Raw genomic sequence first — 143195 nt, 5'->3', positions numbered from 1 at the left:
TAGCTAAATATTTTTTGCCGAAACTTTCTTATTTATTTGTTATTACGTGTTTTACTTTTGACACAAATTAATCATTATCCTGCCATAAGTATAAATATATACATATATCTTGTTTCTCATGTTCTACAGAATATATTTTATATATGTATATGTGAATACGTATAAGTATATTTACGAATATATATATATATATATATATATATATATATATATATATGTATATATTTGAGAATATGCTAACCCATGTAAGTTAACATTTGCTTGATTGGTATTTTCTTAGGGTTTTAGATTTGTTTGTGTAGGAAGTAGAAAAGTATTTTTGTAGTAAAAAAATGAAGAGTAGTCATCCACATTGCAAAAGACTTTACTGCACAGCATAAGGCTTTAATGCACAGCAAACAGCTTTACTGCACAACAAAAGGCTTTAATGCATAACAGAAAGCTTTACTGCACAGCAGACGGTTTTACTGCACAGAAGACGGTTTTATTGCATAGCAGACGATTTTATTGCACAATAGAAAATTTTGCTGCATAGCAAAAAATTCAGACTTGTGGCAGAAACAGGAGAAAAGTTCCTTCTGCAGTAGAAATAGAGGATAAGCCCACTTTGCAATGTCTTCCCTTAGACTTTGGACTCGATATTTGCGCACAAACTAGCAGCGGCAGAATGGTACTTTGGCCATTCCGTGGAACGCCAGACCCAACTTCCTCCTTAGAAAAAACTTAGACTAAGCGTTGTCCAATAACATCAAGACGCGTGTCAAAGGTGCAAAAATGTAAAAAGAAGTCTCGACAAAATGTTTACAATACAATTTTAAAATTGTTACAATTAATTTGACCATTTTATGATTAAAAAAAGGTCATGTAATTTAGTTACTAAAAATCATGTGGTGAGAGCCTTGAAAATTTTATAATTAAAAAATTGAAATACACCACTCAATAACATTATATTGAATGTGTGTGTGTGTGTGTTTTTTTTTTACAAAACTATTGTTGAATTACATTATCTCCTTGTTAATGCTTGCAAAATATCAAGTTATCAAAGATTAAAAACCATCTCATAAATACAATTAATTCATGCTTCTTTTTTTATTATAAAAAATTACACAAAAGATGAGTTTTATAATTGAATAGTAAATGATATTGATTAAATCAAAATTAGGCATGCATGTTAAAAATAAGGCGAATGTATAGTCCAACAATTAGATTTGCAAAATATTAATCCAATTAGAAGTTATTAAGTAGTGTAATATTAACAAAATTTACATGAGTAAAGTGAACCCATTGCATGTTATGATGACACGTATTTATCTCTCAAAACATACTACAATGACAACTTCCTATATTTGTTGATATTACACGGATAAACAACGCTACATGTCTTCAACTGATAAAGTATCTGATTGTTGAATAAGAGATTTGTGATTCAATCCCCGCTTGCACAAAAAATCGATTGGTGTTTGGTCTGATGTTAAAGAGCACAATCATTATAAACGAATACCATAGATTGAAACTCTATAATAATTAAAAAAAAACTACATGTCAAACAATTATTTGTACATGTCAATTCACTTGACACACATCAATAATAAATATAATAAAAAAAGTTTTTAAATATTCACTATTAATTCAACCAATATTGCCTTGGATGTAAACTTTTTTTTTAAAAATTTAGAATTAAATTTTTTTTTAAGATCAATTTAAGATTTAAATGTATACTGTAAGTGCACAATTGCACCTGGACCCAAAGACAATTACGGGCTCAGGCCCAATGAGCCTTAAACAATAAAATTTGTAGAGTGTGGGCTTGAAATCTAGGTTAGAAGTACTGAGAACTTGATAACAGGCTAAAAGTTACAAATACTTGTAAATAACAAATGATAATTGCAAATAGACCTCCTCGGACGTAAGCCGAGGACTACTTCTGTATTATTTCTCTTTCTCTCTTAAAAGTTACAATTCTTAATTTCTTTCTTTGTTACCGACCAACCCCCCTTTCTCTGGCATTCATCCCCCTTAAATACTTATTTTTCTGATACTTTATCCACGTGTTGCTCCAACCCCCTCCCCCCTAAATATTTCTTTTCTTAGTGCCTTTGAATAGTGACCAGAAGTTTCAGTTCTACTGTGCAGGGGTCACTTCCCCATTAAGGCGGCCAGGGAGGTAGGTGCAGAGTCTTTAATGTGGTGGTGGCAGCCTTTTCTTTTGGTATTTTTCTAACACCGGTGTACCTCGAAGATTCAGGGTTTCCCCCTTTAACCATTAGTCTTTCCAAAGTTGTGCCTTGACCTTCATAATGAAGCTCTGAGTTCTTTTGGATCTGTCCGAGGAGAAGCTCGCCCTCGGCTGTATCCTCGGACTCTCGGCGTATGGGCCAATTCGCAAAGTTAACAAATTCTTAACTCTGGAGCAGGTCGGCCCTCCATGCTATAGTCCAAAGGCCCATATACCCACTTGGGTCCTTTTACTCCCACATATACTATTGATTCAACCAATATGTTCTTAAACAATCAGTAAAAAAGGAAGTTACATAGAGTCATAGACCTCATTATGTATATACAATATACACACATTATAATGACATGTGTCGATAATCAAACATTTTTCCGCAAAGCTTGATGAAATTTACCCATTAATCAGCTTAAGGATAGAATAGAATATCCATATAAATACTAATTGCTATAGGATTTATTCATATTTTTTAGTAATGATCATTTTCTTGAAACATATGTTACTATAAATTCAACAAGTTTACCCTCCCCAAAAAAGAGATTTATGAAGCAGAGACATGAAATATGCATGCATGCAACCCTTCACTAATATTATGCAAGTGATTCATTTTCCTTCAACAACCAGAAGTTATTCATGATGTAATAAATTTATCTTCTTCTTAATAAAATTACAAGTTTTTCATTAAAAAAAGAAGAAGAAGAAATTGCATCTTAAAAATTTAAAACAAATCTTAGGGTACAATTTTGAAACTGAATTGACGGATGGTCTACATTTATTTTTAATTATAAACTTAGGGTTTATTATATTTGAAGATATGTATGGGTATGGATTCCAAAATTGTGAATCTTCAAGACAAAGTGCATTAAAAAAAAATGGAAAAGGACAATTTCAAAAGGCAATTATTGTTTGACTCATGAGATTGTGGAAGTTAAAACCAAAGCAGGGACTTGAGGTACTTTGTTTTCAACGACAGATATGAATTTTAGGCATTGCAAATTGCAATGCTATTGGAAAGTATACTCCATAATTTGTTGCACTAAACCATATGAGAAGCCAGATATACATGAACGACAAAAAGAGGGCCTGGAGAGGAAATTGTTCTAATTAGACCAATAATTAAAAAAAGAACAAGATAATTGTGGCTTCCATATGGAAAGAATAAAAAATGAGTAATTCTTAGGTACTCTCTGAGCAAGAAAAATAATATTACATCCTCTCACATTCATTATTGAGTTCATTCATTAAAATTCATGCATGAATGTGAGAAGATGTAGGATGTAGCATAATTTCTCCCTATTTCAAGAGTACCTAAGAATTTTCCATAAAAAAGAGGGTGACAGTCTCACAATCCCACTGCCCTTTTGATGGAAAGAATCCAAGAAGTAAATATATTATAGGGTTTGGCTTACCTCCAGTACTTTTTAAAAATGAATTTCCTTTTATTTTAATGAGAGGCTGTCACACTACCCACTAACTAAATAAAAAGTAGAGATTAAAACCGACTACCACTTGTTATTGTATATTTAAAACAAAAAGACATGTCCAGTTAAAAAAGTACTAGAGGTAAGCCAAATCTTATATTATAAATCCTTTGTAATCCCCTTAGTCTTTTTTTAAAAAATTGTTTTTTTATTATTTGAATGCTGGAGAGAAATTAAAAAATAAGAGGAAAAGAGTGAAATAAAAAAGTAATGTAAGTATGAATTAATTAGGCTAGTTGACATGATTATTAATAATGTTAATTAATGACAAAAATAGTAGTTTTTTCTAATCATTTGATCTCAGAGAAATTTACTGTTTATAAAATATGTAATTTTTGTGGAGCTCCGCTATGTGTAACTTAACCACTTAATATCTTTAGGGGCATTTGGTTCGTTGTGATATTCCATTACACAGTAATATTACATTAGGGTAAACTACATATTTGGTTCATAAGCTTTACACTAAATGTCAATTTAGTCATTGACCTTTTAAATGTCTCAATTTAGTCCCTAACATTGTGGTATTGTGTCAAAATAGTCCCTACCGTTAAGTGCTGGATGGAAAATGTTAACGTGGCTAATGGTAAAATTAAAATATTGTTTTTATGCCGCATAGATTTCCACATAAGCTGCCATGTGGAATGAATTTTAAAAATCAAAGTTTTTTTTATCTTACTTTAACTCTCTCTCTCTCTCTCTAATATATTCTCTCTATGCTTACTACTCTGCCTCCCTGATCGAAGCTTACTCAAGGCTAGGCAAATGCAAAAATACCCATTCCAAGTCTAAATCTATTTTGATGGAGCTCCTTTTGTCTCATACCGTGTAATTTCTTGGCCCCTTCAAGGCTCCAATGATCGAACTCCATGAAAGAAGTCAATAAAATACAATCTATTCACACTGTAGATGTGTAATTTGTGTCCTTCACTCTCTTTAAATAATTTTTATAAAAAAAAACCCCTTTATTTCTACTCCGTCAAATGGAAAAAAAATGAAAGAAGGGATAGTATTGGAAAACTTAATTTTAGAAGATAGAAATAGAATAGAAGTTAAAATACCCAGACCTTTACAAAAATAATTTGTTTTTGATTTTGCAAAGCTAAGCTGAAAATACCCAGACCTTTATACCAAAACGAAAAAATTTAGTCAGATCACATAGAGCACTTACTCATATCCATACCCATTTACGAATCAACTGAGAATCAGAAATATCCAAACCCATGAATCCATTTTGAAAAACAAACCAAAATCCAAATCCAAATCCAAATCATACCATCTATATGGCTTGCAAAAATGAACAATACCCACACATGCAAAGGGATTCATCCACTCGAAACATACCCATTTGAAATCACCAAACCCATCTCCTTTAGATTCCCCTTACGCATAGTTTAAAGACAGATAGAGGCTTAGAGCTTCAATCTTGGTAGATTGATGAGAGTGAGCGAGTAAGAGTGAGAGAGCGAGAGGTTACAAAAGAGGGATTGGATTTGGCAACCACTGGTGTGCTGGCGATGGCAAGCGGTGGAGAATAGCAGTGGTGTTGAAGGAACTCAGAGAGTGAGCTTTGGTCATGCTGTCATGGAGGCTAAGCATAGAAGAGAGAGATTGAATCTGAGTTAGATCAAAGAGGCAGAGAGAGTTAAAGGGAGTGAATTATAAAATTGTTGATTTTTTTATTTATTAATGCCACATGGAAGCTTATGTGGAAATTTTCGTGGCATAAAAGATAATATTAATTTTACTGTTAGCCACGTCAGTATTTTCCATCTAACACTTAATGATAGAGATTATTTTGACACAATACCAAAAAGTTAGGGACCAAATTGACACATTTAAAAAGTCAAAGACCAAATTGACATTTAGTGTAAAGGCTAGAGACTAAATATGTAATTTACCTATTACATTATTATAATCTTACATTAATGTAAGATCAATACAAAAATACAACATTCCATTATTTAGGAATGTGATGAGATTATTAAGTAAAAAAAGAAAAAGAAAAAATAGAAAGGTGATGAGATTAAAGTGATGTGATATATTTTGTAATTTTAAATTATAATAATATTAAAAAAAATAAAATAAAACAAAAAATTTTAGTGTCACATCATTATAATGTGTATCATATCAAAGTAAATCACAATGCACCAAGCACTCTTCCTATTGGGCAATATGTCCTCTCTGTCTCTCTCTCTCGCAGTTTTAAACTTTCAACTTTCAACCAAAGAAGACGAGAATGACAATCAGTTGCATTACAGCTTCGACTTCTATTCTTAGTCATTATCAGTCTGCTCATGGCCATGGCCTAGCCGTTGATTCCTTGTCATGTGGGTCCGAAAGGATCTTCATTTTGACATCCTTAGGCTTAACGATAGCCACATTTGATCCATTTAGTGCTTTTTACAGTCAGCATCTTCGTCCACTGTGCCTAGAAAATGGTCCCACCACACAAAGGATGTTCCTTTGTATTAAAGAAAGAAGATGCATGAACAATGCTATTGGTAGGACCAAAACAAAAGCAAAAAACATCACTTTTGCCACAAACTCGCCAAATATCAAAGAAGTTTAAGTCAACACCATACTGTTGCCTTTTTTTTTTTAGTTATCTTTTTGTACAGGTCTTTCAAAACTCTTGTTTGGACGAATGGCTTAGTAAAAGTATTTTTGTATCATCATATCATATAAAATAAAAGTTGTGCCCAGAAAATTGTGCTTGAATCAATTGTGGGTAGACCACAATTGAAGGATGATGAGACCCCCAAATGGAAAGGCATGAACTCCTAAACCGAAGTGCATGATTCTAGCTCAAACAACCCAGCATCTCTAATTATGAGCACAAATCTCAAGATGATTGCCTTGTATTAATGATATTACGTTAATCACGCTATATGACTTTAGTAAAGAGAAATGATATGTCCACAATATTTTTACAACATTTTTACAACAAATTCTAAGTGGCAGGATGTTACTGATTGTTATTATTGGGGCAAAAAAGTAATCTTAGTGTTAAGTTCAAATTTGAACCAATAACAACTAACCACTTATGATTTGTTGTAAAAATGTTGTGAACGTAACACCTCTCTTTAGTAAATAAATGAAATAAGCGAAGAGTGGTTAAAAACGAAGATTATATAAACAAACATCGGACCACACTCACTCCAATGTAAAAGAGAAAAACCCTAGAAAATCTTTGTTATTATTATTTTAATTTAAGTGAAATGACTTAAGTATAAAAAAAAAGCTTAGACCAACATAATATCGATGCCTTTTGATTGAGTGATCTTTTTACGTAGGTCTTCCAAAACTCTTATTTGAATCACTGTCCTATTAAGAGTCTTTGTTTCATCATAAAAATAAAAGTTGTCCTAATAAAAGTTGTGGTTGGACCAAAATTAAAACTCTACAATCCAAAGTTTCAAGTAATTTTTTTAATAGAGAATTTCAACTAATTTTTAATTATTTTGATTTTAATTTCATGATTTTATATTTCAACATAGTAAAACTTATAAATTACATTCAGTTAGTATTCAGGACAAGTGGCTGAATATAGATGTAGTACATTGTACACACCTAAATTAAGGCACTTTTGTCATATAACTCACTAATTCTTAAGATAGTAATAGTAATTATTAAGATAAAACTTTAATTTTTATATATAATTTTTAAATTAATATTTTGTATTGCACGTATGGATAAGTAGTTACTTAAATATAACAATTGGTCAATCGTGACCTATGAGTAATTATATATTTGTATTTTTATATACTCTAACTCTACTAACTCCCAAAATACATGTAGAAGTTGGACAAAATCAATATGGATTCTAATTATGGTTGGTTTTGGTTTCAAAAAAAAAAAAAAAAGGATTCTAATTAACTTATACTGAGATAAGATAGCAAGATCAAAACTTAATTCAATTGGATTTTGTTTTATTAAAGGACACGTTTTAATTAATTGAAATCATACCGAAAAATTCATAGGTAGTTCCGGAGTATAGTGAAATAGTGTTCACTCCCCTTACATTTATGAAGGACCCCATCATGAATTTAATGAACAGACCTTGCTATAAATATGAGAGGAGGGAGCACCATTCTTCGTGGCTGCAGGACCTATTATTATACCTCTTGTACCTTTTCTTTATTTAAATATACCGATGCTATCTTCTTAGGCAAAAAAAATAAAACTCAATTATACTATAAAATCTCCCTAAAAAAATTCACCACAGTAGGTTTATTTAAAAAACCTTCTTTCATTTTTTCGTGTGTGTTAAAAATATTTAGTATTTTTTTAAAAAAATCTCCTTAAAAAATCATACTATATATAAGATAAGATAAGAAGATCAAAACTTAATTAATAAGTCATTTGAAACTTATTTTAAAAAAAGACAACTTTATAAAATAAAAGAATTTTTTTAATTAATTTAAATTATCAAAATCAAACATTATTTTATAGATTTGGATTAAGTTATGTTATTCTAATTTGTTGTCTTTTTCCCCAAAATTTTTTTAAAAAAATTATGCTAAAAGCCTAAAATATACTAAGGTTAATTTTTCTTTTCTTACCTTTCATAAGAAGTAAATTTAATAAAATTCCCAGTAGAGAACAAACTTGACACGGAAACCCAAGTGGACCAAAACTCAAATTCCTCCAAAAACTTTTAAAACAATTTCAATTCAATTCCCTTCCATTACATCTTTTTACGCAAAACCAAACAATCCCTCTCTCTCTCTTTTTATGGAGGTTTCCCTTACAAAGCGAGCATCAACAAAAAGAAAGGAGGAAAACCCCAATTCGCTAATCCCAAAACCCTAATTTCCACGCAGGCCACGCCAAAACCCCCAAAATTTGTGAACTGCAAGAGGCAAATTCACAGGGAAAAATGTTTCCGTGGAATATTAGGAGGTCGGCGGAGGCTGTGTTCTCGCGCTGGGCCTTGAAGAAGGTCTGCAAGTTCGTGTTGAAGAAGAAATTAGGGCATTTGATATTGGGGGATATCGACCTCGAACAACTCGATGTGCAGCTCACTGAGGGAACGATTCAGCTCAATGATCTCGCTCTTAATGTCGATTATCTCAACGAGAAGGTTCGCTTTTGATTCTCTGTTTCGAATTTTCAATTCTAATTAGCTTGATAATGAAATATAAAACTTCAATTTTTGTTTTTTGTTTTTGTTAATGAAAAGAGTGAGAATTGTGTTGGTTAGTTTAATTAGTTGCATTAGGCTCGGATGAGTGGAGGTTTGGCTGTTCTGGTTGAGTTTGGGCTTAATGTTAGGACTATAATTTTGCTTGCCAGTTTTGAATTCATGGGTTATTAAGGGTTTTTAGGATTGTGGGGTTTAAAGAATTTGTAACATTTGCATTAATTTTAGGTTTGTTTTTCCTTTGACGGTATGTGGAGTTTTTGTTCGGCTTCGCTGAACACCCGTGCTGTTTACAATTTATGAATTCTGTTATTTAACTGTTTTGTGAACTATGGACTTGGGCAATGTGAAAATGAACATTGTAATCAGTACCCCGGGTTACCTAGCATAAACAAGTAGTGCGTGCATCCTGTTTTTATTATTATTTTGGGGTGTGAATTGGAAGGGTGGGGTTGCTTTCGATATTGTGAACACTTGTAAACATATATCTGACATAACACTCCCAATAGTTGGTGAATGAGCTCTAGCTAAAATGGAACCTGCACATACTTATCAAAAAAAAAAAAGGAACCTGCACATGTAATTTACTACTCAATAATCAATTACTGAATTGGAGGACCAAGTTGTCTTTGTTGACAAAGGGAAGATTAATTCATAGAACTGCAACCGGAGTAATTGAGTTTTCTAATAATTTATGATCTGGAGGGTTGCTAAGGCCATTTTTTTTATTGGTCTCTGAATTTGAATCTTAAATGGATTTCTTGTAATTATTTAATTTTCTCATGGCCATTTGTTTTTTTTTTTTTCCAGTTTGGTGCATCAACACCAGTAATTATAAAAGAAGGGTCCATTGGCTCGTTGCTAGTTAAAATGCCTTGGAAGGGTGAAGGTTGTGTGGTTGAGGTAGATGAACTTGAGCTTGTGCTTGCTCCGTGTATGAAGAATGATTCACCAGCTGAAGATGAAACTTGTAGCTCATCTCAGGATGGTAATCATGGTCTCCATTATGACTTACGAAAACATGAATATGACTCGGTGGATGATGCTGCAAAGTCTACTTCTGGGGATGTTCATGAAGGTGTTAAGACAATCGCAAAGATGGTCAAATGGTTGCTTTCAAGTTTCCATGTCAAGATAAAAAGATTAATTGTTGCATTTGATCCGTATTTGGAGAATGATGAAACGGATACTGGGAGTCACACAACCCTAGTTCTTCGAATTCTTGAAACAGAATGTCAAACTTGTATTTCTGAAAGTGAAAATTCAAATGGTAGTGCAAGAGTGGAGAGCTTTCTTGGAATAAGTCAATTGACTAACATCATAAAGTTCCAAGAAGTGATAGTTGAGCTTCTTCAAATTGATGATAATGACGATAAAGCAAGCTTTGGTGAATTTTTTTCAGGACAGAGTCCCACAAATACTACAACTCCAGTTGTGACAGGAAAAAGAGGTGGATTTTCTGGAAATTTAAGATTAAATATACCTTGGAAGAATGGGTCCCTAGACATTCGCAAAGTGGATGCAGATGTTTCTATTGATCCTGTAGAATTGAGACTTCAACCCAGCACAATAAAATGGCTCTTACTTTCATGGGAAACTGTAAAGAATCTGGACAAAGATTGTAGTGGTCACATGCATTACAGGTCAATGGATTCTATTAATTTTAATTCAGCATCCAACTGCCATTCATCGACACCACTTTCTGCTGCAAATGTTACTGACAAGATGATACAAATTTTTGGTCGCTCTTCTTTGGATATATCTTCTTTGACCCTGGAAGAATCAGTAACTGAAGGTATGCTACCTGGGGCACATTTAATATCGGACTGGGTGTCTGCTAATCAAAATCAGAAAGATGGAATTGAAGAACTTGATTTTGGAGCAAGGTTAGAAGCTTGTGCTACTAATGTTTATGTTTTAACTGTGATGGAAGGAAATTACTGTTTACACTCCCACTGGGGACTTTTAGTTTTGATTACTGTTCTTATTCTTGCAAATGACATTGAGATTCTGTATCGATGCTCTCTTACAAAACATTAGAGATTCAGGATCATGCCTTTTATTTAGTATTTTGAACTCACCCATTTCTTTAAAGCTCCCTTTGGAATATTGAAACGATATCTTTACCGTGTAGCATTTTTCCTTTTTTTAAAAGCATTACAAGTTTACATTGCTTTTCCTTTTTCAAATTGAATTTCATGGTGGTTCACACATTATCTTTTGTAATACTGCCAAGTATTAGGCACATGTAGATGACAATTTAATGTTAGAAACTCCTGAATTTATTTCAGGACTGTATTTCCTAGGTCGTAATTTAATTGGTAGTCTAGCATCATATTTTTTCAAATAATGCTAACGCCTCTAGCATGTCATTCTGTTGCATGTGCAGTGTGGATCAGTTTTTTGAATGTATTGATGGAATGCGAAATTCCCAATCAGCTTTAGCAAGCAGTGGGATGTGGAACTGGACATGTTCTGTTTTCAGTGCAATTACTGCTGCATCGAGCCTTGCTTCTGGATCTTTGCTTATTCCCTCTGGTATTTGTTCTTCTCCCAATTTTATAACTGGATGGACTGTGTGGGATCAGTTCAACTTTATGCAATTGTGATGCAGCACACAGTAGAAACAGGAAATAAAAAAAGGAACAACAGAACAAACCCTAGGCTTCACCACCTAGAACCTGCCTGCAAACCCTAGGCATCACCACCTAAGGGTGTTTGGCATCACCACCAAACAGAGAAAACAAGGGAGGAGGCATTTCTCAACTCATAATAATATAATTCTTATGTTATATCTAGAATACTTGATGTCATATTAGTGCAGAGGTTGCATTTTGGCCCACAGTATTGGATCTTACTTTGCTTTTACATTTTCTTTGGTGTCTGGGCATGAACGAAAACAGCTTGGTGTGTGATCTTGTTTATATTTTTGTTCTGTGGCCCAAGTGCAATTTTGGAAAATGAGAAGTGAATTTATTTTTTGGGGGTGGGGGGGGGGGTTGGTGCACTTAACGTACATTGTTGGCATACTTCCTAATCATTTAAGCTTTTGGGACTGATGGTTTTATCAGTTCTCTGTCAAAACTTTTAATCTGATACTGGATTAAAAAACATCAAGTATACAGGGATTATACTATACATTTTATACATTGCTTGTAGACAAACCTTTGATTTTTTTTCCCACTCTCAATTATTGTTACAGAACAGCAGCATGTTGAAACAACTGTAAAAGCAGCTTGTGCTGAAATTTCTGTCATGCTTTCCTTCCATGATGAAGACCAAAAGAATTTGTGTGATCCTGAGGATGATCTGGTTAATGTTCATTGCCTGGCTGCAGAATGCAGAGACATTGTTCTTCTTTTGCAGGTAATAAATGTGCTTGCAGAATTATAGGTCCAATTTGTGTTTTCTTTGTGCTCAACACTAGTTGTTTGGCATTATATGCCTCTACACTCACTTGAAACATATGATAAGGTCAACAGGTATGTTCTCGAGAAATGAAGTTTGAAGGAATAGTGAAGTCTTTAGTGGTTGCTAATTACTTCAACAGTGAAAAGGATGCCCTGAACTTTGGGTTGAATAGTTGTACTGATGATAAAAACAGTCAAAGTCTTCTGATTCATCAACTGCAAGCTGAAGTTCAAGGTGCTCTCCCTCCGTTTACCTTGTCTGGTGAAGATCCTTATTCAGATGAAGTCAATGATTTAGTTTCTGCAGATTTTCCCTTTGGAAGTAAGGATGGTGTAGCAAAAGTTATATTGCTTAAAACATCAGGCATCACTCATTGCGAATTTTCTGTGAGTTCTGCTTCATCAGATGGCAGTTTTTCAGGTCCAGCATCGTTTTCATTGAAATTATCACCTTTTGTTTTCTGGGTGAACTTCCCTTTGGTAAATACATTACTAAATCTATCAGTGGAAGTGGTAAAATATGTTGAGATGAACACCAAAAGGAATGAATCTCAGTCTGTGGTCATCACTGAGAAGCACAAATCATCTAATGGATACGTAAAACGTTCTACTTCCTGCCCGACAACCTTGTCTTCAACAGAAAGATTGCGCGGAAATATATTAATCCCCAATGCAAGGTTAATCCTCTGTTTCCCTTTTGAAAGTGGCAAAGATAGTAGAGACTATTCTTCCTACGATCAATTTATTGTTCTGGATTTTTCATCACCGCTGGCTTCCAACAAGGGAGTAATTGAAGACCGTAGTCCAACTTCAGATGCAACTATACAGAAAAAACAATTTTCAATGGTCACGAGTTCTTTGCATTTGAATGTTGGTGATCTTTACATTTACTTGGTCTTATCTGCAAGTGAAGGTGTGATCAGAAATAACTCCTGCGACATGCTGAATCAGAAGTTTTCTGCTCAGAATATTCTGTCTATCACCAACAAAACAGGTTGTCTTTCTGTCATCAGTATGCTTTGGCAGGATGGTCATGTGACTGGTCCTTTGATAGCAAAGAGGGCAAAGTTCTTAGCTACTCTAGGTTCATGTGACGTGTCCTTGGATAGCAATGCATATGAGTTTGCTTCTGCATCTGCCGTGAAAGATCTGGAAGATTTAAATTCTCGAATTCAACAAGAGATGATTGTGAGCTCTGTATTCTTCCTGCATGTTTGTCTATCTCCTGTTACAATTAGTCTTGGCAGTTCTCAGTACAATGGATTACATAATTTGTTGAATCAGATGATAAATGGATTGGCATGTGTGGATTCTGATGCTTCTGATGTTGCCAAGTCTAGGGAAGGACCTTCTGCGTCTCAAACTTCACTCCTTGTGGAATGTGATTCTGTGGAAATTATAATTAGCTTGGATGCAAAGGAGAATATTGGAGGCCCAATGCAGAGTGAACTTCCTGGATCATGGTATTGTCTGAGATTGAAAATTCAGAAGTTCGAATTGCTGTCAGTATCAAATATAGGAGGTATTAGGGATGCCAATTTCTTTTGGCTAGCCCATGGAGAAGGTGAATTGTGGGGTTCCATCACTGGGGTTCCAGGTCAAGAGTTTCTTTTAATCTCATGTAGCAATTCTACAATGAAACGTGGTGATGGAGGAGGTTCCAATGCATTATCATCTAGATTGGCTGGTTCTGATATTGTGTACCTGTGGGAGCCAGAGAGTTTGCATGGTTTTACTTCTATAACTGTCAGGTGTGGCACAATTGTTGCAACAGGCGGTCGCTTGGATTGGCTGGACAAAATATCCTCCTTTTTTAGTTTACCTTCTCCTGAAGCTGAACAAGAAGGTGACAATAGTATGCAGAAGGGGGATTTGAATGCATCATGTGGATCTTCTTTTGTTCTTAACTTGGTCGATATTGGATTGAGTTATGAGCCCTACTTAAAGCGTTCGGTGGCCGGGAGTGAAGTTCTTGATTCCAAGTGCTGTTCTTCGAGTGCCAAAGAAAAAGAATGTATGGGTGAACAGTATGTTGCTTGTCTGTTAGCTGCTTCTTCCTTCAATCTATCAACTTCAACTGTGGTAAACTCAATTGACAATGACTCCAAAATTAGAGTGCAAGATCTTGGGCTTCTTCTTCGTACAATGTCAGAGCCTGAGAATCTTGGTGGCACTTACAGTGTGGAACATCTTCACAAGGTTGGTTATATTAAAGTTGCTCGGGAGGCACTCATTGAAGTTATCTTGAGAACTAACTGTAAGAGTGGCCTCCTCTGGGAGGTGGAATGCTCTAAATCTCACATTTGCTTGGAAACTTGTCATGACACTACTGCTGCTCTGATTCGTTTGTCTGCTCAACTCCAGCAGCTATTTGCTCCTGATGTGGAGGAATCAATTGTGCACTTGCAGGCTAGGTGGAATGACATTCAGAAGGCACAAGACAGGAATGATTACAATGATGATACTAGAGTCTTCAGTGGTGATTCTGAACCATCGACTTCTCAAGTGAATATCGCAAGTGTAGATACAAAGAGTGAACCTGGGTTGGTTGGCTTGATGGATGAGATATGTGAAGATGCATTTTCATTTGATGACAATCATGCCTACCCATTTGATCCTTCTGAATCACATATTTGTGTTTCACTTGACGAAAGTGTTCTGGGAGATGCATGTAGCTTTCGTGTTGAAACTCCTGAAATTTTATCTCATGATCTGTCTTTCAATGGGTTGATGCCTGTAGTAGAATTGGAAAGTGGCCAAACCTCAATTTTAGAAGAAGGTTACTTTACAGAGTTTAGAGAAGGCTATTGTTTATCTGAGTTGCGCCGTCTGTCAGAATTATCTATAGGCAGACAGTCTTTGCCTGAGGTGCCTAACTGCAGATCCACAAATGTTGGGATTGGAGATATTGGAAAAGGAAATAGTGGATGGTATGGGGACTTAAGAATTTTAGAAAACCACATTTCAGAAACAAGTGAGCATAGTGGCGTGAAACAATTTGTGGAAGGCAAGCTTCTTTCTCTTAATAATAAAACAGACGATGATGTTGGAAAGGCTGCAGGGCGTGTACTCTTTAAGAACATTGATGTCAAATGGAGAATGCATGCTGGTTCTGATTGGCATGATTCTAGAGACATTGGAGAGCATTCTAGTACTTCTCATGGAAGGGATACAACTGTATATCTGGAGCTTTCATTTTCTGGGATGGAATTTCAATATGACATTTTCCCAGTTGGTGGAATATGTGTATCTAAGCTTTCTCTTTCAGTTCAAGACTTCCAGCTCTATGACAAGAGCAGCAATGCACCATGGAAACTGGTAATGTTGAAATAATTTTACTTTTACATTATTGTCTTTACCTTTTGTATCTTTTCCGAACAGGATCTGAAAATTTCTTTTTGAATTGGAAGGTACTAGGATATTATAATTCAAAAGATCATCCTAGGGAATCCTCTTCAAAAGCATTCAAACTGGACTTAGAAGCTGTCAGACCAGATCCTCTAGTCCCTCTTGAGGAGTACCGGTATGTCATTTGTTTTATTTGAATTTTTCTTCTCCTACGTATTCTTTAATTTTGTGGGTGCGGACACTAGATTAGACTCTTTAAGACATTAATGCTATTTGTTTTCGTTGGATGATCATGGTTGATGCTGATTGATACTAATTTGATGCTATTAGAGAGATTTGATTGTTATTTAAGCTTTACTTTCGTATATGATATAATCTAATTATGAGTTAATTTAGTTTCCATCTTTGATGTAATTTGGTGACTCTTTTTAGAGGGACCCAAAATTTACTCTTGTGAGGAGTTGATCATGGATTTATGAAATTTGGGTTGGGAGTTTTCTTCCGGTGTTTCATACTGATTCCAAGCAAGCCCAGGTGTTGATTCTTGGGTTCCTATCATGCTTGGTGCTGATCCCAAGCAGGCCTGGGTGCTGATGCCTAGGTTCTATCTATTTTTTTTCTTTTTATTGCTTGATTCTAATTTCATGTAAACCATGGGTGCCAATTCCTAGGTCCTATCTTTTTTTTTTTTTTTGATAATAAAATTATATAAATCATAAAAAATGAGTCACCCAAGTATAGAGGAAGTATACTGGGCTAAACAATCAGTTACAATAGTTACATAAATCTAATAAGTCAACAATTGTAAATAAAGAAAGGTTCCTCATGGCTGAAATCCAATCCAATAAAGTTTTAAAAAAAAAAAACCTGAGATCAGGCATAGAACTTTTGGTGTCTTCAAAACTCCTGCTATTCTTTTCCCTCCAAATGTACCGCATCAAGTAATGGGTGATAACCATCCAAATATGACTATCCTGTGTTTTATTCTTCTTTTTTTTCCCAAAAAAGTCCCTCTACTGGAGTCCTTTTTGTTGCATCACGCTGTTTTTTACCTCATGTTAGGTGCTCAGTGTTATTGAAGATTTGTCAATAATTATGCATAGACCTTTTTTCCCTCTCTAGCGTTCAAATTGTAAATGCAGAGGATAGTAATGTATTAATGTGGTAAAAGTGGTGATCACATTGCTTGTCTGACTGTTGGTTCTTGTAAATTTTCCTTTCAGGTTACGCATTGCTTTCCTTCCTATACTATTGCATCTTCACCAGTCCCAACTTGATTTTCTCATTGACTTTTTTGGGGCAAAGAGCTCATCTGTTGACCAGTCTCCTGATTGTCATCAAGACGCAGATGGTTCAAAATTGTCCCAGAGAAATACAATTGCAAATGAGGCATTGCTTCCTTTCTTTCAGGCAAGTAGTGCTGATTATATGTATATATATATATATGATAAGTAATGTATCATGCTAGATATTTTATAGTTACTTTTGTTTTTGTGGACCGTGTACCTTTGGTTTTGTTGATCTTAAGTTATGTCCATAATCTGTGTAAGATATCTTTGTGACTGGTTATATAAGTTTAATAGAAAGCGTATCAAAACCTCTGCAGAATACAATTTAATTAGTCATGTAGTATGTATTTGTAGCAGAAGAGATGGCAAGACCCTATACTATTGCTTGTCTTTACTTGGTTCTGCACTCTCTATATTGTACTTATGATGTTGCTTTTCAATATTTATGATTCTTCTCAACTATGGAATTTGGATATAACTAGGACTTGTTATTTTGCTGGATAATTCATATTGCAGTTCTTTGTTGAGTTGTTTTCTATAATACTCAGAATCTAAGCACTGATTGTATTCAATTTGTTTCAGAAATTCGATATATGGCCTGTTCTTGTTCGGGTTGACTACAGTCCTCGCCGTGTTGATCTTGCAGCACTAAGAGGGGGGAATTATGTAGAGCTTGTAAATCTTGTTCCCTGGAAGGTAGGAGTTGCAGTCTTTGTAATAATTATAAAACTTGTGGTCAGGGTTTAGTCCTCTTGGGTGTGAGTAAATTTACCTGAGAAAAATAAAATAAAAAAAGAAGAAGAGAGAGAGGTACTAAAGCTTGGGATTCTTGCTGAGACCAGTAAATGAAATGTCTAATGATACTTCACTAAATTGCAGGGGGTTGAGCTGCAGCTCAAGCATGTTCATTCCGTTGGCATCTATGGCTGGGGTGGTGTTTTTGAAACTATTATAGGAGAGTGGTTGGAAGATATTTCACAAAATCAGGTTTTTAGTAGGACTCATTGTACTTATTGAGAATGCAACGATTCTGTTTGTCCTTTGACAGTAAATTATCTATATCTAAAATGCAGGTTCATAAAATATTACGAGGCCTTCCTACTATCCGATCAGTAGTTGCTGTTGGTTCTGGTGCTGCGAAGCTGGTTTCTTTGCCAGTTGAGAGCTACAGGAAGGATCGGAGACTACTCAAAGGAATGCAAAGAGGTAAATGAACTGAACAAATTTCATTTATTGCCCTACCAGTAAATCTGGGTTTCCTCATCATTGAAGCCCAATCACCTGGTGTATTTTGTTTCATAAAAAGTAGGAAGTAGTTGTTGTTGGGATTTGACTGCCATAACTAAGACAACTTAGGGGGTGTTTGGCACAATGGTTTTAACACATTTCTACACATTTTAAACAACATTACACACATTTCCACACACTTTTTCACCCACATGTATATCAAAAACACTCAAACAACATAACTTAAACTACTCTCCCAAACACCCCCTTATTAATTTAAGCATACGAAACTTATTTACCTTCGGCAATAAAAATAACAATAGATGTTTCTTAAGTTGATGATAATTTTTTTTGGTGCAGCACAATATTATTTTGAAAGCCGAAGCTCTAGTTTTTGTGATTAACTACAATGTTTCTATGCTTTACCTTTTTCCCCCTTTTTTTCTTATGGGAGAGACCTGTTATTTGAAGTGCTACCGATTTGGGCCAAACTTTTTTTAATACCCAAGTCAACAAAGGTTTTTTTTAACAATGAATGAGAATTCTTTGCTGCTATTCAGCTCTATCTGGTGCACTGTTTCAGCTGAATCATGACAGATTATTTGCCTTTTGAGGGGCCCTCTTCTGCTTATAGTACATATTACTGCAATCAGATCTTTGTGCTGAATCTGTCAACCATCTGTGTGTGGGTGTGTGGGTGAGAGAGAGAGAGATTAATGATTTTGTACACCCTAAGAATTATGATGACTAAGTGTAACTCAATTCAAACTCTCAACTAAACCTTAATCACATTAATTGCTGATATTTTTTAAATTTGAGGTCATAAAAAAAATTATTATTATTACTATGATAAAACAGTAATATTAATTCTTGTTAATGACTTAAGTCTTTTCTACTCCCCCAGGCACAGTTGCATTTCTTAGAAGCATTTCACTTGAAGCTGTTGGACTTGGGGTACATTTGGCTGCTGGGGTTCACGACATTTTGCTTCAAGCTGAATGTATTCTTACTAGCATTCCTCCATCTGGACCATGGGCTGGACAAAGTAGAATGAAGACAAATGTAAGATCTAATCAGCCTAAAGATGCCCAGCAAGGACTCCAACGGGTAAAAACTCCTGTGTCAATTGTTATGTCAGTGCTTGGGTAACTTGTAATACTTAAATTGTAGTATGGGCTTGTATGTGATTGTCTGCTTAAAACTATAGTAACTGTGTGTGCATGCACTTGAAACATACCTATATAAAATAAAAAAAAGCATGCACTTAAAAATATGTGGAAACTCATATGTCAAAAAGTTTACCTTTTAAACCCTGATCATCCATCTGTATTTTTCCGTATTAATTAGGAGGAATCAACTTCTGGGAAGAGACTTCTAGATGCTGAAATTAGCATTAAGAGCATTTCAAACTACTCATGAGATCTTTTGCATTATAGGGCATTTTGTTTCTTAATATTGTTTCAATGTATTTGTACATCTTTTTAACGCAATTGAATGTGACACAATAAATTTCCCGTGTATACTGGGATCCTATTTGTCAATGCAATATATAAAGATCTGTCTTTTGTCAAGAGCTATCTAGAGGTGTTACATTTGCTGTCAACTTTGGTCTGGGACTTAAATGCATTCAAACTTTTTATGAGGCTTGACATTTGGAGATTTGAGGTAAAGATATGGCACTTTAAAATGTCTTTTGTATTGCCAATGAGCTTTAGCTCAACTGGCACCTCCTCCCCCGTATAAGTTATAGGGGAGGACGAGTTCTTGGGTTCAAGACCCATTGTGGTCGTTTGTAACTTATTAATAAAAAAAAACATTTGTATTATACACTTTTCCTTTTTCTTCCTCGTGTTCTGGTTCTTTCTTTATAAAAAGAAAAAAAGGTGGAGGGGTTGTTTGGGGGGAAGAAACTCTGAGGCGTGCCAAGTGGCTCTACTGGATCCTTCTAGTTGTTTTTGGGAAAGTAGTTATTCTTTTTGGGGGCTGCCCAAGTGTTAAAGGGGTGTGGTAGGTATTAAGTTCAAGTCTCACTTAGCAGAAAGAACTAAATATAAAGAACTAAAAGAAAAAGAAAACTAGAAACATTCTTACCTTCTTCTATAAGGAGCTGCTTTAGCAGTGAGCTCCCAGTAATTTGGTCTCATGATCATGAGCAGAATATGCCCATTTGACTATGGTGGGTATTTGAAGTCATGTCTTCTTTCTGATCACAGTTTCAGTTTCTGCAGTGTATACTAATTTGGAAAAATGTCAGGTTTTGGATTTCAATATCAAGCTTGTTATATGGGCCTGAGAAGTTGAGATATGGCCTTATTTCTTGCTGTGTGTGTATTTTTTTTCCCCATATGCTGTGTCTTCTGTGTTCAATTTACCTCATGTTGATTATATTACTAGTCCTAGGTAGAATTTATAGGTTGTCCTCTCTATGATGGGCAAGTGATGGATCAAGTTTCAGAAGTATATTGATTTTGAGACTTACTGTTTTCTCTATAGTATCAAGGCACTTCAGGGCTCAGGCTCATGTAATACTCTGTGTCATAAAAATAAGCCTTTGATGCATCACAGTGATATTGATGTCTGTAGATCTCAGTTAACACTTGGGGTTCATTCATGCTTTTTAATAGAAATTCTTTCTTTCTTATCTGAGTGTTGTTTTTAGTTATGGCAAGCATTTTTTGGCATTTTGGATGCCGAAATCAAGTCACTCATGGATGATAATAAGTGTTTTTATCTGTTAGGAAAAAGATTAGTGCTGTGTTTTCTTCAGAGAAGGTATTAATGCTCTTAATTTGACAGGCGTATGAGAGCCTTAGTGATGGCCTGGGAAAATCTGCTTCTGCCTTAGTTGGCACTCCCTTGAAAAAGTACCAGCGTGGAGCTGGAGCTGTCTCCGCATTGACATCTGCTGTTCGGGCTGTTCCTGCAGCTGCTATAGCTCCTGCTTCTGCTTGTGCAACTGCTGTACATTATGCTATTCTTGGCTTCAGGAATAGGTTAGTTATCCTTTTGAAGTTATTTTATTGTTTCTGACGTTGCATAATTGTTTCAGTATAATAACATTTAAAGTTCTAGAATCTAACATTAACTGTGGTGTTCATGCTTGCAGCCTGGATCCTGAACGTAAGAAAGAGTCCATGGAGAAATATTTGGGTCCCACTCAGTCACAAGAACATGATTAATACAGCTAAAAATATCAGTTACAGGATTACAACATATATTTACTTCTGTAAATATCTCTTGCTTCTACGATCCACTGTATTGCTCCTCTAAATTATTTGCAGTGGGTATATCTTGAGTCATAGAATGAAGGACTGCTTTCCCATCCGTAAAAAGGGATCGTTAAAGAACCCTGTTTGTTGCTGTGGAGGTGCCCATCTATCATGTGAGTTGGCTTCTTTCAGAATTTACGTGCTCTTTATATTGGATTACTTAAAAGGTTAGAAATCTGGTCTCTTTAGCAGAGAGAGAAGTAACAAAATATTATGTTCTTATCTGTAGCTTTTGTGAGCATGAGAGAATAAGTATTTGGTTTTGGGCTTTAATTATTATATAATGAAAATGGAAACCTTAAGTAGAGAAGACATTAAATAAGAGGCTTTTTATTTTTTATTTTATTGTTTTAAAATAATAATACAAACGATTTTTTGCTTACTATACTTTATTTCAAATCATTTTATAAAAAATACTAAAGAATTTGAAACACTTTTTGCGTTACATCATTAATGTAAATGAAGTAATGAACCAATATTTTTCTTAACTTCAGAATTTTGATACTGCTTTTGGTTGGAAGAAATCATCCTGTATTATATTATATGCTGAAATAATTTTCTATTTTCAGGTCTATCAAATATGGTTTAAATCTGTAGAATATTTCAATAGTTCATTTAACTAAGTTCAAGTATAAATTGTTTTTCATGGTATTTTGAAAATTTTATTTTGTTCATATATTTTCACATACAGGAACTACTAAATTATCATATCAACTTTGAAATACTGTTGATTGTTAAAACTTTTTGGGGCCTCAACAGATTAGCAAATCAGTTTATACAGTAATGAAACATTTTGCTTAACTACTAGTATGGTACAGATTGTTTACTTAACAGCAGTCTCAGGCTGATTCTCAAAACTCTTGTGCTGGGTTTTATTGGGTGCAGGTGTACAGTTAATGAAACTACTGAACAGATTCTTTCCCGTCTCGACAAGACAAGACGGTAATTTTGTACAATATGTAAATAAGCAATGGTCTAATAAGTATTTACCCCCACCGAAAGCCTTGTAATTTTAGTGACACTAGGGATAGCCAGTTACACATTGATTCTTTTATAGACTCAATTACGTCTGAAGTGGCTTCTTTTGTACATAGTTCAGCAGACCTTTTTTGTGATTCAGAGTGTTTGATATCAATTACATGTCATGTAATTTCTTGTGAAATATCATTGATAGTGCAGTAGTAATCAATTCTCCCTCTCTCTTTTAAGAATTTATTTAAGAAGTGTTTCTTTGTAAATCAAAGGTCTTCTTTATTCTTTTGGAATTTGATGAACCTGCTATTTTTGAATGTTACTGTCTCCAAAAGGGGAATGATGTGTTCCATTCTGGTTTAATACATTCTAAAATTATTGCATTTATGATTGTCAAATGGATCAACCAAGTACTCACCTGTGGTATAGTTTCTTTAACGTGAATTGAAAGGGGGTGGGTGGGTTTGGACTTCAACTTGTAGGTCTCACCCGGTTGGGTACCCGAGCTATCATTGGTTTGTTTTGAAAAAATGAAAATGGTGATGCTCAACTACCCTTTTCTTTTAGTAATATACCACGGTATGTGATAGAATTAAACATGTAATTTTTTCCCTTGGTTTTTACCTAGATGTTTCTGCAAGAAGGCATTAAGTTACTTTGCAGGGTATACTATATTGGTTTCAATGATGCGTGGGAGGTTATGTTGGGGTCCTTGTAGTTAAATACCTACCACAAGGGTCTAGGCAATGCCACATTGGCTGTTTGACGAAATTTACACAGGCTCAGATCATGACTTCAAATGGTTAGGGTTTAAAGAATTTTTTGCATTGTGTATTACTTTATTATCATTTTGGTGAAAAAGGTTGGTTGTCTCATAGAGATTAGTAATTTCATCTGATTTGGTCTCAATAATAAAAATCAGTTTCCAGTTTGGTCCTGTTTCGTTCTCCAGTTTGATTGTTTGTTAACACATTACCTATAGACAACATGCATAGCTATAATATTTAAGTATTGGAAATGCTATAACCTATAATTTATATATGGTTTGCCTATGACCATCTGAAATTATTGGGAATCAGGATACGTCATGGAAATTGTGGAATGAAATGTTAGCGGTCTTTTGGTAAATGCTATAACCTGTCATTTATATATCATTTGCATTGTCACCACTGCGTGGTTATGAGGTTCCCTCTCTCGTTACTAGATCTAGATAATTTAAATAACCATATTCAAAAGAAGACCATATCAAGTATAATTTGGTGAATCTTGCTTACAGCGCAGTTTGGGGGAAACAATAATCAGCAATTAGCTGTAGATCTAGAGCAACAATGCTACAAACCATTAAAACCTTAGATCTGTTTGTAATATAAAGAGCACATGGTAATTAAACTGTGCCCAAACCAAAAATTACCGGCTTCTAATTAACCCAACTATCACTTCTTGGTGTTTTTAACGGAGATATGGAGAGTTTGTAATCCTTTTCTCCCAACTATTGAATTATCAGAAAATTAACTGAAGAAGAAACGTGAAGGGAGGCTTTAGTTCCTAACTTTACTTTGCTACTGAAATATTAACATATCAAAATTTATACTGAAAAATGAACAAGAAATGAATTGATGATTACATTAACTGAACAATACTCAATACATGGGAGTTCAACTGCAAACATTTTGTACAGAACAAAAACAGCCGACCCTTGTTTTTTCCAATGGGAATATGGGAGGAGGGGGTTATTTTGAGTCAAAAGGGAAATAAAAAACCAAGAGTTAGAAAAACCAAAGAGTCAAATCAAACCTCAACATATAGTAGAGCCCACTATCCATACAGTAACTTCACAATATTAGCTAACTATAAGACAATCAATCCCCTTCCCTTGAAAATTGCCACTGCTATCTCTTTAGTACATCCTTTTTTTACTTCAACAATCCTTTTTATTGGTTGCATCATATTCTGTTTAACATTGCAGCTTAACCCTCCTTGAAGGCCTCAAAAAATAGTTCCTATAACAAAGAACCAATTATACACTATTTAGTTAATTGTTCAAACTGTGAACTCAATTAATCTAGATCTGCAAGTTCAACTTCAAGTATCTATATCAAAACAAAAGATTTTCATCTTACCTGGGTTTTCTTGCTAACAAAGCTGTCCTCGTGAACAAACATATTGCTCTTCTCTTCAACTACACTTTCCAGCATACCCCCACCCTTGTCACATTTTTTAGATGCAGAGATACCCTTTTTGAGGCCAAGCCGCTCTCTCCAACGGCTTCCATTCTTTGATATCCTTGGAAACACATCCTCATAATCATCATCAACAGAGAGTTCATCTCTTAAAGTCATCTTTCGCTGCTGGTTATTGGTGCAACTATTCTTCACTGGCAATAGCATTCCCTGAAAGAATACCTCATCTGCGGGTGCCATGGTGTAGTTTTTGACAGAGAATTCGAAGTCTGAGGAAACCGGAGCTTCTCTGTAGATGTTATCATGCTTGGAAGGTTGTTGAATGTCTGCAAAATCATTTGAGAAGGAGATTCTTGGGTCCACTGAGGGAGGGCAGAGGCCTTGCTTCTCAGTGTTGAACATGTTTAGGCATGGCATAGACATTCAGACCAAACAGTCACTATAGCTTTATCTAAAGTCCTTTACACTCAGTGTTGGAATCCACATGCAGATGTCTGCATTTATATTGCATGCGGCTTGTTTTTTGTGTGTGTTTAGTAGACATCTCATGTTACTTAGATTTGTCACTTTGTGATTAATAATGCAGTTAATGCCTTTTTTTCTTATGGAGGCAATTTAAAATTTAAGGGACAGTGGGTGAATGCACTATCTATATTTAACAGTGATCATACTATATCAGCCAGTAAGACAGTTTTAGCCGAACATTTTGACTAATATGTTCCTTTTTTCACTTTTATATTCAATAACAATTTTTTAACCATTGATTAAAATGGTTGCATGTTCATGCCAACTGGATGGATGAGCCAGGAATCACTTGAACCAGAAAGAAGTGAATTTCTTGCCAATTGAAGGCCCTCCCGGGTTTCCTCTCAATTTGAGCATGTTATCCTGAAATAAATACTGTTTATATTTCTTGCAATCCAAGTAACTGTAAGAAATTGTGAACTACTTTGACTCGGAGCATTATGACCTCAATGACATACTAATGCTAAACAAACCTAGCACAGAAGGTTTTTGCTTTTCTAAATACCTCACTATTTCCTAGGCTCGTGGCTCAACTGTTCTAAATCATATTTTTCCCTTAAATTTCTTTTTGTTGTTTATAACTGTAATTTTGTAAAGATGAATTATCTTACAAAAAGCCATTGTAGAATTAGTATACTTGGCATCCAGTGTTAAGGCTTGTGGTTCCTTTTGTTTGGTTGTTTGTTTTTTTAATTTGGGTTTTTCGTTCCTATCTAAACTAACGACTGTTGATACCACCAAAGGCCCATGTGTAATCAAGCTAGTTAGATTGTTAATTTATGCAGCAATAAATCAAGTCCTCTCAAATCTCGTCCGTTCAACAAAGCAAAGCACTAGCTTACCACTTTGGATTTACTATTATTATATGTGAATTATCAAGAATCTTTTGTTGGACTATGGACCATCACATGGTTTATCCTCATGAAGGTTGGAATTTCTCATGATTTGTCAAATGGGTTTTCGACAAGTGGCCGATTCCCATTTTGACTACTTTGTGGGAATTTTAGAAGATACCCAGAGACATTGTACCAATCTAGTGAGTTACTGGAACAAAACTTAGTCCAAGGGCACTGTCTCCCATTTGGTCTCCCAAATTGTTAGCAAAAATTGTCTTTAGTACTCTAATTTATGAGCCTCTTTCTTCCATAAACAAGAATTTAAGGCTCATTTTACAATGTCAGATCAGGAGAAGACCTCAACTTATTGAGTTCGGTGCTCCGAATGTTGCCCAAAAGTTGTCTCGGTAGTCGTTTTCCAACATGTTATAATGCGAACTAGTGACTCTTCGCAATCTATGATGTCTTTGGTCTTCAGTCTTAACAAGTTAACATGCTTTAGAAAGAACAAAAAAAATCTATGATATAATATATTGACGACTCCATATTTCCATGACTCTTTTTCAACTTTTTGTTGTTAATTTGGAGTATCATTCAGTTTATGACTTGGATAATTGAATATAGTTTTATTTTTTTAACCCATAATCGACAGATCTCTTGTACTAAAGTAACATGAGGCTTTACCAATTTAGTAGTTGATACTACATAACTTTGTCTTTTTATTTTTTCAAAAAAGTGGCTCATTTCCCATGGTAGACAAAGTTCACCAGAATGATAAGATGCAAAGAAACTTTCACATCATAAAAGAGATAATATCCATTTATTTTACAGAGAGTTAATAGACCATGAAAAGACAAAGGCCCAACTTTTAAAAAAGAAAAGAAAAAAAAATGTAGATATGATATTTTACTTATTTTACTAAGTGATTACTAAAGAGTTGTAGTTGTGATTCTGATTATCTAATTAATGACCCTATTTTTGTTTTAACATGCACCATATCATTATAATAAAGTGAAAGTAACATGAAGGTAGATTATTTATTATGAATCTAGAGGGGGAATTACACAAGCCCAAGATGGGCAAACCAGAGTTACCCAAGGGGGTTCAATCCAATTAAGCCTAAACCTGCTGGCCCAACCCAATAGATAAGGCCCAAAACTGTAATCATCGATCAAACTTTCAGGCATTATGCTAAGTTTAGGGCCACTTTGCCAATCGAGACCCCAAACATAGTTCTTCAATTAGAGCAGTCAGGTATGGTTATAGAACATTTGTGAAAAAGGCCCATCCCTTGATATAAGGCAAGCTACATAAGACCAAATTAGGAGAAGCCCACTTGACTATTTAGTATGGATCTAACTTTTGTGCTTGTCGGAGTCCTGATGCGATCCCTTTTTCCATTCAAGTGGTTGGATTCTAGCATGGCAATTGCGTACCAATTGGTTTGCTTTATCATATATAGGTTCCAATTAAAATCTCTTATTGTTAGGACCTAGGATCGAATCCCATCTATGTAACTAGAAAATATGATGAAGTACAGGAAAACCATAAGAGAACAAAAGAAATTAAAACCACTCTAATCTCTGCCCTAGCACCCAGGAACATATTATCTATTCCAAAATCATCTTTACATTCTCAAACAAGAGAAACTACGTACTAAAGAATGTATTAGTACTTACTATGGGTATATAACTATATAAAGAACCTTTCTGTGGTATCTCTTTAAATGAGCACGTACATAATGTATGGCATTTGTAAACCATGCACCTTCCAGGAAGCTTCCTAATCCCATGCAGAACCCAGCAAATCTTTCCCAAAATAAAAAGCTAGCTTCTTTTTTTGATTTCCCCATGGTAAACAACAATACATATGGATATTAGTTATTAGATATATTTATGAAAGTTCAACACTACCAGTTGATTCCCTCATAAATTCACGTGCAGAAAATCTTTATTGATCTCTCACGCACGTACGTACCCGTGTTCTCGATCTGCAGATTTCACCTACCAATTTGCTTTGCTTGTGTTTCTACTCCCTCGTTCGTTAATATATATATATAATCATGGCAACTGGCAAGCTAAAAGAAATACTCACTCTCCCACATGCAAACCACCTATTACTTCCTTTCTGTTCTTCATATATAGTTGGTTATTTCTTAACGTTTCTTATTTAACTTGACGTGAGATTAATGTTGTTTTGTAAAAAATTATAGTAGAAAACAATTCTATTTCATGGTAAACTAAATAAAAGAAGTTAAGATACAATTTTCTTTTAACCTTTATTTATTTTTTATATTTTATATTATGATACTACTGAACACATGAAAACTCAAAAAACTATATTCATATATGGTTTTCACCAAAAACAAACAAAGCAAACATAACAATTAACTCTCTTTGCTCAATAGAAAACTTCTAACCACTCTCTTTTATTTTACGAGTAATAAATTTATTATAGGTTCCAATTAAAATCTCTTATCAGTGGATTAGGGATCTAAGATCAATAATTATAAAACATATACATTCATCGAAATTTTATACATACATATATATATATATATATATATATTTTTTTTTTTTTGATGTGGGTATCATATCTATATTAAATAATAACAATAATAATAACTAATTTATCAAAAAGATAAAAACCTAAATACCCAATCAAGCTTTTCTAAAAGAATTAGAACAACCAAGGCTTTGTTCCAAAATGGTGAAATTGACTGTGCATTCTTAACAAATCAGGGTTCATATATGTGTGTATCAGGGTTAGTCATATATGCGTGTGTGTGTATATATATATGGGTTTTGCTAATGTGTGCCCATAGGGTTAGTCATATAAATTTTCTTGAAAATTGAAAAAGTTTTGACAGCTTTTTCAATTCTCGATAATTTTTTTAAAAAAATAGATGGGTTAACATGTGCCCTTAGGGCACACATTAACCGAACCCTACATATATATATATATATATAAGAATTACAATAAAGAAAACTTAGGCCCTAAAGGAAAAAGAGCCTGTGAAATCTAATAAAAAATTACAACCAATGCTCTTTGCTATTTCCGCAAGTACAAGACCACTCAAACAATGCTCTCAAGAGTTAGTTCATCGACTCCATGGCTGAAAGCTCCACATATTTGAAAGTGCGTTATTCGAGCCACTATTATAGATGCCTCTATGCTGTGATGGCTTCAGCAACCTATTAGAAAGTTGCAGTCCTAAATCTGAAACATTAATTTTATTGACTCAGGTGATTAACTGATTATAGAGACGCTTCCGTATTGTGGAGTCATGCACTTTACAAATACTATAGCCAAGCAGACTTCAAAATAGCTGCTTTGCTTACTTGCAGGTTGTTTATGGTACCAGTTATGGTATGAGCAGAACCGATCTCACTCAAAATCATCATCATGCACTAAAGTATCTGGAGTTAATCTCTTTTGGGGTAATTGATTTCCAAGAGAGAGATTAGTCCTCGATTCTACATGTGCTGAATCTTTAGAAGTAGTAGTCACTGATTTCATAGTTGCCCTTGGTAAAGGCTTGGAAAATGTACATAATGTGCTCCTGATAGAATCTCCATTGCACAAAACAGATTGCAGAGGTTTTTGATGTTGAGAAAATAACATGGATTTTTTGTTCAGGTTTGGATTTGATTTGAAACCATTCTCATTTTCTTCTGTTCCCTGCATCTTTGGGTTTACATTTGATTCAATAGGTACAAGTTTCCCATCCACTTGGTTTGTAAAAACAAATGTCACCTGGAACAAAAACATGTGAGTCCTATGCATATCTACTTTCCACTAGAGGAAAAAAGACTACAGAAATATAATTGTTGAATGTACACAATACTGTAATACTATTATTCACTAACAAAGGAAGCAAGGCCAATTTCTAATGCATTAAGTAGTCTGCCAAATTTTGCCATGCATTATATACAGAGGCATAAAATGCTCTGGTATTGCATTTATGGAATACTTGATACAAATAAGGAAAATGGGAAAAAAAAAAAATGTAAAGTCTCTTTAATATGAGTAATTGAAATTTGTGCCAAAGCTAGGTTGCTTCACCAACAAAATGCATAGATGACTCACGCTGTGATATATGCTACTATCACAAATTTCTTATGTTAAGCAAACATGTTGACCATCTTGGTGGAAAAAAGGTAACTGATTACAAAAAGCATGTAAAAGGTTGTGATTGTGAATGCTGTGCAGAAGATGTTTCACTAAGGTTAGTGCAGCTGATCTATATTTTCTGATTCAGAAGAACTGGTATATTTCAGTATGAAAGGATCTAGAAAATTTTCAAGCATGGCAAACATTTGTGACCAATCTAAAGGTGATGGGCTCTCATTTTTTCTTTAAGTGTGCGTGTGTGTGCGTGTGTATACTTTGAAGAAAGCAATTAAACCAAATATATTATAGTCAATGTCACACCTCATCAACAGCTGAAGCTTGCAATATAGGATCAGGTACTGATGTTGAGAAGAAATGATGCCCCCAACTACCTAAATCTTCTTCTAGAGGAGTCCCTACCTGAAAGCATCATCTCAAAAATAAGAATTAAATCAGCCACCTAAAATAAAATTAGAAGCAGTGATACCTACAAAATGAATGTGCCCAACCTGTTTCTCCGAGCTCTTTAACTTATGCAAGCATCCAGCAATTTTTGCAAATCCACCTATATCTGAGGTTTCTGGATCAGATTGACAATTTACATTTGCTGATTCATTTTCATCTCCCTCTTCTACGCTCTCAGTCTTTTCATTGTAATTTTGGCAACGGATGCAGTTCATCTTTTCATGAATTTCAGACCTACATACATAAAATACAGATATTTATACTAGAAGAAAGAGTAAGTTTCAATATTATTATCCAAGCATGAATATGAACTTTTGCAGCTAAGAAGCATTTCAACCAACTATTCAAGGGAATAGTAAGAGGATTTGAAAAGCAAAAATAAAAATAAAATGGAATAAATTTGGAGAAGGTGTCATTAGATATCATCTTATCTATTTCAACAGTATCAGTGTGTCACAGTTAGTGATAGGATGACCAATTGTTGGTAGGACCAGCAGTTATAATTAGTGCGCTCTGTTTGTTTCAATAATGATGTTTTCTAGAAAATGAGTCATTTTCCAAAAAACACTTTCTATAAAACTATCTCATTTTCCAATGTTTGGTAGCAACTTTAAATGAGTTGAAAAACAAATTCCTAACTTCCCTTATTTAGTTTGCTGTGAGACAGAGTTGTTTTCCAAAAAAATTTAATGGAAAACAATTTCTAAAAATAAGTCATACTTTTTATCTTGACCAAAGATGGTTTTTCTTTGACTTATCTTTTTTTATGCTACCAAACACTGAAAAATAAGAAAAACTATCTTTACACAAGGTTTTCCATTAAAACAAACGGAGCATACGTTTAATGGAGAGAAAGAGAAGGAGACTAGAAGATAGATCTATCTAAATTGACACTTTATTTGAAACCTACAAAACAGTAACAACTCTGGCTGACAAAAGAGAAACTATGGCATCAGGCCATGTATAGTGTACAAAACCATCACAAGAATAAAAAGAATCTGCCTCATTGGTTTTTACTATACAGAAACTATGTATTTACAGCTAATTGAACTTTACAGCATGTCCCTTCAGCAAATTCATTCACAGATGTTAGTGTAGTTAATTACAATCACCCCAGAAGCATAAGAGTTAGGTGTTTCTACTAGCCTTAGGCTTACATCCACAGGCAGTGTAAAGGATAAAGTCACACTGACAAAATAAAGAAATTATAATGGTGGTACAAAACTCTCACAAAATCCAAAACCCAAAGAAATGTCTCTCACAAATAGAAAGATTGGTTTAAGAATTTTACAAACAGCTACCTGCATATTTAGATAATTTCTCTCAAGTCGACTTTAGAGGTAAAATGACTAAAAATCCTTAACCAAGTAGGACTAAGCAGTACTTGTCAGTTCTGTCGTACATAGGGAGGAGAGGAATCACAAAAGCAAGCCAAAAACAAAGTCAGCCAAGGCTAACCAACATACAAGGGGACAAATCTCACGCGGCACAATTCAAGCCACATTGCAACATTCTCACAGTGATGCATTTATCAATATTTATTAAAGTCAAAATTTTCAAAAGATGCATTACCTCGCATTCTCATGAAATGTGAAAAGATCACGTAGATCTTCTGTTGAAAGAAAGTTCACCTGAAATTAAGATAGTTTCACACATCATTCCATTAAGAGAAAATGAAGCAGCATAAAGAAGAATTCAAACCTGCGTTGTATCTGTTTGCTCTTGCTGGATAACTTTTTGAAGCCCTTCTTTTGACATCTGACGCTGGAACACCTACAGAAAATTAATAATTAAAATAAACAATCTGAACACAATTTACTCCAAATTATTATACAAATGTAGAAAAAGAAAAAAAGTGGTTGTCTTAATTATTATTCATTTTCTTCCAATTCAAACCTTTTCTTCAATTGATCCTGTACTCAAAAATCTGTAGATGTATACTCTCTTCTTTTGTCCGTCCCTCCAGACTCTTGCAGCAGCCTATTAATGGAGGACACAATGCAGACAGTAACAATATTATGTCATATGAGAAAATTATGAATATTTTATAACTCACTTCCCAGTTGTTTATCTAGAGTTAACCCAAGCAATTACTTGTTTATCATTTGCCGGATTCCAGTCAGGATCAAACAAGACTAGTCGATTTCCACCAATCAAATTGAGGCCACAACCACCAGCCTTGCTGCTCAAGAGGAACGCAAATTGATCCTGCAAGATGTTAATTTATAACTATTCAATCCAAAGATAAGCCAAATAGAGCTCAACAAAATAGAGAAAAGAACAGGGAAAAAAAAAAAAACCTAAATGAATAACAGTATACCTTTGATTGATCATTAAATTGATTCACTAGCTTCTGTCTTTTACTAATTGATGTTGTTCCATCCAGCCTCAAATATGGGTATCTTCTTTCACGACACAACTGAGCGAATAGGTCCAGTGTCTGATACATCACAGTTACCATAATTTAGGGGAAAAAACTGAATCCTATGGGAAAACTTGTTGTAAGAAATAAAGAATTGGTCACTACTAAATGAGTGATTAGGCTGTATAAAGAACAGAAACAATTGTCTTAATTGGCCATTGGAAAGTTTGACAAATCGAAAATTCTTGCAGGTACAAGTCTAACACAGAACAACTATGGCAGGATTTTCACTGAAATGAAGAGCTGTGTCAGCTGACTCAAGGTTTCTGACTTATTGAAGCAATAATATATGAAGAGAGGAGCAAAAGAGATTCTGAATTGATGGGAACTTTGAAAACCGATATGTGAAACAAATAAATAAATTTACCAAGTGTGGTGATATTATATACGATGACAAGAAAACTAAAAACATCAGAGACTTAAGCAAAACAATATCTAAAATTGTTTTCATGTGACTTTTTTTTTGGGGGGGGAGGGGGGGGGGGGGGTTGAGGATGTTAAGTGATGTTATGACATTCACTATCAGATATCTGAAACTGTTAAAGTTTGACTAACAGTGACATCTACACAATAGGCTCATTTTTATACAACATTTTTGTACACAATTGGTCAGGTATCAATATTTTACCATTAACATACAGTCAATATTATCAAACAAAACCAAACAGAATGGATACGCAAATTCCAAAGCAGCCGTGAGTTCACAGGAGCAAAAGAGAAATCCTAAATCCTAATTCTGTAAATCTTGAGAGAAGTACAATAAAAAATAATAAAAAAAGCATGAAGACAATGAAATGACATCTTCAATGAATATAGAACAGAATTCAATCAAACATCGTCATCAAGAGCAACAATTTAGTCTCAAGTTCATTATGGAGAATCTTTGAATGTAACCAGCTGAAAAGCTGAATAAACAGAAGTGTAAATAAAACCTATTCTCCTTCTATGTTTATATTAGTTAAGGAAAAGGAAATCTCCACAAGATAATCTAGAAATGGAAGTCATGTAATAGCGAGCAGGCTATTTTACAAGGAAATACACTAACTGCAATATGATTATATCTTATCCATTCCAGTGTTGGTAAAAGCATCAAGTGCACAGGCCTCTTGGAGCCTAGACACAAAACGCAAAGCACAAGTGCATTTTTCAAATATAATATATATTAACCTCTAATAGGAATATTCATAACATATAAGAAAAAAAAAAAAAAAACAAAATAGTTATATATTTTACCTATTAGGTAAGTGCAATTGTATAAAGTCTGTAAGTTCAAATTTTAGTTAAGTTATTTCAATTTCTTAGAATTTTTATATAGTAAAATTAAAAAACAGTTATTAATGGACATTATTATAATAATCTAGTCATAGAAAGTTTAAGCATATCATTTTATATGATTCACTTGTGTTTTATAAAAATACATAGCTTCGATGGATATGATCAAATGATGTATAGGGTTCAAAAAATATCTAAAAGGCAAGAGGAATGCTATGTCTACAACATTTTCACAATATTTTTACAACAAATCATAAGTGGTTAGTTGTTATTGGTTCAAATTTGAACCTACCACTAAGATTACTTTTTTGCTCCAACAATAACAACTAGTAACAACCTGCCACTTAAAATTTTTTGTGAAAATGTTGTGGACATAGCATTTCTCAAAAGGCAAAGACCAAAAAACACAAGAATAGTAAATTAACCTTGTTTGTATCTTTTTACATGTAAATAAAAAAATTGCTTGTGTAGTATAACACCTTAATAATATTTTTTGTATATTAAATCAATGCTCCATGTCATTTCCTTCAAGATCAAGTCAGTAATTTTAATGATTTAAATATTTTAGTAAAAAAAAAAAAGTGCCTAAGGCATGCTTTATTAAATTAGCTTCGCCTTGGCCAAGCGAAGTGCTAAGACCTTGGGGCTTTGAGCTTTAAGCATGCTTAACAACACTGATCAGTACAGCTTCCTCCATAAAGTTATGACAAAAATATTTATAGCCTCCTCAGTTCCAATATTGACAAACTTTGAAATGCTTTCTGATGGAATAGCATAGATTGACATCAAGAACTTTACCCCATTACCAAAAAGAAAAAAAAAATGCAATAGTACATATAAAAAGGTGATTCTTATTTCATTTTCCTAAGTACTTCAATTAGCTAAGTGTCTTCTTACCTGAGTATAGTTTGAGACAAGGACAATACGATCATCAGTCCTCTGACGTAGATGAGCCAGTAGCCGGGCTAAGACATGCATTTTCCCAGACAGCTCAACCCAAGCCCCTTCACCACCAGTCCATGATCCAGATCTAACAAAATAAGAAACAAGAAAACCATGAGACTATAACTTTTTTTTATAAGAAACTAAGACTAACTGTTGAGAACAAAGTATAAAATTTATAAATAAACAAGAATCCTTACCTTCCGGAGAACATCTCTGGTGGGAAAAGGTGAATACAATCCTCAAAACCTGAAGTTCCTGGACTTCCACTTTTTATGGTGTCATAAATCAGCTACAAGATAACACGTCTTCCATGAGAATGAAATTGATACTAACACTTAAAACAAACATAAACTATGAAAGAATGAAAAAGGTAACAAAACAAGGTAATGTCTATTTACCAAAAGCCTATGACCTAAGATCTCAAACCTAATTTTAACCTTCTTAAGATGTGGATTTGCCTCTTGTATTCCAAAAAGAAAAGGTCTGTTTGTCGATATAATTTAAAAATTTCCAGAAAACATAAAGAATATATTATTAGCAAATGCAATCATCTCAGCCAAATTATTATTTACCCCAGATCCAAAATAGCTCATACCTTTGGATGATTGCACAACTTCTTAAGAGCTGTTATATAAGCCAAAATCTTTGACTTTGACTGCTTCATCTCTTCAGTAATTGCCCGTTTAACCTATGTTTAGGGGCAATGGAATAACAACCATGTCAGACACAAAATCCTGTTATTAACCACTAATTACTTAGATGCACAGTAGCTGAAGAAGAGTGAGAACTTACATTTTTGGAATGTATAAAATGGTTGTATAGGTCTGATTGGAGAGGAGTTAACTTGCAACAAACAACTTCAACTATCTGGAAATTGGAAAGAATTAGAAGCCACAGATTTAAAATACCACAATGTTTAGATTGTTACAGAAAAAGGACAAAGAAGGTAATTATGTAGAAAAGGTTACTCTAACAAACCTTTAAAATGATCAAGAAAATTTGCATATATTGTCTCAGAAAATAATTTTGACTGATTATGCTAGGTAAGGTACAACTAAAGCATTTATCCATAAAGTTTCTTATAATTGAACTATTGAAGTGTGAAGTTCTGGGCTTTACACACAAAGGGACATAAGTAAACAAAAAAAAAAATTTATCATAGAAGCCAAACTAACTTCTAGACATACAAGAATACAATCCACTTAGGGTATGTTCGGAACTCCAGCTACCCTTCCCCTCTCCTCTCCTCTCCTCTTCTCTCCTCCCATCGCCCTTTGTCCAAACATAGGGTTAAACTCAAAAACATCTACATTAACCAAACTTTGCAGTCACTATGAAACACAATGTATGAATAAACATATAACAATTTTTGGTTAACAATTTCTAGCCCCAAACTGTGAATTAATTAATCTACCATGCCAAACTGTTTAATCAATATGCTCTAGTGTGCCACTCACAAGGATCTCATTTCCATTTAATGTAAGTCTAGTATACCAACTTGAAGATTCATGCTACAGGGTTCACATTCAAGGACACTTCCCGTTACAATAGAGTATTTTGTGTTTAAATCAGACTTGATTCTATGAATATGCTTCATAGTTTACCGTTCTAGTGAAGAATAAAAAGTAGTTCTATATTTACCAAACTAAACTGGAACTTGTCTGTTAGTGAATGCATTGATGATGCCGCTTAGTGAACAAAAAATTCAATTAGACTAAGACAAACAACCAAAAAGAAAGACAACTTCATGCACATTGTGTTTAGCTGGACTCATCCAACGATTCTCTTGATAAGGTTGATCTCAGATCTAGAAGAATGTCCTACAATATAAAGAAAAAATGACTGCCCTATAGTCATAAAAGATGTCTTTTATGACTTAAAGCATTCAATAGGCATATCAATAAGCTGATCAGATTGGATTTACTTTACATGCCTATTAAATCAGCTGATGAAAATGATAGTAATTCAGCCCAAGGGACTCTATTTGAGTAACTCCATTTGTATTTGTGCTTAGTATCATATATTTTGCTTACAATCAGTCCCAAGCCTGGAAAAAGGAAGGATGCAGAAGGTTGACTGCCAATGTAAAATTTAGTCTCTCTAAAATGAATGGATCCACTACAAATACACGTTGAGGTGTTCCCTACTAGCGGCCCGCTACATTGAAAGAATGACTAATAAAGTAGCCAATGCCAAAATTTTGGGACTAAGGCCTAGTTGTTGACTTCCAGGACAAAAAAAATCTAGGCATTATCACATCTACTAGCTTCATATTTAATATTGTAAGAGGTTAGGAAACCCTTGTTGAAATCCCACAACTCTGGATGGAGAGACTGCTATTTCAAAATTTATTTTTGGAGGTGAAATCTTGGAATGCAAAGCATTCTTTTTTATCATGTACACATCAGGTACACTGAACACCAATAAAATCTCAAATAAAGGAAAAAAGGGAGAAAACTACAAGCAGCTGCCTGCTACTCTTCTTGAAGTGAACTCTAGTCACCCTCACTCCACTCATATACTAAAAAAAATAAACTCAGAATAAAACATAAAAATGAAATTCTTCATAACAAAATATCAAGATTCATGGCAGAAAATGCCCTTGATAACAACTAGAAAGTTCCAGTTTCTGATTGAAAGCTTGTATAGTACACAATCAAATAAACAGATAAATTTTTATTAAGCAAAATGATGTCATCTTCAAGAAAATAAAAGCGACTACCAAAAACGGGGGGAAAAAGAATAAGAAAAATTCGGCATAAAGATGAAGTAAGTGCCTTACCTTTGGTGGCAAGTGATTTGATAACAGTGCATTAGTCCTTCGCAATATAAACTGCAAAGAAATAGTGGTTATTCAGTTAAGAAAATAACACAACAAATGTATCTTGATTGAATAACTTTATTAGCTTCCACCAGTTCAATAGAATTATATGCTTTTAGTATCAAACACAAACTTCATCTTCTATGACAAGAGTAGTGATGAAAGATGCTGATACAACTCTCACCCATATTAAGCGATAAAGCTTACTTCTATAATTTACATGTCGAATAGAACAGATTACCTGATTAACTTTTGCACTTAGTTCTGCAGAGCGCTCAGCACCTAGCTTCTTTTCTTCTTCAGTGGCAGTAGGTTCTCTTCCACAAATAATAGGTGCCTTTATGATACATGTGTCACAGTTTTAAAACAGAATGAACATGCACAGTAAAGATAAGAGAGAGAGAGAGAGAGAGAGAGAGAGCGACAACATTTGAGAGTACAGCATTAGCATGTGAAGAGTAAGCATCAAAGTTAACAGCCAAGTTGTCTCATTCTTAGCTTCATAATGGCAAGGAGCAATACCAAGTTCAAGAACAGATAGTTTTAGCAACCACTTAGACATCCCCAATCCCCATACCCCAATAAAAAGGAGGATAATAATGGAGAGAAACAAATAAAAAAACAACCTAATGAAGTTAAAAAACTGACAACTCGATTCAACAATGTAATTTCATCCTCAACAGCTTAATTAATATATGAGAGTAAAGAAATCGATCACCTCATTGTAATGGTGAAAATATGCAACATCACCCAGTATTCCAGGATTAGCGATACATGTGTCACAGTTTTAAAACAGAATGAGCATACACTGAAAAGGTTTAGCATTTGAAGAGTAAGCACCACTGTTAGCTGCCAAGTTGTTAGCAAGGAGCAAGACCAGTTTCAAGTACAGATAGTTTTAGCAACCACTCAGGCTTCCCCAATCCCCATACCCCAATAAAAAGGAGGATAATAATGAAGAGAGAAAAAAATATGAAAAACAGCCTCACCAAGTTGAAAAACCAATTACTCAATTGAACAATGTGATCTCATCTTCAACAGTTATAAATAATATATGAGAGTAAAGTAATCAATCACCTCATAGTACCGGCGAAAATATGCAACATCACCCAGTATTCCAGGATTTGTAAAGTTAACCATTGCAAAGAACTCTTCCAAGTCATTCTGCGGGAAAATGTATTGGGAAACAATTACGATACAGAATTGAGTATTACTCATAATAAGTTACAAAACAAAGTGCCTCTTACCTGCATTGGTGTTCCAGACAACAATATACGGCGGTTGCACGAGAGAGTAGCCAATGCCTGGTAAGAAATTTTTATTGATAATTTTTAAAATAATTAAAAAAAAATTGGCAAATAGAGGAAAATATATATATATATATATAAGGAAACATATAAATTCACAACATATACCCGATTTGTTAATGTCTGATCATTTTTCAGCCTGTGAGCCTCATCACATATGAGAAGGTCACAGGATTCACTATGGTTAAATTTTGAAGAATGCATCCGGAATGTCTCGTATGAAACAATCAGCACCTGTGGAAGTTATTGTTAAACAAGTGCGTCTTTTAAACAATTCAAGAGTAGTTACACAAATTTACCTGTATGGAGCTGTGTGGACTTATAAACCTGTCAATTCCAGAGATAACATCATCTCTGGTGCTTTCACAGAGAGCGATAAGCTGAACTCTTTCTCCAACCCACTTATTAATTTCGGCCTCCCAATTGCTTACGAGACTGGTAGGAGTGACAATGATGGCCTTTTTAACCATTGGCTTCCCATCAAATCCTTGACGAAGAAGAGTATACAGTAAGGTGATTGACTGCAACGTCTTTCCCAAACTGCAAAGATCAAGTATAACCTTCTGAAGATTAGAGAAAGAAAAATGATGATAAAATGAAAGTAACACAAGCTGAGTAAATAGCTAAAAAGTGATCAGACAGAGAGATATTTACCCCATATCATCAGCCAGAATGCATCCAAATATATTTGCTGCACTACATAGCCCCGACACACATTCAAACATAAACTGAACCCCTTCTCTGCATAGGAGTAAAAGAACTTTCTCTCATCAATACAAGAAACACAACCAATTGAAAACTGATCCAAAATACTGAAAATTTGGGCACTTTAACATTCAAATTGCAATAGATAAAAGGCGACAATCATAATACATGCTGAACAGTGTCAGTTTCAAATATATACAAATAGATTTTCAAATATGTAGCCCAGAGGAAAAGTGCTCTCCATATAAAACCCCTAAACTGCATGCATAAAATTTTTGATTTAGTATCAGGAGCAATACCTTTGATGGGGCCGAAGGAAACGAACAAGCAATGGGTCAACTACTATTGGCACCAAATTAGCAGCCCCATTCTCGGATTCTTCAGGTTGCCACAACACCAAAGGCTCAATCTCAGGTGGCAGAGTCACAGTCTCCTCGATTACATCCTTCTCAGCAGTACTTGTTACATTTACTCTATTGGTAATTGCAACCAATGCTGGCCTTGAAGAGCCCCACGGTACAAATCTTTTGCGGGCCCAGAGACGACGAGCAAGTGTATTTTGATCATCATAGCCATTAGAACATGGCGGTTTAAAGGGTTTTCGACAAACTGCTGCTGCTTCTGTCACTGAAAGGACTCGTGGAAGCAGCGGCTGTCTTTTCACCACTAGGTCACCTCTGTGATACAATTGTAACTTATGTCAAATTTTACTTCAACACTTTTTCTTCGAATTTGATAAAAAAAAAAGTATAAATTATTCATCAACATCCACCACTAGACCCACAAACCCTAGAATCTAAATGATCATCAAAAAGCTTCAATACACAAAAACTAAACGTATATTGTGAATTTGTGATAATAAATTAACTAAATGCCCAAATTGATTGCAGCAAACTAAACCCTACAGACAGTAACACAAGCACATGGCTTAGCCCAACTATACGTACATTCCAAAAACCCAAACCTGTAAATTGAAAATTGAAAATCTGTAAATTGGAATTTCGTGTTATGCAAAATCCAAATCTGTAAAATTGAAATGCTAAAATTGGAATGGCTATATAAATTGCAAAACCCTAGGTTGAAATGGAAGAGGCACAAAGTTTATAGACGAGTTAATTGAATCTTGGAGCTGAAATGCTTTTGATTAACGAAATCAGATTGTACAGACCTCAAAAGAGCATCGACGTTCTTCGATTTTCGATCTTGATCGGACGGTACAGAACGGGTCACACATGGTTCGTCTTCGTCTTCGTTGTTAGCGTCTAAATCGAGTTCTTCTTCTTCTTCAAGGTCTGCGGTGTATTCCTCGCTGGAATCGCTGGAACCAGAAACTGAGAGGAATTCAACTTCGTCTTCGTTTTCCATGGAAAATCAAATCCTCTCTTCGTTTCTCTGAGAGTTTTCACACAGAGAGAGAGAGAGAGAGAGAGAGTTGAATATTTAAATCGAATTTGGCGGTAAGATGTGAGCGAGTTGGCGAGGAATGGAGGTTGTAGGGCTTTGAATAAATAAAATGTTGGAAAGTTGTAGAAGCAAAAGTTGAGATGGCCGAGTTGGTCTAAGGCGCCAGATTAAGGTTCTGGTCCGAAAGGGCGTGGGTTCAAATCCCACTCTCAACAAAATGACTCCGTGGCCCAATGGATAAGGCGCTGGTCTACGGAACCAGAGATTCTGGGTTCGATCCCCAGCGGAGTCGTTTCTTTTTTTCTTTTTTTTGGTGGGCCCTTTTGTAAAACTTAGTTTTTTTTATGGGCCCCTCTGTAAAACTTAGGTTCTTTTTTGGTGGGCTAAATCCCTTTGTTAAACTTAGGTTCTTTTTTGGTGGGCCCTTTGTAAAACTGAGTTTTTGTTTTGGTGGGCTAATCTCTTTATAAAACCTAGTTTTTTTTGGTGCCCCCGGGGGAAGGGGGGGTGGGCTAAATCCCTTTGTAAAACTTAGTTTGATTTGCGTTTGAATTCATCAACTTATTTTGGTAGGCCCTTTTGTGAAACTTTGGTTTTTTTTTTTGTGGGCTAATCCCTTTGTAAAACACTAATACTTAGTTTGATTTGTGTTTGAATTCATCAACCTTAAGGCAGTGTTTGGATACAACTAAACGTATCCAGCGTTCAGCGTTTCCAAATTTTTTTTTTTTTTTTTAGCTGTATCCAAACGGACAATGAGTCCACAAGTCAAAAGAATAATGCTTTGTGTGTGTTTGGGTTCCCTACATTTCCCTTCTTTTTTTTTTAATGAATCAGCGCCTCTTGCACTGCATGAACAGAGCATTTAGGCCAATGAACAGTAACTTCTTTTTCTTTTTTTTAATTTTCAGCAAAATAAGCTATATCCAGTAAATAATTTTATTACTATTGGTTGCAGTTAGGCACAGCTCACCTGTCCCCTTAATTATATTGTAAGGCTATAATTATAATGGACTTGTAGTTTGAGTTTTCAATACTCAAAATAGTTTTATGCTCAAATTTTGCTAATCCCATTAAGATTGACCATGATTTGTATTCAAGTCAAGTCAGTAATCAAAGTGGATATGCATCACTTACTCATTCTGTTTTGGTCAATTTACCTAAAATAAGATAAGATTGACCAGATTTGTATTGGAGTCAAGTCAGTAATAAAAATGGAAATGCACTGCTTACTCATTCTGTTTTGGTCAATTTACCTAAATTGGATAAAATTGGACTGCTTATCCAAGTTATAAAATGAATTCACCAAATTTGACTCCACAAAATAACTACTATATCGGAAAATTATTGTATACTCCCGGAGTACAATAAATGCGTACTCCCTCCTCTCACATGAATAGTGGGTCTCACTAATTAAATTTATGGTGGGACCCACCATTCATGTAAGAGGAGGGAGTACGCATTTATGGTACTCCAAGAGTACCTAATAATTTTCCCTACTGTATCATCATTGGCTACTGAGTACTGACATAATTTTCGTGAAGCTAACAAGCAGCTGCATGGGTCAGCTCCTTACGTATAGTAAGATTATGATAATCATATACAAGTTGAACTTTTGATAATGATTAGCTCACTAATAATTAGACTGACTTACCAGCTCTCTACTTTTAAGTATTAGCAACTCAAGAATAATAAAAAAATTAAAAATTTCACCATATCAGCCTTTCTTGACCTTTGGTCTTGACCCCATAAATAAACAAAGACCATGATATCAAAATTCCAACCTAGTAAGTTTTGCTCATTGGTTGTAGGGAGCTGGAAGCTTCATCTACCTTGAAACAATAAGAAAGAACAGTGGACTCACCAGCTCTCCACATGTTAGTATCAAGCTAAAAAATAAAATAAAAACATAAAAATGAGTGACACTATTATATATCAGCCTCTCTTGTACCTTAATCTTTGTCTTAAACTATATAAATAATTAAAAATGTTTTTGTCAGCATCCCAACCTGCTAAATTTTGTTAATGATGCAGTGGAGCTGCAAATGCCTTGAAAGTAGAAACAGCAAGCAATATTGCGCTGGCTGTAGGACCATCTGGCTTAGCCCAACTCAAGTTAGCCCAAAGTTCAAGAAGTAAAAGTTAAAGAAAGATATTATGAGTTTTCTGAGCCCACACATGGGAGAGAGCCTTAAAATATTACTCTAGTGATCAAATTCGCATTTCTTAATAGTTTAAGCTTTTGGGATAGCTGGTATTTTATCTGATTATTACTGGCAAAGTGCAGTGTATTTAGTATGAGGATTTCTACCATTGCAGTATCCAGTGATTTAAAGGGAAACTGTAGCAGTTAAATGAACAAATAAATTCCTTGTGTGTAAAAACCAAGTATATTTTTACTTAATGCCATATGTTTGTCAGCTATCATGTCAGCTAAAACCAGTATTACTGATTGTGGATGAAATAATGTTTATTGTTTTCTATACTGCATCATGCAACCTAACGATTTATTTTACCATGTTTAAATATAGACTTAAGTTGAAATATTAAATAACCAAGTCACGAGTCAATGCTAAATATTTAAGTTGGTCTTCTTGACATTGTTATCTGCATCAGGAATGCCCAAGGAACTTGCATTTAATACAAAATCCTACATGAATCATCTCTTAATATTTAATAATAAAGAAGTGGAAATGCGACTTTGTGCAACTTCTTAGAATTTACAGGGAGAAGGAATGCTGCATTTTTATTTTCATATTTGGTATTTCAAAACTGGAGAGTAACTCCACAGATACTAGATAGATATAGAGGATTGCTATTTAAGGAATTTTTTTTTCACTTGGTCAAATTTGTGCATTTTTATTTTCATATTTGGTATTTCCATTAATTGAATGACAACTCTGCCAATATATATTAGGCCCCAAACCTTATTATTCATGACAGAGGCACAAGGCTAAGCTTAGTCGCCACAACTACCTTTGTTCAGTTACTTAGAAAATGTATCCTGCAGTACATGATTATGAGACATATGCCAGTGAACATGGTCCAGGTCCTGTCCTGGCTTCAGGAATTCCAAATGCAAGTCCCGCACGACCGTATGCTCCTCCATATGTATCCCCCAGCATGAGTGCTCGTGTTGTTGCAGGGAAGTGGTCTACTGGTCTTTGCTACTGTTGTGATAATCCTGAAAATTGTAAAGACCTGAAAACTCATCTAGCTTCATCACTAATGTCTAGGCATAAGCATCAACCCATGTTTTTTTTTTATTATTAACTGCTTTCAATTTTGTGTTTTAAGGTTTTATTACTTGCTTCTGCCCTTGTGTCACATTTGGACAGATTGCTGAGATAGTTTCCAGAGGTTCTTCAAGTAAGCCTAGGAATAACAACTTGCTGATTGTCAATTTCATGAATATGGAATGATGGTTATAGGTTACTTATATTTGTTATATTGCTTGCTGGTGTTTTTAGATTGTGCTGAAAGTGGCATACTCTATGGGCTTCTGGGTCTTACTGGTTTTGCATGCTTGTACTCATGCTCTTATCGTTCAAAATTGAGGGCGCAATACGACCTGGAAGAGGCACCTTGTGTAGACTGCTTAGTGCACTTCTTCTGCGCTACTTGTGCTCTGTGTCAAGAATACAGAGAGCTCAAGAGTCGTGGGTTTGATATGGGGATAGGTAATCGCTTCTTAGTTATCAAATCCATATACCATTGTTTTTTAAATCTCTATGAATACTCTTGCTCTTTCTTCTTCATGTTAAGCAACTTAAAACCTCACTTCAAATTAAAATTTCATGATATCTGTAGTAAACTATACTTCTGATTTCCAAGTTATTTGGAATTGGTGAAGGAAAACCAGTGGTTTCACTTTGAAGATGTTACTTTTTGTCTAGTCGTTATGCCTAAATTTGCTGCAGTTTGGCCTCTTAAAAGTCATTTGCCTTAGTTCTGTTTTAATATTGACATTAAAGTAGCAAAGGCATGAAGAAATTGCATCCAAACATAGTTATATTGTTATTGCAGTAGTGTGTAATGAACCTGATTAGCATGGTACACTATGCACTATTATGATACCACATGCTTAGTCCCAGTCAATGTTCTTCAAAATTATAAGTCTTTAAACCATCAACTGGTACCTTAATAATCTGACCATTACATGAGCTAGTAGTCCTCCAGCCAACAGATTAGTTGGGTGCACATTATATTTTAGCCTCGTAAATGGTATCTTCAGTTAAGGACAAATCATATCCCACTAATGAAACATATAACATCCACAACTGTGTATTTGTTTATGACAACTTGGTTCTCACCATGAAAAAAAAATTCAATTTCTGCATAATAATACAATGACTTGGTCAATTACAAGCATGATTTCTGAGATCATGATACCCCCAGCCAACCATATGTCATAGTTGATGATGCAGACCAAAACAAATACCGTTTTCAAATATAAAACTCTATTCAAAAGATTGTGATTGGTAAAGATATAAGGCGTCATATAGGAACACGTTGATACTTGTTAATTTTATGATTTCTTGCATTGACTTGCTTCTTTCTCAAATTTAATCCACTTTTTAATTTATTTAGCTGGGTTTTTATTTGATTTCATGTGGCTGATTCTTGATGAAGGCTGGGAAGCCAACTTGGATAGACAACGGCGTGGAATTACAGTAGCTCCAATCGTGGCACCAGGCATGAGAAGGTGAAAGGAAAGGCTAAGGCCCCTGCTGCTGATTCCTGCTTCTTGCTTGTTTGCTTATGCAACTTCTTTTCAGTAGTACATATATGCTATATGTTGTGTGCAGTGTTTGCTTTTGTTATTCTCATCTGAGAAGAAAAGAAAAAAGGTATTTGTGCCACAAATGTAGCAGGTGCAAAAATTTTATTTTATTTTATGGTGTGCTCATAGAATTCATATGTTATTTAAAGTTCACTCCAAGTATATCTGTGATGTAGTATGTTATGGAGGAAGTCTTTCTTCAATAAATTAGACGATACATGTTAAACAATTGAGGTGTGGCTTGTGTCTGAACTCTGAAGTTTGTACCCTCAATGCAATGGTGCCAGGCTGCCAGCACACTGAATTTTACAAGTAAATTAAAGCAGGCCTCATGGTAGTGTCTCCAATAGCTCATTTCGGTTGCAATGCCTAGCAAGAAAACAAAACCACATTCACTTACTTGACATTCCTCCCAAAGCCTTGCACAGTTCAATCCGCACCAAATAGTCCTTTAAATGCTTTGTGTTCGCTAACTAAGGTCCTTAATTGCTTGACTGGGGTGAGAGAGGGAAGAGAAGAAAAGAAAAGAAAAATGATGCTTCTTGTGCTTGAAGAATTTGGGTCTACTTTTTATGTAGTATGCTCAAATGATGCACATGCTTATTAAAAGTCATATTAAAAAATAGTATCATTAAAATTACATACTAAATAAAGGATCAGCTTAACAAGTGTCTGAATGCAGTGATTAAGGTTGAGTTTTTTATTGTAATTGATTAGCTTTTTAGATGCAGTCACACATAAAACAATTAAAGAAATATTTATTTATTTGTTCTTATTGTTTTCCAATGTAGTAGCATCCAATAAATTCGTCATTATTTGAAGCGCAATGACATTTGTTAACAAAAGCCCTAAATAAATAGTAAAAGAACCTCCTTAAATTGTTTGGCTAAAAAGTGAATATGCATTTGATGCTTTATTCTTTTTTAAATAAATAAATTATACACAAATATTAAGAAAAAAAAAATGTGTGCATCGCATATGTGCTACCCATAAATCATTGATAGTAAAAAAAAAAAAAAAGTATAGAACATGGATATGTTGCTAGTTTTTCGGTCAAGGACACTAATTTAAATGAGTTTGAGAGTCCAACTTGAAACTTGACAGTGGTCCAAAAGAGTGATCAACACCCACCAATGTCTTTTTTAACCCATAAAATGAAAACCAACCCAAATCCCAAATTATAGAAAAATTATGCACAACAAGATTATCAAAACTGATATTGATGTAGCACAAATAATCATTATCCAACATGAGTCATGAACATCACTTCCTCGTTCCTCCCATTTTAATATTTTATCATTTTTTTCTTTTAAGAATGGCAACGAGTCAAGTTCGAGCCGGGTTTTTTTATATTTGGACCCGTCCCGCGAGCCTAGACCCAGCCCGTTTATTAAATGGGCTTTTTATTCGGGCCAAGACCCGCCCCGTCGGGCCCCACGGACCCCATTAACCCCAGCCAGATTTGGGCCTAATCGGCTGCCCAAATCATGGTCCAACCAAAAAAGAAAAAGAAAAAAATGAATTGAAATGCAAAGAGATTGATTTTGGGCTTTGAAAAAACTTTTTAAAAAAAGAAAAAAAAAAAAAAAGATCTAAATATACCTAAAATCATTCTAATATTTGAAGACTAATCAAAAAGATTTAAATATTTTTATGTCATTTGTAGATCTTTGGAAATAAAGCTTAAGAACAAAGAAATATATATCATCAATTAAATATTCATTTTTTATTCTTTATTTACCATTTATTTATTTTTTCTTTCTCATTCTTTCTGTACAAGAACCACCACAAATCTACTGACACCACCACCAGCCTCCACCGCTGCACTACACACCTGACACCATCACCACTACCAGCCTCCACCGCTGCATTGAGAAATTATGCTCGGATTCATGGAAATGTTGATCTTGAAGACCATGCTGAGGAGTTAATGGTTTCTCTTGACCCGTCGAAGGCTGTTGCTAATAAGATCCCTACCCCACCTCCCAGAAAGTATACTGCAGTCAGCATGCTTGATGGGAAGAACAGGATCGGTGAGTTCAGAAACCCAACTCTCTACATGGATGATGAAAAGCTGAAGGCCGCTGGGATGAAAGAAGGTGGTTATGTGCCGGACACAAGATATGTTCTGCATGACATTGATCAGGAGGCCAAGGAGCAGGCCTTGCTCTATCATAGTGAGCGTTGGTTAGTTCTGCTTTGGGTTTTCATATGGTGGCTTTTGTTTTAACACTTGTAATAGGGAAATAATTGTGGTTGGTTGACTCAAAAAAGCTTGCTAAAAATGTTCTAAGAGATCTCTTTATATGCAATGTCAATATAACGAATGATATGATCCAAGATCCAAGAGTTATATGTTATGGTGATCTTTAATGTCACAAGACATGAATGCGTCTATCATTTCGAGTCTGATGTTGTTCCAATTTTGAGAATGGAATAAGGCAGTCTTTATTAGTATCATATGAATGCTGTTTGGTCAAGCTACAACTAGGGAAATAGAAACCATGAATCAGTGCTTAATGCAAGTGGCTGGTCAAGAAGTAAATGTCTCCAAATCTAGTTGAGGAAACTAGTTTATCTTATGTGGTATGCTATAGGAAACTAGTGTACAAGTATTTTATTCATGTTTAGTAGCTCGTGCAGCTAGGTTTAGCTATAAGTGGGGCTTTCATGTGGAGTCCTTACAGAGATTGTCTCCATTTGAGTTAATTAATTATGCTGTGACCCCCTCTTCAGACCTGTTAAATGAAGTAGTTTCTAAAGAGATCTTCTCAATCTAGCACTGTTAAATTCAAAGCATCCCCAGAGGAGTCCGTTTAGTTTTTTTTTTTTTTTTTTCTCAATTTTGTTTTAAGTTTCAACCTTAATTCTTTTCACGTGAAACTGAATTAGTTTTTGAACTCAATGTGGCAATCCCCGTTGTAAAACCACATCACCAGTTATCCTGTTTGGCTACTTGTGCAAGTTGTGAGGGAGATGATTTTCATTTCTTTTTCTCATGAATTTTCACATGAAATGGAACTAGTTTTTGAGCTCAAACTAGCCAAGTAGTAACTCTAAATAGAAGGTTAGACTTGTGCCTTTTCTTCAATGTACTGGTATTATAAATTTTGGATTGACAGTTTTCTTATAGAATTTTCTTTTTCTGAGGCTATTTAGAACAATGATATTTGTTTTGGCTCTTTGTTTAATATCTGAATTTTTGTCTTCAATGTCAGTATGAAACTGACAGCCTTTTTCCCCAAAATCTCCAAAATGCCTACACTATTTTGATTTTCTTGTCTTAATTTTGTTTGGGTCCGTTTTTCTGAGTCTTTTAGCTAAATATTGCAAAAAATTGAGTTTTCTATTGTTATAGGCACTGTTCCAAGTTATTTAGGGGAATGAGGAAAGAGAGTGAATTTCGGCAATAGAGTTGCCGAAATTCTAACAAAAGTAGGAGAGAGAAAAAGAAAAAGTATGAGAGAGAAATTTTGGAATTTCGGCAACAGTGTTGCCGAAATTCCTTCTGCCCCAGCCGCTGCCTGAGTGAGTGAGTGAGTGCCCAATGCCCAAAGTGGGTGCGCGAGTGCTCGAAGCAAAAAAAAAAATTGTTTTGTGGCAATCTCGTTGCCGAAAATGGAGGGAAAAAGTTATAAAAAAAAAAAATTGTGGCAATATATTGCCGAAATAGGGGGAAAAAAAAGAATTGTGGCAATGCCATTGCTGAAAATGGAAAAAAAAAAATGAAAACCAATTGTGCCAATGACATTGCTGAAATAGAGGGGGAAAACCACTGAGTGTTTCTTATTCTAAAAAAGTGCATAGATTCTAAAAAGTACATGAAAGAAAGTTAGAAGAAAAAAATGATTGATGTGTACTGTAAATATAAAAAAAAAATTGAAATTTTTGCAGAGATTCTTTACAGTGGCATTGCCAAAATAGAAGGGAAAAAAAAAAGTACGTTCACAACATTTTTATTTTTACAATATTTTTACAATAAATCATAAGTAGTTAGTTGTTGCTGGTTCAAATTTGAACATAATGCTAAGATACTTTTTTGCCTCAACAATAATAACTAGTAACAACCTGCCACTTATAATTTGTTGCAAAAATATTGTCCAAATAAAAAATATATATAGTAAACATATTCTTATCTTTCAGTAGTTTTTTTGACCTTGTTTGTGTATATGTCATGTTCTTTCATTTCATATTGTAAAAGTACCTGTGAGAAGTCAATCAACCAATCAATTCACTTCTTCCTCCCATTCTTATTTTCTGCCTGAAAAGATTTCATTCATCATTTCCAATAAAACTATCTTCAGAGATTCTTATTCTTTTTACTTCTTATGACCCCCTTCAGAGATTTTTATTCTTTTTACTTTTTATGACCTCCCCGTAACAAGTGATTTTTTTTGTCTTTTTATTTCACCTTTTTATTTCATCGTAAGGTGGAAACCTAAATTTTTTTTAAAAATGTACAATGTTATATTGCTAATGTTGAAATTATTTTAATGTAAATTGAATAATTGTAGATATTATTAAGATATTAATAAATTTTGATCTCGCAACGTACACTGCCTTCCATTGCATCATTAGAGATGTGATATTGTTGTTGGGTTGGCAGAGAACGATCGAATGACCTAGGCTCCATTTCAAATATATCCTACATTAAATGCTACAATGAGTTAAATCATATCTGAAGATGCGTTTTTAGAGTATCTTTAATCTATAAACACCGAGATTAAAAAATTACAATATCTGAAGGTACATTTTTTACAAACCATCTATATAAAAAATTACAAACTAAGCAAATAATTTCCAATTAAGTTAGGGGGTTGAGAAGCTTACTACAATTGTGATACAAAGTGAAGGAATGTACGAATTATAGAGTGATACTTGCAAGAAAAGAAAGAAAGAACAAAAAAAAAAAAAAACATAATCAGATAATCATAAATATCTTCTAAAAACAAAAGAACAATAATAAAAAATAATAACATTAATATAACCATATATAAAACATATAATTAATTTTTATACCAACTAAACTTTAAAGAAAAAGAAACACAAATGTACGATTTATTGTACTAAATAAAAATAATACACATACATATCTTTATTATAAACCAATAAACATATTATGCAATATATTTTTTCCAAGTAATAGATGTAATAACTGATAATAACAAGGTAAAATTGATTATAAAAAAATCACAATAATATAATTTATTGCAATTTTTGTGGTCATATACTAATAATAACAATAAATAATATTAAATAATTTCAAAATTAACAAAACACATATGTAAATTTAATTAGAGAGTTGAGATGCTTACCACAATTGTGATACCAACTGAAAGAGTGAGAATTATAGAGTGATACTTGCAAAAAAAAAAAAAAAACACAATTAGATAATAATAAATAAACACAAAATAACAACAATACTAAAAATGTTTGTAGTCTTAACCATAAAAAATTCATTAATCTAAAATTTGAATAAAAACAACAACAACAACAATAATCATAATCGCTGAAGCAAAAAGCAAAAAAAACTTACATTAACCCAAAACTTACAATCCTTAGTTGTGCATGTTGAAGCAAAATAGAAGAAAAACTGAACAATCGGAAGAGATGAAAAGTAAAAGTATAAGTTTATGAGGAAACTTCAGAAAGGGCACTTGCCTTTTATTAGAAAGAGATGAAATAAAAAGACAAAAAAAATCACTTGTCACGGGGAGGCAATAAAAAAGTAAAAAGAATAAGAATCTCTGAGGAAGGCCATAAAAAGTAAAAAGAATAAGAATCTCTCAAGATAGTTTTATTGGGAAGGATGAATAAAATCTTTTCAGGCAGAAAATAAGAATGGGAGGAAAAGGTGAATTGATTGGTTGATTGACTTTTCACAGGTACTCTTACAATATGAAATGAAAGAACATGACATATATACAAACTAGGTCAAAAAAACTAATGAAAGATAAGAATATGTTTACTATATATTTTTTTTATTTGGACAATATTTTCGCAACAAATTATAAGTGGCAGGTTGTTACTAGTTATTGTTGGGGTAAAAAAGTATCTTAGCGTTAGGTTCAAATTTGAACCTGCAACAACTAACCACCTATGATTTATTGTAAAAATATTGTAAAAATAAAAATGTTGTGGACGTACTTTTTTTTTTCCTTCTATTTCGGCAATGCCACTGTAAAGAATCTCAAAAAAAATTTCTATTTAGAGTACACATCAATCAATAGAAATTTCTATTTAGAGTACTTTCTTTCTTGTACTTTTTAGAATCTATGCACTTTTTTAGAATCTATATACTTTTTTAGAATAAGAAACACTCAGTGGTTTTTCCCCTCTCTTTTGGCAATGTCATTACCACAATTGGTTTTCCTTTTTTTTTTTTAAACTTTTTTTTCCATTTTCAACAATGGCATTGCCACAATTCCTTTTTTTTTTTTTTTCTTTTTCTTTTCCCCCTATTTCAACAATACCAATGCCACAGTTCTTTTTTTTTTTCCCCCTATTTCGGCAATACCATTGCCACAATTCCTTTTTTTTTTTTCCTCTCTCTTTTCCCCCCTATTTCGGCAATACATTGCCACAATTTTTTTTTTCTTTTTTCTTTTTCCCCTTATTTCGGCAATACCATTGCCACAATTCTTGTTCTTTGTTTTTTTTTTTTCCTCTTTTCCCCCTATTTCGGCAATACAATTGCCACAATTCTTTTCTTTTCTTTTTTTTCTCTTTTCCCCCTATTTCGGCAATACCATTGCCACAGTTCTTTTTTTTTTCTTTTTTTTTTTTTTAACTTTTTCCCTCCATTTTTAGCAATGGGATTGTCACAAAACTTTTTTTTTTTTTGCTTCAAGCACTCGCGCACGCTCTTTGGGCATTGGGCACTCACTCACTCACTCGGGCAGCGGCTGGGGCAAAAGGAATTTCAGTAACAGTGTTGCCGAAATTCCAAAATTTCTCTCTCATACTTTTTCTTTTTCTCTCTCCTACTTTTGTTAGAATTTCGGCAACACTGTTGCCGAAATTCACTCTCTTTCCTCATTCTCCTAAATAACTTGGAACAGTGCCTATAACAACAACAAAAAAACTCCATTTTTTGCAATATTTAGCCAAAAAACTCCTATTTTTCTAGTGTTGCGCATTTTTTTAATTTGAACAGGGAAAAATGTAGAAATGCGTAGACCCTTGTGGTTTGGGTTTATTTTAAACAGATTCCTTGTACTATCAATTTGATGTTATTGGCTCATGAAATTTGAGAAATGATGAAATTCATCATTCCATTGTACTTGTGTTAACCGTGATGGACGAAAATTGATCATGTGCACAGGTGCACTGCATGTGATCACTTTATTTATATAGCAAGCAAGGCTCAGTTGCACACATGATAGGGGCTGCAGAGTGGGTATACATCATTTGGAGGTATCTTATGTATCATAGCTAGTGAAGATCACATAAATATAGACCTCATATGGTGTAAGACATTGATTTTACATAAACGATATAGAAGATACTTAGGTTCAAGTATCCCCAATATAATTGGGCCTATCTGTAAAATATATTGGACCTATTTGTATAAAACAAAATGTCAACTCATAACAAAAATAAAATTATTTTATTTAATTTTTTTTTTTTTGGTTGTAAACCCCGACTTTCATTAATTAAGAAAAAGTTTGAAAATAAAGTTTCTCATAATACAAATCCAAATTGTCATAAAAAAGAAGCATGCAAAGGTCTACAATGGACTATCAAAAACAACAAAATCTTACAATCCATTATAAGAAAAGCATGATGTAAATTACTATTGTAGGCTTCAAAAACCTAGCAAAGCACTACTTTGGCATCAATATCCATTTCAACTTCCAAGAGATACAAATTTATACATGAGGTCAACCCATCCCTTGAAACCCAAAGCTCTACATCAACATTGGTGGTCACACCAATGTTTTGGGTAAATACTTTAATCCAAAGACCACTATCGTCACGGATAAGGCCCCCTCCATTAGTTATCTTCGGATTGCCCAAAGATGAGCCATCTGTATTAAGTTTAAACTAGACAATCTAAGTTTATTCTACCTAACATTAACCCAATGCATTCTCTTTGATCATTACAGACCGAGAATCACAAAACAAATATTGACCGGCAACACAATTAACATCTCTGCTCAAGTCACTGTTTGAAGGAATGTTCTTAAACACTATTATTTCTATCCTGTCAAAGGTTCCAAATGGCAAAAGAAAAAAATATATTCCAAGGAATCATAGAATAATGGCAACGAATAGTGTCCAAATTCTTTTTCATCCACAAACAAAGATCTAGGCTGTAAAAATCATGCATGAACATACAAGCTTGAGTTTTATTCCAAAAGCATTTGACATAGGGACAATCTCTTAGTACATGAAGAATTGATTCTCGACTATCATTGCATTGAACTTCCCCCATAAAACCTCTCTCTTCAAGGATGTCCTTAGTAGGAATGTTGTGCATGAAACATTTCCAAATGGAGGTTTAGAGTATGGGAGTGTAGATGCTCATTTTTTAGAAGCCCAGCAGGAGGAAAAGCTCAAAGATGTGGCAGAAGAAAGTGAGATGGAAATACCATTAAGATCAAGTGGCAGGAATAATGGATCATGGGTCCATGAAGCAAACAAATGGACCCTGAAGAAGTAAATTGGCCTAAGAAGGCCGTGAAGAAAGAAATAGCAAACTCATAGGTAGTATGGATGTAGAAAAGTGAGAATGGGTCACAGCTGTCGCAATAGGCCCAAAGCAATGTAAGTAAAGAGAGTAAGGGGTAATGGAGAATCCATAAGCCCCAAAGATGAAGTATGAAGCACTTGGGCCAAGGAAGCCCAAGAAATTAGTAAAAGCTCATGGGAAACACAGAATTAAAAAGGGCCAAGGATGCCCCAAGTAAGTAAACAGGCCAAGGATGCCCAAAAGGAAGTAAGTGGGATGCGGGAGCCCGCAAGTAGTAAAAGGCCGAATAAGTTTATTGGGCCATCAGAGAAGGAATGAACAGTAAAACCCGAAGAGGCCTAGCAACCTTGGGTCAAGCAAACTTCACGGCAAGCATAACAGAATGATGTGGCAGGAAGCAAATAGCAAGGCTGAGAATAAAGCACGGAAAAGCCCACAGTCGGGCAAGGCCCAGCCCCTAAGGAAGCAAGCCATAAATCAGAAGTCAAGAAAAGCAGCCCAAGCCATAAGAGGTCAAAGACGAACGGCAGAATGGGCAGAAGGACCTCCAGGCCGCAGCAAACGCATGAGCAGCAAGCAGATTTTGGACGAGCATGGAAGTAAGGCACGCGCAAGGTCCAGACACCACCAGCCTATACCCAGCCAATACAAGAAGTGGTGGGTCATGGGTCAGAGGTAAAAGGGCATGGTCTGGCGGTTCCTATTCAGGCTCTTTTGGAGGCAGTGTCTTGCTCGGATGACATACCACTCAAAAGAGGTAAAACTGAATTGGAACCACTAGGTGCATGCCATGAGGGACGGAGAGAAAGAGAGTACTTACACCGTGGCAGGAAAGGATGTCACAGCAAGCAAACAAACAAAAGAGTTTTCTTTGTCTGGTGAGGTGGAGTGGCACGGCCAGCGCAGGTAAGTGGCGCTAGTTGGGTGATTGACCAATCAGTAATGGTCGGCAAGGACACTCGCACTAGACAAAAATGGTTAAAGGCTAAAATGATAAAAGCCAGTCACGGCTGACATTATATAAGGAGCCCTTTGCTGTGCACAGGGAGGCAGAGTAACCTTTGAGGAGAGAATCACTAGAACTAAGAAAAAACAGGGAGAGTAAAAACAAAGGGAAAGGAATGAAAGAATTAGAGAGAATAGAAAGAAGAGTAAAAATGAAGAGAAAGGAATGAAAGAACTAAGGAATAGAAAGAAGAGTAAAAACGGAGAGAACAGAGTGGCAGGCATGCACCGAATAGGTTGATCTCCCTCTCCCTCTCCGACCCGTCTTCTCTAGTAACGGCAAAGGATCTCTCTAAATACAAGTCATTCAGGTCTGCCCCTTCAAAGCAGTTAATTTCTCCTTTAGAGAAATTAGTCGCGTTGAAGAGGTGATTTCTCTTCTTGACTTAGACTCGGCAACGTAACTTGATACGGCAGACTGACATTTCTTTCCTTTAATAAGCTTATTGTTGTTCATTCAATACCTACCCTTTGTTGATATTTCATAAAAAGGGCATTTATTATCAAAGCCCATTATTCACTTTTGACTTAATCGTAAAAGAATTTCTATTATTGTCTTTATTGTATCTGTCTGTCATAGCTAATGTAACAGCTCTGCCTGCCGTGGACATGTGATCAAAACTTGGTTAACAGGGGCATCGTTTGCGCACAAGCCAAACCAAGGAGGGTTGCTATTGGACCGGTTCCAACTCCCTGATCCAGAAAACTTTGGGTCTAGTGCAGTAGGAGGCGGTCCAGCCCAACATTTGCAAAAAAAAAAAGGCCCCTACAGGGAGTCAATTTCATACTGAAAGCTATATTGGTTTGTCAGTGGAACGATATATTTCATTATTAGTCAATACCAGTATACCATTTCAGGTTTATCGCAATTTTTTTATATTTATAAATATAAATATATATATATATAATAAAAATAAAAATTTACCATAAAACATTACCTTAATTCAAAACAAATTATTCACGATTTTAGACTTTAACATCAACTAAAAGAAAGAAAAAACACAATATAAAAAATAGAAAGTTTAATTGTTCATTGCATACTAAGAAAACAAATAATTCAAATAAGTTACTATTCTATCCTTGCAAAAATTCAAAAATTACAAAACTAAAAAAAAAAAAAAAAAATTCTCTGTAGTGGTCGGTAAGCCCGGTACCGGCTGAAACATCCAAAATTGACCAGTATGAAACGTTGGAGTTTTGATATAGTAGGCCCCACGCATTATGTGTTATTACTAAAATGCCACTTAACTCATAACTCAATATTTGAAAAACACCAAAAAGTTGTTCTTAATTCTCATCACTCATTCTCAATATTTTGAGTTATGAGTGATGAGAATTGAGTAAAGAGAATTAAGCCAACAACACTTGCACTAGTGGAGCTCACATATTTTGAGAATCGGATAATGAAAATTGAGTTTTGAGTGATGGTTTTACTTAAACTAAACATCCTCAATTAGTTTTTAGCTTGTAAGTTAAGGAAGACCAAAAGAAGGGTATTTATTATAAATTTCCTTTTAATTTTATTTGACCGATTAGATTGGTTTTACTTGTGCCAAATTGAATATTGGCATCAGCAGCTGATGAGGGACCTAGAACTGGAATTAAAGGCCCTGGAATTTTGATATCTCTCAATCAGCAGTTGATGAGGGATCTAGAGCTGGAATATTGGCATCAGCCAAATTAAAGAGACAAAGGAGGTTCACTACCCAACAAAACAAGTGGTCAAATACAGCAAAAAAAAAATCTCAGCAACCTAGAGGGTGTTTGGTTGAAGCAAAATAATCACTCAAAACTCAATTTTCATCACCCAATTCTCAAAATGTGGGCCACACTAGTGCAAGTATTGTTTGGTTTAATTCTCTTCACTCAATTCTTATCAATCATAACTCAAAATATTGAGAATGGATAATGAGAATTGAGCACAACCTTTGGGTGTTTATCAAATTTTGAGTTATGAGTTAAATGATATTTTGGTGATAACACATGATGAGTGGGATCCACTATACAAACTTGTCACACTCAAAGTTAGACGACTCTTTATTCTTTTCTTTCCTTTCTTTTTTTTTTTTTCTTCACACCATTTTTTCTCTGCTTCTCTTCTTTCTAGGCTCGAAAGAGCCTAAGAAGGAAGAAGACCATATAATTCTATCATCACAATTAGCATTTTATTAATGCTAATCAAGGCTATCCATTTCTCATTGAACCCCAATTTTGCCATAAGTTTTTCCAAAAAATTTCACTCAATCCTATCATAAGCTTTGCTCATATCAAGTTTTAGAGCCATGAATCCGGTTTTTTCTTGTCGTTTATTTTTTAAGTACTGTAGTGTTTCAAAAGCAACAAGGATATTGTCTGATATTAGGCGATTTGACATAAATGAGCTTTGGGATTTAGACACCAGTTTTGGGAGGATTATTTTGAGGCGGTTGGCTATGGTTTTGGATATGATTTTATATATGACATTACATAAACTAATGGGGCGGAAGTCTTTGGCTTTTTCTGGATTTTTTTATTTTTGGGATTAGGGAAATAAAAGTGTGGTTGATATGTGGAGGCATGGTACCTGTATTTAGGACTGAAAGAGTAGCACTAATGACATCAGAACTCACAGTTTTCCAATAAGATTTATAAAAAAGAGGCAACATACCATCCGGGCCTGGCGCGGTCATAGATTTCATCTGTTTGAGAGCTTGCTCCACCTCCTCAGCCTTGAAGGTTTTAGTGAGTTCAGCATTCATTGTTGGAGTGACCTTGGGCTCAATTCCTTGCAAGATGGTATCAAAATTTGAAGGATTAGCCGAAGTGAAAATGCTTTTGAAATATTCAACTAGCACCTCTCCAATTTTCTGCTCATCCTCCATTAAGTGCAGCTTGAGCAGCCCCAAACAGCACAATCTGTTCAACAAACCCGTTGGTGTCCACCTCCATATCCTCTGCATAAAGTAAACTTTGATGGTGCTCTGTTCATGGACTCGTTTAAGGCGGGTATCGGTGTAGTGATAAGGGATTCAGCGGGGAAAGATATTGGGGCCCTGTCAGAGAGGATACCCTTACCCAAAACTGTCGAAGATGTTGAAGCACTGGCCTGCAGGAGAGCAATTGAGTTTGCACTTGAGAAAGGATTGCAACAGGTTGTCTTGGAAGGATACTCGGCTACTGTCCTGAACAGCATTAAGGGGGCCTTGCCTTGCTCGTTCTCCCATGTTCGTCGCAAGGGCAATGCGGTGGCTGACAAGTTAGCAAAATTAGCTAAGCATCCTAATGTACCCAAAGTTTGGTTGGACAATGTCCCAAGTCATGTCAACTCTCTTGTAGTCATTGACAACAGTTCTGCTGAAGTTTGAATAAAATTACTGGTTGGATTCTCAAAAAAAAAAAAAAAAAAAAAAAAAAAAAAAAAAAAATTGGTAAAGTTAAGTTACTTTATTAAAGTTAGTCAGTAGTTAAGTAATAACTACTGTTACATTTCTCTTCTTTGCTTAGTAAAAGCACAATTATTTGATATAAAGTAATTTAAGTGTTCTTATGACTTATGTATCTTAATTTTTGTGACTATATTAATAATAAGATTCTACTTTAGTCACGAATAACCTTCAAGTATAATTGGACTCACTCGCAAAAAGTAAAGTGCTAACTAGTAACAAAAATAATCATTTTATTAAAATTATATTATAAAAAATTTAAGTTACTTTATTAAAGTTGGTCGGTTAACTACTTTTTTGTTATCCTTATATTCTCTACATTGCCATTTTTATTTTATTTTTTCTCCACACTAAGTGTTCTTTTAATGGTTTGTGCATCTTTCTTTTTGTGACTAAATTAACAACATTATTATATTTCTGATTTGTTTCGTATATTTCACTGGATGGAAATTAAATAAATTAAAATAAAAACTACATTAGTAAAATACTTTTCACATTGATTTTTTGGGGCAAATCTTTTACAATGGAATCTAGCCAATCTAACCAAAAGAAGCCCCTTCTACTCACACAGCTAGACCCCTCTAACCATGCTGCAGGTTCTGAGTCATCATAGTCATGAATTCATCCATGTTAACCATACCATCTCCATCAGTGTCCACTGCTCTCACCATTCTCTTGCAGTCCTCTATGGTGCATCTCTCCCCAAGCTTCCTTAACATGGCCAAGACTTCATCTGGGCTTATTTTCCCATCACCATTCAAATCAAACGTTCGAAATGCACCCTGTATGTCCACAGTTCTAACCCCACCACCTCTCTTTTGGACATCCATGAACTCTTTGAAATTAATAAAACCATCACCATCCAAGTCTACCACTTTGAAAATCTTTGGCACGTCTCCAATCATGTGGTCTTTTCCCATAGCTCTCAACATGGCCTTGTACTCTTGCTGAGAAATCTTCCCATCTCTGTTGGAATCAAACTTATCAAACACTTGCTTCATCTCATCTAAATTCGGCTCGAAAGCAAGTTTTAAGCCTGAGCTTTGCCTGTCCCCAAAGGAGAACAATTGGGATGGTTTTCGCAAGAACTTTCTTTTGGAGAGGTTATATTGGAATTCTAGGAAGCTCATCTTCGACATTTGTGTGATGTTGTTTCCCAGTTGATGAGTGGGAGGGAGATACTAAAATTTATGTTAGATTTGAACTTCTAAGTTCTAACAGCCTTCAATATGCATGTTATGGCAAAATGTCATCCTATTTATATGCAGAGTATGCCAGTTTGGGATACTTGAAAGATCGATTATTCTTTTTCATTGGTAGCAGGATAAAGCAGCAATTTGAGGTAAGGTACCTTGTTTGTTTTCTGTTCAACCTAAAGTAGAACACGTAACAATATATTCTGTAGTGATAAGTACGATAAACAGATGAGGTTTGTGGAAAAGCATTGGTGCCAAAAAAATAAAGTATTTCTTTGTAAAAGTTGTAATTCTCTTTTTGGCTTGCCTGTCCTGTGATCTCTCCTTTTTTGAGTAGACCAAATAATTATTTGGGTTAGGTTGGATTAAGGTTTAACTCGATTGGGATTTAAGTAGACCGAATGATTATTTGGGTTAAGTTGGAATTACTTGGAATTGGATCGGGTCATTACTTGTAGACCTTATAATGCATCGGTTTGCCAACTTGCTGGTGCTTTATTACTTTTTTTTAGTAAATTCAATGTAATTATATGTTTAAATTTAATCAAAAAAATATAATGTGATGTGAAGTACCTAAGTTTTGTCCTTAATAATTTAATTTTATCAACTTATGATTACACACACACACACACACACACACACAAAAAAAAAAAGAAGAAGAAGAAGAAGAAGAAGAAGAAAAGGAGCTTTTGCTAATTGATTTTTGCTAGGCTTACGGTAAAATTGCGTTAGCTGGTCAAATATGTACCAACCATTTTTCAAGCTGATCCCCCGCCCCCCAAATTTTTCCACGAGCTAGAAATTCTTCCACCCACACCCATTGTTATCCGTTGGGTTCTGATCCAATTTTGCTTAGTCCACCATTCGAGGCATTTATCTTTATGAGCACTTGGAAATCATGACTTCAAGTCACAAGTTCAATGCATTTTGTGCGTGTACGAATGTGTAAAATAGTGTGTAATAGCGCTTTATCTTTCAAGGGGTGAACCTAAAAGGTTATTACATGAAAACTATGAAGAAAGTTTGAGGGAGAAAGTACAACTCATCAAAACAATGGTAAAGTATTATTCCCGAGTTGGAAAAAAATAAATAAAAAATAAAAACTATATATTGATTCAGTCATGGTGGTTTTCCATTATCCAAATCCTCCATTACTTCAATGTCTGTGCGAGCTGTTATCTTCTGCACATATCCTGCAATCACGAATGTTTGTGCGTGAACTCCAGAACCACTAGCTATTCTAATCAAACATCGCACAATTTCAAGAGAATTTAACACTCCACACATACAAATCCATGGAGGAAACATATAGCAATTTACTAAAGTAGAATTCACAAGAAAATTTCTAAACAATAATAATAATTTGAAAACTAAAGCTACATATTTGATAAGGAAAAGCACCTTGAACTGGATACGGAAGGAATACACAGAAAGCAACATCCATGACCTAAGGAATCTAGAAAGTCTATAGATCATGAAATTCTTTAACCCATCAAAGAAGACTAAAGACTCCTAGATTTAAAAAATAATAAAATTAAAAAAAGAAAATATCCTCAACTTGAACAGCACTTCTACGTCATCAAATATCTTTATATTTCCCTCCCTTCAAATATATCAAAGAAAGAATGCAGAAGTTGTTGACAGACTGTTTTCTTGGTCTTAGCTTTCCACTTACAGAAAATTAAATCGGCAAGCTAAGGAAAACTCACTAAAGAGTGAGAAGACAATGGCCCACTGTATTGTCCCAATAGCTTAAGATATTAGAATATGTTCAATTTAACCATTTAATCAAATACTTCTAACACCCAGAATTCATTGGCTATGCAAAAAGATAACAGGACGATGCATCATGCACATTACTTGATTTAATTGTGAAGAAAAAGGAACTTGTGTAATGTGTTACTTGGAGCTTCCATATTCATCTAATGTGTTGACTGACCTACTTCCATAAACAATTCATGATAAAAGCGGGGCCTCAATTCTACTGAGAGCCACATAAGGAAACTTCAAAAATTCCAATGTAGAGATCCTGGTTTCAGATTTCAACGCAGTTTCATAAATTCATACCATAATAAATCATGACTGAAACTTAACAGCCCTCCGACCATAAAACTCATTGACCACACTGTTGAAATCACACCCATTATACCTTCGAGACTAGAGATCAAATTAGCAGACTAGCCTAACCCTTCAATATCCATCTGATATATAGTGACCAATAATCACAAACAATTCATGATAAAAGCACAGAACCTCAAGGATCTCAACCCTATGAGATACCGCTTTACTCTGTTAATTAGATAGACATCCTTCCCCTACCCCTTACTCATTCCTTCCCGACTCAATAGGGATTACAATCTCGAGAGAGGGAGCAACAATTGACCTCTGGCAATAGGTCGATCAACTTCTCCCATAATGATATCTATGCTACCTAGTATTGTCATAATATCAGCCAATTTCATTCTTTTAACTAACTGAGGAAGAATTTGCAAATTGATCAATAAATGTCGTTTAATTCTCTATCTAAATGTCTAAAATCCTAGCAACACTTTAATCTATTCTATATAGATTTGGACTAGAACATATTGAAAACCAAAATTTTCATTGTAGAAATCCCTGGCTTCAGGCTTCAATGCATCTTCATAAAATTCCATTAAACCAAGTGAAAATTTTAATTCTTCAAAACCGTGTGTTTTTTGTATCCATCCCATCATAGACAGTCTGAAACTTAAACAGCACTCAACCATAGAACTCATTGACCACAATGTTGAAAAAAAAAAAAAACCTTCATGCCCTAGAGACCAGGGACTAGCCTGACCCTTCAAACAAAACTATTCCAAACAAGTATGGACTTGGGTGATTCAAAAGCTTCACAGAAATGTATGAGTCATCTATATCCCCTTACATTTTTTTTAAGTAATTCAATTGTTACATCAAGTGGGAGAGGTGGGATTCAAACCTTGGTTCTCTTTGTAAAAGAGACTAGACAATGTGAGCTACAAGGTTCTTGGAAATTATGCCCCTTAGATTCCTCAACGCAACAATGAATGCTACATTTAATTAAGTAATAAATTAAATTGTTCTAAATATCTTTGGTGTCATGGTACATGTCTCCCATAAACTTTTGGTAGTTAGTCTTTCTTGAAATGTTAAACTTTAGCTGTCCAACAATGGGTGGCTTATCAAAACCAGAGTGATGCAGCCAGGGAAGATAAATGTGTTACTACTCCGCAAATTTGTCTATTCAAGATTAATTTAATGGTACCCAAGTGTGAAGTCAATTGAAGTAAAAGTAGTGTGGTTTAAAGGTCTAGTAATATGCGTCTTCTAGTTAAAACTATTTTTAATTTAGGATTTTATTTAACAAGTTATGATCAATTTTGTTTTGGGGGGAAAAACTATAGTTTTAGCAATCCTAGCAAATTATAGATATTTTGGTAGTTTAGTTGAGTCTAGAAATTTTTAGGAGATCCTAAAATATCTTAGATTTTCTCTTTTTTGAGTCCATGTTAATATTTTACTAGTAATTGACTTAGTAAGCTTTTAGTATATTGGTCAAACTAGGAGTTCTAATACTACTAGTGTACAAGAAGGAGTCTTTATATAAATCTATGCTCAATGCTGTACTTCGAAATTGATAGAGTAGACCAAAAAAATATTGAGTGCTTTTAGTATTGAGGCACATTGGCCTTATTGTTCTTTTCTCCCTTTCTCTTCTCTATTTTCTTCTTCTCTTTCTCATACTATTGTTCATGGGTACTATTTATATAGACCTTGAACAGCATATATTTCTCTTTTTTCCTTCTTCCTTACAACCCCCAATCAAGACCTTCCTCTTACCTATCAAAAACCAAAAAGCCCCACATACTTTCTCTACCAAATAACCATAAATAAATAATAATATTTATAAAAATAAAAAAAAACTCATTGAACCATAGCCAATTTGGAGCCTTAACCTTCTCTTCTTCAACTCTACAACCTAAATCTATAAATCCTGCTAAAATTTTTTTTTTGATAAGTATAAATCCTCCTAAATTTAACCCACAACAAGCACATGTAGACAAATTCCCCAATTTGTCCAATGTCACAGAGTTCATATGATGCATAGGCAGGTGTCATATTCATACCACTCTACACTACAAGTCACTTATGCTTCATCTCAATGCAAAAGTCCAAGTAAATAACGATATCATCAGTACATATCAACCAGAAAAAGGAGAAACCAAACGACTCAGTTTCAAATCAATATATTCAGCACGGTTGGCATTAGAAGCAAGTCCATATCAAAGTCACTTCGAAGGAACTCTACTCACTTCCATAAATTATTTCTTGGAAGTTTAACTTTTCTATGTTATGTGTTTTCATTAATTGAGCTGTTTCAAGATGCATAAAAATTGGATTATTATAAATTATATTCTTGTAGGATGCGCCATTGCTCAACAACTAGTAAGCTATCACTTAACCTAGCAATAATTATTTATGAATAATCTCCAAAATGTCATTTTGTCCATTACGACAACTTGCAGACCTAAGACAACTTACAATCTTGAAATTTCTCTCCTACTAAGTGAGATATGATTTTACATGTTTGGAACATTGATGCACTTATAACTGAAATGATGATCATAAAAAATGCTTCAGTGAACAATTTACTATCATTACTTGATTGCATGATCAAATGTTTCAAGCGACAATCATCCTACTGTACCACACGGCAATTTGAGGTCAATTGTTTCATTTTTTCTACTTTACTCTTTCTTTTTACATGTGATCAATGTTTAGATATCATGAACATGCTGTTGTGCTGCGAGTATCAAATCCCAATGACTGGAACATGAATGTTGAGTGAATGCCTACTCGTGAAGAACTTAGTGGCCCTACTATACCTATTTTACACGGTACTGGAAACCTGAAAAGAAGAAGGAATAAGGAATGGTACACTTTAAAGAATCTAGCAAAGTTGAATGGGCAAAAAGTACCATCTAAATATTTCCAGACAGTTAGATAGAAAAGAAAGTTGTGGCCAACTTAGCTGATTTAGAATCTAGAAAAGCACAAAAATATTATCTACCATAAGGAATATTCCAAAGTTGGTGGTGGAAATGCTTAAGCTTTTAGCCATAGGTTATTCTGTTGGCAAGCAAGTTGAGTTAGGCTGTCAAGGTCCACCTCCCCAAGGAAATTACTACGAAACTTCTCCTACAGGTAAAATTTTAATACATCAAGAAATTGATGCAGAGAATGGGTACTTGAGAGTTGAGAACCTGTAGAAATATTACGACATGTGTGATCTTTTAAAACCAAGATTAACATTATACGTCATATGAGCACTTTCATAATCGACACAGTTGTGTTTCTTAGTGCCTGCTTCAAACTGGTATAATACTTGTATTTATGAATAACCATATACAAACCATCCCCATCTTAAAGCAATAATTCTCAAGCTCCATGCACATTTTTTTTCATGGGGATGTTTTTAGTTTAGTTTCACGAATCCTGTAAGTCTCTCCCAGTTGGAATGTAATCTGTTTCTAGAAAATATATCATAATAGGGTCTCAATTACAACTAAAAGTACAAAGTGGGTGAGAATATAAGCATGTAATTCACTCTGGAAAAGGTACCCCACTATTCAAGCCTATAACCTATTCATTCAAAAATAACAAGTTGAGCTATAGAAATATCAACATATTATAAACACTAAAAAATCACTCTTTTTGCAGTGCTAGTAAAGAAGAAGAATACCTATTCCCTGACAAGGTATGCATTTGCAGATAGTCTCTTTTCCTCTTTTATTATAATAGCTGACAAGACCCGATCCTTGGCAACTTCGACACTTTCCAGTCCATTCGTACACGACTTCCTTACAGTCCTACAAATCCAAAAATGGATCAAAATCCAATGATTTTCTTTTTCTATTTTTCTATTTTTTTATTTTTGGGGTGTGTGTGCCTAAGGGGAACTACAGAGGTCTCGGTTCAATCTAGACACCTAATTTTTTTTTTTCTTTTTAAAAAGAAGCTTTTTTGAGACTTCCCTAATATTTCAATGAGCTCTAGCTAAAATCAAACTTCCCTAATATACTCAACGCGTGTATAACTTACCAAGAAAAAAAAAAAAAGTCTTAGTCCCACACCAATGTGTTTGGTTATGGATCCTTAATGGGCTTAAAATTGAAGTTGGGTGTACCTCAACAAAAGTAAAAGCAATGCTAGGTACACAAAAGTTTTCACATTTACTAATACAATCTATTGTGATTAGAGTAACATCAGTTTCGCATGGGTCAATGCACCAATCCCAACAAGTATGTCCACTGTCAAGAAAAAACGAAAAGGATAAGCACAAGAGCCTTGTAGCTTAACTAACATCTCCTCCTGATGTTTCCAATTCAATGGAGACGTGCAGGGTTTCAAATACCTCAGCTCAACAATTGGGGTTCAGTTACTAGAACCCCTACTGAGACTACTATATGAGTTAATTGATTAAACAACATCCTATTAACCATCACAGAAGTATATCTCTCATTCACTTTTTAAACCAATGAAATTCGAGAATGTTCGTATTCCTCCACTCAGCCAAAAAGGTAGTAAATAAGAGTTTTTATGTTGTGTTTGTTTCGATATTAACATTTTCTAACAAATTAATTATCTCCCAAAAAACATTTTCTAGAAAACTATATCATTTTCCTATGTTCAGTAGCAACCTTAAAAAACTAGAACTTTCCCTATTTAACGTTTTTTTTTTTTTTTCGGTGACGCTACGAAGGAAAATTCTTGGCAAAAGATTTTCCCTTGAAACAAACAGAGTAAGTAGGAAATAAAAACCTCAAATACAGGATTGCATCGGAGGCGTTGATTGATAACTTCGGGTGGGACCGGAGAAGAATCAGGATAAGTCATTGGCAGAGGAAGAGCGTCGCTATTGTCAGTCAAGTAGCTCTCTCTGTCACGCGACCATTTCTTCTCTTTCGCATTCACTTTGCCGCCATTTTTCCCGGCGCGCCGAGCCGAGCCGTCGTTAGCGGCGGAGTCGGAGTCGATTCCGATTCCGATGGAGATGTCGGCGGAGGAGGCGGAGATGGAGATGGAGGGGAATTGGAACCATTTGCGAGGGAATGTGGGGCCCGTCGGGGTTATGTCGGCGGCGGAGGCTCGGCAGCGGAGGGCGGAGAGCTTGGCTGAGAAGAAGAGGGAGCTAGGGTTTGTGACGAACATTCGAAACGCTACCGTTTTTGGTGGTGGGAAAAAACGCGGTGACAGTTGGTTGTTGCTTGGTTTGTTTTTTCAGTTTGTTTTTGTTTTTGTTTTTGTTTTTTTTTTGCCCTTGTGAGAAAGAACTGGTTCTGTGAACTTTGTGAAGTGGAGGTTTGTTTTGGGTTTGGGTTTGGTTTCTGAGAGTTTAAGATCGGGGGATTTGAGATTTAAGACAAGGTCCATCCACGTAGTCACGTTTAACTGATGAGAAGTGCAACTATGCAAACAACAACGAAATCTTTGTCGTTTTACCTGCCTAAATTCCATACATAATATGATTCAACTATTCCAACTTCCAACTTTGATGGGATTTTTTTAATTTTACCTAAACTTGGTTGAATTATTAGTTTAGTCCTTCAATTATAATTTTTTTTTTTTATACATTTTTTTTATAGTAAAAGAAGCTAATTTTGTTTAAATGAAAAAAAAGATCCAATTATGAAATTCATTTAATCTTGAAAGTTTAAGGACTAAATTGATATAGTTAATAGTTAATAGACCAAATTAAACCTGGTCCATTTTAACACTCACATTTTTAGTAAGAAAACTAATATGTCTACATTATTTTCACAACAAATTCTAAGTAATAGGTTGTTATTGACCGTTGTTACTAATGACCTAAAAAGTAGCTTTAGTGATAAGTTCAAATTATTATCCATAACAATTTATCACTTATCTATACTATTATTTAAGGGGCTTCCCCTGTTTGGACCTGATTTTTTTTATTCCAAAATACCCCTACACCCTTAGGTTTAAGTAGAGACAAAACTAAAGAGGATAATTTAGTAAAAATACATGTCTAACTTGCACTAAAATATTGACTACAAAATAGGAACACTCTTTTACTAACCTACTTCTTCAAAGCAACTATACATTTTTTTTAAATAGAAATATAAGTTAAACACCCCACGTTTATCCAAAAACAAATCTAAATATAAAAAATAAAAAATTGAAGGACAATCCTGATTTTTTTTTTTTTGTTCTAAAATACCCTTACATTCCTATGTTTAAGTAGAGACAAAACTAAAGGACAATCCAGTAAAAATACAACCCTAACTTCCACTAAAACATTGCCTAAAAAATAGGGTCACTTTCCTATTGATTTTCAAATTTATTTATCCACTTATAAATTAAAATTTCAAAATAAAAAGTATATATTTAATAAAAAACATATATATTTTTTTTGCTACTACCACTAAAAAAAAAGCCTCATCTCACGCACGAAACGTGTGTGATCAGGCAAGTGTTGATTTAAATTCCTACATCTACTCACTAACTCCCTACAAAATCGGATTACTCTTTTGTGAGTTCTAAAACTCCTCCAATCTACAAAACTCACCCCACATATTAATCACACCCTTAGATTTTTTTTTTTTTTTTTTTGTGATTGGAAAAAATATAAATTCCAAATTATAATAAATACAAATTATTAATTTTTACCCAAAACATAGAAGAGTTTCTAAGCATGTGTGTGAATGCGTGTTCAGAGACTAGTTATTTTTTTATGAAAGCGTCGGGAAAATGTTGTGGTTTAGTACATACAAACTTGGAAAGTTTATTGAATGTTTAGAAATGCACAACATTGCCATATAAGGCATAACCAATTGGGTTAGGTATCACATATAGAAATTCAACTCGAAAGAAACTAAAAAAGTACACTTAATTGTGATGATGATCATACACATCATGATTGCAGCAATAGAAAAATGTGCTACACAACAGTTTAGAAAATATTGGACAAGTATTAATAAATGTTCAATAATGAGAAAACTATTGGACATTTTTTGAATAAGAAAATATATGTTAAAAATATATTAGACATATTGGTCCATTGTAATAACCACAAACCCACCTACTTTGTGTACAATAAAGTCTCCTACTTATACTAGAAGTTTATAATTTAGTCTACTATATATACTCACACTATACTTCATTATAACACAGGCTTGTACTACACTCTTACATAATAAAAATGTAGGCCCTTTTGTAAGTGCTACTATTGTAAGTCTTGTCTTCTCACTCCTTCCTTCCCCATCCCCTATATCTCCTGTCTATATTATCTCTAAAAAAAAATAATAATAATAAAAATGTAACTTTTAAAAGTTTCCTATGTAAACATAGGCCAACAAGGCTAAACAACGTAACCCTCGTGGTCTTGTATTTTTATTTTATGCTTCATCTTCTGCATCTACTCTATAATATTAACATGGTATATACACATCAATACTACTCCCTTAGTCTCACTTTATTTGTCCTGTTTAAAAAATCAAATTTTTTAAGAGAACATCATTTATAGTATTGTTTGCCTTATAAAAATGTATAAATTTACAAAACTGTCCCTAAATAAATTTATCAGCTTTTAAAAAAAAAAAAGTTATTCTTAATGAGGCAACTAAAAAGGTGCCCTAATTAGATTGATTTTTTAAAATATTTGTTAGTTTTCTTTTCAAATAATTTTGAAAATAAAGTAGAGATATAATAGGAATATTAATTAATTAATTTTATTTTTAGAAACAGGACAACATTTTGGAACATCCCAAAATGGGATAGAGGACAAATAAACTGGGACAGGGGAGAAATATTTAATAATATACTTGTTAATAATTTATTGGACAAATTTGTTGTTGGTGTGAGTACTTCTTTGGACATTTGTACACAATTTGACTTAAAAAATGTATAAAAATATTATTTAATAAAACTTTAAACACATCTTAACCTTTATCTTTAAGGCAATCAACGAGTCGTTAACAAAAGCCATTAGAAAATAAGTTATATATGCACCATTCCTTTAAGGGTCCAGTCAACGGGTGTCTTTAGGATATTTGTTTAGGGGCGACGCCAAGTGTTAATTAGGATGGTCACATGACCACTCTGAAATTTTTTTTTATAATATACCTTATAATTCTTTGATTTTTAAATTAATATGGGTCTTTTGGCCACCCTAGAAAAAAAAAACTTGAATACCCTTAAATCTTAATAACAATTGAGTCCATTAAAAATAAAATCCAACCTCTCCAAAATTTTGGTTCTTTGAATGTTAAACTAAAAAATAGCTAGAAATATTATAATCACAACATTTTTACAACATTTTTGTAAAAAATCCTAAATAGCAAGTTGTTACTATTGAACTGGAAAATTAATTTCAGTGGTACGTTCAAATTTGAACTAATAAAAACTTACCATCTAGGCTTTGTTGTGAAAGTGTTGCAAAAATATTGTAGATTTAGCACTTACCAAAAATTGGCCAAACAAACAAATTAGCTTAAAAACTCAAGTCAAACGTTTAATTGTGATTTTTAAAATTGTTTTTTCAAATGGCATATTTTAAAATTGCTATTTTTTACATTAAAAAATATGCACACTTTTCAAATAGCTAGTCTGTTAGTGCTTGCTTTAGTCTTTAACCATATTTATTGGATTTATGTGATACATTTTTTTCAAAAAGATAATGCATTTTATTTATATTATACTTACTTAGGCAATATGTTTGTAATTGAATGGAAAATTGGTAGTTTAATAATTGCTTGGTTGTGTGCATTGAAAAAGATATAGCAAATAACATTAATAGTGAAACTATCATATCACATAACAATTTCAAAATATAAAAACTTGTGAAATGAAATTTTAAAACTTTATATATTTGCGTATGTTTTTATTTTGTAATGTTAATATATTCAAAATTTATTTTTATTAAAAAATTTAATGACCACCCTAACAAAAATTCTTGAAACAGCCACTGCATTTGTTTATACACTATTTTAAGAATATTTTGATACCACATTTTTGGGAAAAATAAAAAGCTATAAAATACCGATTATTTTTTTTCATAAAAATTTTCTCACTTTCTTTAATAACTCCTTCATTAGAGATTATAGTTATTTCAAGTATGTAACATAACATGTTAGTTGTATATATTTGGTTACTCATACCAAAGTTGTATATTTGATTTGTTGACAAATAGTAAAAAGTGAGAAGAGAGACAAATATACAGAACTAAAATCAAGGCTAATTAATCTCTCTCTCTCTCTCCTTTCCTCCAAGGCAATCATTTACAATGACACAGCTTGTATTGTTTCATTCAAGGCATCAAACTTCCCAATTTCATCCTAAACTGGTGCAGAGAATATGTTGCTCCTCTCTCATCCATCCTTCATTATGATTGTGTTAATTTCTTTGAAGCATATCAAGAAGACACCCTGAAAAAAAAAATTATCACCTTGCCTTTAGTTTCAAGACTTGGTCAAATTTAAGTATATTAGCAGAAAACTCAAACTAAAAACATTTTCCAATGCAGATTATAGTAATGCAAATGTGATGTATTTTATTAAAGCAAACTAAGAGAAAAAAGAGGATGTATTGTGCTTACAGAATGTCCATGTCTTTTCTATTTTGTAGCGTGGTGGGAATTCTTGTTTCAAGATTGTTATTTTGAAGGTATCTATTAACAAAGCATTTCATCAAACTTGTTATCTCTACTAAAAAAAATTTGCAAAACAAACAAACAAAAGGATTATAATATTTGGTAGGTTTTCTGAATGGCGATACTTACAACTTATGTAATATTGGAAGTAGTCCTAGTGATTGAGGAATCTCTCCTTCAAACTTGTTGTTCTCCAAATTCCTTCATCAGAATATAAGAAGGAAATTTTGTTGTTAATTTATAGATAAATAAATAAAAAGAAGTAGAAAAAAGAAAAACAAATTGATCAGGATGTTGCATACAAATGATGAATCTAAGGAAGCAGAGAAATTATACAAAATGAAGAACTAAACATAAAACATTTGTTAGCATACAGAGTTTGTAGTGCCTTCAATGAGCTCATTTCTGGGATTTTGCCTGAGAGATTGTTTCCCCCAAGCCAACTGCAAACAAATCACTCCCCAGTATCATCAAGATGCAGTGGCATTGGGCTAATGGAGTAGTCAAGTATCATAATTAATAAGACTAAATTGCTTACAGATGGGTGAGTGCAGTTAACTTGTTAATGCTTGAAGACAATGATCCAGACAGTCCAGCATTAGTTAAATTCCTTCATATAAGAAACATGTAGAACAAAAATCAAAGTCAGTCTTAATTCACTACAAAATCTTACCTATAGCACACTTGAATATGACTAACTACTTAATTTGATTAAGGATAGGTCCTCTTATTCACAATTAAAATATAAAATCTATTTGAACAACAGTAGAGCTTCAATGCATGTAGTTAACCCCCCCCCCCCAAAGATATGTGAAATTGTAATACACTTTGTACTTCTTGGATTGGCTAGTAAAAGGAGTTCAATGAATCCAAATTCTACCACAAGCATACCTTATCTTGTGATTTTATTATGTTTCATAGAAATCTTTGTATTAATAAAAATTGGTTCATGTAACAATTTTAGGTAAACTTACACAGCGATAACACGAGCAAATTTCCCCGAAATAGAACATGTAACTCCCGTCCATGAATTCTCTTTAGGCAAGCAAGGATCACCGCTCCAATCTAAAGGTGGATCATTAAAGCTTCTAGCTAACTTTTCCATTGCCACCACTAAATACCAAAACAAATAAAAGGTTAAAGCAAGACAACATAAAAGATTCCAAAAAGCATATATTGCAAGTATAAAGCGGAAGCAATAAGTCTAAGGACACAATTTTTCACAACTATTGAAGTGGCATGATGTGATTATTGCTAATAAAAGTGGTGTTAAATTGTGAATCCATGTAAAGAGATGTTCCAATCACAACTTGTCATGTTAGCGGTTGTGAAAAATTGTATCTTGGCTTTACTTAAGTGGAAATGAGATTGGCTTAAGGTGCTACCATCTCTTGTGAGTGTCCTTCCACCAAGAGGCACAATCTGAAAGACCTCACCAGCATTGATCAAAGGGCCAACAGGCATCCCATCTGCAGGAGTCAAGACAATCTCAGTCTGTCCAAATAGAGGCCACTGTGTTGAGTAAACAGTCACACCATTGGTTGTGGCATTAAGATTAGTGAAGAATTTCCTGCCATTCAAAGAAACATCAAAGACTCTCCAGCTATATGGACTGGGGGTCCGATTGTCCTGGAAATATAGTGAGATATAGTAGCTGGTATTAGGAAGCGCCACAAGTGGCCACATGATTTGGAGTTTCTTTACTTTGCTTGTAGTGATTGCTGTGCTGAATGCCTGTTCTGGTGGGAGGTTCCAAAAATCTGAAGAAGTTACATTGGAGTGGCTTGTGACAACAGGGTTCTTGTCCATGAATGGTTGCCATAAACGGTTGAATTGGTCATCAGGATAACTAGGTTCATACGTTTAGATATTCACCATCAGAATTCTCTCAAGCTTCCATTCTATGTTCTGTTTTCTTCATTTTACATTTGTTTGATTGCTAAAAAAACAATATTGCATATGGAAACCAAAGAAACAATTATGAATCAAAGACTACAACAGTTACATTTAGTTGTTTTTGACATGATTTTAACTATAAATAGTCAATAATGTCCATTACATAGTCCATCATTCTGAGCAAGTTCACTTACTTTTACAGGGTTTTTCCTACTGTTTTTGAAGATGAAAGTATACAACTACTCAAATAAATCTAACAAATAAAATGTATGTTTCATGGCCAAGATATTTTGAAATCAATCAAGTTTAAACTATTGTTATTTTCTTAATTGTCATACAATCAATGAATTAACAAGATCTTTTAACAACAATGTAAAATCCTAGAATTACAAGACATGTCATAAAACTAATTGATACATAGTGATATTACAACTACTACATAAGTTTCATAATTGATGTGTCAACTTTTAAACACAACAAAAAAACAACTTAAAATTATTTATTATGTTATTAACATGACACCAATCACATTAATAGTCACATCATTTTAAAAGTTTTTTTTAGGTATAAAACTATAGTAACTTTAACATTTTCCAATGGATACATGACATGGATGATTTGGGTTTAATTCATTTACTATATAGAGAGATACATTCAAAATCTAATTTCAAACCTTAGATTGATAAGAGCCATATTAGATACCTTTCAAGATTAATGTTAATTCTTTATGCATTCCATTTCATCAAATAAATCACTTAGCTAGGATTTTAGTTTGTGCAACAAGTTAAAACTGATAGAACATATACATAAAGAAAACAATCAAAAATTGATTTCCCTAGCTATTACGTACCCAATCATGTCCTCCTCACTTCCAAAGCTACTCCTCGCAATTGTACTAAGCGCATACTTGCCAAAATCTGTGGTGTTATATAAGGAATCCTCTAAGAACTCCAACTCTAGAGCCGAGATAAACGGGCTCGAAACAGTCTTCTCATTCCTAGCCAAGCACACACTTAGCATCTTTCCCATGGCAACCACCACAAGCTCATAAAACGAACTAAGTCCATTGGCATGGTCCTCTGTGGTATTCACAATGCTCCATTTAGTCCCGTCTACAATTTGGTCGAATACAGGCGGCTCTTTCCCTCCATCGAAACGTCCATAATAATACGTTGTTCTTAGCAGGTACTTCCCTCCTTTGATCACAGGTATCTCATAGCAATATTTTCGTGCAGTCGGGTCAGGAAAATACCGCAATGTGGTTAGTATAGGCAACAAGTTTGAGGCTTTGAGGTGTGTTCTGTTCCCAGATGATGTGAACCCCACATCCGAGATGTATTTAACACCATTTGTGATTACTTCTTCTGATGGGTCCGCACCACAATTTAGAAGAAAACCTAACAAGAAACACAATGAGAAAAAAATACATGTGTCATATTGAATTTTCATAACGAAAGACATTGTAGCATGCGTGAAAAAAAATACATATATACATTGGAAGGATACTAGAATGTATCAATTTTTTCCATTCCCAACCTTAATTAGTCTATTGAGTATCCATAATCGACCCCAGAAATATCTAATTATTTGGCTGGTCAAATAGAAAGTCCTCTCTCTCTCTCTCTCTCATGACTTCTATATTTGTGTTATACATTTTTGGTAACATTAAATGAATGAACATAATATACTTGTATAATGTAAATCAATGAAATTGTTTTGGATTAACAAAAAGAAAAAAAATGTTGTGCATGTTTATATATGTTATGGTTGTGGTTAAATGTGATATGCATACCACGAACGTCAGGAGTTGAGAGAGAGTTTGCACATAAAGATAAAGGGATGCTGACAAGCCAAAGAAGGAAGATGGAGAGGCTCATATTGATGGGGTTATGGCACCCAGAAAGGATGCAAATTGGGGAAGTTTTGTTGATTTTTTCTCTCAAAACAAACAAAGAATGAGAAGGGAACGTTGGGCATGGTTAGGTTTGGAATTCAACGGGTTTGACACATCGAGGGCTATGCTTGAAGATAGACAAAATGGGTATTATAGAATCTATGAACATGCTTGACCAGTTCAACCTCGTCATTGTTTTATCTCTATCTCTATATATTAAAATGATTCAAAAAATTAGTTATGACTTCAAAAAATGTCAAAAATGCCTCTAATCCAATTAGATAATCCTTATTTTTTAAAAATAAAAAATGGGGTTAAAATTGTAATTCAACAAAATTCAAAAACAAAAAAAAACTACCAGAGAAAATTTTTCCCTAAAAATTAGCACATTCTCTATTTAAATATATCTCAACACGTTTGATACATTTTTTTTCCTTAAAAAATAGCAAATGTTAAACCAGTAGTTTATTTCATTTCAAATCATAAATTTTAGTTTCTTAAAAATTTCTTCTTGTGTAACCTTATTAACAATAAATAAATTCAAATTAAAAAATTACAAAATAAAGAAAGAGCTCATTCAGCTGTGAGGAGTGCGTTTAATAAAACTATTATATAAAATTTCAAAGTATTATTATATCAGTAAAGCGCCTGTAGCTCAGTGGATAGAGCGTCCGTTTCCTAAGCGGAAGGTCATAGGTTCGACCCCTATCTGGCGCGTTTTTTCATTTTTTCTATTTTTCCCGTTTCGTCGAAACGGTGCGGTTTGAAATTTTTTGGAATTGAGAGTAAACTAAAACCCTAGCTGAAATTGAAGTATGAATCAGAAAACAAAGAACCAAACCAGCGATGAAGGCGTTCGAAATCAATGGAGACACAGTCTCTCTTGCGCTCTTCATCGACGTCACCAACTCCAAGTACGCCTCCTTCTCTTTCCTTAATTTTCCGTTTGTTTCTTGGGAAAAAAATGGCTTATGGGTTACCTAAATGTTCAAACTTTTGAAGCAAATTTCAGTTTTATACCAGTTTTATTTGGCTGATTTTTCTTTTTTCGGATTTTTTTTTTTTTTAAACTTTGAAAAGGTAAAACTAATACAGAGTGCAAATTCATGTTTAGACACTTGTAGAATATAGAGTGATTTAGTTTTTTTATTTTATAAATCAACTGAATTTCATTAAAAACAAAGAGTAGAACCACTTACAAATACAACTGGCAAAGCAATAACAATAGTACAGGCACACCCAATTTCACGACTTTTTGACTTGTGTGACTGTTAATGGTCGACAAAAAGTGATGGGTCCAAGTAATCTGTATAGTCATTAAATGATAAATCTTGGGACACATACTGGAGCCATCAATTGTTGGCCCTCATAGAGATGCAGTATGTTCTCTTAATGCCCCAATTTATGCCAAAGTACTTAAGGGATGGAGCCATTCATTTTGTTGCTGGTTGCCATTCTGCCTTTTACATCTCTGCTTATGTCTTTGAGGATTTGCTCCTCTGTTTTGATAGCACCACCATGGATTCTGTTATTCCTTTGAATCCATACAATGTATACAGTGGCCCATACCATGCATAATGCAGCTCTAAAACTTTTTCCCTTGAGGTTTGCAAACGGTAGTAATAGAATTCACTAAGCATAGCCTCATCACAGTTTTCCAATTTCTTGTATAAGAGCATTCAAAGAATATATGGCCCATGCTTGCTTTTGATGTATCTCCGACAAAAAATGTAGGCACTATCTCCTGTTAATCCCCACTGCACTCGTCTCAATTTTGTTGACAGCCTCTCTTTGACAGCAAGCCAGCCAATGAAACTTTGTTTAGGAATTGCATCTGAAAACCAAATTAACTTCTACCACTGTATGACCCTCATCCTTCATCCTGATTTCATCCCAGGTGGCTACACAAGTATATACCCCAGAATGGATGCTAACCAAATGGCTCCATCCTTCTCTTTTAATTGCACCAGGCCTAGCTTTCTTTTGGACCATATCTTCTGATCTTGCTGGTCTCCAATGCCATTCATGATTCTTCAACACACTTTCCACCTTAGCTTCTGAAGAACTAGAGCCTATTCTTAAAAAGTTGGTACTTCCAAATTTTGATGTTAATACTAATATTTAGTTTATTTCCACCCAAATAACTTGGAAACTTTGTTGTTGTTTTTTTTCCTGGAGTGTTTGGGTATGTGAAATTGCCACAGTTTTGCTTTAAAAAAAAGAGTTGTTGAAAAAAGCCCCCCATGAGCTGAAATTTGAAAAGGTACTTTTTGCACTGTTTCAAAAATGCAAGGCCAGATGCCAATCTATGCACTGTTTCAAAAACCCAATTTTCTTAATAACGCAAATCCAGGTGCCAACTTTTCTGTATTATCAGCAAAGTTGCAGGCCTAAATGGGGCTCTTAATGGGTTGATGGTGGTCATTGTGCTCTGGGATTAAGTGAAACAATGTTGGGTTGCATTAATTGGAGTCAAATAGTAGTGGAGGTTGTAATTGTGTATAGAGACAATACTATAATTTATACGTGATCTAGGGAGAACTGCAGTTGTTGGGAGAAGTAAGGGTCTTTTTAGAGATTTTTCCTTGTTAAGAATCAAGTTTAAAGTAAAATCCTGTAATTTCTGGTGTAGTGTTGCTGGTCTTTTTTGAAGATATGAACTAGGCTATGAGGAACTAGATGGGATGGGGGCACACAAGTTCATGTCTTTTGCCCATTAGATTAGACAGAGGTGAAAGTGGAGGCAGTCTCTTTCTCTTAGATCTTGGGATCTTGGGCTCAGAAGTCAGAATTTCTGATTGAGAAAGTAACATCAGGCAAAGTCAAATGGAAGGAGAATCCTGTTTTGACTGTTATGTGAACTTAGCCAAAATAATTACACTTTCTGCATCATTTTTAAGTGAACAGACGTTTTAAGTTGTACTCTTTTTAAGTGATACTAAATCTTCAATAAAGTTTTTTAGTTACCTATCAAAAAGTAGTACTAAATGAGAACAGTGTTAAAAATTTCACTTGCAACCCAGATCCTTCTCTGTTCATGTAAATTTAACAGCTCTTTTTTTTTTTTTTAAGTATCTGGCCATACGATATAGAGTGCTTATATTTAAGTAGAAAGGTGAAATGCAACTTATGAACTATTTATTATGCAGGGAACTCCTTGATTCTATGCAAGCTGGAACACTGGAACCAGAAGTTGCATTTCTCAATGCATCACTTGTACGATTATTTTTTTTATATACATACTATATCCTATTTCTTGTTTTTCCATTCAATTTCATTTCTCTATCTTTTCTAAGCTACACTTGGTTTGATTTCTCTAATTTCACCTAAAAAAATTATGAACAGATTCCAGATGTTTTCCCTGTTCTAGCAGCTGCGCATAATACCCTTGTGTCTAAGTCACGGGAGTCATTGACAACACGCACTCTTCATTCGGAGCTTGTTTACAATTACTCGGGATCTAAGCATGTAATCGATTTTTGCTAGTTAATTATGGTGGCTCATTTGCATATTTTTCTGTTATGTCAGATAGATAACTTCTAGGCTTCTATTTTGAATAGATAACAGAATCTTTAAAAAGGTGTGGCATCTCTGAAAGCACAACTTACATCCTTGCTGCTCGTTTCAATGCTACACTTGATGAGGTGAGATCACTATTTATGAGTGAGGTAGCAGATCATATTTGGTATTGAGTAAAAATTAATTGGCCATTCTGGTATAAGTAAATTTTAGTCTTCTACCAGGTGAAAGCTGTTGAGAAACTTATCCATGGAAAAGAGATCGACTTAGAGGAGTTAATGGGCAGAGCAAACCAGGCCCAGATACAAAAGGTTTTTGCAATGATCTTGCTCACATTTTTACCAGTTTTGTTTCCTTTTCTTTGTGCTGCTTCCAGTGACTAATGAGCAATGACTTCTCATTTTTCAGCAATATAAGATTACTGGCCCGGAACTAGGGATATCCTCACTTGCAGATGCTATTGTATGTCGGATTGCTGCTCGTGACGCCTTGTGAGAGGAGTTATAATCTATTAAAATTTTAGCTCCTTTTTATTTTAAACTACCTTAAGCAAACTGAGTTATGTGGTTTGGTAATTAATAGCCATCTGTAGTCCAATTACGCCTGATATCTGCAGTGACGTGGGATTTGATTAGCAAAGTGGAGGGTCAATGTAATATTAGAAATCACTAATGTGCTATGTGAAATCAGAGAAAATTTATCGTTAATTTCTGATGGTTTTTTTTACTACGGATTTGCTGTAGTCCTGCAATTCATTGGCATCCATGGATTTAAGGACAATGGTGCCCATCAATAGCCCACAAAATTATTGTAATGTGTTAATCCTCGTTTAATGCAAAACTACATCGTCAGCCAACTGCATAGAACACACTTCTCCAGGTGCCAAGCTAATTTGAGCTAACAAAATAGGGCTATTTGTGAGGTTATGAATCTCAATTCTCAAATTAAGTTATTCCTTGAAAAATAAATGAGTCCGGTTAACTGGTACTCTTAAGACATTTAATAATAAATCATTTTATTGAGAAAATTTTGATATTACTCATAAAAAATATAAATAGCTACCAAAAAAATCAGTTTTTTTTTTTCCTTCATAAATCTTTATGATATCCATTAACTTTTTTTCAAAATAAAATTAATGTTTAATGAGTAGTTCTAGTATCACATAAAATGTTATAACTTTTGTCATAACTATCTTACATGTTAGATTGTAATTAGTTGATTGTCACTCTTATATAGACCTATTACTTTTTCGTCATCACTCATAATCTGCTATGTGGATAGTTATGACACAAAATGTGGCATTTTATATGGGCTTAAAACTTTTTAAGGGCAAATAACACTCCCTTCCCTTGAGATTTAGGAAAATGACATTCACCTCCAAACTTAAAGGGAAAAAACATTTTTTCCCTATAACATATATTTAATTAAACTCTATTAAATTGATGTTAAAAACATTGTGTACTAACCTATCATTTGGTTAAGAACATATTTCCAAAATTACCCTCCACTTATTCTTAAAAGTTTTACAAAACCCAAAATTTCAATTATGATCCCTTCTCGCCCATCCTTCCTTTCCTGCTTCTTTGAAAACCTAGATTGATGCTGAGGAATTTTATTTACAAATTCATAGTAATGCATACACCTCAATTGGTCCCCCACAACCTTTCATCCCATGGCCCAACAATGATTCCACAGTGAATACAACAAAAGCTTAATACCCAGGTAAACATTGACAAAACCCTCAAAATTTCTTGTATTTTAGCATAACTGAGCCACAGATTTTTGAAATTTATGTGTAAATAGATTGTAATGTGCTCAAATAGTATAATATTCAAAAAAATTTGTAAAGCTTTAATTTTGTTTGAAAAAGCTTGATTTTTTTTTCCTGTTGTTAATGGGTTTACTTCAAAGTTCAACACACATTTTCATTGATGGATTTTGTTTGAAAAGACTTGATTTGTTTGTTACACAATGCTTTGGACATTTGCTCATGCTCTGTTATCTTATTTCGTCTGCATTTTTTTTCGAAGATTTTATATTCTTGAATGTCCTAAACCAAAACTTTGAAATTAATAGATATAATAAAATTAGTTTTTTGAGAAGTAGTTCAAGTATTTGGAAAAGGCCCAAACTATTTCCATTGCATCTATAATGCTAGGTAATTTTGCAATTCAATAAGGGGATGCTACTTGTCAATAATTCAGCCAAAGTGACAATACTTGGCAGTAAAGGAGTAAATGCAAAAATGAGTTGGACAGTAGAAGTCATTAGTCATTGACACCTTACCTGACTTGCATAAAGAAAAATAATTGATTTGAACTTCTAGAGTTTCTCTTGTACTCTGAATATTTAAAACTAGCTTACTGCATCTATATATAGATATCCAGTGTAATGAATATGTGATCTACCAAAATAAATTGCAATGAAATAAAATAGCAACACAACAACACTTTGATAAACACATATACATGCACCTATGTAAATTCTGTGGCAAGCATCTTTGACATCTGACATTTCTAGCAAGGAAAAAATAATTACACATGGTGCAGCGAGATAGTGACCAAGGAAGAAAGGGAAGACAAGTTTTGGAAACCGATCTTGTAGGAGTGCAAACTTGTTTTGGAACCCCTTTTTTTTTTTTTTGGTGTAATGTTGACAACTCTGACTTAAGTCAATTTACTATAGTGATTTTTCTCAAATTTATTGGCCATAGAATTTGCTTGTCCAAAGTCACCATATTGACCGAAAGTGATGAGAATCAACAAGCATTCAAGGATCCATTGCATGTTCCAGTTGGGTCTATTACAAGAGCAAGATCCAAGAAGATCCAAGAAGCACTTAATGGGCTGATTCAAGAGATTTGGGCTGATTCTAACGCAGGATGTTCCAAGCTTGGCCCAAAGGAAGATGAAAGTGTAGTAAATTTAATTCAAGCTATTTAGGGCTGATCTGACTTAATTGGGAGTGATTTATGGCATGAATTAATGGCTGATTGACTTTCCAGCTCTGTATCAGTTAAGGCAGATTTTTTCCTATTTTGGATCTGCTAATTTCAGACCAAATCAGCTTTTATTTAGGGTTTTATTATTTAGTACGTTTTTTAGGTATTTTCCTTGTTTTTAGGTGCATTTAATGCTTTTTAGGTCAAACTTGATTCCTGATATGGTAAGGTATCAATTAGGAGTTATTTCAGAATATATTTTCTTGTCTGTCAAGTTTTGTGGAGTCCTTAAATAGGCTCTGAAGTCTGTAAACGTTTTTCAGAATATTATTGAATAAAATTCAGAAAAGGTGAGGCTTTGCTCTCTTTTGGTTCTTCAAGAACTGTGAACTTATCAAGGATTCTTCCTTGTGGCGTTCAAACTTTATACATTTGGTTCGTGATTCTTTATAATCATTGGGTCAATGTCAACTTATACCTTTGGTTCGCGTTTCGATTATAAACGTTGGGTCAGGGTTTCTATCAAATATCTGATTTTTAGCTTTCCTGGGTTAAATATTCCAATATTTTTGTTGGGTCTCAAAGCATGTCGATTGAGATTCGCATCAGAAAGTGTTGGTGAGAGGTGTAATTATCTAAGAGGATTATCAAACTTTAACAATATCAATTGGAAAGGTGCTAGAAGAGACTAAAAAATTCACTTAAGCAACATGTTTTATAATATGCTCTTTCATTTTTTATTTTATGTGAGTGCTCTTTTTGAAACTGTGCGGGCATTACCCTCCTTCAAGTCCATTTTTCTATAAAAGCCCGTTGCACCGACGCCACATGTAGAACCTTACACTGATCAGACGCATGGGCTCATTCCAGGCAAGTTTTGATGCTCACCTAGAGCCTGAAGCTTAGGGATGAAATCATTCACAGCGCGTCCGACAAAGGTGAAGCCTCACCACCTCCAATCAATATGTCCCCGGGCAGGTAGAACTTGGAGTGCATGGCATTACCTAGGGAATACCTCTGCCGGGTATCAAATCTACCGGTGGAGCTAGTTCCAATGCTACTGTTACCTTCCCCCACACACCACCAAACATCCACTTAAGAGTAATGGTATTGGACCTCCCTTCTGTTGCCTAGGGAATGTGTCTGCCGGCTGCAGATCTAACGGTGGAGCTAGTTCCAATGCCACTGTCACCTTCTCCCATTCGTAATTAAGCACCTACTTAGAAGAAACAATATTGGACCTCTCCTTCCACTGACCAGGAAAATGATCATGGCAATCCCACTAACTTTGACTATAAATAAGCAAGGGAGATTCAATTGAGGGGGTTGGCAATTCTGGAGAGTAGATACTATGGAAAGAAAGTGATCATCCTGGGAAAAAGAGTGAGAATGATCTTAAGAACGTAGGGGACTTGGGTACATGGGCTGCCAAACATAGAACCACCCATTGTAGGAAATCCGAAAGCCCACAATACAAATAGATTGTGAGCCCAAATAGATTTTAGGCCCAATAGTCATATTTGGGTGGGCACACTAACCATTGTTAAATTTTGGTAAAGAGAAAGAGAATCTTTTAAAAAATTAGAATATTCCATTACTAATATTAAGAGAAGGGGGAGGAGGAGAAGTGTTATTTTTTTTCAAATCTTAAAGAAAATGAGCGTTTTTTCTTTTCAAGTTTGAGGATAAATGTTATTTTCCCATATATCAAGTGAAGTGAGGAAAGTGTAATTTGCTCACTTTTTTTTTTTTTTTTCCTGTCTAATATGATCTATGGGCCTTGGGAAGCTTCAGCTCTGGCCTTTGTGGTTTATGGAAGAAAAGAAAGGTGTAAATGCACTTTTAGTCCCTACATGTTATTTTTACTACTTTTAGTCCCTAAACCAATTAGCGCGTCTCATTTTAGTCCTTTCTATCAGCCAACTAGCGAAAAAGGCTAACGTAGCTGACGGAGCGAATAAAAAAATAATATAAAATGCGACATCTGCATCTAATTTTTTTTTGAAAATAATTTATCAATTTTAACTAAATAAAAAAAGAAAAAAACATAATTAAAAACAATAAAATACATCAATTTAGATCGAATTCATCCTGAACAAGAACACATTAAACATCAATACAAGAACATAAGAACACAAATCCAGAACCAAACACAAACTCAAATTTAAAAACACAAAGAACACAACAATAAACATTAACTATTTACTCTCAAAACACTGACTTGATGTTCATACCAAAAGTCTCAGATTCACAACCATGTGCACTTTAGAGAAACGCGGCAACCTCTTCATCCTAACACTAATCGGCGACGATCACGAGCACCGTCTCGGCCCACACCTCATCGACTCTCTCCTCTCCACTCTCTCCCAAGTCAACGCCCAATCCATCAATGGCAGCTCTGCTCTCATCATCGTCACTTAAGGCAAGTTCTTTTGCAACGGCGGACTCGTCCTCGCTCTCATCGTAGGTGGTGGGTAGATCTGGGTTTTCTAGGTTTGGATCGGCTAGGTCCATTGATGTGAAACCCATAGACCAAGCCCAAAAAGGACTCACTGTCGTTCGTGGCTGTCGTGGTCAACAACGAAGGATTGAAGCTTCAGGAGCTTCGGCCTGGGTTCCTTGCAATGAAACAGAGGTAGAGATCAGAGGTGGTGGATCTAGTGGGTTTGGAGGTTTCGGATCGGTGGTTTAAGTTGAGTTTCAGATCGGTGGGTCGTTGATCATTGGGTTTCAGATTGTTGAGTTTTGTGTTGGTTTCTTGGAAAGATAAGAGAATCATACTCTTTCTTTTCTTCTATTTTCTTTGGTGCCGGAAATTTTGGGTTTAGAGTTTAGTGTTTTTGTGTTTGGGGGTCAGAAATTTTGGGTTTGAGTTTTGTGTTTGATGCTTTGGTGGTGTGGGAATTTGATTTTTCGGATTTGTTCATGTTTAATTTTGTGTTTATATGGATCCAATGCTAATTTTTTGGGTTTTAAATTTTCTGGGTTTGTCTTATTGTTCAAATGTTTAATGTGTTCATGTTTAATTTCTTGTTCATGTTTAATATGATGTGGATTTGATTTTTCTGTGTTTGATTTCTGGGTTTGTATGATTTTTTTGGGTTTGTGCTCTTGTGTGTTCTTGATGGGTTTGTGTATGATTTTTCTGGATTTGTATGCTTTTTTGGATTTGACTTCTCTGTTTTTTCTGATCTTAGTGTTTTGAGTTTGTGTTTAGTTTTGGGTTTGTGTTCTTATGTTCTTGTGTTAATGTTTAATGTGTTCTTGTTCGAGATGAATTAGATCTAAATTGATATATTTTATTGTTTTTAATTCTGTTTTTTCTTTTTTTATTTAGTTAAAATTGATAAATTATTTTAAAAAAAAATTAGATGTAGATGTGGAATTTTATATTATTTTTTTATTCACTTCATCAACCACGTCAGTCTTTTCTGTTAATTGGCTGACGAAAATAACTAAAATGAGACGCATTAATTAGTTTAAGGGCTAAAAATTATTATAAAAAAAAAAGTAAGGACCAAAAAAAAAAAAAAAAAAAAAAAAAAGAGCAAAAGGTCAGAACTGGAGGTACATTTACGCGTTTCGGAGGGCACTGCACACAAAATTGATACGGAGAAGTGACCGTTTCCTTGCCGCGTATATATGGGACATGCCCCCCACATCCAAAAACCAAAGTACTCTTCTTTAAAACGAAAATAAATAAATAAAAGTTTTATATTATAAAAAAAAAAAAAAAAAACTATGTTAATAATTTCCTTCGGTCCAAAGGAAACACGACGTCGAATCAACGCTAACCGGTAATGGGTTATAGCCGGTGGCATTGCCTAATGACATGTGTACCCCTTCTTTTTATTAAGTAGATGCCTTCTTCTTTTTCTTTTTCTTTTTTCTATACTTTTTATTAAAAAAAAAAAAAAGAAGTTATTAATTACAGAGGGAAATTCCTGGGTCCTGAGCTAAAATACGGAATAGAAGATATAGGGGATCTTTCCCTCAAATTGTCAAGAGGGAATTGTGCAATATTATAGGCAACAAAATCAGCTTCCTTAAGTGTGAATAATGATAGTACAATCAATACATTCAACAAATCTCTTTTATAGATTTCAAATTTATACCCCAAAATTAATGTAAATAATATAATTCAAACACATACAATAACAAATTTAACTTTTCCTAAAATAAGATAGACAAATTTCCATGTAAGATCATATAACAGCTCATTCAAATAAAATTGGACAAGCGAGATGCTTGAATTCCTAATAAAGTTTGGAATAACCCAAAGAGAAACCAATCTTTTTAAAATTTAAAATGAATAATTAATATACTTTTTAAAGATACACAAATTTTGTTTTTGATTCTCTAAAAACCAAAAAAAAAAAAAAATTGGAGAAATATTTTTCAATCCATTACATGGAGGTGTAATATAATATTTTTTTGACAGAGGTGTAATATAATATTGACTAAGCTATGATTTGACACAAGTTAGGGGGAAAATTTAATGATCTCTCTCACACACACAAAAATACAAATATATAATTTAAAAAACAAAAGGATAATTTTTTTTATAGGGAAAATTATGTGAATACTAAATAATATTCTAATATAAGATTTTTTTTTAGGTTAAATAATATAAGAAACTAAAAAATAAAAAATATAATGTTATGTTGATATGTTTTTAATTGAAAATGTTACACTTATTAATTTATAATTTAAAAGATTCGTTTTTTGTCCATATTTTCATGTTTAAACTATTTTAAAAATCTATTTAAAAATTTTTGAGACAAAAAAAAAATTTTAAGTTTAAGAATAAAAATGAAATTATGCAAAATTCAGGACAATGACAATAGTTTAGCCTTAAGTTGATTAAGATTCAACAAAAAAAGGTTTTATTTACCATTTTAATGAGAAATTATTAGGTCCACCAGGAGAGCTATCGACGTGGTCCTCTTTGATCTTTCAACCAATTAAATGTCATAATTTATGCAAATATTACATCACCTAGTAATTTTTATTTGTTATTCATTATGGTGATTAAGAACCTTAGTCACACATTTACATAGATGACATTGTCTCAAAAAATTAGAAGAACTACGTCAGCATTTTTCCTGAGAAACCTAATAATTTCTCCATTTTATCGTTCATGGAGTTAAAAGACTAAATTAACATTTATGAAAACCTTAAAATAAACTAGCTTCTGACCATGCACTCACGCGCGTGCTCAGAAGATCTTCTATTTTTTAGATAAAGATTAATAATTTCATTTATTATAATTTGAAATTTCTCCTTTTTCCAATCACAAAAAAAAAAAAAAAAAACCTTGAGGGTGTGATGAAAAAAAAAATGAATACTTGGGGTGAGTTTTGTAGATTGTAAGAGTTTTAAAACTAACAAAAGAATAATCCTCCCATAAAAAAAAAAAAAAAAAAAAAAAGTGATCCTATTTGGGGTGATTCTAAAAATAAGAGTTTATTAGAAGTATGAAGACATTTCGATATAGAAGTATGAATTTATTATTTTTGTCAATTTACTATTTTAATCAAATTTTTAAGTTTTAAGTAGGGATATTTTTGACAATAAAAAAACAATAACTAAATTTATTTTACCAATTTACTATTTTAACTTCATTTTTTAGTTGTTGGTTAATTAATTTAAAAGTATTTTTAACAAAAAAAAAAAAAATTCTGAATGTACAGAAAAAAAAAAAAAAAAACAAAACACGCGCAAAAAGGCACACCTAGGCTATGAGGCTATGAGCTGTGCCAAAGCAAAAACGAAAACGGTGATAGCCGGTGAGGAGATATCACCTATAAAATATCTCCAAAATCCAAACAGAGTAACTAACTAACTTTATTCGCAGATCACAAACTTGGGAAAATCAAATTCTCAAAAAATCATTTTCCTTTCAATCAATCTCAATTTCACTCTCACATTTCTTTTCAATTCTCACTCGCTCACTTATTTTCCACTTCCGAATCCAAATTCAACAACAAATACAATGGGTACCTCTCAGAGCCGCGAGGGCCTCGATATCTCGGACGCCGACTCAGACCAATACACCGACGAAGAAGAAGAAGAAGAAGAGGAAGAAGATGATGATCAATACGACGATGCTCAAGACTCTCACCAACAAAAGCCCCAATCCAAAGCCAAATCCAATCCCAAATCCCTAGACGAACTCGACGCTAAACTCAAAGCTCTCAAACTCAAATACGCTTCTCCTTCTTCCTCTTCCTCTTCGCAGAACCCTAATTCCGCGAATTCCGTCAAGCTCTACCTCCATATCGGCGGCAACACTCCGAAGGCGAAGTGGATCGTCTCCGATAAGCACTCGTCTTATTCCTTTGTGAAAACCTCGAAGATTGATGGTGACGGTGATGACGATGAATCGGACGGTGGAGGACAGTCGTGGTGGGTACTGAGAGTGGGGGCTAAGGTACGAGCTAGGGTTTCGTCGGAGATGCAATTGAAGATGTTCGGCGATCAGCGGCGCGTGGATTTCGTGTCCAGCGGCGTTTGGGCGTTGAAGTTCCCGACCGACGAAGCGTATCGGAATTTCGTCACCGAGTTTCAGAACTGTATATTTGAGAATGTGTACGGACTCGAAGCTACGGAGGAGAACAAGGTTAAGGTTTATGGGAAAGAGTTTATTGGGTGGGTGAAGCCCGAGGCGGCCGACGATTCGATGTGGGAGGATGCTGAAGACGATGGGTTGAAGAGTCCCGAGCCGCCGGTCCGGGCGAGTCAGGACTTGTTGGAAGAGTTCGAAGAGGCTGCCAATGGCGGTGTACAGAGCTTGACATTGGGTGCATTGGATAATAGCTTCTTGGTGAACGATACTGGTGTTCAGGTTTATAGGAATCTCAATCATGGAATTCATGGAAAAGGTGTTTCTGTGAAATTTGATGGTTCGAGTTCGAGGAAAAGTTCGAGTTTGGCCCAAGTGACTCCGAAAAAGGCGTTGTTAATGAGAGCCGAGACGAATATGATGCTAATGAGTCCATTTAAGGAAGGGAAGCCTCATGCCACTGGGCTTCAACAGCTCGATATTGAGACGGGGAAGATTGTCACGGAATGGAAGTTTGAGAAGGATGGGACTGATATTACAATGCGGGATATCACGAATGATACTAAAGGTTCGCAATTGGACCCGTCTGAGTCTACGTTTTTGGGGTTGGATGATAATAGGTTGTGTCAATGGGATATGCGTGATCGGGGTGGATTGGTTCAGAACATTGCAATGGCGAATTCGCCAGTGTTGAATTGGACACAGGGGCATCAGTTCTCGAAAGGGACGAATTTTCAGTGCTTTGCTACAACTGGGGACGGGTCGATTGTTGTTGGGTCTCTTGATGGGAAGATAAGGTTGTATTCGAAGACCTCAATGAGGCAGGCCAAGACTGCTTTTCCGGGGCTTGGTTCACCAATTACTCATGTCGATGTTACATTTGATGGGAAGTGGATTTTGGGCACAACTGACACGTATTTGGTCCTTATTTGCACTCTATTTACTGACAAAGATGGAAAGACAAAGACTGGATTTGGTGGCAGAATGGGGAACAAGATTCCTGCTCCTAGGTTGTTGAAGTTGACCCCTCTGGATTCACATTTGGCTGGGAGTAATAATAAATTCCACGGCGGCCATTTCTCATGGGTATGCATACTTATAATCTCTTTAGTATGTAGCAACTACTTAACTGTTGTATTTGTTGGCAATGCTAGTTTGTTATCTGCTTATATGGTTATTTTATTACAATTGGCAAATTTGGTTGGTTCAGCTTTCTTGGTTAGTTTATATTTGCAACAAATTTAATGGTCACCATTAAGATTCCTGCAGTGGTGATGTCTGTTTTTTTATTACTCAGTTTCGTATTCAATATACTACCTTTTGTATGCAGCGTATTCATCTCTCTTATAGTTATAGCTAACATCTTTTCTGTATTGCATCTGTTTCCGTTCATATTAGTCATTTTCAAAATATAGTGACCTTTAATTAGTAACATGAGAATTGTGTTTTGTGAAAACACTATAGTGTGTAACTGTTCCTATTCACTAGGTTTCTACCCTCTTCTCACACCGTATTGCATTCATTGAATATTTTTTCCATTGAGGAGTCATCTCTATTGTCAAGCTTTATTGAAAAACTATGTATTTCAGCATCTTTTAGTGAGGATAGTTGGAATTTTCACTGCTTAGAAATTATCGTTATGTTATGTTGAAAACCTGGAGAAACACAAAGAATATCTACCTCTTTGATTACGTAATCTTCAATTTTTTCTTTTATCTTGGAGGAGGACTCAAAATTTAAAAAGGGTGCGCAGGCCTTGGGCAATCCCCACTGGCCCTTTTTGGCTTCACATAGGCCAAAAAGGGGCTGCAAAAGCACATGTCAGCTCAGGTGAGGGTCTAATTGGACCTCCTAGTTACACAAGCAGACTGCACCAGAGACTTACCAAAAAAAGGGATCTGTTCACAAGGGTTGAGTGCGTCACCCTCTTTGACATATAACAAATAAATGGTCTTTTACCAGATTGCATTTGCAAGCAGTTCTGGTGAATATTAACTTGACATACAGAGGAACTAATTGCTTAAAAAAATAGCTACTTATTATGTAAGTCACTAAGTGCTTGAAATTTCAAATGGAAAGCTTGCATTGTTGATTAAATATTTTTGGACAAGCTACTGGAGAGTGCAATTTTGTATTTGCCTGGAACTTTCACACACTAGTGAGTGTGTTCATATTTAATAGCTTTCTTAGGTTTGTGCTTTAGGTATGGTTGTTAATCTCTACATTTGTTTAGTTAATCAGATTCTGCAAAAAGAACATGTACCTTGTGGAAATAGAAAAGTAAACAAAAAAAATTATGTTATCAGAGGGGAAAAAAGAGAAGAAGAAAGAGCTATTTGGTTTAGGCTTCCTTATTGGACATATTTGGCATTAAAATGATATCTAGTTGTGTATTTGGGGCTGATTTTCATTGGACTCATCATGAATAATTGTGATGATCTCTTTTTCTAAAACTGTGAAATTTCTGATAGAAAACAGAGTTAGCTGTTTGGAAATCCAATGTAAAGCAAAAGGACTTCAATTATAATTTGTATAATGTTTCTTTTTGTCGTGTGCATGTAAGATTTTACTTTTAGTGTAGTGTCTTAGATCTGGTTGCATTTGGGTCCTCAAAGTTAGATGGTCTGGTGGTTTGGATTTGGTTCCTGTTAACTACTTATCTCCGGCTGAATTGGATACTTTTGTTGCCGCATATTATGGATATTTTTTTAGCTTATGATACATGTTTCGTTTATATTTTTGGTCTCTTATATTTTGTGATCTTATCTTCTTAAATTTCTTTTAACTTGTATGTTTGTTTCATGTATGATATTTGCTTTCAGGTCACGGAAAATGGTAAACAAGAGCGTCACTTGGTTGGAACAGTGGGAAAGTTCAGTGTGATATGGGACTTCCAGCAGGTGAAAAACAGTGCTCATGCATGCTACAGGAATCAGCAAGGCCTTAAAAGCTGTTATTGTTACAAGATTGTGTTGAAGGATGAGTCTATTGTTGAGAGTCGATTCATGCATGACAAGTTTGCCGTTAGTGACTCCCCAGAAGCTCCACTGGTGGTTGCTACCCCTATGAAAGTTAGCTCTATCAGCCTATCTGGCAAGCGACAACATTGATAAATTATCTTTATTTACATAATTGAGTTATTTTCCAAGTTGTGTGCGTCCAAGGTTGCTTTCTTCTGTATATAGATTTTTTTTTTTTTAGCTCTCTTGTGGTTGTTCTTGGCTTCTGCTTGTACTTACATGAATTCTTTTCACTCTGTTATAAATTTTAATAGTGTTTCTTGACTGATAGAAACTTTAGTTATTGTAAGCGGTGTGATTCACATTTTACATGTGAGAAGATTGGTGTGATTTGCATATACCTGTTAAAACTTTTGTGTGATCTCAATAATTGTTCTAAGAGATTTGACGTTGTGAGCATTGAGTTGTGGGTAGGAATGAACCCAGATCCATGGCGTAGTTGCAAGAATTGAGATGTAGGTAGGAAATGAACCCAGATTCGCGGCTTGCTTATGGTACTCAAAATGAGATTCTGTAGGAGAAATACTTGGCAAATATCAAAGCAAATCACTGTGAGCTACAGATACTTGCTCAATACAACTCAGGAGGTGAGTTTAAAACTTTAGATCAAAAATAGTAAGTTGATAAGTTTAAAGTGTTAACATCACAAATTAGTATGTTGCCCTCTTCTGCACATTCATATTCGAAATCTGCCGTACACTACTGCAGGGTTTGACTTTTCCTTTATACTAAAAAAAATAATGCAATTTGAGCTACTAGCAACTGAACTTAAAGCCTTAAATCCAATTCTTCCCAACTTGTGATCTTCCTTCGCATGTTGATCAAACTCAAATAGTCTCAACAGGGTTAACATGAGCAATTTCAAGATTGATTGTTGTTTGCTTAAACTCTAAACCTCCAACCGTAGGACAACTAAATTTCTAGTTTGAAATGAGTCAAACAAGTAAAATAGTTTCACAAATGCGAATTTCTATTGATGAATATGTGGTACAATTCTTTGTAATTACAAAAGAGTGATCGCCTGATTCGATCTCCTTAAAAGATTTGTTAATTGGAAGTCTTCAAAGCTTGATTCCAGTAGAGCTTTTATACTTATGAATCTGCTTTGATGATGCTTGTGGCATGGATGCCTTGGTGTCTGTGTGTATGTGTAGAAATGCCTTAGGAAGGCTTCTATTTATAGGAGTTTAGGAGTGAGTGAGCAACACGTGACAAAGCTTAATTGGTAACATGTGTCATAATTTGATTAGAGGAGCTTTAAGACTTTTTCTCCAAGACACGTGGCATCTTTTGATTGACTGAAATCTTTTGATTTTCAATGTGAAACATGTCAGCACCCTTGCCTACGTCATCGCTTACACGCGCCAAACTGCTTATGTTATCATTTACACGCGCCGATGTGTAATTGGTTTTTGTATTCATTTTGTCCCTGTCTCAATGACACTTGGCAAATTTCTGTTGGTTTTTGAATAGTGATAGCAAAACCTAGTAGCAGTACGTGACGCTTTGTAATTGGCCATACTTTGTAGACTTGGTAGTATGATGTGTCTATTTGTGATAAGACGGGAATTTTCCCTCTCTACACCAACTTAAATAAATAGCTTTATAATTGAACCTATTATACAACGTTTTTATTTTTGTTATTATATTTTGAAATTCATAAGTATTTGAACCTATAATTCAACTTTAAGAATTCAACAATTGATCAATTGAAATAACATAAGGCCAAGGGCTTTGTAACTTAAAATTAGCACTACCCATCCCCCCAGAACAAGATCCACGTCATTTCAAAATCTGTCTATTTCTTTCATTTCATGGTTTATATTTTGTTTCCAAATTACAAATTTGTACGTTGCCTTCTTCCGCACATTAGAAATCTCCAATACACTATTGCAGGGTTTGACTTTTTCCTCTATACCGAAGAAAAAGAATGCAATTTTGAGCTACTAGCAACTCGTTAAAGCCTTCTATCCAATTCTATCCAACTTGTGATCTTCCTTCGCATGTTGGTCAAACTCAAACAATCTCATGCTGATTAATGGATGCAATATCAAGGTTGATTGTCGTTTGCTTAAGCTCTAAACCAACTTAAGTAATGGCTTTATACTTGGAACCTATAATACAACGTTTAAGAATATAAAAATCGAAATAATATATGGCCTAGAGCTTGGTAGCTCAATTGGCACTACCCATCCCCCGGAACAAGATCCTCTTCATTTCAAAAACTGTCTATTTCTTTCATTTCATGATTTAGATTTTACTTTCTGGATGTAGCTGCTTTAAGATTGCCACATTATTTAAAATTTTAAATGACATAGCAAACTATATACATTTAAATTTGTAAAATCCAATCTAGACCATGAAATAGATAAAATGGACAAGATTTTAAATGAAAAGGACTTTTCCCCCTGGGTTCAAAACCTTCCTACCCCACTTATAAATAAAATTACAAAAAGCCCAGCAAACTAGTAAGCAATCCAACATTTGAAATTACTTTTCAATGTGAGGAAGCGCCTGCAAACTAGCAAGCAATACAACATCTGAAATTACTTGTTTCAATAGCAAGTGGCGAAGTAGGGTTGGAATGGAAGAAAATTGATGTAGTGGAGAATTTACTCACTCTCAAAGAATACTGCATGGAAATTTGCATCAGGCCAACATGTAAAAAGAAGCTTTTGCTCTAATTTAATTACCAAGAGACATGTTCTCTACCTTATTTTATTTGTCTCTTTCTGACCTACTCTAACAAAAAACTCCAACTAAACTAATCTGGATATAGAAAGCTTTAAAATCAAACAAAATTTTCCAAAACATATTAGCAGTGTTCGAAGGTCAGATCGAGAAAGACCAGAACAAAGGGCTTTTCTTCAAGAACCCGAAGCTGAGGATACCTGGCAGAAAAAACGAAAGCCAAGGAGGAAACGGAGAAGATAAAAGAGCTTACTAAAGAGAATGATGGATGAATAATGAGGAACATTTACCTTGCATTAATAGGCCTTATAATCATTCAGCAAAAAAAAAAAAAGGCCTAACAACCATTGACATTACTGCTTCTTTCCCGTCTTCTTCATCTGATTGGTAAAAGGTTGCAGCTCTTGGAGTAATTTAAGTGGCTTTGCTTTCGCAATTCATCTGTGAGCAGTCATAAGAAACAGAATTACAAAAACAAAGAATGGGGAGGGGGGAAAAAGGTGGGGGGGGGGGGGTGGGGGGAGGGGAGAGACTAGGGAAGAAAAGAATTGGATATTTTTGGCTACGTTGTAATAAGTTTGGAATAAAATTGTTAGCCATAATTGTATTAACTGAATATGGCATGATTCAATAAACCCAAGCATAAACTTACAACTTGAGCCTGATATATCATGCTACTTCGCTTTGGCATCATCAACATCTGATTTTGGTGATATCACTATAATCACCAAAATCTGCGTAACTGAGTTACCATGTCGGATGCATTATGAACAAATACTAAGAATATCTAAAGGTTTCGCATCCTTCTATACGATCGTACCTGTTTTTAAATGTTCTCTTTTCTTGACACTTCTTGATAAGACATATAAAAAATATGGAAGATTTTCTGTGAGTACAGACAAACAAACCAGCAAGCAAAAGCTTTAAGCTTTTGGCTACGTATCTCCAAGGTCCAATAGATAGTATGCAATTTCTCATCTAGTGTAGGCAGGATTTTTTGGGCAATAAAATAGCCTACAAAATCACAACAAAAATAAGCATCCAGTTCAGATAAGAAACAGTCTTAATTCAAAAGAATAAGGTAAGTATTCCTTCGTTGACTTTTAAGCATTGATGACCAACACGTCAGGTGGTAAACTTAATTTCTTAGTTGATTTTTAAGAGTCATTGACTAGCCCTAACCTATAGCTAGTACTACATCTACCTCTTTAATCTAGATTCTAAACAAGTTTTAAAGTTTGGCAAGTCACATACACACTCAGCGAGTTCTGAACTCATAACCTCACCATTCACCCATATTTGTGAGAGGAAGTGCCATTAAGCCAAGGCTCATTGGTCGCTTTCAAGTTGTTTCAGATTCTAGATTGACCCAGAATTAAACTGATGGGCAATAGCAACTGGAAACTGGTGAGCCAACTTTGTGAAGTAGGTTTTGAAGAGCTCACCACTAGCAACTTGGTGAAATAGAGTCCTGTTCAGTGTATGTGAAGATATTAAATCCAACTTGTAAAAAATTTCAATGAGAAGTTAAGAAAATAACATCTCTAGTAAAAATTAAGCAGGGAACATTCAAGAAAACTCACTCATTATGTGTATAATCCATTACTCCAGAGAACTCCACAATCTCTCAATGTGTGTATCTGTAGTTCTTTAGAATGGGTGCCAGATACCAGCACTTGAACCCAGGATTATCAGTAGAGATATCAGCATCTGTAATGACCAGCTTAACGACTGGTTGCAGTAACTTTCGTTGACAAAATGTGAGGTTGAAACATAGATTCCAGGCAGAAGCCGAAACAAATATTATGATCATTGATTAGCTTTTCTTGCCATACAGATGTACTCCAGAAGTAGCAGGTGAATGTGCTGGTAAGAGCTAAACATGCTTACAATTGTAAACCCAAAGAGTTCACAGTCGAAGCCCCATTATTAATCACCGCTCTTACAAGAATGTTCCATGTTATGGCAGTTGGAAGAACTCCATGATCCAAAGCATGTTTCAAGTACCCAACAGCATCTGATATCCTACTACAAGAGCAAAGCCCCTTAAGAGTAATATTATAAGAGATAATATCTGGCTGTAACCCATCTTCTATGATGCGAGCCCAGATCTCTGATGCCTTTTCACAGTCCTGGGCTTTGTAGAGCCCCTCCATGAGGGTATTATGGGTTACAAGATTCGGAAAACAGTTCCACTGCTTTATCTCTGAATAGAGCTGCAAAGCATCTTCTACCTTGCCAACAGAGCAAAGCCCATGAATTATAATGTTGTGCATAGTTACATCAGGCTTAAAACCTTTGTCCAGAAAGTGTTGCCACAAGTTGAGGGCCATGTCAGTCTTCTTGCCTTGAAAAAGCCCATCCATCAACAAGCTGTACGTGATCATGTCTGGCTTCCACCCCTTTTCTAACATTTCTCTCACAAAAGAATATGCCTCACTAAACCTTTCAGATTTGCATAAACCATTTATAAGAATATTATAGGAGACAACTGTTGGAGAGCAACCCCTGGTGCCCATTTCCCCAAAAAACCGAATTGCATTCTCAAGTTTGGAAGCTCTGATAAACCCGTTAAGCAATGCATTGCAAACATGAGGATTCAATTTACAGCCATGCTTAACCATCTGATCCACTACTTTGGCCGCTTCATCTAATCTCCCGTCTTTGCATAACCCATTAATCATTGAGGAATATGCAAAAATATCAAGACGAGCTCCACTACTTTCTGCCTCTTTCAGATTTGATAAAGCCTTATTCAGGTATCCATTCTTACATAACCCATGAATTAACACCCCATAAGTGGTGGAATCTGCACTAATACTCTTCTCCATTAAGAGTTCCCAAATAGACATTGCTTCATCAACCTTCCCACTATCAAACAACCCCTTAATAAATATGTTGTAACTAACAACATTACGACAACCATTCTTCCCCATCATCTCCCACAGCTCAAATCCCTCCTTAACCTTCCCTGTTCGACAAAATCCATTAAGCATTGCATTATACGTAACTACATCTGGAGACATCCCACTCTCAATCATCTCATTATAAACTCTCTCAGCTGCATCAACATTACAAGCCTCACACAAGCCATGTATCAAAGTACTACAAGTAAACAAATCCCATTGCCGCTCATTTCTCTTCATCCTATTCCATATCTCCAAACTCTCATCAAACTTCCCACATTTACACAATCCATTGATCATAACATTATAAGTAACAACATTAGGATACGCTGAAGAGGCCCTCAATAACCTCTCCCAAATCTCCATAGCCTTAACGAAATCACCCCTCTTGAAAAACCCATCAATCAAAATGTTATAACACATCACATCAGGTTCCACTCCTCTCACAGGCATTTCATCAAACACTTCCAACGCACTACACAAACTCCCACCTTTCGCAAGCCCATTTAACAAGGTACCGTAGCTAAACACATCAGGCTCAAAACCCTTTTCCCACATCCAATCCAACAACCCTTTGGCCTTCTCAAACTGCTTCTTCTTACACGAAATTTTAATCAAGATATTATAAGTTTGCAAATTCGGAGACATACCCACCTTCTCAAAGTACTTCAAGAACGACTCGGCTCGGTCCCACTGGTTGGATTCAATGAAAGCATTGAGCAACGAATTGTACGACCTTATCCCAGGTGCACAACCAAAAATCTCGTCCATTCGTTGAAACACATTGAGAGCTTGATCGGGCATGGAGTTCTTCGCGTAGGCTTTGATCACAGTCAATGCGACATCTTCGGAGCACTGGCATTTCTGGGTTCGGATCAGCTCGACGACCCGACCCACCTGAGAGACGAGGCTACGGTCCACGAGCCGACGAAGGATGTGGTGGAAGACGGGGGCCGAGTGAGCATAACCCGGGTGGCGAGTGGCTGAGTCGAAGAGGGCGAGTGCAGAGTGAGCGGTTTTCTCGAGTTTGAGGAGCTTGAGAACTCGCTTGGGAGAGAGGGATTTTGAAAACTCGACCATGCTATTGGTAGAGATGGTCATTCTGAAAGAAGCAAAGCCTCTGTGATACTTGTACCGCTCAACATTTGAAAACCTGCCGTTGAAAATGGTGTGAAATGTTTGGGGCTTTGGGCTGAGTCGGGTTATGAAAAAATGTTTGGAAAATGTTGAAGTTACTGCAGTGATCTTATGATATAAATGAGTATTTTAATTATTGTTGAATTTACTTTTTTGTGTGGCAGTAACAACATGCCACTTAAGTTTTTTTGTGAAAATATTATAAACATAATAATTTATTTTTTCTTAGAGTAATGCTATGAGTACAAATTATTTTATAACATTTTTATAAACTGTTAATGTAGTCAATTCTAATTAGTTCTCATTTGGCCCCATCACTAGCATCATTTTTCCACTTACCAATAATCATTCAACAAAACAACAGTTTGTAACAAATGTTGTAAAATGATATGTAGTTCTAGCACTATTTTTTTTTTTTGCATACTATAAAATGTCAACCCATGAGTCTCCCTTATGATAATTGTTTTTTATCATCAACTCATGTTTTATTCGACCACAAAAAACTTTCCTAGTGAACTAACTGAAACTCATATTATTTTGTGTTATTGGCAACACATTTATATGTTAAAATTTGAATCCCCAATATCACTCCATATGTTTTGAAATTTGTTTTGTGTCAACTATTACCAAACTTGTTGACTTGACCTAACAGACATGTTGGGGTTTGGGTCAATCAAGTTTTGAGTCAAAGACGTTTTGTCTTGAATAAGTTATTAAACCTATGACCCTAACCTAATTTTTTAATCGAGTCAACTTGGGATATACATTAATCATATCATCTTTTTCTTCGTTACAAATAAACAAAGACAATAAAAAAAATGTTAAATAATACTTAAAATTTTTAAATTAAAATTAAACAATACATAAATACTTAAGTAACCAAAGTTATTTACTAATTTTATCATGGCCATAAAAGTTGTTGACTTGACCTACTAGACATGTTGGGGTTTGGGTCAATCAAGTATCAAGTCAAAGACGTGTTGTCTTGAACAAGTTGTTAAACTTATGACCCTAACCTAATCTTTTAATGATCGAGTCAACTTGGGATCTACATTAGTCATGTCATCTTTTTCTTCGTTACAAATAAACAAAGACAATAAAAAATAAATGTTAAATTATACATAAAATCTTTAAATTAAAATTAAATAATACATAAATACTTAAGTAATCAAAGTTATATACTAATTTTATCAACACCATAAAAGAACATAAAAACAAAAATACAAACCATATCACATTATCAACCTCATTAGATTCACAAATATAAATAAAATTAGATTACTTACAAAGAAAACTATACGTATAAAGTTTTTAAAAAAAAATATAATATCTTACGTAAGAAAATAAGTAAATAATTAATATGAATCGAATCTCAATCTACTCAATGTTAATTGTATTTTCAGAAGTAAAAATATTTATATTTGATAATTACATTTCAAGCTGGCAAGTAATCTCATCAGCATTTTTATTTATAACACAAAATTTTAATATACCTTTATCATACAATGAAAACGGGCAATAAAGAATTAAATTTTTATAACTATGATTACTGAAAGTGGTTCGACGAGGTGATAGACTCTATGAGTGTGCAAATGTAGATTTATGAAATGAAGTGTGTGTCTGTGAAAATAATTAAGAAGAGAACTCGAGCTAACTAATCTGAGAAAGAATAAAAGGAAATAAGAGAAGTAAATACTAAATTGAGCTAACTAATATGGGAAGAAAGAAAGAGCAAACAAGCGCAAAACGTGAATTTCATGTGTTAAAACCTGGACTCACACGAATTCGGGTTCAAGTTCAAGTCGAGCCATTCCCTTCCTTTTTGGTCATGTGTCAGTTGAAATAGGAGACTTCACTTTGCGACTGGTTTTTGTAGGGTTTTCGAAAGCCTGTGTGGTCAATTAAAAAGCTGTGCAAAAGAAAGTGCGCACTATGTATTTAAAAAGCATGCATGTCACTCTTTAATTGAGAAATAAAGATAATTCTAGATTGAATAACAGTTATATATCTCCTTTCCCCTCTGGATTCTTCTTGCAGTTTATATAATTGAAATTGCATCTTAAATTCCAAACAAAAATAACTAAGGATCAGTGAAAGAAATTAATGCAACCCCGTGTTTTGGTGAGCAAATTGCAAAAGCTGAGTGAGCTATGGATACAAATCTTTTGTACCATTTTTTGTATGAGAGGTGCTACGTCCACAACATTTTTACAACATTTTTACAACAAATCATAGGTGGTTAGTTGTTATTGGTTCAAATTTGAACCTAACACTAAGATTACTTTTTTGCCCCAACAATAACAACCAGTAACATCCTGCCACTTAGGATTTGTTGTAAAAATATTATGAAAATGTTGTGGACATATCATTTCTCTTTTTGTATTCTACTTTACATTTCATCGATCACAACTTATTGAGTGTTTAAAATTTTCCTTTTTTAAATGTTTGGGCTGAGTCAGGTTGTGAAAAAATTGTTTAGAAGGGTAAAATACAGTAAACTTAAGTCCAAAACTTTTTAAAACTTACAAATTTGGTCTATAATTACTATGAGGAAAATAAGTAACGGTTTATGATTCAAGTTGGATTTAAAGACTGAGTTGATCAATTATAAAAAGTGTTTAGCCCAAACCTCTGAGAGTGTTAACTGTATTTTACATTTTTACCCATGTTTGAAAAATGTTAAATTTACTATTTGTATTATATAAATGAGTATTTGAATTATTTTGTGTTTTTTATTTGTATGCGTAATCTAAAATATCAATTAGTAAAGTTCGCTCTATCATAATTGCTTTTTATCATCAAATCATCTCTTATTTGACGATAAAATTTTTTACTAGTGAGCTAAATGGAACCCATGAATTATTTTATGACATAGTTTATTAAAAAAAATCATGATAGGCAAAAAATTACACTTTATTACGTAAATATTTGTGGGAGTCCTTTTTCGGACAGTGCCCAGGCCCAAGTTTAAACAAGGACCCTGGACTCTCTAATTGTAGTTTAAAGGGATTGAGCTTGGTCTACCGCAGCTAAATTAATTGTTTAAAGACCAAGTGGTGCACAGGGCGAGACTCCTGCAATACACATACGCTAGCAATCGAAAATATACGTATTGATCAACAAGAAAACAACAGGGCAAACAAATGTAATAAGGCAAAAAAAAGAATGAAATAATTGCTCAGGATCCTCAAATCAATGGGGAAATATTTCATTAATTTTCTTAGTTATGGATTATGATGAGCTCACCAAGACCTAATGCAAGGTTCAAATAAGTTCAAAAATTACAGACTTAGATGACTTTTTTAGGTCTCCAAGACTTGCAAAATTTGAATAATTTTGAATTCAAGCATGTGCTATAGTGGCTGTCCTTGGGATACCGGGAGGTATTTCCCTGTTTTCTTTGAGTTTTACAGAGCTTCTTCTTAATGATTCTATCTGTTCATTTCCTTACTGAATGCCCCATTGTTGGCTACTTCCCTCCCTTTTATAGTGTCACGTTAGGGTTTCGGGGTATCAGTGATTCTTTCCCCTTGGCCCTCTGGGTACTAGAGCCCCCTGTTTGTCTCAGCTCTTCTAACAACTGCTCATTTCCTTATTTTCCATAGCTCCCTTCTTTTGATGTTTTTTTCCTTGAAAGTGTCTTGTTGACCTTCTATTTCGAGATGCCTTGGCCTTCCAAGTCCCCTTTTTAGTCTGTCTTCTCTTTTCAGGCTTACCCCCTTTTAGCCGCCTCTTCTTTTTGTCATTTTTCCCAGTAAGTGGAGTCTTTCTTTGTGAAACTGAAAGTTTCCCCAACCATTTCTTTTTGCGGATCTCTTATTCTGGGTTCCCCGAGGCACCGACTTCCTGCCCCTGAGCCGTTGCTTTCCAAATCCTCAGGCCTTGTGCTATATTGCTAGTTGCTTCGAGAAAAAGGCCCATCTGTTTCTTGTTCTTAGTACCTTTTGAACTGTCTTAATCCTCCTTTAGCCGTGCTGTACATCTAGAGGTCCCAGGCAGCCCCCTGGCATCCTTCCCCAGCTCATTTTCTTTCTCTGGTCTTGGCATGTTGAATTCTTTTCTTTCCCTTCTCCGTTTTCCTATGGACTCCTCACCCTCTTTTGGGCCTTAGGCTCATCATCCCTCTTTCTTTTGTGGCCTCAATCTTTCTCTTCTTTTTCAATTTTTTTATTTCCCACGGATTGGCCCAATGTACCATCTCCTTGGGCCTTTTATCATGCTTTCTATACATATTTTAGACCTCAACAATATTTAAGTCGAGAAAAAAAAGAAAAAAAAGGGCTTTGGATCTCCAGATTTTGGGTAATTAGAAATAATATGTTGATTTTATCACATTGACCAACAGATAATACCAATATACCATACTTTTGGATGCAACTTGGATCACACTAACAAAAATTTTCAAAACTTTGTTTGAGGATTTTCAAAAATTAGGATATTAATGTTAAGAGTTGGCAATCCTACATCATCAATATTGACTACTAAAATAAATTGTATTTAATCTTTTGAAAAAAAGTCAAATATTGTAATTGACTTTCCTATAAGTTATAAATCAATTTTATAAGGCATATAAATTGTTTAATCATATGTGCATTATTTATTCACAAACTAAAAAATTATAATAATTTTATATTCACAACATTTTAATTTTTTACAACAATTTCAAAACAAATCCTAAATAGTAACTTGTCACTGATTCTAATATAAGTCCATAACTTATATTACTTTTTTTTTTACTGATAACAATTTATCACATATAATTTATTATAAAAATGTTGTGCACGTCACATTACTAAAAAAATTAAGGGTAAATTGAAAATTATACCCTTAAAGTTTTGGGGTGTTTAGATTTTACACCTTAACGTTCTAGAATTTGGATTTTATTCCCTAAATTTTAGAGGTGTTTGGATTTTACTTTCTAAAATTTGAAAGTGTTTGGGTTTTACAGCCTAAAGTTTCAGAATTTTGGGGGTGAAATCCAAACACTTCCAAATTTTAGAAGGTAAAATCCAAATTCAGAAATGTCAAAGTGAAAAATCCAGACACTTCAAACTTCAGGGGGTAAAATCTAAAGGGTTTGGTTTACCTCTATAGGGACAAGGGATCCAAAGGTATATATATTGGGCCTTGGGTCTTGGTCGAGGACGTTGAGTAATTCGAGGACGTATAAATAGTATTGAAGATGTAAGACTCAGAGCCCCATAAGTAAGCTACAAATGAGAGGATTGGCGAAGGTAGGCCGAGAAGGAATATCCCCTCGGCTAAACGAGGTAAAGATCAAAATGTGTATTCTATCATCCAGGGTGACGTTTTAGGAAGTTCTATTGATAAGGACATGCATTATGAACATACAAGAAGGATGGGAACTAAGAAATATCTAAAAGAAAACTACTACCACCGCATTGAATGCTCTGTAGCTAACTCTCTGGCCGCATTAATGAGAAAGTAATATCTGAAGAGTGTTTTTTCAGCCTTACAGCTACCCCCAAAGACTTTCATAGGGTGTTGATGGGACAAGGATCAAGACAAGCAATCTACTGTCCACGTGAAGGGTAAAGAGAAAAAGGAAGAAATAGTATAAATGAGAGGGGATGCCCTAAGAGAAGGGAATCAGAGAATGAAGGAAAAAAAAAAAGACAGAAGCAATTAGAACTGTATTTGTAACCAACTTCAAGGAATATATACAACTGATCTCCTCGAACTGTGTAGAGGATAATTTTTCCTTAGATAAATCAATCCATCTTCATTTTCTTGTCATCTGAATCCATTTCACTTGCTGTCTAACTCATTAAAGCCTAGTTTTTCAGCCCACTCTCTACAAATTCATTGTATTGGGCTTTTTGGGCTTAAGTTCATCCATCCGTTGGGCTAGAGACTCAAATCAGGTCCTTACAACCTCTAATACTTTTTTAATTGGACATCTCCTGCTGTTTTAAATATACAATGACAAGTGGTAGTAGATTTTAATCTTCATCTTATGTTTAGTTAGTGGGTGATGTAGCAATTTCTCATTAAAACAAAAGAAAATTCTAGTTAAAAAAGTACTGGAAGTAAGCCAAACCCAAATCCAAATTTTGAAATTTTAGGGTGTAGAATTTAAACACTTCGAAAATTTAGAGGTGTAATTTGTATTTTACCCAAAAATTAATTAGTAAGGAGTCTATTGACGATTTGACAACCAAAGTTCAAACGAATTGGTCACGTACAGTAAGATGGTTCTTTAGTTTGCCTTCTCAATGATAGCTACCCAATAAAATGTTGGGCAATGGCTTGTAAATGCTGCTGTAAGAGCAACCACATCAGCTTTTTTAAAAATTTCCTTTATTTTACACAAAAAATCTACCTTTTCTATTTTACACTATCACTTTTACAAAATACACACATCAGTTCATCTATTCTAACCCATCTTTTAATTAAATAATCAACTTTATCAAATTTTTTATTATTTCTCTTTTAACTACCACTATACATACGCGCCGTCATTCTCTCTCTACCCATTCTGAAATTGCTCTCTCTCTCTCTCTCTCTCTCTCTCTCTCTCTGTACCCATTTTCTAGATCACCTCTCCGATTCGAGCTCCGACCAACAATCCACCACAGCTCCGAGCCACGAGCTCCGATCTGGCAATCCACCACAGTTTCGACGAGCTCCGATCCGACGATCCACCACAGCTCTGACGAGCTTCGATCAGACGATCCACCACAGCTCCGAGCCACGAGCTCCGATCTGAGCTCCGATCCGAGCTCTGACTCACGATCCACACTCCGATCCACCATCCACACTCCGATCCGAGCTCCGATCCACCATCCACAGCTCTGATCCAAGTTCCGACCCACGGTCCACACTCAGATCCATCATTCACACTTCGATCCGAGCTCTGATCCACCATCCACAGCTCCGATCCAAGCTCCGACCCATGATCCACACTCTGATCCACCATCAACACTCTGATCCACCATCCACAATCCACGAGTTCCGTGTTTGTGTATCTCTGTCTTTTTTTCTTTTTTTTTGAGCAAGTGTATCTGTGTGGATGTGTTTGTGCGTGGGTGTGTTTTTGTGCATATGAGGATAAAGAAGAAGATGAGCAGTTAACTGAGAGAAGAGAGAGAAAAAAACGAGCGAACTGAAAATTATTAAAAAATTGGATAAACGAGCTATGGTAACCGTGTTTATTTACACGGTTATTGTAGCTCATGTATGAATTTTCACATTTTTAAACATTTTTACACCCACTGATATGGGTGTTTTTTTGCTCAAAATATGTAAAATTGTTAATTTTTTTTGTTTTACAAATTTTTACATGAGTTGGTATGGATGCTCTAAGTCTGTAACCCCCTTAAGGTAATTTTTTGGTTATGATATTGGCGATTTGGAGAGTTTTTGTTGTGTTGTATTTGTACTGTAGAAGGGGCCCAAGAAAAATGATTGTTTAGTTTCTATTGCGCTATTTGGACCATCCAACAATTTGTGGGGACCAACCATAACTCTTTAACGGATTCTTATCCAAATTTTTTGTCTTTTTTTTTTTTTTTTTTCCTTTTCTTTTTGGTCATGTCAGCTGAAATAGGAGACTTGGTTTTTGTAGGGCTTTCGAGAGCGCGTGTCTGGTGAATTAAAAAGCTGTGCAAAAGAAAGTGAGCAGACTGCACAGTGCATTTAAAAACATGCATATATGATATATGCCACTCTTTAATTGAGAAATAAAGATAATTCTAGATTAGGTCCATTTTAGAATGACAGTTCAGTTCTTATCTCCTTTCCCCCACTGGGTTCTTCTTGCAGTTATATAATTGAAATTGCATCCTAAATTCCAAGGAAAAAAAAAACTAACGATTAGTGAAAGAAATGCAAACCCACATTGCGGTAAGCAAAGATTAAAGCAAACTATAAATACAGTTCTTTTGTACTATTTTTTTATTTTATTTTATGTTCCGTTAATCATAATTAATAACTTATCATGTGTTTAAATTTTTTTTTTTTCCATTTTTAAACATAAAAAGTGGTATAGTGAGGAAATTTTTATTCGTGGAGTGGCGGCTCCAGGATTTTCTTTTAGGAGGGTCAATAGTGTCTTGAGCTAGAATTTTGTTGTGGGGAGTAAAAAATAAAATAATTAATTTTTCTTTTTGAATATACAATTGTCATATTACATACAATAATCTAACATAGTATTCTAAATAGTATACAATACAACTATATTGTAAAATAGTCTATAAAAATTATTAATAGTTTAAAATTCTATAAGAAAACAACAATAGAATGCACATAAATAAATATAAATAAATAACTAATCATAATACATGTCAAATTAATAATAATTTATAATAATCATATGTAATATCAATTAAATAAAAATATATGATAAAGAAGAATAGCAACACACCTAAGAGTAGGTCTAAGAGTAAACGTTAAAATAAGGAAATAAAATAAATAGTAACTTATATAAGATTTTGCTTTTGAAGTGTATGGATTTTTAACCACACATGTGGTTATTCTCTTGAAATTGGAGCAAACACTAAAAGACTTTTTGGACTCGAAAAACTGTAGAACACTTATCAAACTACTTGATTAGATAAAAAGAAAATATAGAAGGGAGAAAGAGAGAATGAGAAAAGAATCATAGATGTAAATACAGATCAATTGGTAGTACAAGTGGTATAATTTTTTGTTGATGAAGAAGAAAAGTTCAGAAAAAAAATAATTTCGTTCTACCATCAACTGTAAAGTAAGCCAGAATCCAAAAAGAAACTTTATTTATTTTTTAATAAATGAGCAATTTTAAGAGTACAAAACATTTACACTATAAAATCTAGATGACAAGTTGTTAAAGGTATGTAAAAAATAATGTTAGTTATGGGTTTAGATAAAAAGTCAATATATTAGAACTTGTCACTTAACCTTTATTGTGAAAAATATTGTGAAAATAGAACTAATAGGATCATATTTCAAGTTTATTTCAATTGAGTTTAAACAAAATTTAGGGTTAGAGTGTTCAAAATTTTATTTTAAAGGTAAAAAAAAAAATTAAATATATATGTTTTTTTGGGGCAAAGCCAGGGCTGGCTGCAGAGCCAGGGAGTATACTATAGTTTGTAGTCTGTTCTTTGGAGAAACTTTAAATTTATTGAAATCCAAAATATTAAAAGAAAAAGTAAAGGGACTCACTTTTTGTAAAGAAAGGGGCTGACCCCAGACTCTCGAGGTGGAGGTGACAGATTGAATGAAGGCAGTGGGGCTGGTAGCTAAAGAAAATAGAACAGGAGGACCTGCGAGGTAGGTAGGAAACTAGAAGCATTCATTCCACCATGGACTGTAGGAAGAATATATGCTGAAGAATGATAATTTTTTGAGGGTTGGGCGAGGAAAATAAATTTATTTATTATTTTTTTTATAAAAATGATTGAATTTATCTTTACGGCATTTGTTTTATAATAATAATTTTTTATCATCATGTCTAAATCCAAAACAACAATTAGATTTGATTTCTATTTAGTGTTTGAACCTGTATTTCTAATTTTACAATAAAATATTTGATCAATTAGGCTACATAAAACCTATGAAAAAATGAAATTAAATTAGGATGGAATGTAGTTTTACAACATTACTAAAGCAAAATCATTAATTTTAGGTAAGAGTAATAATATAAATTTACAAAAACATGCAGGCAAATTAGATGAGATTCCAACAATTCAAAAGCATAAGTTATTTCATGAGACCAACTTCTCACCGCATGTAAGACTCACGCATATTTTAAGAGAAGTCTTGGTCTCAAATAGAAATCTAAGCACTTTCTCTACTAAGCCACAAGCACATTACTGTGCGTATGTTTTGCACTTAAATAATATAAATCCAAGAATTTATTTGTAATTACATTTTCATAATGTTGTGTACAAATATATGAACTAAACACGGCAAATAGTTAACTTCAGTGGCGGTTTTAGGAATTCTTCTTAAGGTGTTTCTTAAAAAGCATAAATTATACCATCTAATAAAAAGAAAAATTCATATATTGACAACAATAACAATAAAAAAACACGCAAATACATAAAATTTGCAATTGCCTTCTACGAGTTTTCATATTTTGAAATCGTTGTATGATAGTCTCATTATCAATGCTACAAGCTACATTTCTTTCAATGTACACAACTAAGCAATCATTCACTGAACGTAGAACAAATTATGGAGCAAAATTTAATTTTATTGGTATAAAAAAAAACTGAGGGTGTTCCCAAATTTTTCTTGAAGGATAGACAAATAAAATTTTTAAATTATATATATATATATATATATATATATATATATATATATATATATATAATTCAAGTTAGGGTGGTCCTAGGACCACCCTGGCCTTAAGGTGGCGCCGCCCTGGTTCATATTTTTGTAATAAAATAACGGGTAATAGTTTTAAAATTATAATTTTGACCAAAAAAATAAACTTATTGCAAATAATATTATTTTAGGAAAAAAATTCCTCCTATATGATTCCAACATTTCTATAGTTTTAATAAATCTTACAAATTTATAACTTCTAATTAGTTTATAAAAGTTTTCTTGATAAAATAGAATCGTGACAAATAAATAAATAAAAACTAGAATCATTATTTAAATTTCCTTCTTTAGAATTATTTTTAAAAAATAATTACAAAAGTTTCGATTAAGATAAACTAAATTATCCGTTATAGATGAAAATTTTAGCACCTTGAAGAAGATTGATATGACATCATGATAAAACACGCCGCCAATTCCTGGATCAGAAAGGAGTGTAAACACTAATTAAATGTGTAATATTATTAACAGGTTAAGCACGTGTTAGCAAAGTCGTATCATTAAAGTAATAAGATGTAATGAGACCTTTCTAAGTTCTAACCATCCAGCTATAGTCCATTGAGACCGTTCTCACGCGGTACCGTGACTAGTAACAATTAGCAAAATGAGTAAAGTAGCTTTTGTGTGTTTCAATAAAAAAATAGAGACATATTCCTATTCTTTTCCAGCTTCCAATTTCAACCTAGGCAACTCTCCCATCACCATCTTATATTATTTGACCCATTAATATCAAAATAAAAGCAATGGACACGTCTTTTACAATCTTTTTGATTTTTTTCTTTTATCGGTCTTTACAATCTACTTTATAATATTAAATTGATATAAGTTTATTATAAATAGTTCTGTGTCATTGTATTTATCCTAAAAAGCAAAAAAACATCCTATCAAAAAAAAAAAAAAAAAGCAATAAAACATGCTTAATTGGGTAATCTCTCTCGTTTTCAAGTTTTCCTTCTATCAATCAATTCCAAACACAAAAGAACAATTATGGTATAATTATTACACACTTTCACACACACATTATCACAATTGTCTTATGTGACTTGAAAGTTAATAATGGAGAAAAAGTAAATCTATGTGAAAGTACCAAACAATCTACTACAGTCTATTATATAAGACAATTATAGCAAAATATGTATAAAAAATGTATGACCCTACAATTATTCAACACATTAAAAAAAATGTTGTCATTTTGTCACAATTTCAACCTACTTTATAATATTAAATTGATAAGTTTATTATAAATAATTCAATTTCATTACTCATTTGGGTAATTTCTCACTTTCAAGTTTCCTTTTTTTTAAACATGCATATAATAATTGTGCAAGCCCAATTCCCTGCTATTAGATCAACTCTGCAATTGGGCTAACAATTTATTTAGTTAAGTGGGCTTTTGAGTATCCTATAATGGACAGCTCCTAGGCAGAATATCTCTAGACTGACTAAAATGATTAAATATTTTAACTAAACGCCTAGTAGTTGGTGCTCGGTCACTCTCCTGGTTCTTTCCCTCTAGTGTCTAACCCTTTTTTCTTCTTCTCTTCGCATATTTATAACCTGGTGGTAATGAGCTGATAATGATTGCCTTCTAGCATCACTTGTGTGGGTGGGGCCCAATTTGATTATTCTTGACAAGAATATACTTTGCGTTGGGAATAGGAGCTTGGATGTTGGAACTGGTGCTAGCCACTGAACGTTGCTCGGCAGCAGTATTTCCCAACGCACTCTTGGTACACTGAGGTGTAATCGAACAATGGCGGTGCCGAGACTACTATTTATTATGACCGTCTTGTCATGCATTGAATTCCTAAACGATGGGTTGGCGTCTTTAGGTCGCTTAAGATTGGCCATGAGGGATGGTGGGCCCAAGGCCGGATACTATTCATGGGCCGCTTTGGATTTGGGCCCAAGGGGAGATAGGCCTCTTGCCGTATACTGTACAATAGCCCCCCCTTAATTCGTTCCTAGTGTTCGGGGAAGAATCAAGGACCTATGTCACACTATTAGCTGTTCCTCGAGGATGTGAAGTGTCAATCATTAATGAAGGACAAGACAACAGTTTATTTTAGGAATAAATGTGATGATAGCCTGTCACATCAGACAATAATTATGACCTAACGGTTTGTGTACTGAGGCTACGCGTGTGGAGGTTACAAAAAGTGATTTGAAAAGGTTTTCCCACCCAAACATTCATTAATTATTTCTCTCTTATAAATAGTATCACTCCTCTTATCAGACCATCTTTTTATTTCTCTTTGTGTTCATCTTAGCCTTGCATACATCTTTCCACCGAAAGCACACCTTCTAGAGCCCACTGTAAGTCCTTTTGCTCATTACCTTACCTTCTACTAGTTGCCATCTTCTATTCTAGTATTAGGAATGGGTTTTTCTCATCTTCTTAGAACTGAGTCTACCTTGGCCAATTTTAGGGCTAGGTTTGTCATTCCTCTAGACGTAGACATAGCTTACTGCCATGAGGATGATATAGCCCTCGAGTGGCATCCTTATGTGGTTTTCTTTCCTTTAATGTCTATTCTAGAGAAGGGAGGGGGGGGGTTTAGGTTCCCTATAGACCCCTTGATACTTAGAACACTTAGATTTTATGGTTTATGTCCTGACCAACTCCCACCAATTTTCTACCAAGTAGTGAGTTGCGTTAGTCGACTAAATAACTTATACGGGTTACATTTAGACCAGCATCACATAAATTACATGTATTTCTTGTGCGGTAAAGAGAGTTCGAGGTACTATCTTAAAGTTAGGGACACCCGAGTACAGTTGATATTGTGCCTCCTTAACTCTAACAGAAACTCGACTAGAGAATTTGTTCGGGTGAGCGGTAATTGGCATGCCAATGAGCTCTCTTGCCTGACCTCGCCCCGAGATATTGGTCGATACCGTTACGCGATACCGTTACGCTGGAATTCTTTTTATTATGCAATGTTTTGCCGTTCATTTATAATTATCTTTGTGTTTTACCTTTATATTGATTACTTTTGCATATGGTGGTGCAGACGGCAAAAGGTTCAAATTGGATACCAACGCAGTACACGTACGAGACTTGAACTTTGTGTTGAGATAGAAAATCTTCATACATTACGATGGTCAGTTACGAGCCTCTCATCTCATCCTTGGGTGTACTCTAGTGTATACAAGCTACCAAGATCCCGGTTAAGCACTGACAGTGGGCAGTCCCTTGTTATCGTATTTAGACGTTCGACACTGAGGGTTCTTGCCACCTGGGCTAACACTTGGTGAAGCTCGAGATCTTAGCCCTCGGCTAATCAGGTTGGGCTCGTTAGTTCCCGTGAGAGACAGATCAGTTGACACTATTTTTTACGGTCATACTAAGCACATCCGGGTCGAGGAGCCCTATGAAGAAGTTTAGGCCATTGAGCCAATAGAAGCTGAGTCGGTTGATTCTTCAGAGGCCGACACTGAGGATCTAGGAGACGAAATGGTAGTGTGCCGAAAAATGAAGGCCGACCAATTCTTGCTCGACGGGCGACCCATCGTGCAACAACAAATCCCAGATGGCAATCAACCTCCTTCTCCTCCCGCCCTCCATGGTCGAAAAAGACCCTGAAACGCCAATCAACCTCCTACTAGGCTAGAAGATGTGCCTCTGAGAACTCCTCCCACGCCGACCATAGCTGACCATCCAAAAACTCGCTACAAGCACCCGTCCATCCGTACAGATAAGGTCTAATGTAGCTTCTTCCTCAGCACCCCCTGTTACTGGATGGCAGAGCACCTTCATGATTGGGGGTGAACATCTTCCTGTGACCTCTAGTATAAGGAATTGGTCTGCTGTGGAGGGTGGACGGATCGCTAGAAGTCTCGGGTAAGCTTAGCAGCTGCTGAACTATGTACGCTACTTCTCGGACAACATCGATGAGGCAGTAGCTGTTAGACTTCAACATCATACTATTGCGGTAACATCTATTCTTCACTTATTTAATTCTTGCTACAGTATTTCTTTACTTACATAGTTATCTTTGTTGTATTGACAGGAGGCGCAGTTGGCCTACATGATGGAAGACAAGTTGAAGAATGCAACGGATGAGCCTGACAAGGAAAATACCTTAAAAGAGGTTACGGAGGCCACCGTAAGGGAGAAAATCACAGCCACCAAGAACGCCGAGGAGAGGACAAGAGTTGCTAAGAGGGCCCAAGTGGCTAAATAGAAGGTGCTTAGATTAGTTGGAGACGAGAGCATAATCTCGGCGGGAGACAAGAAAATTGTCGAGTTAAAGGCTGCCCTAGAGGAGAACGAGAACAAATTTTATAACATGGGTTTTATAGACGCCGAGAACTCGGCTGAGCTAGTCATGTTCCGATCTCGGCGGTACGGGTTCAATAAGGGATGGATGACAGCAACGTTAGCCATGGGAGTGCTCGAAGATTCACCTTTCAAAAATCCCGACTAGACTCCTTACCTTGAACCCCTTCCTCTAGTTCAAAACCTCATAGATGCCGATAAAAAAGATAATCCAAGTATGAGAGAATTGGTGTAAGAGATCGACCCTCATGTCAAGTTGATTGATCTTGAGATCACTAGTGATCCAAATGCCGTATAGAGTTCAGCTCAACTTTAGCTTCTAGACCCTAATGTCCAGTCTGCCGTGGATGTTACTCAGTTCAGTCAGATTAGCCACAAGATCCTACCGTTTGAAAAAAGAAAATGTTTTATTTATCTCTATTGCTAATTCCCTTTATCTGCTTTACTTCAAATTGCCTATGGTCACGGAGATGTGGTGACAGGATAGAGTCATCTCGGTTTGGAGGAAAAATACTTTTATTCTTCGATAAATACTTAATGCTACCATGGCTTGCTAAATTTGAATTCTTTTTGGATTATTTCCTTTTCTCTATTCAATTTACACGACTTATATTGCTCGATGTTTTATATTGCATGGTGTTTTCCTTGCTAAATTTTTGTCTTAGGAAATGGGGTAAGGTTTCCACCTAGTCAGTGACCAAGGTCGAATTGAACCCAGGTTTTTGTCCTTAGGAAAATTTTAAGCATGGTTTCCACCTGATCTGTGGCAGGAATATAATTGAGCTAGGGCTTCTGTCCTTCAGAAAATTTTGTGCATGGTTTCCACCTGGTCGGTGACCGAAATCAAACCGAGCCAAGACTTTTGTCCTTAGTAAATTTAGATTAAGGTTTCCACTTGGTCAGTGACCGGGATCGAACTGAGCCAAGGCTTCTGTCCTTGGAAAATTTACATTAAGGTTTCCACCTGGTTGGTGACTGGGATCGAATTGAGCCAAGGCTACTGTCCTTATGCAATTTTTTATAAGCAGTTTTGAGTGGGAAAGTTCACATACTAACATTCAATATAGTCCATGTGCTTTGTAATGTACAATCCGAACACCCAAGATTTACATACATAATGATAATTTTTTTTCAAGTTTTGTACATTCCATGGCCGGGGGAGTGGCCTCTCCTTCATGTCTTCCAAGTAGTATGCTCTTGCTTCAGCTATGGCGGTGATTCTGTATGGTCCCTTCCAGTTCGGGGCTAGTTTTCCAGCACTGGTGTTCCGAGCGCCACCCACAGCTCTTCGCAGCACCAGGTCACCAGCGCCAAACTCCCTTGTCTTCACATCCTTGATGTATCGTTGAGCCAGCTTCTGTTGGTAACTTGCCAAGCGAATAGTCGCTGCTTCTCGGCGTTGCTCTAGTGAATCCAACTATCTTACCATTGCTTCCTCGTTCATCACGGGGGAGAATTCTGAAGTCCTTAAGCTATACAGACTTATCTCAATCAGTACAACCTCCTCCTCTCCATATGCTAAGGAGTACAGAGTCTCACCTGTTGATCTTCGCAGTGTTGTACGGTACGCCCATAACACATTTGGCAACTCCTCGGTCCACCTGCCTTTCACACCCTTCATCCTCTTTTTCAACCCATTAATAATTACTTTGTTTGCTCTGGGGATACGCCGGGGTTGAGTACCTATTCTTTATGCCAATGTCGCTACAGTACTTGCAAAAAGCTTTACTGTCAAACTGCAATCCATTATCAGACACTAGGGACTCTGGCGCTCCAAACCTCGTCACTATGTTTTTCCAAACACACTTTTTGACATCCACATCCCGAATATTAGCTAGCACTTCGGCTTTGACCTACTTAGTGAAATAATCCATAGCCACCAAGACAAACCTTCTATTCCTTGTAGCTTAAGGAAATGGCCCAATGATGTCTAGCTCCCACTGTGCGAAAGGCCACAGATTGCTGATGGGATTCATGTTGAAAAATATGGTTTTGCATCTCATACAAAACACATAGCGGAAGCAACAAGCACAAATTTACTTCATTCATGAGAGATAACAGTAACCTTGAATTCTAAAACAAAGAATAGAAAGTGTACCTTGATGTAGTAAAATTCTAAAAACAAGACTTGAGAATACCTCTAATCAACATCCCAATTCCACATGGTGCCCGAGAAGAGTGGTCTCTTAATTAGTCTTTTTGTACGTTGATTTTCCTTTGAAAAAAATATATTCCAAAGACTCTGTAGAGAAATAAAAACTGTTTTCTCTTCTTTTAATCATACATACATACTAACTACCTTGGTAGTTACTTTATTTAATAACTCATATTAAATAAAAATTGATTATTTAATTGGGTTAACCTTTTGGGCCTGCCTAATTGGGCTTTAGTTTATGTCTTGAGATGGGACCAAAGGGAACAAATAAGACTCTAGTTCCAATGGGCATTGGGCTTGTCTGTCAGCTCTTGACAAGTCCAAAGTTATCATTATTTATATTTAATATCACTATATAAATATAATAGCACTCTAGGCCATATTAATAAATTATATCCCAAGACTTTAATGATATCATTTGACCCCTCCATGAAATATCCATAGTGAACAAAGTCGTAATGAACTATCACTTTGTAAACAACTATTTTATCCTTGAGCAACCGGTTTAATATTTTAGTTATTCATATTTATTAATATCTGATTTCAATAAATATAAACTTTAGTAACTTCTTACTAAAGTGGGTACCCTGAATAACCAGTTCTCATTAAACTTATCTTAAGGAGATATTTCGCGTCTCTATAAAAAGAGATTATGGATTCCATTTTAAGAATATGTGTTCCCTCAACACTACATGAGGTTACCCAACATATTGAGGTTTTGACTGTCAATATTAGATCTCACTCCTGATATATCAAAGTAACCTATATTTCATGATCGGGGTCACTATTTTCTCAGGATTGAGAGTCTATGAAATTAGAAATCATGAGATTAATCATTCAGGTGACAGTTGTTGATAGAATAATTAATCTCACAGCGGTTCAGTTCAATATGTCTTAACACTTAAGACACATCAACACATCAACTAGAAGTCTCTGCTTCCATGATCAAGATAAACCATTATAGTTGATGTGTAATAATTTTTGTAGATGAAACGCCCAATTTCATCACCAACTATGAATTATATTTTAAGTTTATAAGGAACTTGTGATTTATGTCTTCTGTGACTAAATCACATACAATGCATCTCAAGGACTATAATAATGTCTCATTAGTTCATTTACAAATAATCTCATATAATTAAACAATTTAATTGTTTATGACATGCCAATAAATTGGATTTTAGGGCATAAACCCTAACAATTCAAACTTCTCGCAGGCTGATATATCAACGGGGGTGTGTTTCTGACATTGCTCGCACCTTTTTACATACTAAGTAACATCTTTCTGCATCTTAGGCCACCAAAATCCTTGTGTCATTGCTCAATGAGCCAATGAGTGGCCTCCCACATGGTTGCCGCAAACCCCTTCATGGAGCTCGATTAAAAGTTCATTAACTTTGGCAGGATGGAGGCACAGTAGGTAAGGCCTTCCAAAAGATCTTCGATACAATCTGCGGTCTTCAGATAACCAGAACCGAGCATAAATCCTACGCACTTTTTTTAGCTTATTTGCCTTCGTTCGACAAACAATTTTCAACTAGAAACTCAATGATTGGGTCCATCGAACTAGGCTCACCCGAGGTCACAACCAAGATGTTTACTTTCGAGCTAATGCTTGGTTCCTTCACCACCTCCACCTTGATCAATCGAGGTACCTCATCGGCCAAGGACAATGCCAAAGTTGCTAAGGAATCTACATGCCTGTTCTATCCTAGGGAAATTTGAATCAACTTTATATTCTGAAACTTGCTCATTGTTTGCTTCACTAGTTCCAAATAATCAATCATCTGAGAATTTTTGGCTTCAAAACTACCTTCAACTTGAGTAACCACTAGCTAAGAATCTGAATACACCTCTAGGTTGGTCACTCCAAGGCTAAGCGCGGCCCTCAACCCCGCAAGAAGGGCCTCATACTCAGCCTCATTGTTCGATGCCCGAAACCCCAACTTGAATGAATGCTCCACCTTCACTCCTTTCGGCGATACTATAACAATTTCATCCTTCGCTCCCATTGCACTAGATGCACCATCCACAAACACCCTCTAGGGTCAAGCCTCTACATTACACACTACTCCCTGGTTTCTCCAAGGAGTAAACTCTGCAATAAAATCGGCCAGTACTTGGCCCTTGACCAAGCTTCGAGGTTAATACCGAATATCGAATGACCCTAACCTGGTCCCCTACTTGGCTATCCGGCTAGTAAAGTCAAACCTCTTAAGCAGAGATTGTAGTGGATACTGAGTCAACACATATACCGTATAAGCTTGAAATTAATGGGGTAACTTCCTAGTTGCTTGCACTAATGCTAAAGCTAGCTTTTCCAAGAGCAAATAACTCGTCTCTGCATCGACTAATGTCTTACTAATGTAGAAATTGGCTTTTGAACTCCTTGATTTCTTAGTAATACCGCACTCACTGTGTGCTCAGATATCGACAAATACATGAACAAATCTTCACCAGCCTCTGGGGTAGATAGTATCGGAGCATTTACCAGGTAATTTTTCAGATCTCGAAAAGACTTCTCACACTCCTTAGTCTACTGAAAAGCCTCTCCACTTTTTCAATAATTCGTAAAAAGGACAGCGTCGATCAGTATACTTTGAAACAAACCGATTTAATGCAGCTAATATCCCGTCAATATCTGCACCTCCTTTGGATTACTCGGTGGCTTAAGCCGCTCTATGGCACTTATCTGATCGGGATTCACTTCTATTCTTCGATGGGTGATCATGTACCCGAGAAATATGCCAACCCCTACATCGAAAACACACTTATTGGCATTGAGATGTAACCTGTGTTGCCTGAATACTTCAAATATATCTGCTAAATCACCGACATGCCATTGATCTTCCTTGCTTTTCACCACCATGTCATCGATGTAGACTTCCACCGTATTCCCAATCTTCTCCCCGAACATTCTTGTCATCATCCTTTGATAAGTGGCCTCTGCATTCTTAGGCCGAACAACATTACTGTGTAGTGGTAATTAGCTTCAAGGGAAATGAATGTCGTTTTCTCCTGGTCCTCGGTGGTTAAAGCAATTTGATGATAGCCCTAAAAAGCATCTAAGAAACTCATCCTAGGGTATCCACATGTGGCTGATCAATCTTTGGTACTGGGTAGGGATCTTTCGGGCATGGTCGGTAGAGGTTGGTAAAATCTACACACACCTCCACTTACCATTCTTTTTCTTCACTACCACAGTGTTGGATAGCCATTCCAAAAAAAAAAAAAAAAAGACTTCTTTTACTGCCCTTGCCTCCTTCAACTTTTCAACCTCTTGCTTAACAGCTTTAACGTGTTGCTTAGCTGAACTCCTCGACTTCTGCTTTCTAGATGGGAACAATGGATCCACGTTGAGTTTGTGAGTTATAAATTCAAGATCCACTTCGGGTAGTTTGTATAGACTCCATGAAAAGACATCCAAATTCTGAACTAACAACAACAACTGATTCACCCAATCCTCATGCTTCATACTTGTTCCTATTTGGAAACTCCTATTCTCGTATGGAAGTATACTTATCCTAATTAGGTCCTCAGCATTGTCAGCCCCTTAGCCGTTTTGGGGCTCTTGTAATTGTTACAAAGGGACCTCTTCGGCAAATTTCTTTTGCTATATTTCCCGGTTTATTGCCGCCACTAAACATTGCCTTGCTACCTGCTGATCTCCTCGCACTACTATGACACCATGATCGGTATGAAACTTCACCTTAACATGTACATTAGATGGGATCGCCCCTATCGCGTGAATCCTCAGCCTGCTGAGTATGGTCGTATAAGGAGAAAATGAACTAACTACAATAAAATTTACCATCACCTTCTTTCTTTTCATGTTCACAGGGAGTGAAATTTTCCCCTCAGGTACGACCATTCGGCCATCAAATCGCACTAGAGGTGTGTTGTACTTGGACAAATCCTCATTCTTTAAACCCAGCCCTTTAAACAGGTCAGGATACATCACCTTGGCCCCACTTCCTTGATCCAACAACAAGCTTTTGACTATAAAATTGTTTATTCGGGCAGTAACCACAAGCGCATCATCGTGTGGTTGGGTTATTCCTTCTAAATCATCGTCATCAAATGCAATCGGCTCTCGTGTAGGCTTAATTCTCTTTCCAAACCGAGGGTCTTCTCAGTTACCCTCTGCCAACACTACAGTTAACACCCCCTTTCGTTTAGTCACCATGGTTCCCATCGAAGCTGCACGGATAACTTCTATCACTCCCAATGGGGGTGGAAGTGTGGTCCTCCACGGCCTTGAGGTCTGCCCGGTTTCACCGCTCCTGGGTTCCACGAAAAATTCTTTCAGATGTCTTGACTTCACTAGTTGCTCTAAATGATCCTTAAATATCCTACACTGCTCCGTTGTGTGGCCTTTATCCCGGTGGTAAGTACAATACAGGTTTTGATTCCTCCTTGTTGGCTCACCCCCCATTTTGCTTAGCCACCAAAAGCAAGGCTCGTTTTTTATTCATTCCAGAATCTTATGCACGAGCTCCTTAAATGCCACATTGATTTCCCTAGTACGGGCATTGAGCTCTTGAATCCTTAATTCCTTTCTAGCCTGTGGCTGAAAGCCCCCTAACCAAGACTCCTTCGGGTATTGTGAAGCGATAGGTGTCTTTCCTTTGCTTTGCTCCCAATCATCTTCTAGCCTTTTATACCCCTCAATACATCTCATAAGTTGTCACATATTCTCAGGAGGCCTCTTAGTTAACAACTCCCACAACTCCGAATCTTTAGGAAAACCCAGCTTGAAAGTACTTGCGGCCACCTTCTCATTACCTCCACCAATCTCATTATACAACTTCCAATACCTACTTGCATTACTCTACAGAGTTTTCCCGGCTCCTATCTTCATAGAGAGTAAGGAATCCACCGGTTGGGGTTCCCGACTACATGTCATAAACCAGACTCTGAACTCCTAAATTAACTCTTCGAAATTATGAATTGATCCCTCCCTTAACCCATTAAACCACCTTAAAGTAGTAGGCTTGAGGTAAGATGGAAATACTTTACACATAAGCGTGTCATTCTGATTGTATAGAGACTTCGTTTGAATATAATGACTAATGGCTCCACGGGATCTGTCTTCCCGTCATACGAGATGAACGATGGTCTACTAAATCTGCTCGGCATTTGAGCTCGTTCTATCTCGTTCGAGAACGGTGACGAGGCCGCTCTACGCAGCGCACGACTCATGGGGTCCATTGCGGCACTTTGAGGCCTATGCCGTTTAGGGGAAACCGAATCCCTGTCAACGAAATCTCGTGATTTGTCCCTGGACCGACGAGAACGGGACTGGCGGGATGCTTCTCCATGACTGCCCCCCACGCTTACTGACCCTGCAAGAGACTCATCGCGATTCCTTCTTCAACGCTTGCCCTGTACCTCCAATTCCAGGTCCCTTACCAATCTACGCAGGCATTCTAGTTCCTAGTTCCTCCTTTCACACTGTTCTTGCTTGGGAACTTCAGACACTGACCAATATGTCTGTGACAATCCCTCTCTTGAACTAGAGCGTTCCCCGCCCCATTCGTGTCTTCGGTCTTCATTCCTTTTAAACCTCCTTTCTCGCCAGCTGGATCTCTAAGATGAGCCCCTGACCCACTATCAGCGTAGCTCGCTGAGCGATGGTCAGACATGCTTAGTCAAATGTATCTCAGTGGAACTATAGTTGAATAGGAGATTTTCACAAATAGCGCCAATTGTGCGAGCCCAATTCCCTGCTCTTAGATCAACTCTACAATTGGGCTCACAATTTATTTAGTTAAGTGGGCTTTTAAGTATCCTACAATGGGCAGCTCCTAGGCAGAATATCTCTAGACGGACTAAAATGACCAATAATTTTAACTGAACACCTAGTAGTTGGTGCTCGAACAATGGTTGTGCTGAGACTACTGTTTATCAGGATTGTCTTGCCGTGCATTGAATTCCCGAACAATGGGTTGGCGTCTTAAGGTCGTTTAAGATTAGCCATGAGGGATGTTGGGTCCAAGGCCGAATACTATTCATGGGCTGCTTTGTATTTGGGCCTAGGAGGAGATGGGACTCTTGCCATATACCGTACAATAATAATTGGTTCGGTTAATGTATGTTTTATGCCTTAATGTATTCATTAATCATTAATTTAAAAAAATTATGAAAAATTGAAAAATATATATATTAAAAAAAAAAAGCTAGCATAACACACTTTCACACAACTATTGTTATAACTGTCCTACATAACTAACAATTAATTACGGCTTCTTACTTAAATAACTATAGTAAAGCGTGCATAAGAATGTTGTGTTGCTAACTGCAATAATTTTTTAGTTTCCCAAAAAAAAAAACTTCCTACAATTTTTCAACACAAAATTAAAAAAAAAAAAAAAAAACAACGTTGTCAGCTGACTCAAGTTGTGACGATTTCTTTCTATTATTATTTTTTTTCTCCCAAATCCGCACGTGATTTAAAAGGCACATGCTAAACATGTTAGTAAAGAAAAAAACACATGTTGAATTAGACATGGCAAAGACCCAAAATAAATTTGGTAAACGTGACGTGGCACACTCCCTCGACTCCAAGGTGGCGAACACCCGATCCCACCCTTTTTGAATGGGACCCAGATTATTCAAGAAGCGGTAGTGTTTCTTTTTCATCAGGTGAGAGAGAGAGAGAGAGAGAGCGAGAGAGAACATTGGACCATAGATATCGTTTCGGTTACTAAAAGAGTGTTACTTTACTTGTCAGCCGTGTGGCCGTGTGGGTCCCATCTGACTCTTATTCTTACTCGCCCCTTCCCTTCTTCCTAGGTTCTTCTACGTCAAACATAATCTTCTTTGTTTTGAATAACGTGTCTTTTGATTTCATACTACTAAAAGAAGAAGAACAACAAAACAAATTTTAAGAATCTATACTATATTTAACATAGATCTTTTTTTTTTTTTGGAGATAATATTCCCAAAAAAAAGACACACATAATGTAACACAATTGTTGTTTGGCTAAAAATTGAACGAATTGTAAAATTTAAAAAAAAAAGAAAAAAAGCTCACAAAATGTTCACATGGCCATTAGACTTACTGTAGTCTTAATAACTAAGAGCGTTGCTAGTATTACCAGCTGAATCTGACGAATCACCACCATTCATGAGCGTCATCATCCATTCCTCCCAATGCTCATCGACGAAATTATTGTCCTGATTTCCATTCCCAATTAAATTTGTGACTTCAATTTCGGCAGAATTCTCAGCAGTTGTTCTTAAATCGGAGGAGTTTGATGAATTTGCTCCTGTGTAATCGGAGAAGGGGAAATTGAGTTTGGCTCGTGGTCCGCGGAACTCGATGGCGGCTCTGTCGTAGGCTCGGGCTGCTTCCTCTGCAGTAGTGAATGTGCCGAGCCAGACTCGGGTCGCTTTTCTCGGGTCTCGGATCTCAGCAGCCCATTTGCCCCATGGCCTTTGTCTCACTCCCCTGTAGTTCTTCTTCACCCTTTGTTGTTTTTGCTGTGTTTGTTTCTTTGAAGACCCAGACCCAGACCCAGATGACACTACAATTTTCTTTTCTTGCTGATGCTGACGACGATGATGATTATCCGTAGTAGTATATTGTTGGGTCGGTGGTGGCGGGAAAAAATTGCAGCCAAGACAGCCGTCGATGTTGCACACGTGGCAGGTGTCCAATTCAGACGATGGAGGCAGAAACGTGTCCGTACAGTCAGTACCGGTGCTTGTTGGGGAAGAAGTGCTGGCCGCCGCAGCTCCGTCGAATGTGGGTTGCGAAGGCAGCCATGGGTAGCCGTAGAATTGTTGATTGGCGGCGGCGGAGGTGGAGGAAGAGCCGGATACTACGTTGGTGAGGGCGGCGACCATCACGGAGAGTTCATCCTCGGTCGAAAGACGGTGGTGTTGAAGCGGAGGCATAGGTGGCGGTGTCAAGGAGGAGTGTTGACTTATGGGATTTTGATTGATCTTTGTTCTCTTGGAAGGGTTGTACATGTTTCAGTTTGCAGTAAGCTCCTTCTTGCAGTTGCCAAAAAAGTGTTTGTTGGTCAAATTGATTTTTGGTGTTGGGTGTGAAAGAAAGAGTGAGGGGTTTATATATGTTGGTGAGTTGACGTGGCAAGCTCAGCTGGCACACAAATCACACACGGGTTTGAAGGGGTTTGAGGTGTCACGTGGAAAATTGATAAGTGGGATTTGGATTGGCCTTTGGATCAGTTTTGGGGTGGCCCCTTGGGAATTGAGATGGTTTAAACTCTGAAAAAGTTTTTTTTTTTTTGGGTACATTTTCTGTGGTGGGACTCATATAAACAGAGAAGTGATGACGTTACATAATAGAGACAAAAGGGGTGACGTAAGATAGTGAGTAGCATTGTAGTTGACATGGCTCTTATTTATATTTAATTGGGGGTGTGGGGTACACGCGGACTCCTTGACACTGTTTTTTGGCTTTTGATGAGATTGGAGAGTTAGGAGTTAGGACTTCACTGATGGACTGCGTGGAAGTTTCCTTCCTCTTCGCAAAAGGTCGCAGCTTCTACAGACTTTGAGACTACACGACAGAAATAGTGAGGCAATATTGGGAAGCAAGAGTACATAAAAGCTTTTGACGGCAAAATACCGTTCCAATCATTCTCTGTCTTTAGTCTTACGTAATAGTCAAATGGAGACAAAAACAGAAAAGCTCCTACTGGATTATAATTATACGATGTATATTTTGGTAATATATTAATTAACATAAATAATAAAATGAAAGAAATTTTAAATAAAAAATTATTTTTTTATATAATAAAATATATACATATGATTTTTATTTTCAGGCATAGTGTCATGTAAAAGATACATCATGACATGTATCCATTAATTAACAAAATAGCTTAAAAGAGTAAAATAAGAAGAAAAAAAATTCACAATTTACACCATTTTTTTTTATCTACCGTTAACAACTTTCCACATGCATTTTTATAATAAAATGTGGTGCTCTTAGCTTTTTAAGGGAGCAACACACTTATTATTTGGGGTTTAAAGAAATCATCACATTAATCATTCCGTTAAATAACAATTACAGTATATTCTTATGTATCACTTTGTTTTTGAGAAATGATAGGTCTATAATATTTTTAAATAAATTTTAAGTGGTAGGTTGTTATCATTTATTACGAAGGGCAAAAAAAAAAAAAAATTTAAGTGGTAGATTCAAATTAGGACCAGTAACAATTTATCATTTATAATTTATTGTGAAAATATTGTAAAAAATGTTTTGGACGTAGCACTTCTCCTTTATCTTTTTTTTATTTTATTTTTCGATAAGTTTATCTTTTTAAAATAAACAAACGCTCCACTACAAATGACCAATATAATTGAATTTGTAAAAATATGTAGAAGTGTAAGTGAGTGATGTTATAGACATTGTTTTAAAAACTAGACCAAACTAGCCAGTTAAACCTGTTCAATAGGAAATTAGACCCTAAATTGGTTCGGTAAAAACCAATCAAGAGCCAGTAAAATTTACCGGTCAGTCTTTAGATTCTTTAACCGTTTCAATTTTTAAAACATGGTTATAGATACAATAATTTTTACAATAGTTTAATTAATGGTGCAAATTCTTTTTGTCAAGTTGTTGATGATTTAAAAAAAAAAATTTAAATTGGCTTCAATCCCTAGGTATATAAAGAAGAAATTGAGCAAAATAACCAAACCATTTGTTAGGATAGGTTAAAGAAGACTATCAGGTCTGTTTGTGTGAGGTGCCGAGGACCTAGGAGCCCTAGGACCCGAGGAAGGGAAGGCTGACACGTAGCAAGCAAGAGGATATAAAGGAATAAGGAAATTCACCTGACGATACCCGAAGATGAGGTGGCATGGACTCTAGTGACATAAGGGACATACTGCACATATCTGAATGTAGTAGGATAACCTAGAGGATTGCATTAAATGGCTGGCACCAATCTTTCTGGTCGCATTAATTAGAGAATACCAGTTTTGTCCGTTGCATTAATGTAGATATGACCTGAACAATGTATAGCGCAGAGTTAGAGCTTTGTTCTGTTACCGACAGACAGGTGTCGGGGGGAAAAGCTTGATAGATGGCAAGATGTAAGGTTGAGATGATAGGAACGAATGATATAAATAGGGGCTGGAAGAGATGGAGGAGGGACTTTTGTTGTTGGACCCTCTCTACCAAATATATTGTACAAGGACCTTTAATCAGGAAACCAGCAATAGGAGCCTTAGCAGGTTTGTGAGTTTTCTAGGTCCTTACAATTGGCGTCGTCTGTGGGAACAACAACGTAATATAGAAATAGATGGCTGAGGCGTACCTAGAAGGGGAGGAATCAGTAAGTTCACGAAGCAAGGACGTAGCTGTAAGTCTCCGGCGTGACAAAGGGAAGGGACATACCTCAGGGGTGGTGAAAGCACATGATGGCGGTCAGGGGGCTGAGCAACGATCACTAACTGAGGGGCATATGTCTCGCGACGATGTATTGCAACAGATGCAATCTGAGATAGCTTACTTACGCAAGCGCGTGGATAGTAGGAAGCGGAGACGTAAGGGTAATGCTAGCTCTTCCAGTGACAGTTCGGAAGTAAACCTTGGAGGAAATGATCCCCCAGTATTTGAGCCTACTCGAAGTGTGACCCGTGTCAGTGTGTCTTCGAGCGTTAGGGCAAAGCAGCAGAAGGAGATAAGGATGCCTGATACTGATAGGGTATATCGCGATGACGGGAGTGATGCAATGGGTAAAGCCCTGAGGCAAATCGCCAAATCCCCTTTTGTGGCCAGGATAAATAGGGCAAAGCTACCTCGTAGGTTTTCGCAACCCATCTTTACTATGTATAACGGGAGGACTGACCCTGTAGAGCACGTTAGTCATTTTAGTTAGAAGATGGTCGTTTATTCGAATAATGAGGCACTGATGTGCAGAGTTTTTCCCTCCAGTTTGGGGCCCGTGGCTATGAGGTGGTTTGATGCTTTGGCAGAAGGTTCTCTGAGGTCTTTTGAGGAATTGACTAGGGCATTTGGAGCAAGGTTCATAACCTGTACTAGGATTCCAAAACCCTTGGATGCTCTACTGTCTATGTCTATGAGGGAAGGCGAAACACTCAAAACCTATTCTGATCGATATTGGGAAATGTATAATGAAATTGATGGGGATGTGGAGAATGTAGCCGTGAGAACTTTCAAGGTGGGTCTTCCCACGGAGCATGGGTTAAGGAAGTCTTTGACAATGAAGGCCGCGATAGATATGCGTCAGCTCATGGACCGGATAGATAAGTATAAACGGGTAGAAGAAGATCAGGTGCAAAGCAAAGGAAAAATGAAAGGGTATCTGGAGAGGAAAGATCTTCGGGTAGGAGGGTTTCAAGGTACTCGGCCCAAACGAGACTTTCCAAGCCATCCGAGGATCGCCGAGTCTCCCTTAGTTAATTCATTATTTAAGGAACCCGTGCATCACATACTGGAGAAAATTCGGCATGAACCATATTTTAGGCCACCCAACAAAATGAGTGGAGATGCATCCACAAGAAATCAAAACCTCCACTGCCATTACCACCAGGATAAGGGACACACCACGGAGGATTGCCGGACACTGCGCGATCATCTGAATCACCTGATTAAGGCTGGAAAGATCAATCATTTATTGGCTAAACCGGACGGGAAAGGGGGCCAGCAAGGCACTCGGAAGTATTGGGGTCAGGCCCCTCAACCATCGCTAGGCACTATTAACGTCATCTTGGCGCAGCCGAGAGGAGAGTTTGGGACACTTTCTCGGGTCATGACTGTTCAAAACAATTGTGGGAGTGAGGTCATGGACGAAAGTAATCAAGCCGATAAAAGGATGAGGTTCTCGGTGACGCCGGTATTGGGGTTTTTCGATAAGGACAAAGAGGGCACATATCAACCCCATGATGACGCCTTGGTGGTAACGGTTCGTATCGGGGGATATGAAGTGAGGCGAGTCTTGGTGGATGATGGAAGTGGTGCAGAGATCATGTATCCTGATCTGTTTAGTGGTTTGAAGTTGAAAGATGAAGATTTGGAAAAGTATGATCATCCGTTGGTCGGTTTTGATGGGAAGCAGGTAATCCCACGAGGAATGATTAAGTTACCTGTGCAGGTAGAGAGTTCCGAAGTACAGGTGAACTTCATAGTTGTTATGGCCTACTCCCCGTACACGGCCATTTTGGCCAGGCCTTGGCTTCATGCAATGGAGGCTGTTTCGTCTACTTTACACGTAATGGTGAAATACCCTATACGAGGAAGTGTGGGAGTACTACGTGGCAGCCAAATCGTAGCTAGGCAATGTCTTACGTCTGCCACTATACGAACAGGTCAAGGTTCAGTGGCGGGGGAGGTGTTTGAAACCTCATAGCAATCAAAGGAGGTTGCTCGGGAAGTCGGTGAAGCTGAAGAGGGAGGCACTGCCGAGCAGATAGACCAAGTGTTTATAGGGAAAGATGAAGAAAAATATTTCCAAGTAGGATCGAAGTTGTTGAAACCAGAAAAGAAGAAGTTGGTTCAATTTTTACAGGATAATATTGATGTTTTTGCATGGACGACCTATGACGTATCGGGAATTAATCCAGAAGTTATTTGCCATCATTTGAATGTAAATCCCCATGCTAGGCCCCGAAAACAGGCTCCTCAGCGTACATCTCAAGAACATGCGGAGGTAGTTAAAGAGGAGGTTAGTAAGCTAAAACAAGCTGGGGCGATCAAGGAAATTTTTTATTCTGAATGGCTGGCCAATACTGTCGTGGTAAAAAAGAAAAATGGCAAATGGAGAGTTTGTATTGACTTTACAGATTTAAATAAGGCATGCCCCAAGGACCCCTTCCCTATACCCCGAATCGATCAATTGGTGGATGCAACTGTGGGGCACCTCCGAATGAGCTTCTTGGATGCATTCCAAGGGTATCATCAGATCCCTTTGTCATTGAATGATCAGGAGAAGACGGCTTTTCGGGCCCCTAATGGTAACTACCATTACCGAGTGATGCCCTTTGGTCTAAAAAATGCAGGATCCACTTACCAACGAATGGTGACCAGAATGTTTGATGCGCAGCTGGGGCGTAATATGGAAGCTTATATTGATGACATGGTAATTAAAAGTAAGAGGACAGAAGACCATTTGACAGATTTGCAGGAGACCTTCTCGGTGTTAAGAAAGCATAAGTTACGTTTGAATGCATCGAAGTGTTCTTTTGGAGTGGGCTCAGGAAAGTTTCTGGGGTACATGATAACTCATCGGGGGATTGAGGTTAATCCCGATCAAATCAAGGCCATCTTGGGTTTGCATCCTCCTCGAAATCCAAAAGAAGTGCAGAAGCTAGCTGGTATGGTTGCAGCCTTGAATAGGTTCATATCCCGGTCAGCAGATAGGTGCCGCCCCTTTTATCGTCTTTTGCATAAGTGGAAAGATTTCCAGTGGACTGATGAATGTAATGTGGCTTTTGAGGATTTAAAGCAATACTTGGCTAAACCACCAATATTATCAAGACCAGAAAAGGAAGAGGTGTTATATGCTTATCTAGCCATCACAGATCACGCTGTAAGTCTTGTCTTGACACGAAATGATGATGGGGTCCAAAAGCCAATATACTACGTCAGCAAGTCCTTACAGCAAGTGGAACAGCGATACCTACTTTTGAAAAAAGCGCTTCTAGCCGTGGTTCATGCAACAAGGAAATTGCCCCATTATTTTCAAGCTCACACTGTAATAATACTCACCCAGTTGCCCTTACAGGCCATTATGAGAAAGTCGGACTACACGGGGCGTGTAGCTAAATGGGGAACCAAGCTTGGAGCTTATGATGTCAAGTATATACCTCGAACTGCGATTAAAGGGCAAAATCTTGCCGACTTCGTGGCCGAGTTCACAGAAGGTCTGATTAACCGAGAGGATACCATGGTGACAGTAACAACCATTGCACTGGAACACGTCATTCCTTGGGAAGTCTATACGGATGGGGCGCCAAATCGAAAGGGGGCTAGGGTTGGGGTCGTGTTAATTTCTCCCGAAAAGTTAGTCATTGAAAAATCATTGAGACTGGGATTCTCAGCCACGAATAATGAGGCTGAGTATGAAGCTCACTTGGTAGGCGCCCAAATGGCTAGACACTTGGGAGGAAGGATAGTAAAATTATACTGTGATTCCAGACTAGTAGTAGGGCAAGTTAACGGAGCGTTTGAGGCAAAAGATGAGCGAATGAAGGGCTATCTCAAAAGAGTCAAAGGAGTGTTAAGTTTGTTCGAGAGCTTCCAAGTACAACAAGCCCCAAGGGGACAGAATGCTCATGCTGATTCATCAGCCATGTTAGCCACGTCACTGGGCTCAAAATTGCCACGTATGGTCATAGTGGAGGATTTGTTGACCTCTAGCTTGACAAGCAGCTCGGCGGTACGGGTTCATAATATTCATGTGGGCCCAAGCTGGATGGACCCAATCGTAGCTTTCTTGCAGCAAGGTGTATTGCCTGAAGATAGAACAATGGCCGAGAAGGTACGAAGAAGTGCTCCTCGTTACTGGCTGTCAGGGGAGCAGAAACTCTACAGGTGTTCCTATGCAGGGCCGTATCTGCTTTGCGTACATCCTGAAGCCGTGGAACCTTTGCTGGAAGAATTGCATGAAGGTGTGTGTGGGAGCCATACTGGAGGAAGATCATTAGCTCATAGAGCCATGACCCAAGGGTATTGGTGGCCGAGCATGCAGAGAACCTCTCAAGAGTATGCCAAGAAATGTGATCAATGTCAAAGATTTGCGCCAAACATACATCAACCAGGAGGTAACTTAAATCCGTTGTCCAGCCCATGGCCCTTCGCTAAGTGGGGTTTAGATATCGTCGGACCTTTTCCTCGGGCATCAGGTAATAGGAGATGGCTCATTGTCGGCACGGATTACTTCATGAAATGGGTGGAGGCCGAGCCATTAGCCAACATTAGGGATGTGGATGCGAGGAAATTCATCTGGAAAAATATCATAACTCGCTTCGGAGTCCTTTATACCTTAATTTTTGATAATGGGCTTCAATTTGATACAAAGCTTACCGACGGTATTGTGCAGGAATGGGAATAAGAAATGGATATTCAACACCGGCTTATCCCCAAGGAAATGGTCAGGCTGAAGCAACGAACAAAGTTATCTTGGTGGGGTTGAAGAAACGATTGGATGACGCTAAAGGATGCTGGATAGAGGAATTGCCTCATGTATTATGGGCATATCGCACTACACCCCGAAGATCGACAGGCGAGACTCCCTTTTCAATGACGTATGGAATGGAAGCTATAATACCATTAGAATCGGGTTTTTCCACCCTGAAGTCCGACTAGTATGACGAAGCGAAAAATCATGATAGGATGTATGATTGTTTGAATACTATTGAGGAAAGGAGGGAAATAGCCAGTGTGAAGATGGGCAGCTATCAGCAGAAGCTCAAGCAGACATACGACAAGGGAGTTAGGTCCAGGCCTTTGGTACCAGGTGATTTGGTACTAAGAAAAATAGTTGGGGTAGCAAGAAATCCTGCTTGGTGAAAGTTGGGTCCTAATTGGGAGGGGTCGTATAAAATTACCTCATTAGCAGGTATAGGGGCTTATCATTTAGAAGATCTGGATGGGAGGGTGATTCCTCGCCCTTGGAATGTAAATAACTTACGACGTTATTATTATTAAGAAAAGAACATCCTTTTGTGCTAAAGATGTGTGTACTTGGTTTTCATTCGTATCAATCTTGCATCAATCAAAACACAAGTGTTAAATTGACCTTAGTTCTTGTTCAGCTCCTCGGGCCACAAGTCTAAGAGAAATTAATCACTTGCCAAAAGCATAAGTGTTAAACTGACCTTAGTTCTTGTTCGGCTCCTTGGGCCACAAGTCTAAGAGAAATTAATCACTTGCCAAAAGCACAAGTGTTAAACCGACCTTAGTTCTTGTTCGGCTCATTGGGCCACAAGTCTAAGAGAAATTCATCACTTGCCAAAAGCATAAGTGTTAAACTGACCTTAGTTCTTGTTCGGCTCCTCGGGCCACAAGTCTAAGAGAAATGAATCACTTGCCAAAAGCACAAGTGTTAAACCGACCTTAGTTCTTGTTCGGCTCCTTAGGCCACAAGTCTAAGAGAAATTCATCACTTGCCAAAAACACAAGTGTTAAACTGACCTTAGTTCTTGTTCGGCTCCTCGGGCCACAAGTCTAAGAGAAATTAATCACTTGCAAAAACACAAGTGTTAAACTGACCTTCATTCTTGTTTGGCTCCTCGGGCCACAAGTCTAAGAGAAATTAATCACTTGCAAAAACACAAGTGTTAAACTGACCTTCATTCTTGTTTGGCTCCTCGGGTCACAAGTCTAAGAGAAAGTAATCACTTGCAAAAACATAAGTGCTAAACTGACCTTCATTCTTGTTCGGCTCATCGGGCCACAAGTCTAAGAAAAGTTAACCACTTGCAAAATTATAAGTGTTAAACCGATTTTTGTTCTTCTTTGGTTCCTCGGACCATAACTCAAGAATCATAAATCCAACAAGATAAAGGCTAATGAATCTCAAGCAGCTAAGCATGAGCATAAACCAACATTAGGTGTGTAAAGTTAATTTGTTTTCATGCCTTATCTCTCAAACGCCAAAAAAGGTTAAGTAGTGAAATTATGGTGCCCAGGTTAAGCCTTTTTGTGTTTCTAAAATCACAAGTATAGCGAACAATCTTAAAGTGATATTACGATTTTTAATTCATGTAAGCGTCTATCTGAATGCGTACAAAGTGACAGTTGAATGGCAGCACATTGTAATAAGAGTTGTACATGAAACAAAAAGAGAAAGGCTAATTTTAATTTCTTGAAAAGTATTCGTTACAAAATTGGGGTAATCATATAGACCCTTACATTCGTAAAAAAGAAAAAAGAAGAAGAGGACTATAACAATAAAATGACTAAGCAACAGGTTGCTTGTCTTTTCTTTTCTCTGGTTCTTTATCTTTTTTCTTCTTTTTTGGCTCTTCAGCCAAATCACCCTCAATTACTTCTTCCACGGGCTGGGCTGTGGGAGAGGGTTCTTTTGTGGCTGGTGCATCAGAAGGGTCAGGAGCAGGCATGCGCACTGCAGGATCAATTGTTGGCGTGGGGGGAGCAGGAGCTAAGCGTAATGCTGGGGGATAATAAACATTGTCGGGAGTTCGAAGTACAGCGTCATCATCAACCCCAGCAGCGTCTAAGGCACGACCCCATACCTCCGAGCAGAACGCTCTAGCGACCCCTCTAAGTTGGGCAGTTAAGCTGTCAGAGGCCTTTTTCATCCCAGCATCGTACGCCGCTTGCTCAGCAACGGCCTGCTTCTGCTCCTTGGTGGCTAGCAATCCTTGCACTTGTTTGAGCTCGACAACAGTGAGGCCGAGCCTGCTTTGAGCCTGTTTTTGGGCCTTAAGGGCAAGATTTGCTTGCGACTCATAACTTTTCAGGGCCGACTCAGCATTCTTATGAGCTTTTTCTACCTCGGACAGGCGAGTGAGGGTCTCTTTTAAGAAACGCCAGACTCCATAAATACTCCATTGTGGAATACGAGGCGCCAGATGCGGGTCATGGGGCAGTGAAAAGATGCCTGTACGTGTGAAAACAAGGGGACAGGTAAGAAGCGTGTATGCGAAGTTAAAACTTGGTTATTAATTTATGATTAATAATTCAAGTGTTAAAGGGGCTGTTGTGAGGTGCCGAGGACCCAGGAGCCCTAGGACCCGAGGAAGGGAAGGCTGACACATAGCAAGCAAGAGGATATAAAGGAATAAGGAAATTCACCTGACGATACCCGAAGATGAGGTGGCATGGACACTGGTGACATAAGGGACATACTGCACATATCTGAATGTAGTAGGATAACCTAGAGGATTGCATTAAATGGCTGGCACCAATCTTTCTGGTCGCATTAATTAGAGAATACCAGTTTTGTCCGTTGCATTAATGTAGATATGACCTGAACAGTGTATAGCGCAGAGTTAGAGTTTTGTTCTGTTACCGACAGACAGGTGTCGGGGGGAAAAGCTTGATAGATGGCAAGATGTAAGGTTGAGATGATAGGAACGAATGATATAAATAGGGGCTGGAAGAGATGGAGGAGGGACTTTTGTTGTTGGACCCTCTCTACCAAATATATTGTACAAGGACCTTTAATCAGGAAACCAGCAATAGGAGCCTTAGCAGGTTTGTGAGTTTTCTAGGTCCTTACAGTTTGGTAATGTTGTTTTAGTAACGTTGTTTTGTGGAAATACGTATGGGTGAAAAAGTGTTATAGAATTACATGTTATGTTGTTTAAATAACAAAAACTGTTATTTAAATATCTCTACCAAACACCCCCTAAATTTCAAAAACAATGTGCTGGTAGGAAGAAAGTTAGGGGTCGAAGTGTCTGAATATGGGGACTTGATATTATCCCTTAATTGTTGTAGCTTAAGCTTTTCAATTAAATTCAAGCATAGGCTACATTGATCAATACAATATAAAAAACTATAACTAAATTTTACCTTATTATTATTTGTTGAAGAAAAGGCAAATCTATGACTAATAAATAAAAAGCTAAATTAGATGATTTATACTTATAAATATTTTCCTATAAAAGCTATATATATATATATATATATATATATATATATAAATTTGTTTCTAGTAACATTTTAGCATTTATAGCTTAGAAAATTATAATGCTGACATGAAAAAGTGAGTTAAAAGCTTATATGAAAGTATATTGATATACAAGGAAGTGCTGAAAAATTAATTTTCGTTTTACTATAGTACTAATTTTTTTTTTATATCTATATATTGTAAAATTTATATTTGTTTAATACATACACATCATAAATAATAAGTGGAGAAAGAAAATTTGAACTTGTATCTTCCTTATATAAATCCTCGGCTCAAAACATAACAAATTTTATTTAAAAAAAAAGATTAACAAAATAAAAACCAATGGTGCTTAGTGTCGTGTGTCTTTGTTGGTAGATAAATGCATCTTAATATATTTAAAAATAATAATTTTGTTGGTTGATAGATTGCTGTACGCACCTAAATTCTGCTTAGTGGATTGGGCTCAGAATTGGGCTCACAATTTAGTTATATGGTGGGTTAAGAGTTTCCTACAGAGGGTAGTTCCTGCCAAGCAACCCAATGATCCCCCTTTGGTTCTCTCGAACTCCCCTTTCTTTCCCCCCGGGCTACCTTCCTTTTGATGGTAATACCTCCCTCTTCCACTATCTGTTTTCTCTTTCCAATTGCCAACCCCCACCTCCTCATTCTATTCTCTTATTTATAGCTTAAGATGGGTGAAGGTATTATGATTACTTTTTGAACTCACTCGTGTGGATGGAGTCCAATCCCATCATTTCTCATAAAAAGATGTTCTATTAGGAACGGTGGTTAATGGCATTGGAACTGGTTTCATCCTCCAATAGACTGCCCAACAACGATACTCCCCAAGGCAATACTGGGCTGCCGAAAGCACAGGTTATTCTCGGTGAACATTTCCCTGATTAAACTATAATTGATCAGTACGGGCTTGTCTCTAATATGTTCAGGACAGGATGAACTTATCATAGAACTTGAGCTCAGCTTGGACCTTAAAGCGTGTTCGGCCCAAAATCGAGGATCCAACAGGAATAAGATCATGTGGTGTACTATAAGGCATGGCCCCAAGGCTCAATGGGTCAAGAACCATTCCCCGTACAATTGTTAATACTATAAATGTTTATTTAGAGATTTTTTTTGTATTTATTTTTGTATTTTACTCGGTCTCCGACTAAACCTCAAGGTACTTGGTTTAGATAATTATGTTCTAGTATAGAATATAACGTAACGAATAAAACGATTGTAAAGATTGTTAATGTCATATATTCTATATTCAAGTACATCATGTGGGTTTTTTTTTTCCTTCTAAAAAAAAGTGGGTTAAAAAAAAAAATGTAAGTATACATCATGAATTCATGATTCACGTGATTGAATCGATTAAATTTTTTAAAAAGAGTATTGCCAAATAATTTAATCTGTCAGAAACTTTACATATATAGAATGCTAATCAATAATAAAAAAGGGCAAGACTTCCTATTGCTCCAATACTCTGAATAAAGCAAAACCTTTTAATAAAATATAGTATATTCATTTTGCACTTTACTAGATTTGTCAGTAATAAACTATCTTCGTATTCACACATAATATACGAATCCAAAAAAACCATGGAATTATACACTTATGAGGTTTTGAAAACAATGATGGGAAATTAATATAAAATAAAATCTTTGAATTCTTTTTTCGAATATATCAATTTGGACAATTCCAGAAACAATAGAGTATAATAAAAAAATCAATATAAAAACAGATAAACAAAGCTGCAATACGATCATATTATACACGTTGTGTGCCGTGTCGCATTCGTAGTAATTAATTAGCTGTAGTTGTGTAAACTACACTACACAATACATCGGACTCAAAGAGTCAGCCAGCAAAGCACACGAAGACAAAGCATTAAGAGAACATAAGAGTTGACTAGTGTATTAGAATTTACTTATCAAACAAATTTTTTTTTTTTTTTTTTTTTTTATAAAAAGCAGTGTGAACATATACGACTCAGAGAGTTGATATAGAAACAAAAAAAAAAAAAAATACACCGAGAGAGTTGAAATTTATATAGGGGTCAAAGGTCAGTAAAATGGACGGTAGCTTTGAATGGGTTGGGCCGGATGGACTCAGGTCCGCCTGACCGATGGCCCAACTCAGTAAAGAACTTCTTTGCTTGCTTGTAAAATTAGGATTAAATTGAGAGAAATGTTACTATATAATATTTTCACAATACTTTTATAATAAATTTTAGGTGGTAAGTTGTTATTGGTGAGCAAGAAAGTAAAACAAGTAACAACCTGCCACTTAAAATTTGTCGTAAAAATATTGTGAATGTAACACTTTTCTTGAATTTAAGTATAATACACTTCAATTAATTTCCAAAACATGATTGCATTTATCAATATAGAAAAAATAGTGCTTTTAATTTTTTAAAGATACAGAATAGTTAAGTTGTTCATCTAAAAAAAGAAAGAACAGTTAAGTTTATGTACTTATGTATTTAAATAGAAAACTATCTAAGAAATTACACCTAAGTTTTACCCGTGAAATTAGTAGAAATTATTGTATGTTAAAAATTTTACCTTTATTTGTTCTAAAAGACTTGTAGTTCAACTAGTTGCCATTTCTTGATATTTTTAAATCTAGGGTTCCAATCACCCCACTTCCAACTATAGATCGAATTATGAAAAACAAATATATAAATCTTAAAATCAATTATTATTTTTATTAAGTATAATAATAATTTATTATATAACGTGAAATAAATAAACATTTTTATATTTATCAAAATAATATCTTAATCGTGGAATGATTTTTGTCCATTTCAAAATAAAATGAAGAGGACCTAATTTTATATTTAAGTAAAAAAATAAAAATGAAAAGGATAAAAATCATTTTATGTTAAGGTATGGTTAATGTATGTTCATAGGGCATACATTTTGAAAACATTTTAAGAAAAATTGAAAAATTTGTCAAAAAAATTAATAAATTTTTCATTTTTTTCATAATTTTTTTTAAAAATAATTTATTATTTTTTGCCCTTAGACTGTTAGTAAAATGCCTATGTTAAACACTAAACTTTCTTATAAATTATACATTACTTTATTTTATTTTATCTCACACACACACACACGCATATATATATAGGTCCGGTCTATTTTATAAGAAATTAAAAAAATTATAAAACTTTTTTAATTCTCGATAAATTTTTTACTATTTTAAAATGATATATTGTTGTGTACTTTAAAGCATACGTTAATAAAATCATATATATATATATATATATATATATATATATGATGCTGCCAGGGTGGGTTGGGTTCAGAATTCCACTTCACAGGAAATATATATAATGGTGGCCTAGTTGATCAGTCGCTGTCCACTTTGCCATTGGTGGTCACTGGTAATTCCATACAAAAGCATGCAAGTGCGGAACAGAGTTTGTACATAGATTCTCCGACATCTAAGCCGCAAGCAGTAGCCATTGTCTTTGTGTCACACACGTTTTCCGCAGAAACTTTGTTTCTGATTGTGATGAGTACGCTGACGATGCTAGTCACAAGAAAGAATATTTTTTTCAATGGCAACACGATCATCTTTGTAAGTTTTACTAGATCCTAATGCGCAAGAATCGCTGATGCCATTGCCAGAGTAGAGAATAATTTTAGTTTCTAGCTGTAAATTAAATAATGATTCCAGAATCGGATGGACACCTTTTGTATTAAAATGACCTCTAAAGATTAAAGCTTGTATAAGTACTTTTTGTACGAATACAGTTATGTAGTAGAGACTAGAAAGATGATCAAAGTCCATGCAAAGTAGTAACATGATTCATGAGCAGTTGTGGAGTCAAGATTTGAGTTGGGGAGAGGCGAAATTTATATACATTATATATGTACATATACAAATTTATGTGAATATATAATATTTGAGATCAATTTGAAAAATTAAAAACCATTCATTTAAATACTAAGTGATATTTAATGTAATTGTAAAAAAAAAAAAAAAAAACTCAATAAAAAAAAAAAAGCTTATTCATAATATTATATTTATCTATAGAGATATTTCTAACATGAGTGATCTTTTTTTTTTTTTTTTTTTATAGCCAAAACTCAAGTTATGAATGAAACTATTAGTAGTTAAATAGATATTGAGTGAAATATAGGTGAATTTCTATTATTTTGGTTAGTGTGTTCCAGTGACGGCTTTAGGAATTTTGTTCAGGGTATTCTTTAGGAAGCATAAATTACACAATCTTATTTCTTTTTAGCCTTTAGGTAATTAGTTTTGATTCAATGCTATTAATTCCATTTCGTTCCGGCTGGAAAATACCATGCCGATAAATAAATCGGAACAGTAACCCATCTTATTCCACTTTGGAAATTTTTTTGGGTCATTCTAGTCTATTTCGGGTGTTTTGATAAATACCAGCCAAAATTCAAGATTCGGCCGGCATGAAGTTTGTGCTTAAAAAAAAAATTGTTATTAAAACCAAAACAAATTTGCATTTTGCAAACAAAAAAACCTCAAAAGGAAAAAAAAATGAAAAGAAAAGAAATGAACAAAGGTACTTGTACAGCTAAAAAAAAAAAATCGTATTGAGAAATTTGAGACTCAAAACTTGAGAAGAGGCATTACCGCACTAGTACTGGTAGAAGACATAGAAGTTACGAATAAGGAGAAAGGCAAAACGTAAATGTAAAAGTATAAATAAAGATGTGATAAAATTTAAAAGTATGAAGTATAAAAATCGAGAAGATAGAAGACGTGTGTGGTAAGAATAAACGAGAAAAAAAGGTTGAAAATTGTGTTGTATTAGGCAGTGTGTTGAGTCAAAGGAATCAAGCCACTGCCCAGCCTGTAGTAATTTTATTATAATTTTTTTTTCAGATTTTTGTTCAATTTTTTTTCAAAATTTTTTCCTTTTTGCTTGAAATACCCCAATATATATATATATATATATATATATATATATATATATATATATATATATATATATATATTGAATTCAAAACATAGAAAACTTTATTAAAATGAAATAGAATACAAGTAAAAGATTGAGGCATTAAGCTCAGCTCGGGGGGACTGGAAACATTTAAGACATGTCCCCAAGGAAAGGATCAAAACAAAGAGTAGCCCATAGGCATTACACTCATGTCCACTACAAACCTATTAGACCTATGCTGCCATTGGAAGATTCTATATATTGTTAAGTTGCTCAAATTATGGATCAAAATTTAATTTTATTGACATAAAAAAAAAATTCAAGGTGGTCCCATTTTTTTTTGAAGGTAAATAAATATAAAATTTTAAATTATTATATAATTTTTTTTTTTTAGGTCAAGGTTGTCCTGGGACCACCCTGGCCATAAGGTGGCGCCGCCACTGATGTGTTCCCATAAAATGTTCAAATTATAAAATGGTAGGGACAAGCTAAAAAATTTCAGTGCATGGCATCTATTGGAGGACTTAAGGTTTCTCGATAATTCATTTAGAAGTTATACTCTTTTTCAAGACTAAAGAAACAAAGTGACATTTAATAAACCCAAAAACAAAAAGTAGACAATGATATTTAATAACTAAAGGTATTTTGGGCAAGCCAAGGAGGCAATTGGCGACTGTCCCCCCTCGACCCCCTGGCTCCACCCCTGTTCATGAGCTGCCAAAGAAATTATTACCGGAAACAAAAACATGTGTGTTTAGAAAGACTCAACCTTTAAAAACTTTGTACATGATTGGATTTAAGAAATAAAATCTTAGCCACGAACCATTTCATGGTTAAAGATAGTTTTATAACTTGAGCAATGTGACATCTGGTTGGGCTACTGAAGCTAGATTTCCTTGTATAGAGGTTACCCATATGCAAGTTTGTCAGTAACAAAATGGGCATGGCATATTAAACCTTAGTTTTCTCAATTTTATCATATACATCATTGTTGTTACAACCATGGTTTCCAGGACCCAATTCTAATTTATAGAAAAATCTTTATCACATAGATTTTTTAAGGAACATATCCAGTGTGTGGTATATGGATCAAATTGAATCTTGGAAACTTTCAAGCGGGGTCTGAGCCAATGTCCTCGAGTCCCTAACCGGCCAACGCAAACCTTATACTTTAGAAGCAAACTGGATAGAATGAAAATTCTCTTTATTCTTAACTTTCATTAGTAATAACATAGCATATATAATTACAAAGATTCAAAATTGAATTAAATAAAGCAAAGGATAATTCATCATAGTGGCCTTTGGTCACTCCTTTTAATTTTTATTAATGATCATTTTTCTCCCAACCTCATATCCGGGGCCAATCTTGACGATGATCTTTTCATCTATAGCAGCCACATAGAGTGTTGGGAGATAAACACGGAGCTTCCTTGAATAATTAATATAAAATATAGAGACACACTTTAACTCAAAAGGCCTAAGCCCAATGGGTATGTATTTAATTATGCTATATTAATTACTCATTCTTCTCATCTTTATTTAATGTGGGATTTCACTCACCCGTGTAACTTAACAATCTCCCCCTCACGTGTGAGTCTCAGCCTCTTTATGAGCTATAAACAAGTCCTACTCATTTCCCCTTGCCTGATGGGACTTCACTCACCCGTGCAACCCAACAATTTACCCCTCATGTGTGAGTCTCTACCTCTCTATGAGCCATGAACAAGTGTTACTCATTTCTCCTTGCCTAATGGGCCTTTCCCTTCACTAGTGCATCATCCATGGGCCTCCACGTGTTAACCTTGCACGTCTTTTATCCTTAATGGAAACCTCACGTCTCATCATTGTCTAGCATCATTAGCAATAATACTCCTTTATTGGGCTTTTTTCTAAGATTGTTTGTGTGGGCTTTATGGGATTGCTTGGTGCAATATACCATCCCCATTCCAACTGCAAAAGTGACCTACCTTGCTCCATTTGTGAAAATGCTTCAAGTACACATACCCCGTTCCTGCTCTAACTGCAAAAGAAACTTTAATAACCTTGCCGCCTTTGCCCCACACCACCATTGACTCTGATACCACTTGTTGGGTCCCAAATAATATTACCATAAATATTAGCAATCGAAAATAACATCACATACAAGAACATAAATATTTTCGTGGAAAAACTTTTCTCCTTGAAGGGAAAAAACCATGGGACAAATTTCGAATAATTTCACTATTATCAAATCAATTACAATAATTCTTGTGTATGTCTCACGGTTAAAGAAAAATCTCTCTTATTTTTCTTTGCTCTCTCACACACAAATTATCTCTCATAAAGGCAGTAACACTTTGCACTCTTCTTTCTATTTTCTTCTCCATGCACAACTCTCTCTTGGCTATCTTTTTCTCTAAGAGGCTCCTTCTTGGCTGCTCTCTCTTTTCTCTTTGTGCGCTTCCTCTTTCTTTTCTTTCTCTTCAATATGCGGCACACCCACATGCTTTTTATACACAAAAAAAGCTTTAGCCACCTTATATTTCTTTTCCTAGCATAATATGAATTCATAACATGACTTGAGTTATAATTCTTACAAGTGTTATTATTAAACACAACTCCTACTTACATTTGGAGTAGGATTCTAGGATTTGTCGACCACGTTCACCTATTTCTAATTGAAATAGAATTCCATCAATGCTTGCATGACAAGCTCATTATCTTGGGCACAAATCCTACATGGGCTGGACTTCTATTAGGTGTCGTGCACCTCTCAACAATCTCTCCCTCCAACCCATCGAGGAAGAAGATCTACAATTCCAACTCTTTAGTTAGAATTCATGTCGGTCAAGCCAACTCTAAGCTTGACCTTTTTCATTATCTTCATCAACACTGAGAACACCTCATCAACGTCAATATCTTTCATTCTCAAAGAAATATTCTCATCTTGGATTTCCTTAATCCAATCCTTTGGTTCCCCCTCATTAGAAGCCCAATTGATCTTAAAGCTAACAATTCGATGTTCTCTTGTAGTCCTCTTCTCATAGGTTCATCAATCTATAGTGGAAGATATCGCTCCCCCTACTTAAGACCTTCAAGGTCTTTCACTTCATCATCATCCCATGTAGCTTAACATCTTCATATTCTTCATCACCTACCACTTTCTCTTCTAAGGCACTATTAAGCAATAAGAATTTCACCCTCTTGGTATCAACACCATTAATCCCAACTCTCATCCGTGAAGTCTTCTCAAAATCTTAAATTTCATTAAACTTCTTCTTACAGGTCTTCACATGAGTCCTGTACATACCGCAACATGCATATCCTCTTGCAACAACCAATGAACACTTAGTAAGTTTCCATTTTCCATTACCAAGGTAGTTACAATAACTCGCTCAATCTATAGCCAATGTAGAAAACACATTCATCCTTAAATCTGGAACATATCGCACATCCTTCAACATCATAGTGCTACCAACATTGGTTTCAATGCACATATCACCAATTTCCATAATTTTTGAGTAACTGGAATTACCCATCTTCACTGTACCAAAGTCTCTTGCTTTGTATGTGGTAAACAACCCTTTCTTATGGATAACATGGTGAGAGGCTGTTGAATCAACAACCCATTCAACATCATTATTAGCAACATGCTCACACTTTTGCTCTTCAACTGAGAGCATCACAACATCCTCAACAATCACAGCAGTTGTAGTATTTTTCTCACTATCATTCTTTTTATCTTTGCTTTCAGTTTGTTCTTTATTCCAATGCCAACAATCTCTTCTCATGTGACCATTTTTTTCACAATAGAAACATTCTCTAGTTTTCTTAAACTGAGATCTATCTCTTGATTGTGACCTACCATTGAATCTTTGATCACTAGGTCCTTTGCTTCTACTTTTGCTCTTGTTCTTCGTGACAAAAGCTTGATTTTGTGCATTGTCTATCTTCGCATCTCTCCTGTGAACCTCTTCACTTTAAATCAAATCTCGAATATCATCATATTTGAGTTTGCTTTTCCTTGCATAATTACTCATCACCATTCTCATGGCTTTCCAACTATTTGGTAAAGAAGCCAAAAGAATCAATGCATAAACCTCAACATCAAATTCAATTTTTACTAAGGATAATTAATTTGTGATCGTATTGAACTCATTCATATTCTGCGCTACAGGAGTGCCTTCTGCCTTCTTCAAATTAAACAACTTTCTCATCA

At 35.5% G+C, this 143195-nt stretch overlaps 11 protein-coding genes and 3 non-coding genes across 25 annotated transcripts; 7 read left to right on the top strand and 7 right to left on the bottom strand.

Annotated features, from left to right (window-relative positions):
• The first annotated feature begins 8378 nt into the window (after positions 1–8378).
• On the top strand, positions 8379–22638 carry LOC142642837 (autophagy-related protein 2). Of its 2 annotated transcripts, none has more exons than XM_075817260.1 (14): positions 8379–8797; positions 9668–10743; positions 11247–11395; positions 12060–12223; positions 12340–15585; positions 15678–15790; positions 16839–17025; positions 17487–17600; positions 17784–17891; positions 17978–18110; positions 19036–19238; positions 20928–21124; positions 21238–21513; positions 22286–22638. In XM_075817260.1, exons 1-13 carry the CDS (start codon positions 8594–8596, stop codon positions 21308–21310), a joined length of 5967 nt encoding a protein of 1988 aa, XP_075673375.1. In that variant the 5' UTR covers positions 8379–8593; the 3' UTR covers positions 21311–21513; positions 22286–22638. The 2 variants fall into 2 exon arrangements, with proteins under 2 accessions (XP_075673375.1, XP_075673376.1); XM_075817261.1 differs by having other exon boundaries at positions 21238–21567.
• Positions 22639–23971: 1333 nt separating this feature from the next.
• On the bottom strand, positions 23972–25062 carry LOC142644742 (uncharacterized). The gene is made up of 2 exons (XM_075819316.1): positions 24493–25062; positions 23972–24372 (listed from the first exon to the last, which is right to left on the bottom strand). Exons 1-2 carry the CDS (start codon positions 24973–24975, stop codon positions 24340–24342), a joined length of 516 nt encoding a protein of 171 aa, XP_075675431.1. The 5' UTR covers positions 24976–25062; the 3' UTR covers positions 23972–24339.
• Positions 25063–28912: 3850 nt separating this feature from the next.
• Positions 28913–41389, bottom strand: LOC142642591 (protein CHROMATIN REMODELING 25). 2 transcript variants are annotated; one of them, XM_075816983.1, is made up of 21 exons: positions 41132–41389; positions 40263–40640; positions 39913–39999; positions 39558–39798; positions 39367–39492; positions 39199–39255; positions 39029–39115; positions 38193–38288; positions 37913–37963; positions 35923–35997; positions 35726–35818; positions 35328–35419; positions 35083–35215; positions 32812–32931; positions 32586–32699; positions 32388–32471; positions 32193–32264; positions 32064–32122; positions 30518–30725; positions 30348–30446; positions 28913–29669 (listed from the first exon to the last, which is right to left on the bottom strand). In XM_075816983.1, the coding sequence occupies exons 1-21, from the start codon at positions 41326–41328 to the stop codon at positions 29301–29303; spliced, it is 2838 nt and encodes a 945-aa protein (XP_075673098.1). In that variant the 5' UTR covers positions 41329–41389; the 3' UTR covers positions 28913–29300. The 2 variants fall into 2 exon arrangements, with proteins under 2 accessions (XP_075673098.1, XP_075673099.1); XM_075816984.1 differs by having other exon boundaries at positions 30536–30725; positions 41132–41388.
• Positions 41390–41501: 112 nt separating this feature from the next.
• On the top strand, positions 41502–41582 carry TRNAL-AAG (transfer RNA leucine (anticodon AAG)). The gene has a single exon. It is a non-coding gene; the product is annotated as a tRNA-Leu (tRNA).
• A 4-nt stretch (positions 41583–41586) lies between these two features.
• TRNAR-ACG (transfer RNA arginine (anticodon ACG)) lies at positions 41587–41659 on the top strand. Its single transcript has one exon. It is a non-coding gene; the product is annotated as a tRNA-Arg (tRNA).
• Positions 41660–44326: 2667 nt separating this feature from the next.
• On the top strand, positions 44327–46357 carry LOC142642093 (protein PLANT CADMIUM RESISTANCE 7-like). Its single transcript, XM_075816447.1, has 4 exons — positions 44327–44560; positions 44665–44736; positions 44838–45047; positions 46000–46357. Exons 1-4 carry the CDS (start codon positions 44365–44367, stop codon positions 46074–46076), a joined length of 555 nt encoding a protein of 184 aa, XP_075672562.1. The 5' UTR covers positions 44327–44364; the 3' UTR covers positions 46077–46357.
• Positions 46358–59675: 13318 nt separating this feature from the next.
• LOC142605405 (calmodulin-like protein 30) lies at positions 59676–60616 on the bottom strand. The gene has a single exon (XM_075776868.1). It carries the CDS (start codon positions 60409–60411, stop codon positions 59854–59856), a length of 558 nt encoding a protein of 185 aa, XP_075632983.1. The 5' UTR covers positions 60412–60616; the 3' UTR covers positions 59676–59853.
• Positions 60617–61412: 796 nt separating this feature from the next.
• On the bottom strand, positions 61413–67880 carry LOC142605404 (protein disulfide-isomerase SCO2). The gene is made up of 3 exons (XM_075776867.1): positions 67291–67880; positions 66212–66338; positions 61413–61661 (listed from the first exon to the last, which is right to left on the bottom strand). Exons 1-3 carry the CDS (start codon positions 67678–67680, stop codon positions 61588–61590), a joined length of 591 nt encoding a protein of 196 aa, XP_075632982.1. The 5' UTR covers positions 67681–67880; the 3' UTR covers positions 61413–61587.
• On the bottom strand, positions 66366–75912 carry LOC142605403 (leucine-rich repeat receptor-like serine/threonine-protein kinase At2g14510). Of its 2 annotated transcripts, XM_075776865.1 has the most exons (9): positions 75828–75912; positions 74886–75432; positions 73525–73988; positions 73114–73252; positions 72678–72749; positions 72514–72582; positions 72269–72340; positions 72097–72157; positions 66366–66865 (listed from the first exon to the last, which is right to left on the bottom strand). In XM_075776865.1, exons 1-9 carry the CDS (start codon positions 75910–75912, stop codon positions 66824–66826), a joined length of 1551 nt encoding a protein of 516 aa, XP_075632980.1. In that variant the 3' UTR covers positions 66366–66823. The 2 variants fall into 2 exon arrangements, 1 of the variants encoding a protein (XP_075632980.1); XR_012839032.1 differs by lacking the exons at positions 66366–66865; positions 72514–72582; positions 72678–72749; ... (2 more) ...; positions 74886–75432; positions 75828–75912 and adding an exon at positions 71878–71915 and having other exon boundaries at positions 72086–72157; positions 72269–72281.
• A 661-nt stretch (positions 75913–76573) lies between these two features.
• Positions 76574–76646, top strand: TRNAR-CCU (transfer RNA arginine (anticodon CCU)). The gene has a single exon. It is a non-coding gene; the product is annotated as a tRNA-Arg (tRNA).
• Positions 76647–76697: 51 nt separating this feature from the next.
• LOC142642274 (uncharacterized) lies at positions 76698–80155 on the top strand. The gene is made up of 6 exons (XM_075816613.1): positions 76698–76843; positions 79079–79145; positions 79275–79397; positions 79490–79573; positions 79673–79759; positions 79857–80155. Exons 1-6 carry the CDS (start codon positions 76776–76778, stop codon positions 79941–79943), a joined length of 516 nt encoding a protein of 171 aa, XP_075672728.1. The 5' UTR covers positions 76698–76775; the 3' UTR covers positions 79944–80155.
• Positions 80156–88219: 8064 nt separating this feature from the next.
• On the top strand, positions 88220–92285 carry LOC142643256 (protein CYPRO4). Its single transcript, XM_075817800.1, has 2 exons — positions 88220–90040; positions 91777–92285. Exons 1-2 carry the CDS (start codon positions 88385–88387, stop codon positions 92062–92064), a joined length of 1944 nt encoding a protein of 647 aa, XP_075673915.1. The 5' UTR covers positions 88220–88384; the 3' UTR covers positions 92065–92285.
• A 1487-nt stretch (positions 92286–93772) lies between these two features.
• Positions 93773–98780, bottom strand: LOC142642302 (uncharacterized). 9 transcript variants are annotated; one of them, XM_075816660.1, is made up of 5 exons: positions 96249–98780; positions 95920–96136; positions 95486–95679; positions 94956–95106; positions 93773–94865 (listed from the first exon to the last, which is right to left on the bottom strand). In XM_075816660.1, exon 1 carries the CDS (start codon positions 98670–98672, stop codon positions 96552–96554), a length of 2121 nt encoding a protein of 706 aa, XP_075672775.1. In that variant the 5' UTR covers positions 98673–98780; the 3' UTR covers positions 93773–94865; positions 94956–95106; positions 95486–95679; positions 95920–96136; positions 96249–96551. The 9 variants fall into 9 exon arrangements, with proteins under 9 accessions (XP_075672775.1, XP_075672774.1, XP_075672776.1 ...); XM_075816659.1 differs by having other exon boundaries at positions 93773–94855; XM_075816661.1 differs by having other exon boundaries at positions 95952–96136.
• Positions 98781–122411: 23631 nt separating this feature from the next.
• Positions 122412–123521, bottom strand: LOC142642849 (ethylene-responsive transcription factor ERF109). The gene has a single exon (XM_075817277.1). It carries the CDS (start codon positions 123452–123454, stop codon positions 122549–122551), a length of 906 nt encoding a protein of 301 aa, XP_075673392.1. The 5' UTR covers positions 123455–123521; the 3' UTR covers positions 122412–122548.
• Between the last annotated feature and the right edge of the window lie 19674 nt (positions 123522–143195).

This window comes from Castanea sativa, chromosome 7, assembly GCF_040712315.1.
Source record: "Castanea sativa cultivar Marrone di Chiusa Pesio chromosome 7, ASM4071231v1".
NCBI classification, from domain to species: Eukaryota; Viridiplantae; Streptophyta; class Magnoliopsida; order Fagales; family Fagaceae; genus Castanea; species Castanea sativa.
Note: the sequence above shows the minus strand (reverse complement) of the source record. Positions and strands in the feature narration are given on the sequence as shown.

Excerpts from the sequence above, each read along its gene's own strand:
- LOC142642837 (XM_075817260.1), top strand. The coding sequence starts at position 8,594 with ATGTTTCCGTGGAATATTAGGAGGTCGGCGGAGGCTGTGTTCTCGCGC. Across the intron at positions 15,586-15,677 it reads GCAATGCACCATGGAAACTG|GTACTAGGATATTATAATTC; the intron begins GTAATGTTGAAA and ends TTGAATTGGAAG. Across the intron at positions 17,601-17,783 it reads TAAATCTTGTTCCCTGGAAG|GGGGTTGAGCTGCAGCTCAA; the intron begins GTAGGAGTTGCA and ends ACTAAATTGCAG.
- LOC142644742 (XM_075819316.1), bottom strand. The coding sequence starts at position 24,975 with ATGTCTATGCCATGCCTAAACATGTTCAACACTGAGAAGCAAGGCCTC. Across the intron at positions 24,373-24,492 it reads TTGTTAGCAAGAAAACCCAG|GAACTATTTTTTGAGGCCTT; the intron begins GTAAGATGAAAA and ends TCTTTGTTATAG.
- LOC142642591 (XM_075816983.1), bottom strand. The coding sequence starts at position 41,328 with ATGGAAAACGAAGACGAAGTTGAATTCCTCTCAGTTTCTGGTTCCAGC. Across the intron at positions 39,493-39,557 it reads GTCCACACAGCTCCATACAG|GTGCTGATTGTTTCATACGA; the intron begins GTAAATTTGTGT and ends TAACTTCCACAG. Across the intron at positions 32,123-32,192 it reads AGCAAACAGATACAACGCAG|GTGAACTTTCTTTCAACAGA; the intron begins GTTTGAATTCTT and ends TCTTAATTTCAG.
- LOC142642093 (XM_075816447.1), top strand. The coding sequence starts at position 44,365 with ATGTATCCTGCAGTACATGATTATGAGACATATGCCAGTGAACATGGT. Across the intron at positions 44,737-44,837 it reads AGTTTCCAGAGGTTCTTCAA|ATTGTGCTGAAAGTGGCATA; the intron begins GTAAGCCTAGGA and ends TGGTGTTTTTAG. Across the intron at positions 45,048-45,999 it reads TGGGTTTGATATGGGGATAG|GCTGGGAAGCCAACTTGGAT; the intron begins GTAATCGCTTCT and ends TTCTTGATGAAG.
- LOC142605405 (XM_075776868.1), bottom strand. The coding sequence starts at position 60,411 with ATGTCGAAGATGAGCTTCCTAGAATTCCAATATAACCTCTCCAAAAGA.
- LOC142605404 (XM_075776867.1), bottom strand. The coding sequence starts at position 67,680 with ATGTTCGTCACAAACCCTAGCTCCCTCTTCTTCTCAGCCAAGCTCTCC. Across the intron at positions 66,339-67,290 it reads GATGCAATCCTGTATTTGAG|GACTGTAAGGAAGTCGTGTA; the intron begins GTTTTTATTTCC and ends TTGGATTTGTAG. Across the intron at positions 61,662-66,211 it reads CATACCTTGTCAGGGAATAG|GATATGTGCAGAAGATAACA; the intron begins GTATTCTTCTTC and ends TCGTGATTGCAG.
- LOC142605403 (XM_075776865.1), bottom strand. The coding sequence starts at position 75,912 with ATGAGCCTCTCCATCTTCCTTCTTTGGCTTGTCAGCATCCCTTTATCT. Across the intron at positions 73,989-74,885 it reads AGTGAGGAGGACATGATTGG|TTATCCTGATGACCAATTCA; the intron begins GTACGTAATAGC and ends GTATGAACCTAG. Across the intron at positions 72,750-73,113 it reads TTTGCTCGTGTTATCGCTGT|GAATTTAACTAATGCTGGAC; the intron begins GTAAGTTTACCT and ends TCTTATATGAAG.
- LOC142642274 (XM_075816613.1), top strand. The coding sequence starts at position 76,776 with ATGAAGGCGTTCGAAATCAATGGAGACACAGTCTCTCTTGCGCTCTTC. Across the intron at positions 79,574-79,672 it reads TCAATGCTACACTTGATGAG|GTGAAAGCTGTTGAGAAACT; the intron begins GTGAGATCACTA and ends GTCTTCTACCAG. Across the intron at positions 79,760-79,856 it reads ACCAGGCCCAGATACAAAAG|CAATATAAGATTACTGGCCC; the intron begins GTTTTTGCAATG and ends CTCATTTTTCAG.
- LOC142643256 (XM_075817800.1), top strand. The coding sequence starts at position 88,385 with ATGGGTACCTCTCAGAGCCGCGAGGGCCTCGATATCTCGGACGCCGAC. Across the intron at positions 90,041-91,776 it reads ACGGCGGCCATTTCTCATGG|GTCACGGAAAATGGTAAACA; the intron begins GTATGCATACTT and ends ATTTGCTTTCAG.
- LOC142642302 (XM_075816655.1), bottom strand. The coding sequence starts at position 98,672 with ATGACCATCTCTACCAATAGCATGGTCGAGTTTTCAAAATCCCTCTCT.
- LOC142642849 (XM_075817277.1), bottom strand. The coding sequence starts at position 123,454 with ATGTACAACCCTTCCAAGAGAACAAAGATCAATCAAAATCCCATAAGT.